The 144,179-nt window shown below is 38.9% G+C and overlaps 3 protein-coding genes and 1 long non-coding RNA gene across 17 annotated transcripts in view; 2 read left to right on the forward strand and 2 right to left on the reverse strand.

Moving 5' to 3' along the window:
- Positions 1-7,078: 7,078 nt before the first annotated feature.
- On the reverse strand, positions 7,079-28,523 carry COPG1 (COPI coat complex subunit gamma 1). Of its 3 annotated transcripts, none has more exons than XM_031956467.1 (24): positions 28,323-28,359; positions 24,134-24,186; positions 21,499-21,579; positions 21,197-21,268; positions 20,303-20,382; positions 20,003-20,078; positions 19,759-19,851; positions 19,189-19,275; positions 18,578-18,735; positions 18,359-18,492; positions 17,432-17,499; positions 16,983-17,171; positions 16,330-16,425; positions 15,114-15,357; positions 14,774-14,849; positions 14,256-14,359; positions 13,753-13,878; positions 13,253-13,321; positions 10,403-10,545; positions 9,872-10,043; positions 9,280-9,377; positions 8,310-8,448; positions 7,985-8,083; positions 7,079-7,478 (listed from the first exon to the last, which is right to left on the reverse strand). In XM_031956467.1, exons 1-24 carry the CDS (start codon positions 28,357-28,359, stop codon positions 7,348-7,350), a joined length of 2,625 nt encoding a protein of 874 aa, XP_031812327.1. In that variant the 3' UTR covers positions 7,079-7,347. The 3 variants fall into 3 exon arrangements, with proteins under 3 accessions (XP_031812327.1, XP_031812338.1, XP_031812347.1); XM_031956478.1 differs by lacking the exon at positions 28,323-28,359 and adding an exon at positions 27,815-28,051 and having other exon boundaries at positions 7,135-7,478; XM_031956487.1 differs by lacking the exons at positions 7,079-7,478; positions 7,985-8,083; positions 8,310-8,448; positions 9,280-9,377 and adding an exon at positions 9,405-9,612 and having other exon boundaries at positions 28,323-28,523.
- Positions 28,524-28,808: 285 nt separating this feature from the next.
- Positions 28,809-118,547, forward strand: CNBP (CCHC-type zinc finger nucleic acid binding protein). 12 transcript variants are annotated; one of them, XM_031956503.1, is made up of 7 exons: positions 97,825-97,915; positions 103,344-103,427; positions 105,606-105,697; positions 106,112-106,253; positions 106,348-106,440; positions 106,595-106,796; positions 109,533-110,725. In XM_031956503.1, the coding sequence occupies exons 4-7, from the start codon at positions 106,130-106,132 to the stop codon at positions 109,648-109,650; spliced, it is 537 nt and encodes a 178-aa protein (XP_031812363.1). In that variant the 5' UTR covers positions 97,825-97,915; positions 103,344-103,427; positions 105,606-105,697; positions 106,112-106,129; the 3' UTR covers positions 109,651-110,725. The 12 variants fall into 12 exon arrangements, with proteins under 12 accessions (XP_031812388.1, XP_031812396.1, XP_031812427.1 ...); XM_031956512.1 differs by having other exon boundaries at positions 105,609-105,697; XM_031956528.1 differs by lacking the exons at positions 97,825-97,915; positions 103,344-103,427; positions 105,606-105,697 and adding exons at positions 28,809-28,941; positions 92,298-92,429.
- On the reverse strand, positions 91,427-93,166 carry LOC116421951. Its single transcript, XR_004232549.1, has 3 exons — positions 93,057-93,166; positions 92,191-92,321; positions 91,427-91,829 (listed from the first exon to the last, which is right to left on the reverse strand). It is a non-coding gene; the product is annotated as an uncharacterized LOC116421951 (long non-coding RNA).
- An 11,734-nt stretch (positions 118,548-130,281) lies between the features above and the next one.
- ISY1 (ISY1 splicing factor homolog) overlaps positions 130,282-144,179 on the forward strand; it is a 19,956-nt gene continuing 6,058 nt past the window's right edge. The window contains exons 1-8 of the mRNA XM_012543685.3: positions 130,282-130,593; positions 134,170-134,192; positions 134,692-134,743; positions 135,830-135,895; positions 136,922-136,964; positions 138,565-138,677; positions 142,350-142,467; positions 143,977-144,099. Of these exons, the coding sequence (XP_012399139.1) occupies positions 130,591-130,593; positions 134,170-134,192; positions 134,692-134,743; positions 135,830-135,895; positions 136,922-136,964; positions 138,565-138,677; positions 142,350-142,467; positions 143,977-144,099 (541 nt within the window). The 5' untranslated portion in view covers positions 130,282-130,590. The remainder of the gene's footprint in view (positions 130,594-134,169; positions 134,193-134,691; positions 134,744-135,829; positions 135,896-136,921; positions 136,965-138,564; positions 138,678-142,349; positions 142,468-143,976; positions 144,100-144,179) is intronic.

Raw genomic sequence — 144,179 nt, forward strand, 5'->3', positions numbered from 1 at the left:
ATATGAATGTTATGGAATATTATTGTTCTGTAAGAAATGACCAGCAAGATGAATACAGAGAAGCTTGGAGAGAATTACATGAACTGATGCTAAGTGAAATGAGCAGAACCAAGAGATCATTATATACGTCAACAACGATATTGTATGAAGATGTAATCTGATGGAAGTGGATTTCTTTGACAAAGAGACCTAATTCAGTTTCAATTGATCAATGATGGACAGAAGGAGCTACATCCAAAGAAAAAAACACTGGGAAATGAATGTAAACTGTTTGCATTTTTGTTTTTCTTCCCGGGTATTTCTACCTTCTGAATCCAATTCTCCCTGTGCAACAAGAAAACTGTTTGGATCTGCACACATACATTGTATCTAGGATATACTAGGACATATTCAACATATATAGGACTGCTTGCCATCTAGGGGAGGGGGTGGAGGGTGGGAGGGAAAAATCAGAACAGAAGTGAGTGCAAGGGATAATGTTGTAAAAAAAATTACCTTGGCATGGATTCTGTCAATAAAAAGTTACTATAATTAAAAAAAAAAAAAAAAAAAAGGAAAAGGAAAGGGAAAAAGAAAAGGGCTTTTGAAAGGAGAATGGATAGGAGTAGGAGGAGATAGTCCCAATTATAATTTCTCTAACTCAAGCAGAGGCTTTTATTGTGGAAAAATTGGACACTTCAGGAAGGAATTCTCCTCTTCAAATTAAAAGAGGAAGGAAAAGTAGACCCTCATTAACTTTTGATGAGGAACAGGGAGATCAGGGGCTTCCTGAATAGTTAATCCCACCTGGAGTCCTTGATAGTTTAAAGGTGGAACCATGGGAGGAAGAGGTTATCTTTTAGTGGACACTGGATTTAAAAAAAAAGTACGATTTTCCACTCAGAAACTTAGTTTCAGGAGTAAAAGTAGAGCAGTTCCCAGTGGACCTAAATTAAAAGTTTATTAATTGAATAACTGCTATTTATTCCTGAGGCAGGGAATAATTTATTAGGAAAGAATTTAATAATAAAACTGAATTTTAAAATGGAAATGTACAACTAGGAAATGCAAGTAAAAATGATTTTATTAACAAAAGTAGAAGAAAAACAAATAGATCTGTTAGTCTGGGTTAGAGAAGCAAAGAGATGGGGAACCAGCCATCCTCTGCCAGTGAGTAATCTCACCATTCTCTATTCCAGTTGCAGAAATGTATTGGCTGTGTAATTTATGACAAGTTATTGTATCTCTGGTTGCCGCAGTTTTCTGATATGTAAAGAGAAAGATAATGATGAATGTTGTTATATCAAAATGATATGCTCATTGTAAAGTGCTTAATGCAGTGACACTACATTATTATTTTTCCAATTGAACATAATTGTTCTATATTTGATAACTTTGAAGTGGTTTTAAAATGCCTTTAAAATACCTTTTAAAAGGTAATGTGTGCTGTCAGATTGGTTAAGATGACAGGAAAAAATAATGATGAATATTGGAGGGGATGCGGGAAAACTGGGACACTGATGCATTGTTGGTGGAATTGTGAATACATTCAACCATTCTGGAGAACAATCTGGAATTATTCCCAAAAAGTTATCAAACTTTGCATACCCTTTGATCCAGCAGTGCTCCTACTGGGCTTATATCCCAAAGAAATACTAAAGAAGGGAAAGGGACCTGTATGTGCCAAAATGTTTGTGGCAGCCCTTTTTGTGGTGGCTAGAAACTGGAAAATGAATGGATGCCCATCAATTGGAAAATGGTTGGGTAAACTGTGGTATATGAATGTTATGGAATATTATTGTTCTGTAAGAAATAACCAGCAGGATGAATACAGAGAAGCTTGGAGAGACTTACATGAACTGATGCTGAGTAAAATGAGCAGAACCGGGAGATCATTACATACTTCAACAACAGTACTGTATGAGGATGTATTCTGATGGAAGTGAATATCTTCAACAAAGATTCATCAAAGAGAAGATCTAATTCAGTTCCAATTGATCAATGATAGACAGAAGCAGCTACACCCAGAGAAGGAATACTGGGAAATGAGTGTGAACTGTGAGCATTTTTTGGTTTTCTTCCCAGGTTATTTTTACCCTCTGAATCCAATTCTTCTTGTGCAACAAGAGAACTGTTCAGATCTGCACACATATATTGTATCTAGGATATACTATAACATATTTGACATGTATAATACTGCCTGCCAACTAAGGGAGGAGGTGGAGGGAGGGAAGGGAAAAGTCGGAACAGAACTGAGTGCAAGGGATAATGTTGTAAAAAATTACCTATGCATATGTTCTGTCAATAAAAAGTTCTAATAATAAAAAAATTTTTTAAAAAGAATGTGGATATTATAAAAAAAAAAGTAATGTGTGGAATAGAGAGATAAAGTGAAGAACTTACAGGAATGTGTGAATTCTTTTTCTGTATGTTATTTTCATTATTTCTGTATTTCCCCTATGATCTTCATAAATATAATATGTGCAGGCCCATATTTACTTGAGCCTTGGCCAGCTATAAACGTATTTACTTAACCTGAGCGAATGACATTTATCAGTATTTGACATATATCGATATTTACGCTATTAGTTTAAACACTGTGTGCTTGATTATCTAAAGCCTGAAGGCCTGATTTTCTGTTTCCTAGAAATTAGGTGATTTTGGGGAAACATAAACCTTCCATTCCAATCTCTCTGGATAGCAACAGCCAATTAGATGCCTCCCCCACTTCTCAATGCTCTCTTATCTGTGATATAATCTCTTGTATAAAAGCTGTGTATCTTTACTACTTTTTAGCCCCTCTACCATGAGCTTTCTCTTTCCCTTATCTCGTGGTAGAACTGCTCATCCTCATGAGGATTAATAAATAACCTTTCTGCTTTCTACTTTGAGTGATCTCTGAGTAGTCATTTTGGGTAAGGGTCTTCTACATCCCACACAGTAATAACATCGATGATTTTTATAAAAGATAATTTGGAAATTGCTGTCACCTGAAATTTATTTTTTGTTATTGCATTTCTAAATTGTATTTATAAATTTTTGTTGTAAAATTTGAGAAACCATTGTAAAACAGAAATGCTGTTAGATAAAGTAGTTTTTAATCTGAATGTTATCCCACATGAATTGGGCTTTTATTTATTTATTTATATTATTATAGCTTTTTATTTACAAGATATATGCATAGGTAATTTTTCAGCATTGACAGTTGCAAATCCTTTTGTTCCAACTTTTTCCCTTCTTCCCCCCACCCCAGCAATAAACTGGGAAAACATTTTTACAGTGAAAGGTTCTGATAAAGGTCTCATTTCCAAAATATATAGAGAATTGACTCTAATTTATAAGAAATCAAGCCATTCTCCAGTTAATAAATGGTCAAAGGATATGAACAGACAATTCTCAGACGAAGAAATTGAAACTATTTCTAGCCATATGAAAAGATGCTACAAGTCATTGTTAATCAGAGAAATGCAAATTAAGACAACTCTGAGATATGACTACACACCTGTCAGATTGGCTAGAATGACAGGGAAAGATAATGCGGAATGTTGGAGGGGATGTGGGAAAACTGGGACACTGATACATTGTTGGTGGAGATGTGAAGGAATCCAACCATTCTGGAGAGCAATTTGGAACTATGTTCAAAAAGTTATCAAACTGTGCATACCCTTTGACCCAGCAGTGTTTCTACTGGGCTTATATCCCCAAGAGATCTTAAAGAAGGGAAAGGGACCTGTATGTGCATGAATGTTTGTGGCAGCTATTTGTAGTGGCCAGAAACTGGAAACTGAGTGGGTGCCCATCAATTCGAGAATGGCTGAATAAACTGTGGTATATGAATGTTATGGAATATTATTGTTTGGTAAGAAATGGCCAACAGGATGATTTCAGAAAGGCCTGGAGAGACTTACATGAATGATGCTGAGTGAAATGAGCAGGACCAGGAGATCATTATATACTTCAACAACAATACTATGTGATTTAAAAAAAATACTATATGATGATCGATTCTGATGGACGTGGTCATCTCCAGCAATGAGATGAACCAAATCAGTTCCAATAGAGCAGTAATGAATTGAACCAGCTACACCCAGAGAAAGAACTCTGGGAGATGACTATGAACCATTACATAGAATTCCCAATCCCTCTATTTTTGTCTGCCTGCATTTTTGATTTCCTTCACAGGCTAATGGTACACTATTTCAAAGTCCGATTCTTTTTGTACAGCAAAATAACTGTTAGGACATATATACTTATATCGTATTTAATTTATACTTTAACATATGCAACATGTATTGGTCAACTTGCCATCAGGGGGAGAACATGGGGGGAAAGAGGGGAAAAATTGGAACAAAAGGTTTGGCAATTGTCAGTGCTGTAAAATTGCCTATGCATATAACTTGTAAATAAAAAGCTATTTAAAAAAAATAAAGAATCTGTCACTACATGATTGGCTGTCAGATGTGACTCAGGCCTAGAATCATACAGAGTTAAGGGAATTTTTTTTTCCCTAACAGAACTAAGGGAGTGTTCCCCCTGTTATGATATAATTATGTTCCTCTTTTTCCTTTAATAACAAAATTCTATAATCAAGAAATTTTATAAGTGCAATACTAAATCTGTTAAATAATAGATTGAAACTGAAACATCTATGAGTTATTATAATAGGATTCAAGTTTGAACATTTTACAATTTTATCCTATATTTATGGCTAAATTATAATATAGGGATGATATATCCTCGAAAGAGGAAAATGATTAGACAAGGTAATAAGATAAAGATATACTGTAAATGCTTTCTAATTTAACAGGATACTAAATGTTGGAAAAAGCAACAGGATTAGACTGTTTTCTCTAAAAACTATATGTAGATGTATATTACTGGCTTCCAAAATCATAGAAATTCAGGTTTTAAGTATGTTTTGATAATAAAGGTTTTATTAATTAGGGATTAATTGGATTTTGCACATAAATTATATGGATAATGGCAGTGAAAGTATTTTCCCATTTTTAAAATATCTGATAATTTTAAAAGGCAGGACAGGCTGTTAAGTGAGCTTCCTAAGAAAAAGTACTAGAACCAGAATATTACAAGTGAAGTCCTATCAAACATTGTATCAAGTACAGGATTTAGGTAAGGAAACAAACAACAGGGGCAGGTAGGTAGAGGAGCAATGGCCCTAGAATCAGAAGGATCTGAATTTGAATCTTTCTTAAATTTCTTGGCTGTGTGACCCTGGGCAAGGCACTTAACCCCAATTGCTTCATAAAAATTTTTAAAAGTATGGTAACAGTCAATGGTATAGAGACTAAAGTTCTCTGAGGTTTCAAAATTGTAAAACTTTTTAACTTTATAACTAACCTATAGAGAAACAGAGACCCCCTTTAGAATTCCTGAGAATAAAGTATATTGTGCAAGAAAAGATGTCTAGGAATCAGATAGCTACGTGAAACATCTGAGACTTTCCTTTCTTCAGGGTCTGTCCCCTAAGCAACTGTTCTGTCTGCTGTGTTTTGGTTCCAACCCCCTTTCTTCCCACTTTCCCCCCCAGGCTAAGTGTTTAGTTTGCTTCTGTCTCTGTAAGATGGGACTTGATGTTAATGGTTAAATTTTCTTGGTTCCTTTGGGAATATGTAAATTTCCCTTCTCAGAATAAGTCCATCATGAGCCTTCTAAGTAATTTGAGATGTACCTGATTTAATACAATTATAGGAACTATAAGCGAATCCTGATCATCTGAAGTAAGCCCCCACTTTTGAGTGGATAGACCCAGAAGCAGCTGACATCCAAATGAGAGAGCTGTCCCAGGATTTCTGGAATGGAAGCTGAATCCACTGTGCTAGTTTTTGTTTTCTCCCCTTTTGTTACATATTCAGGCACCAAGGCCCTGATTCAAGCATTGAATTGATATTTTCTTGCTCTGACATTCTTGGCCCCTTTGCTTTTTAATAAATTACCTAGGAAATACTTCCCAGAGAGATCCCCTCAAGAAACTAAACCCCTGGGCAAATATCCCAACACATACCTGCCTACTATGTTTTATGGCCACAAGAGTAGGGGATTCTTTCAGACTTTGGCTAGAAAGGAGATGTTTTCAAAGTATTTTGGAAATATTTTGTTTCCCAGCTAAGGCCCAGCCAGCAGGCTGTATCTGTATTGGTGTAACAATAATCCTTTGCACTTAGGATGGCATCTACGTCTGGCAAAGTGTATTGTTTGGACTAGTACCAGGTATTCCCTGAGGGATGTGGTTCCCCCCATTTCCCAGGGCCATCCATCACATATTCATTATTTTTGTTTCTTGTCACTGATGGATACTGCAATCTTGTTCCTGTCACAGAACTCCATTTCCGTGCCCTGCAGAAAACTTAAGACAATGCTGTTCCCGCAGTTAACTCAAGACCAAAATATGATGACATAATCGAGCCCATTTGTGATATTTAAGACCTGCTTTTGGTGGAACATCATGTTAAGCTCTCCTTTGTGGGATAAGAGAAGAGGGGGCAGCTTCTGTTCACAAATGTCATTTTCCCCACTTGGGATTAAATTTAGGGTTAGGGGTAGACTCTCCTATCTCTAATGTGCTTTGAGTATTCTGGCCACCCACAGATTAGAGGTCAGTTCTGGTGCTTCAAAAAGAGAAAGCTGCCTTGGGAGAAAGTGGGGTCCTGCCCCACTTGGAGAGCATCAAACAAGCAAAGGCTGGAAGAGCACTGGGCAGGAGTGTCATAGGGGGGGAATCCATGTTCAGGGATGGATGGAATCATATGGTCTCTGATGTCCCTTCTAACTCTTGAGATCGAAGGACCCGGAACAAAATTAGGGGTTCTTGTAAATGATCAGCATCTAAATAGCAGTATGAAAAGAAAAATACAATACAATACAAAGAGTGGGGTTGTACTATGACTGCTCCTTGGTTTTCTCATTATCTAATGAGCAGCCTATGAGATTGTTAGTTTTTAGGGTCTCTTGAGGATTTCTTTTGTGTGAAAACTTTATCAAGAAAAGGCTACAAAGCTCTTTTTAAGGAGTAATATAGGCAGGGTAGATATTCATTACTTGCTGAATGATATAGTCAGGAAGGACTCTTTCAAGGACACAATTCAGAGATAGTAGGTGGTAACTTTATTCATCTGAAGGCCAGCCAACAGGTAGGGTAGCAAACTTCAGCACAAGCTGAAACAAGTACCATTTGGGCCTTAAAAACAAAATCACCTAATTAAAAAAGTCAGAAATGTATAATTTTAACAAAGAAGCGATTGCCAAAGGGAGGTTTCCACTGTGTCCATGTGAAGGGGGGGAATCTCCCGGATCACTCTCCCCATTGAAGTCGTAGTGTCAGAGGGTGCTGAGCCCAAGAGGAAAAACTCCTTAGCCAACAGATGCCAAGATGATGTCAACAGGGAGCTCCTCAGTGCTTCTGGCTGTAACCTGCATCGTCACCGTGTCTGTCAAGACCAGCCTTGAGCGCACAAGGATGTCGTGACCACCCCGGAAGACTCCTGCAGAAAGAAACGAGTCTTTGTTATCGGGATAGGAAAGGAGGCCCTTTAGAAAGAGGGAAAAAGGTCCTGTAGAAAGTCAGCACTGCTTTTCCACATCATTAGGGCATAAAACATGACATAAGGACAAACACGGAACTCTACCGTCTAAGTAAATTGGTACTAATGAGGCTGACAGAAGGGCTCTGACTGAGTTATTTGAGTGCTGTGCCAAGAATAGCAATCAACGAGAAGCTTCAGTTGGTGGGGACAGTCCCCAAACCCAGAACTGCAAAGCAGCTGTCTGAGCATCCCAGGGGACTGGTGTTGACACTGAACGCGGCGATCAGCTGGTAAGCAGGGCACTGAAGCAGACTCTGTTTGCAGATAAATCTGCAAATGCAATATTACACTCCCAGTGAGGGATGGGAGGCCTCTGGAAAAGGGGGCGTTCTGTCAGCATGGAAACAGGGCACTGATCAGATATGTGGCTCAGGCTCCCTCCTGTCCTGGGGACAGGCACTTACCAGCAAGGAACAATGTGTGAGCATTCTTGTTCTCAGGTACTTTGTCTGATCTCTCACAGGGCTGCATCCCCAGGAACTTGACAATGTTACCAACAGCCTCTGTAAAAAAAGCCCAGACATAACCGCCAACTGACGCCTCTCTGCTCACCCCACCCAGCTACAAAGAAATCACAGAGAGGGGGCATGCACCTGGGCACAGGATGTGCTCTGCAGGAGGCCTTGTTCCCAAGCAGGGGAGGGAGAAGACACTTCAGGCTCCATGCTCAATTGTAATACGGGGTCAATACAAAAATCAGGAAGCAACTGCTTCAGGTCTGTAACTTACCTTCAAGTGTTTTGATGGTGGATAAAGTGAAGGTTTCTTCCTTCTCAAATTCCTCTCCCACCTCATCCCAGGCTGCCCCAAAGTTTGGTTTCAAAACCCTGAGGATGTGATCTGCCAGTGTTACCTCGAGGTCTTCTAGCTATGGGAAGGGGTAATGACAGTCTGTGAGTGTGGGGTGCCCCCAAGGGTTTAAGAAGGCTGGTCATTCTGTACGGCAACTCGCACATGCGGGGGACAGGGTGGGGAGCAGAGCCCCCATCCTTACTATCCTTTTTAACAATTTCTGACTTAGATCCCAGTATCATCCCAGAACAAATACTTGGGAGATAAAACAAATGCTCCAGGGGGCAGCTAGGTGGCGCTGTGGATAGAGCACCAGCCCTGAAGTCAGGAGGACCCGAGTTTAAGACACTTAACACTTCCTGGCTGTGTGTCCCTGGGCAAGTCACTTCACCCCAATTGCCTCAGGAAAGCAAACAAACAAACAAAACCCCCACAAATGCTTCAGGTGAAATCAGAGTTATAGTTCTGCCTTCCTCAGAGTCGTGAAAGGTTTGTGCCTAAAACTGACTTAGCAAACAGAATCGAGCCACTGAATGACTTGAGAAAGAGATGTCTTCAAAGCCAAAAGTATCCAGAACTTTATTAACTTAAAAACCAACAAATGTCTGCAAATATATTAGGATTCCAATCAAACACCTCCAGCCCAGAACATAGTCTGATCAGAGGTTCTTGGCCTTTTTATATCATGGACCCCTTTGTCAGTCTACAGTAGCCTACAAACTTCTTCTCAGAATATATTTTTTTTAATTGGAGGAGAGTCTACATTTCGGCTGGATTAGTGAAAACAAAATTGTCATTCCCCCCTTTAAGTTTAAGGACACCTCTGAATCCCAGATTAAGAACTGGTTTAGACAATCTCAAGAAGAGGGTGCTTGGCCATCAGACATCCCTGGTCCCCGACACTTACCACATACTCATCTTCATAGCCTTCATCATCAGTCTCTCCAGTGGTAGGATCACAGTCCTTGACTGTGAACTTCATCATGCAGCTGAAAGTACAGGCCACTGTGGGGAGAAGCTGATGGTCAGTGTAACTCCAGACACGGTGAGAGGCACTGCTGCCAAGTGGTCAAGAGGCAGACTGATTCTTTAAATTTGGGGGTTCTCCTACATTATCAGAAAAAACCACAGGGCCAAGAGCAATTCTACGGCGTAGCCCAAGAACCAAGCTACGCAGTGATGGTGAGGGTAGGACTCTCCCTGTGATAGTCTGTTATGACATTCACAGATGCAGAATACACTATAAAACATAATGGAAAAGAGAGGAGACTTTAAGTGATGGTGATGGCCACATGATGCACAAGAAATTATTTACATCAAAACTGGAGAGAGAAATTTGTGCTTGGGAGGGAGTTATAGATCCATGCCCATACACACTCTCCCTAAAATCTTAAAACCCAATTTCCCAATTCTAAAGAACATATTCACAGTAAATAGTGCTGTCCAAGCTCTAAAGTGCATCTCTCTAGGAATGCGGGCAGCATTTGGAGTGAGCTTACCAGCTGCGGGGTCCCCTTCAGGCAAGGCCACGAGGGTATAACAGGTCCCTGGCTGGTTGTAGGCCAGGCTTTTGGCAGGGATGTAGCAGAGGACATCATAGGATTCTGTGGGTTCCATCTGCACCGTGACATTCTCTAAGATCTGGTCGTTGAGGGTGTTTGTGCAATCAAACTGAGGGGGAGAAGCATTAAGAGAAGTCTGGGGGCCTCAACAGATCTCAGGGGAGCAGCCTCCATTGCTCCCAGTAATCCCACATGTTTATTGCTCTGCCTCTGATGCCATTTTCCCTGCTCATTTTCAGGAGCCCAGGGAGCCCTTTCCCTTTCTGGAAGAGCAGAGGGAAAACCCCCTTCTCACTGATGCTGAATCACCAGATACAATGTTGTCCCTTTGGCAATCCTGGGTTATGGAGGACATTCATCAGGGAGGGCGAGAGAGGGGAGCTTGGTGTCTACATCCACCCAGGCCCACATCCTACACATCTCCCTCTGGCCCATAAGCAAGGACAAAAAGCAGACCGCCCTACCAACCTGGAACACCATGTGGTTGAGAAACGTGTGCTTGGTGCAGCGAACGACATATTCCGTCTCAGACTCGGTGAGAGCCACGGACTCTGGGGAGGACTTGAAGAGGGGGCCCAGCCCTCGGAACTCTGGCACAGCTGCCAATTGTTCTGAAAGCAAGAAGCAACGTTCACTTGACTCCCTATGACACATCAGCTAGTTCTGTTTAGATTTCCAAATCTCTAAAGGTTTCCATTCAATTCTCCTTATCTAATCCTAAATTTATCAATAAAGCAGATGTATCAAAATAGTAGATATTGTCAATATATCTACTATGTGCAGTCACCTTGTGACTCTACAAACACAGAAAAGAAATAATGGGCCTTGTTCTCAAGAAGTTTATATTCTACTGAAGGAGACAAAGTGTCCATATGCAAACACACAGAGAATAAATACAAAGTAGTCGCAAGGCTGTTTGGGAAGGCCCTGGCCGGTTAGTGATCAGGAGAGGCTTCTTGTAGGAGGTGATGATTAAGCTGAGTCTTGAGGGAGATTGGAGATTCTACAAGGGGGAGGCAAGGCTAGACACATCCCAGTACAAAGTCAGAATGGGAAGAGATGGAAGCACCACATGCCAGGACAGCAAGAAGGCTAGACTGGCTGGAATGGACATCAAGATGAAGGAAGCTGGTAGGGAAGGAAGGGGTGCTCCACAGAGAGGCCAGGAAGGACAAGGACTGTAAAGAGAGACCACACAATTTGGCAATAAGAGATCAATGGCAGCTTCAGAATGGGAAATGTCAGTTACGCAGTGAGATCCAAAGTGAGTGACAGAGTTAAGAAATGAATGAGAGAAGAAGTGGAACTAACGAGACATTTTTTTTTTAGGACTTTGGCTGAAAAGGGAGGAGAGACATAGGACAATATCTTGAAGGGGTATGGAGGTCCAGTAAAGTTTTTTAAGGAGCAGGGAGACTTAAGACATATTTAAAAGCAGGAGGGAAGGAAAGGGAGAAATTGACAATTTAGGAGGCAATCTGCTGGAGAAGATGGAAGGGGCTGATTTTGTCAAAAGGAAGATCTTTCTTATCCTTAGGGACCAGAGTAAACAAGAAGAGAGTGTGGGACCAGGGGGTTTGAGATAAACAGAAGGGGAGGAGCTCAGGATGATAGTCTTTATTTTCTCAATAAAGCATGAGATGGATTTCTCAGCTGAAAGGAAAGAAGGAGAGATTGGAAGACTCAAACAAGAGTTTGAAAGTGAAGGGCTGATCAACCAGCAATAAGTAAAATGATTATCCCATTGCAGATTAGCTAACAAACTTATAGCAGTCTTCTTATATGGCCAATACCCACACAGATGAATGGACATGTGTATATGTGTGGCCACATGAAAATACACACACACACACACACAGATATACATGCATGCATACATGTGGCTATATTCACTGTTGATTCAACACAACCTCCTGCTTCTGGCTCTATCTAGAACACTTTCTTCTTCCCTTCTAGCTATTCAAACTATACCTCCTCTTTAATGCTCAACTCAGATCCTATTTCCTTCACAAAGCCTGCTGCCCTGTAGGTAACACTCACTCAGTTGTTAATTACTTACAATCCTAAATAAACAAAAGATGTTTTTATTTTTTGTTTTTTACAGCATGAACAGTTGCATTAGACTATCCAGTACTGATGTTAAATGACAGCACACCTCGTAGAAGATCTGCATTTGAGAATAATATAGTATTACCCAGAGGTTAAAGTATAGGTAAGTGTACAAGTCTGGAAATAGTCTACAGCAGAATAAAAAATACTGTGAGAGTATATATAGAGCTGAGTTTAGATATTAGAAAGAACTTTCTCATCATATATATATATATATATATATATATATATATTGATATATATGCATATAATAAAGCACTTTGTTATTAAATGTTCAAATGGATTTGTGTAGATGTTGGAATTTACTTCATTGAGTATTTTTTAAAATGGTATTTGATACTCTAATCCAGGGGTCCTCAAGATATGGCCCGTGGGCCAGATTTGGCAGCTGAGGACGTTTATCCCCCTCACCCAGGGCTATGAAGTTTCTTTATTTAAAGGCCCACAAAACAAAGTTTTTGTTTTTACTATAGTCCGGCCCTCCAACAGTTTGAGGGACAGTGGACTGGCCCCCTATTTAAAAAGTTTGAGGACCCCTGTTCTAGTCTCTTAAGGGGACTGGAGCATTGTTTGGAAGTGAGGGATGGTTTTAGAGGTGGAAAGTCTTTAGAATATGGTACACGTATGTGTTTTCTCTTGTTTTTTTCAATGTATTGATTAGTTTTGCTGATTTTTTTCTCTCTTGTCTTTAAAAATATTATTTGTCTTTAAAAATATTATTTGTTTTATGGGATGGCTCTCTGGAAGAAGAGGAGATACTAAAAAAAATTTTGGTGATGCACAAAACCCAAAATCATTAATACAATTTTTATTTTAAAAATAGAAGTTGGAGAAGGGAGAGAGATAGTCCAAAAACTTAAAATGTAACCCAAAGAAATTTAAAAAGAAAAAATAGGAAGTGAATGGATGGATGATCTTTGGTGATACTAACTAGTTTATGGAGTTTGTTTTCATTTTAGGGACAACACACTGACAGAAGAAAAGAGCTAGGATAAGAAAACAGGAAACATCTGGGGAAGCCAACTAATATGGATATTATAATAGCAAATACCACCTGCCTCCTTAAGAACTAATGGCTATCATTGCATTGACTGAGCACTGGGGACCTTTGATTCTCAACTAGAAGCAAAGAGGCAACAATGTGAGGGAGGAATGATTTTTAAAACCCCAGAAGATTCAGCATCTCTAACTCCCCTCCCCATTACTTACCTTGGAATATCTCTTGTCGTGTGGCCGCTACCTTCTCAGGCTGCTTGATAGCTGTGATAGGAGTGCTCTCTACAGGAAAGAAATAAACACATAACTATAAAACAGCCATAGTCTAGTTACTGTGACTTATGTGCCTTAATTGGCTCTTGGGACCACAAAACGGCACTGTTGACCAGAGCCTTAGAGAGTTCATCTGGCATAATCCATGGATTTCCAAAAGAGGAGAAAGTGCTTAGAGGGGCTCCCTGCACCCCTGATGTCCATGATTGTATAAAAAGGGAGACACAAGTCTCCGTCTGACCCAGAGTTCGCCTCAAAGCCATAGCAGACCAGAGTATTTATTTCTTCCAGGCAAAGTTTCTGAGTAGGGGCACCCAAGCCTCTGGTCTCTAGGACCAGCTGGGATGGCTAGGGCCAGACTGAGGTCTCTCAGCCACCAGAGGGCACCCCCTGATCTTCCTCAGCACTCACACCCCTTGGAGCAAAAGGGAAGCCATCACCTGGTCTCTGTTCTGCAATGGTGGTCGTGGCCAAGGGGACTGACTTCAGATCAAAAGGTTTTTCGGAGGGTTCGAGAGTATACTGCTGGAGCGCCCTCTCCAGGCCAGGGATGGACACCGTCAAACCTAGAAAGGAGGGAGAGAAGTCAGTTCAGGTCAAAGCCAGACACTTTTATTTGAATGAAAGCAGAGCATCCACTAGCAATTCTCCAGAAAGAATCAGGGTCTTGGGGCACCCCATGCTGTCCCCAGACCCATAGCTTCACCAGGCTGGTGCCAGGGCCATGATGCTGCTCCAGCTCCTCTCCAAAGAGCCTCAGATGCCTAGTCATGCATTCTATTATTCCCAGAGATAAGCCAGGAAAGAACATCCTGTGACAGAATAACAGCATGGACTCCCAGCAGAAGGCCGCCGGTGCTAAGTGAGGGATCTGTAGCCCTGGGATGTTGAGAGGGCCCAAGCTTCCAAAGGCCCGGTTCCCTAAGGTTTCTCAATTACCTACCATTTAGAATGTAGCCAGCATTCAGTGCCTTTTGCTTCTGTTCCAGAACATTAAGATAGAAGGTAGCTCGATCCCTCACCTCATTATCATCATCCATCACACACCTAGAGACAAAACACAGAATACTCCTGTCTTTGAAACAAGAAGGAAGTCCTAATCCAAGCAAGGTCCATTTTCCTGCACTGGAAGGATCCTCTAATTCTCATTAATTCTAGAGAAAATAAGAACCATTGCTCACTACCATTACTTGGGAAATACAAAATGAAATCTCTATAGAGATTTCTTTCCAATAGCACTAATGTGAACTTGAGATGGGAGCAATACTTTGTCTGTGACTCTACTGAAGCTCTGCTCACTTAAGCCTTTAGCCCATCGTCAAACAAGAAATGAAAGCTACCTATCTTTTCTCTCTGGGACAGAACAGGAGTATTAAACACCACACAGAATCTGATCCTGGGCCCTGGTGGAATACAGGTACAGAAAGACCTCTGACCTGTCTCAGGCAGCAGGGGACTCACCTCTTTAACAACACCAAAATGCTGGGTAACATTTCTTCATTCTGGGCCCCAAATTTGGCCAAAGCACTAACAGCACCTGCAGCCACAGCACAAAACACTAATTAGTATTTACCTTGTCCCTGGTGTCAGGGACAGCTCAAGGAGACATGAGCCCCGATGCCAAACACCCAGCAAAAGCTCAGTCCCTACTGCTATCACTCTAATACTGCTCGGTTTCCCTTACACCACGTGACCCCCGTCACTGTCAGGCAGCCACTACACGGTCCTCAGTTTTGGCCTCAGGCACACCAGCCCCATCCAGGTTGGATGAACATTTTACTCCATGATTCTTGAGACCCACCTGCCCGGACTTCCTCATGCTCCAAGACCACACGGTTGTAGATGAAGCGAATGTACTTGGAAGGATTATTGGTCTTTGGGCCTTCCTGGCCCAGGAGATGCAGGATTCGTGTAGCCAGCACAGTAAACTCACAGTCCTCGATAAACTCGCACAGGTGGGACAGCCCTGTTTCTTTGCTCTCTGAGTTCTCTTCGATGATGCTAATGATGCAGTCCACAATGGCCCGTTTGTACTCAAAGCCACCCTGCAATGAGGCAGAGAGCTTGGCATGGAGACCTTCTCCTCAACTAATACTAATCGTCAGGGAAAGAAAGCTGGAATATAGACCATGGGTCCCACTTTACTAATTGTTCTAAATTTTCTCAACTCATGAATCATTTTGTAAAGACAAAGACTATTGAATCATATCTAACCCACCTGCTCCTATTTTTCACTATCTAGAATTAAAGAGAACTGATTACTTCTAAAGAGATACTAATTAAGAATGAATCAAAAGGGGCAGCTAGGTGGCCCAGTGGACAGAGCACCAGCCCTGAGGTCAGGAGGACCTGAGTTCAAATCTGGTCTCAGACACTTAACATTTCCTTGCTATATGATCCTGGGCAAGTCACTTAACCCCAAGTACCTGAACCCCCAAAAAAAAGAATCAATTATTTATTTGTGACTGAAACAAAAATTTAGTTGTAAATATTTCAAGAAACTATTACACAAATACTTAATGAAAGCCTTTACAAGACCTACTAGCACAGAAACTCATAGACAGGAAACCAAACAGAAGAATGCCTTTAGAAGCATTTCCTCAGAGTTTCTAGCCATTTTGCTATATCTCTGAAACCAGGGGTAGTAATTAACTATGAATTATTAATGCTATTTTTATTATATATTGTTATATTTGATATATATGATATATATTATTATATGTGTTATAACACAACACATGTTATAATAATATATTATGTTAACATAACTATTTATAGTTATGTTAATATATAAAATATAAATAACACTGAGTGTTTTCACACCATCTGTGTGCAAAAACTGAAAATGACAGACACTATCTCATTAATATTAATCCCTGTGGACATTTTTTTTGAAGGGCAGAGAAAGAGAAAACGTAGTAGGGATTTTTCTCTTTAGCCTGAAGGGGGAAACAGTGAGGTAGGCTCAAGGTTGCCCATGGAGTGGTGGACACTTAGTAGTGACTTCTCAGTCTCACCTCTTCGCGAAGCATGGTAAACAGGAAGTTCATAAGGACTGCATGTTTTCGAGGGTACTTCTGACACAGAGCACTGATGGCCTGGACAACCACAACCTAAATCAGAGGGAGAAGCGTGAGCAGGAGGCATTCCAGCACCAAGGTCACTAAGGATGTTAAAAAAATCAAAATAGGGAGTCTCTTCCTGCATGGTTCTGCCTCTACTCAAAACTACAAAGTGAGGCTGCTTCCTCACCTTAGAGACCTGTTAAAGGAAGGATGGACTGGCATGGCCAGTGATGCAATTCCTGTCTTAGAACACCAAGGCCCTAGAAAAGGTTATATAGATCCAACCCACCAGAGACTGAAGCCAACAAATGAAGTTCTGCAGACCAACTCCCATGCCCCAACTCGGGGCTAATTCTAGTATCCAAGTTCAAAGAGACAGAACTAGGTGCACATTCATCTCTCCCAGGAGGCCAGAGATGTCAAGGTAATCATTAACATAATAAGGTAATAAGGTTAGGAATATGTAGTTTTCTACACCTTTGTAAATTGGTTGTTTGTAACTGAAAATAAACTTCCCCATAAACAGAAGGGTCTGCTTCTCTCCCTCTATAGTCCAGCTCCTCCCAGGCCTATTCACAAGTCAGCTTTCCACCATGTCCAAGGACCTTGAATTCATCGGAGATCTCTGACATGAAGGAGGAAATCTGTTTCATGAGGCGGTCAATGCTGCTCTCACTTCCCGTCTTGAGCAGTGTGGTGATGGCCAGGGTGGCAATACTGCGGTTGGAGTCAGTCACCAGGTTCTCCAAATCCAGGTTGCAGGCAGTCACTGCTGATGGATGTTTCATGGCAACCTGTGTGAAAAGAGAATGAGAAGCTGGGCCTCTTACTTGTCTCACTTTCTGAGGCATCAGAGTAAGCTCTCCAAAGTTTTCTTTCTGGAAGGTTAACCTTGGGGACAACTTAATTTTAGGCTCAGAGTGAAGTCCAATTAAGAAAAGAGTTGATTCCTTCTCCAAAACACAGAAAGCTCAAGAAAGCCCCCTAGAGATCCTAGACTCGAGTCCCCCATCCCTCTCCAGAGAGCTCTGTCCTTGCCATCTCAAGACCCTACCTTGTTGAGGGTCCGGACAGCAGCATATCTCAGCGCGGCCTTTGGGGAGCTGCAGAAGAGCTGGAGCACTGCATGAAGATACATGTTACCTTGGTCTCTTTGCCAAATGACAACAATAGCCAAGTGGAAAGGGGTCGTGTGTTGAGAAAATATAAGTGTTTAGGAGAGTCTCTTTACTCCAATCCTCATCCTCCCCCAACCCACAGCATCCCCACCCCAACACTGGCTCCATTTCCTTACTGAAAGTAAAAGGAGATTTCCTGGCCACTTAAGCCCTGTACAGTAAGGCCATTAGTAAATGCTCCTCTTTGAATTTAATCCTGTTCTAAACAAGCAAAGGAAAGCTCTCACTCATTTCAGCCCTTGTCACACCAAATACACAAAAGTATTATGCTAAAACAAATACATCCACATATAAAAACTTCCATCTTCCCCTGTCCTATCCCCAGGTGTAAGCTTTCCCCTTACCTCTCAGCCTGACTGTCTCCTTCCCCAGCCCCTTTGGGAGCTGACTTCCCCTGGGAAGGACTGCTCTGCTACCTCAGGACGGCTTTCCCTTTTCTGAATTCCTACGGCATTTATTTTCTAGGTCCCTGATTCAGCATTTCATTCTAATTATCTGTGTGAGTCTTCTTCACCAAACAAGGATGCAGGACCCACCAGAATGCCTAGTTTCCTCCTGGCTCTGGGAGACTCAACCACGAGCTGCCTCTAAGCAATCTGAAGCCGACTGCAGCTCACACGTCTCTGCTGCACAGCGCCAGACTCAACAGAGGCCATATTTAAGAGATGTTGTTTTACTCTATTTCTCAGAGGGAGGGTCAAGGAGGGCCACTTGGATTCCACCAAAGCAGCCTCTTGTCTTATGATGGCACCAGCCCTGGGACCCTGGATGCCCAAGTGAACTTCCCCCCTGGTGGGGATTACCTGACACAGCAGGGGCCAGCTCCTTGGCACTGCAGCCAGGCAGGTTGACAATGGCAGAGGCAGCCTCGTACACTACCATCTCATGCTTATTGCGCAAGCAGCTCTCAATGAAGTCGAACAAGGGGCTGTCTCGGCTGTCAAGGAGAATGGCAGACTTGGCTCAGGGGATGCAATTTGGGTGAAGGAACTCTACTTTTAGAGAGAAACAGACCTCCTCACCTGCCGTCCTCCTCCTCCAGCTGTTTGCTGGCTACACGGATCATCAGGCAGTAAGCAAAAGGGGACTTGAGGCCATGGCGGGTGAACTTGCTGATCATCTTGTTGACAGCCAGGCGGTCATTCTTCCGGATATGGTAGAGGAGACCCAGGGCATGGTACTGGACCAGAGGCAGACGGACAGGCAGCTCAGAGCAGAGGTCACAGAGCCGAGGTCACAGAGCCAGACCCAGGAGCAGCTTACAAGGCCGCTCAGGCCCCAACTGTTTTACGGATGGGAGAGCCGAGGCTACTGTGCCCAAGAAGGCCCATGTGAGAAGCCCTGTTCACCCAACTCTTCCCATGAAAGCTCTAAGCTTTTACTAGGTAAGATTTTACTTATATTTATAATACTCCATGAACCAGAATGGCATTCAGCTCATTTACCGATAGGGAACAAAAGACATGGAGAAGGAAGGAATGAGAGCTCTCAGGCCGGGCTCCTGACAACATGGCAAACTAACATTCAATCAACATCTATTAAGTGCCTGCTTTGTGCTGGGCACTGTACTCAGTATGTGCCTGAATACTAAAAGATTCCCTCTTTTTCCCAGGACTGGCTCCCAGGCCCTCACCTGGACCATAATGTTATCACTAGAAGCTGCTTCCTGAGCCTCATTCACCCATCGCTTTACCACGTCAAAGCTGCTTTTTAGCAGATGCTGTGTGAAGAAAATAAGAAGATTGGGAATATGACGGTCAAACAATTAAGCAAGAGTATTCATTGGAGCAATTAGGGGGCTCCAATGCCCCTCTGGAATCCCTGCTATCCCACACCTCGACCTCACAGGTTTTTTCAGGCATTCCCAACCCCTTATCCTATACCCCTAACTTGGATAGGTATCAGGTCCCCCAACACATATCTATTTAAGTTTGTAATTACATAAGTAATGAGTAGTTTGTGCAACCTGCAGCTGCCCCAGTGCCATTACCCCAAGATTGGACCACACCCAACTCACTCAACCTTTCCCCTTCTCATTGAAACCAGACCCTCTTAGGAGGAAGAAATGAGGGGGAAATCCCACGTGTGGTTTTTAGATAGATTTGGGATAAATGAGAAAGTTGATGGCTTTGATTTTTCTTTAAGTGTGCCTAACCCCAAGCTGTTCACTAGTCTTCAAACTTCCCTATTATGACTTTCATACCAGGGAGGACACCAGGGCGGAGCTGGAGACACTGGGCACCTTGTCCACAATGGCCTGCTTCATGTATCGTTCAATGGCCTGCAGCATAGTGCTCTGGAAGACAGGAAGGTGGGTGTGCTTGTCAGCACAGGGACAGGAAAGGAAGGGAGACAGAGAGACAGGGGGACAGACCTAGGAAGTCTGGGTGCAGCGTCAGGAAGATGGAAACAAAAGTGAGACGGAGAAGGCTGGAAAGAGCACTCACATCAGTTATCTGGCAGAGCGCGCGCACAGCTGGACCTCGGTAGTTGTCATCTTTCCCAGTCATGTCTTTGGTCAAACTGTAAAAGTGAGAAGTAATCTTTCAGGACATCACAATACAGAGATATCCCGCATGGATAAGTCCTGCAAATCATGAGCTCGGGATTGCTAACCAAGAGTTAAAACCCAGTGGGCACAGGCACAGGTGCTCGGCCGAGGAACCAATGGGGCCCAGGTAGGAACAGCATCTCTGAATGAATGATTTCCTCCTAAAGCCAAGTCACTGCCAGCCCCCCAAACTAACCTGCTGGTGACTATAATGACGTCCTCAGCAATGCTGGACATCTCCTTGATTGTCAGATAACACATCCTTCGGAGAGTGGGCTGTCAGCAAAACGAGAAGAAGTCTTATTACTTCCATTCTAACAAAAAAGAAGCCTGCACCCAGAAGCACTTCTGCCACGGAGAAAGGCAGCTTCCCTTCAGATTCTCCAATCAGCTTCCTCTCATGGACGCCAATCCTCTAGTCAGTCACAGGCGCCTCTTGGGAAGAAACTTGTGCTTTTGCAGATGGCAAATAACATCCATTTTTCATAATTTCATTTTCTTCCTCTAACTCTCTACAGATTTCAGAGATCAGGGAAGGTCAAAGCCTGCAAGACCTGGCCCACTCTAACATTACAACAGCTGAGCACTATTGCCAGGGGTACATATATAAAGGTTTAGCTGGGAGAGAAGAGAAGGTCAAAGCCAAACTTCTCTAAGCTCAGGCTGCACTGTTTGGAGAACAGACACTGCAGCCAATAGGAGAGATTCTGACAGCCCAATGAATTTCTGTCTTGAGAACCACGTCCAGAGAAGTGGAACAGAGAAATGCTCAAAGACTTGGAGGGGGAGAGGCTGTTGGGACAAGACCGACAGCCCAGTCCAGCCTGGCCTGGCCCAGACCATTGTTGTAACAACAAGAATTCAGTGTCCCCCACAGGGAGCTTACTGAAATCTTTGTTGCGCGCTCTCTCTCTCTGTCTCTCTGTCTTTCTATCTTTCTCTTTGTTTGTCAGTCTGTCTGTCTGTCTGTCTCTCTCTCTCATTGCTTGGGCCAGAAGCCAGGAGAATGTATTTTGTCGGCAGACTAAGATTTCTACAAATGGGAGAGACATCTAAGAGATCTGATTAATATGTAGCAGGCAACACTTACATCATTGGACTGAAAAAGCTTAGTCATGGCAAAGAAGGCCTCTGTTGCTTCAGTTGTGCCCAGGTGTTCCCCCTATAAGAATCAAAAGACAATAAAGTTAAAAAGAACTTTATGATGGAAAAAAGGGTCAAGTCACTAGCAAGTCATTGCCCTGACTCAGGAGCTCTGCAGAGATCTCCCCCCATCAGACAGCTGAACCCCAGGGAACACGAAGGCCACCATAGAGCTAACATGAGACAGCGACTCTGGCAGCCCTGCCTGTCTTCTTAGCCCCAAAACCTTTCTCTGCCTCTCCCTTTTACCTGATTTATGAGATAGAGGATCTTGGTGAGGATATGGGCACATTTCCGCGGATTGATGGGAGTCTCATTAAATACTCGGGCCTAAAAAGAAAGAGCAACCAAGACAATTAGATAACAAGCTTCTCATCAGGTTCTAAGTCCTCCAATCTGGCTAGTTCAAGTGCTGATTAAATATTATTAGTCAATTATAAACATGGCCCTGTGGGTGGGAAAATTTGGTTATTAATAAAGGTGCTAACCAGACTAGACCAAAGGAAATACCCTAAGTATTTCCTACTTACTAAAGCAGTTTCTGGTAAAATAACAGCCTACTACAGCTCTCAGTTGTGTCCCAAACACCGCAGCTTTGATAACTGGAAACATGTCAGGTTATATGATGGGAAGAAAGCAGCCAAGCAATTTCAGCCAGCAGATAGCCTACCTGCCTCCAACACGAGGCCTGAAATGGACAAGAAATAGAAGGGAAGGAAAGGATCTTTCCACTGAGAGACAATATTGGGGCCAAGAGAATGACAGTCAAGGATGATTCCAAACTTGTGCATTTGAGAAACCCGGCAGATTGTAGGGCCTGCAGCAGAATTAAGGACAGATGTCTTTCTCAAATGCACAAGTTTGGAATCATCCTTGACTGTCATTCTCTTGGCCCTCATGTTGTCTCTCAGTGGGAAGAACCATAACTCAAGGGCATAGAGAATAAAAAGAAATCTAAACATGGCTGCAGGCGACAGGAAAGGGGCAGTAAATAAGGATCCCCAAGATAAGACAGGGAGTGAAACAATGGGCATCCAGGGTGCAAGCAAGAGAATGTGGAGAAGAGCCATCTCTTTCCCAGCAACTTTAAAAAAGGCAGAGAGGATGAAGGACAAAACAAAAGTTGTAGCAAAGAACTTCAATTTATCAGTGAAGCAGAAATGAAGAATTCAGCTGAGCAAGAGGAGAAAAGAGGTGGCAAGGAGGGCTAGCCGAACCGTGAGAGAGTCCTGGCCTGGGCAAGGCCAGCTTAATCCTTCCCATTCCCATGTGGCCAGCAGGGCTTGGAGGGCAGGAGCAGTGGCAGTCTGGGTGAGCAGCACTGTGTGAAAGGAGCCCTGTGCAGGGATTCACAAGGCCTGTTGAGACTCAGCTCTGCTGCTTCCTCACTGGGGAATCCTGGGCAAGTTATTTAGCTTCTCATTTTCCTCATTTGTAAAATATGAACAGCAATTCTATCTTCCCACCATTCCAGCTTGTTGTGAGAATCAAGATGATGTATATGAAACACTGTTAGCCCTGAAGGGGCTGTAATGAATGTAAAATTTATTTTATGTAATATATATAATACATAACAGTATACATATGTATGTATATATACATCATATATGTAATAAATAAATGTAAAAGGGGCTGTTATAAAAGCAGCACTATAACAAGAGAACTGTTCAGTTCTGTACACATATATTGTATCTAGGATATACTATGACATATTTAACATGTATAAGACTGCTTGCTATCTGGGGGAGGAGGTGGAGGAAGGGAGAGGAAAAGTTGGAACAGAAGTGAGTGCAAGGGATAATATTGTAAAAAATTACCCGGGCATGGGTTCTGTCAATAAAAAGTTATAATAATTAAAAAAAAAAAAAAAAAAAAAGGCAATAAATAAATAAATAAATGCAGCTCTTAGTTGGACCTAGAAAGTGATTTTGAATCACCACAAAAGGGGAAGAAGTGGGACTCTGCTGGCCACAGGGCAGATAAAACACCAAATAGCAACTTTATTACTCCGCAAGTGTTCAATAACTAACTTTGTAACAGTTCTTGGCAAGAGCAGAAATCAGGGTCACATTAGCTCCTAGATACTAACTGTCCTAGGTTTGGACTTATACAGCTTTCAAAAAATCCCAGCAGAGTGAGGCTGAGGAAGGTCCAAGAAAACCTTAACCATATGCTCTGCAGCTTCCTCGCTCCATTCTTACATTTTTTTTGGTTGTTTGTATAAATTTTATTCCTCAAAGATGAAAAAGGAATATTCCTCAGAAACAGAGGATTTTCTAATGAAAACATGACATGTGTTCGATATTCTGCTTAAAGGCCATAAGATCTAAAAAGATTCTATTAAATAGGTTTCAAACCAGAAATTTGCATTCACCATCTTAGAGAACTCTTACCCTAATTTGATCCTAAGACACACAGACTTAGTCAAGCACTGACTTAGGCAGCCACATAAATCAGATATGCAGGATTGATGAGCATAACTTCTATAAAAATCCAGCTCTGGATTCTATGACCTTCTTAACTAAAGCCCAGAGAAAGTTATATGCAGCCAGAAAAATCAACATTAGCTTGAGATAATCTGGACCCTTTTGGAACATGAAAGGGGGAGGGGGGGAGGGAGAAAGGGAAAGAAGAAAATAGCCAGACCTGTATGTATGAAAATATTTATAGCAACTCTTTTAGTGATGCCTAAGAATCACTAGGCATCCATCAATTGAGGCATGGTGGAACAAATTATGGCATAGGATTGCAATGGAATACTATTATGGCATATTTTATTATATTTATATTTTATTATGGCATATTTTATTATGGATATTTTATTTCCATCTGAGTTAGGTTTACTTCTCAAAACTGGAAGAAAAAAATAAAGAATGGAACTTACCTCCTGCAACACTGCACTTTTCTCAAGGTGCTGAAATGGATTTGAGCCTCCACCTGAAAGTTGAGATTGAACACAGAAAAGTGAATACTAAATTCTGTCCCTGAACCTCATCAACTTCCCAGATATGGAGAAGATAATATGAGTGAGGGCAATTTTACCACAGCCTATAGAAACAAATCCTGACTCCTGACCTGGTACTTAAGGCTCTTCACAGGCCCAATTTACCTTTTCAGTCTTATCTCCCCTTAGTTGGGACATGGCTGTCATCCTCACCTCCATGCTATGGGAACTTTATGCTCAGACCGAATCATAGTTATCTGGCCTAGAACCAAGACTCCATGACATCTTCTGTCTATCTCCACACCATTCCTCATCCTTTCCTTTTTTCCAACCCTCCTTTTGACGTGTGATCTTCCCTCCCATCCCACCCGACCTCCACATGTAAGTTCCTGAGTACAAGGACTATCTTGCTTGTTTGCATTTGTTTCCCCAGCTCTTACTATAGTTCTTGGCACATAATAAGCCCTTAATAAAAGTTCTTCTCCCCGGCTCTTGACTCTGGTTATTTCTTCTGGTTAATTCTTTCCTACCTGTACTTCAAAGCCAAGTTTCAAACATGACATTCTCCATGAAAGTTTCCCCGGCAGATAGTGAGTTCCCCTCCTAACTTCCTAATCTCCCATAGCCCACCCTTCCCTGTCCCTCCTTTTGAACTGTTCTTAACAGTTGTTAACTGAGAATAGGCCTTACCTGCTCTTACTGGCAAGTTAATGAGGTCAGTGGAGTAGAAAGATTGGGGGTGTGGGAAGAAGGAAGTTTTTTGGAAGAATTGGAATCACAGAAGAGATGAACTCAGGGAAATAACTACAGGTCAAAACTAAGAGGATAATTACTGTTGCTGACATTTATATAGTGCTTTAGGGGTAACGGAGTATTTCACATGCATCCTCTTGTTTGATTCTCACAATAAGCCAGTACAGTGGAAACATGATGTTGCTTATTCACATTTTATAAACAAGAAAAATGAAAAGTTAAGTGGCTTGCTGAGACCCAAGCCAGGCCTTCTGAATACCCATCTAGGGCTCCTACTATTTATATACAAACTTACCCTCTTACAGTCAAGAGAAGAAACAGCAAACCACTCTTGCTAAGTTTCTACTTGGCACTCTTGGCCATATCGAGAGTAGTAAGGAGTCCACTTTGCACCCTCAAAAAACATGTACAGGAGAAATGTGGGACACTAATGTATTGCCTGTGGAGTTGTGAACTGATACAACTATTCTGGAGAGCAGTTTGGAACTATATTCAAAGAGTTAGAAAACTGTGTGTATCCTTTGATCCAACAAGGAAGGAAGGAAAGAGGGAGGAAAGTAGGAAGGAAGGAAAGAAGTAGGAAGAAAAGGAAGAAAGAAAGAAGGGAGGGAGGGAGAGAAATAGGAAGGGAAGAAAGGAAAGAGGAAGGGAGGGAAGGAGGAAGGGAATTAGGAAGGGAAGGAAAGAAGGAAAGAAGAAAGGAAAGAAGGAAGAAAGGAAGGGAGAGAGGAAGGGAGGGAGGAAGAAAAGAAGGGAGGAAAAAAGGAAGAAAAGGAAGGGAGGAAAGGAAAAAAGAAGGAAAGGAAGGAAAAGGAGGAAGAAAAATAGGCAGATCTATATTATGAAAATATGTACACAGTAACAGCAACACTGTGCTATGATCAACAATGAGTGACAACCTTTCTCAGCAAGACAATGTTTCAAGATAATTCCAAAGGACTCATGATGAAAAATGCTATCTAGAAAAAGTATTGATGGAGTCTGGGTATAGACTGTAGCATACTACTTTTCATTTTCTTTTGTGTGTGTGTATGTATGTATGTGGTATTTTTTTTCTTTTGGTCTGTGTTTTCTTTCATAGCATGACTAATATGGAAATATGTTTTGCATGACTATAGATGTATAACCTATATCCAATTGCTTACTGTCCCAGAGAGAAGTAAGGGACAAAGGGAGAGGATTTGGAACTCAAAATTTAAAAAAAAAATGTTAAAAATTGTTTTTTCATGCTATTGGGAGGAAAATGAAATATCAAAAAAAGAAAAATAAATGAAACATGCATAGAGCTCCTCCAGATTTACTATGTCATCTCCCTCTGGTTAAGTAAGAAGATCTTAATAATGGTCTCCTGAGGATGTTAGTTCTGGAAGAAGAAATGACCATACTCAAAAAAAAAAAAAAAAAAAAAGCCAGCAAACATTCAAAGAAAACTTCAAGGCACAAATAGAAGATGAAATGATCTAGATGACTCTTCAATTTTTTCTAGCTCTAGACCTATAATCCTATGAACACTTCAACTTCTAAGTCTCCCTGCCCCAAGATAGGTAGCTGAAAGCGATGTCTCATCTGATCTCACAGTGCTTTGACATTCCTCTTACATATTTATAATTATTTAACATGTATTATATCTGAATGCTTTTTGGTTACCATTAGACGATAAGTACTTCAAAGGAAGGGCTTCTATCCCATTTATCTTTGTGCCTAACACATAGGTGACATAACAAATGTTACCTGACTGGCATCTCTTTGAATGTAGTAGACATTTTTATTATATGACTAATACAGTATAATGTAATGAATGAATGAATAAACAAAAGATTTGGAATCAGTTAAATTGGGTTCAAGTCCTGCCTCAGTATTACTTTTGGTCTGGGGATAACTCATCCTTTCTTTCAAAACTTTGGAAGCAAATAGGAATGTGACTCTTGCTCTTCCTAGATACCACCTTTATCCACATCTGAAGTGGGATATATCTTTGAATCCTACCTCAATGGCTAGAAACATGTGTAAAGGCTTGAACAGGATTGAGGTTCAGTCCTGCACAGGTACTCCTAACTATCTCAGTCTTCGGCACCCCCCACATCCAATATGGTCAAGTGTTGTCGATTTTACCTCCGTCACATTTCTTGCATTCCTACCTTTTTTCTCTGCTCACAGCTCCTGCTTGAATTATGGCAGTAGCTTCCAAATGGTCTTCCTCTCTTAAGTTCTTCCCTTTCCTGATCCATTCCTCATCCAGCTAGCAAACTAAAGCAAAGCCTGACCGGGTCATTCCACTGCTCAAAAATCTCTGTCAACTTCCAGGATAAATCAAAAACTTCTTCAATTGCAATTTCCAGCTTTTCATACTGACTCAAAACAAATCTTTCCAGCTTTATTACCTTATTATGACACATACGTCTAACGCACCCTTCATTCCAGCCAAACCCTAGTGCCGTTACACACTTACACACACACACAATCACACTCTCTCTCTTTCTCTCCATCTCCCATCTGCAACATGTTCCCTCCTCACTTCTGCCTCTCAGAATAACCAACTTTCTTGAAAACTCAGTTCAAATAAAACTAGATATTTTTGCAGCTGCTACTGTATTCCCTCACCTCGTCTCCTAAATCGCTTATTAATTTTTGCATGTATTTTGCATCTACTCGTATCTACACATACTGTTCACATCAAGAGAATATAAACCCTTTAGAATGTACAGGCAGGTGGACATATTCAACATGTATAGGACTGCCCGCCATCTGGGGGAGGGGAAAAGTCGGAACAGAAGCGAGTGCAAGGGACAATGCTGTAAAAAACCACCCTGGCGTGGGTTCTGGCAATAAAAAGTGACTGTAATAATTTTACAAATAAGAACAACGTACAGGTAGTTGTACGTCTGGAGCCCCGCACCGCGCTCTTTGGAAGGGTGACTGGACTCCTCTCTTGTCAGACCCCGTGAGCGAGTGGGGCTATGTCCCTTCCACCAGTGTCAGTATTACATTAATGCGCGTAATCGCTCCCCCGCTCTCATTAATGGCCCTCCCGTCATGTTTCTCTTTCGCGGCTCCCCGGGCAGCGCTGTTACTGCCCCGCACGCACTCTGCCCTTAATTACGGGCATCGCAGACGCGGGCTCCGCACGCCCGGCCGAAGGGAAGCTGCTTGCCGCCGCCCCCGGCCCCGTTTGTTTTGCTTGTGCTCGGTACCTTAGAGATGGATGACGTGCTCCCCCGAGTTCAGAGAACTCTGACCCCTGACCTGCCAAGGCTCTCCCCGTCGGCCCCGGCGGGTTGTCCTGCCCCGCTCGGCCCAGCCCGCCCCGTTAGCCGGCGCCGCAGGGGGACCCCCCCCCCGCTCCGCATCAGGCCCAGAAACCCCGCCCGGGCCTCACCAGACTCCTCGTCCTTCTTGTCGAACTTCTTCAGCATCCTGGCGGCCGGCCGCGCGGACAGACAGCACCGACGGACGGGGCGGACACCAGCAATACCCCGGCGGCCCCAGCGCCAGCTCCCCTCCGGCCACTTCCGGCCACCCAGTCCCGGGGACACGTCTCACAGCGCCGCGCGCCTGCGCGCTCCTCCCGCACTCCGCCCCCTCGCTAGGACGCCTGCGCATAGCTAGCCTCGTCGACTTCGGGCTGTCAGACGGGCCCGCCTACGAGGTCCTCGAATTAACCCCGTCGTGCCCGGCACGATGTAAAACAGTTCCAGCGGGGTCCGCGTCGGCGCGCTCTGAATGCGCCTGCGCGCAATTCTGACCCGACAGCTGGAGGAGGAGGAGGAGGAGGAGGAGGAGCTCCAATCCACCACTAGAGGGCTCCCTCGCTTAACCCGTTTTGCCCGAAGTGAGACCGGCGAGCCCCGAGCGCTCTGCACGCGCCTGCGCACACTCTGGCCTGGAGGCCTCCAAGTTGGAAGCGGTAACTGACCAGGTTCAGGGCTCCCTCGATTAACCCCGTCCCATCCGGGGCGGAGCGTGGCTTCCCTGCATCCGCGGGCCCACCTGCCAAGGTAGGACTCTTGGCTTGCACTTAGGAGTACTTCCCTCAATTGACATACGCCCCCTCGGTCGTGGGGTCTTGGGTTTAGGAGTTTGAAGGCAAAGTAACGGTCATTATGACTGCTCCTCCCTTCCTCTCCCCCTCCTTTGGCTCCTCCTCCCGCCCTCCTCCCCGGCCCTCCTTTGGCCTCCCTCCTCCCTTCCCCTTCCTCCTTTACCTCCCTCCTCCCTTTATCCTTCCTCCCTCCTTTCTCCTTCCCTCCCTAAAGAAAAAACGGAAGTTGTGACTTTCCGGAGGCCACAAAACTAGAAGGAGCAAAGTTGAATTGGAACCCACCTTATGAAAATTTGGTTTGAGACTTTTCTCCTCTGGGGAAAGGGCCGGGCAGGGAAAGACTGCCTAACCAAACCCATTTTATGAAAGTTCTTTTTCGGGGGCCCCCCCGGGGAAAAAATAAAGGGAAATAATGCCCACCCTGTGATTATGTTTTTTGAGGAGACAGTCTTTGGGGTATATGGGATGAAATGAAAAGAATTATTAGGGAGGGACTAAGGGGAATCAGGAAAAGACTGGGCCAAGGGACTTCCCCCGGATTATGCTTTTTTTTATTATTTTTTTTTGGGGTTGTAATGTGTATAACTTAAAAATTTACAATTTTTATGAATCATAAAGGGAAAAAACAAAGAAAGGGAAAACAGAGAAAAAAGAAAAGAACAAAAAAAAAGAGAGGAGAAAAAAAAAAAAAAAAAAAAAAAAAAAAAAAAAAAAAAAAAAAAAAAAAAAAAAAAAAAAAAAAAAAAAAAAAAAAAAAAAAAAAAAAAAAAAAAAAAAAAAAAAAAAAAAAAAAAAGAAAAAAAAAAAAAAAAAAAAAAAAAAAAAAAAAAAAAAAAAAAAAAAAAAAAAAAAAAAAAAAAAAAAAGAAAAAAAAAAAAAAAAAAAAAAAAAAAAAAAAAAAAAAAAAAAAAAAAAAAAAAAAAAAAGAAAAAAAAAAGAGAAAAAAAAAAGAAAAAAAAAAAAAAAAAAAAAAAAAAAAAAAAAAAAAAAAAAAAGAGAAGAGAGAGAGAGAAAGAGAGAGAGAGAAAGAGAGAGAGAGAAGAGGAGAGAAAGAGAGAGAGAAAGAAGAGAGAAGAGAGAGAGAGAAAGAGAGAGAGAGAAAAGAGAGAGAGAAAAGAGAGAGAGAGAGAGAGAAGAGAGAGAGAGAAAAGAAGAGAGAAAGAGACAGAGAGAGAGAAAGAGAGAGAGAGAGAAAGAGACAGAGAGAGAGAAAGAGAGAGAGAGAGGAGAGAGAGAGAAGAGAGAGAGAGACAGAGACAGAGAGAGAGAGAACTATCTCCATAATCTTGAAGGAAGAGTGAAATTCTGTAAGATGAAGGTAGAGAAGCAGTACATTCCAGGGGACGAAAAGGATAGGGAAAAGGGGGAAAGAAGATTTAACCACCAAGATTTAAGGAAATAACCAAAAGTGGAAAAAGGGACTGGGAAGGACTTTAAAAGCCACACGGAGGAGTTTATGTTTGATCATTTGATCCTAGAGGCGGTAGGAAGCCAGTGGGGTTTTTTCAGTAGGTGTGATATAGTCAGATTTGTATTTAAGGAAAATGGCTTTGGCAGCTATGTGGTTTGCAATTGGAGAAAGAGGAATCAGAGAGACAGTTAGAAAGTCTGGAGTGTGTTGCCTCTGTGAGTGGAGAGAAAGAGTTGTTTGAGATAGAAGTTGTGAAAGTAGACATCAATATTTGGCAATTGGTTGAAAAGTGGGGTGAAGGAGATGAAAGAGTTAATGAAAGTACTTCGATTATGAACCTGAGAGCCAGGCAGGATAGTGGTATCCTGGACAGGGAGAGGGAATTTTTTTTTTTTTTTTTTTTTTTAATTTAATAGCCTTTTATTTACAGGATATATACATGGGTAACTTTACAGCATTAAAATTGCCAAACCTCTTGTTCCAATTTTTCACCTTACCCCCAATTTCCCCTAGATGGCAGGATGACCATAGATTTAAATATATTAAAATATAAATTAGATACAAAAATATACCGACCAAAACGTTATTTTGCTGTACAAAAGAATGATTGAAATATTGTACAATTAGTTTTGAAGGAAATCAAAATGCAGGTGGGCATAAATATAGGATTAATTAATGTAATGGTTTTAGTCATCTCCCAGAGTTCTTTTCTGGGGATAGCTGGTTCAGTTATTACTGCTCCATTAGAAATATTTGGTTGATCTCGGTTGAGGATGGCCTGATCCATCAGAAATGGTCATCATCTAATTGTTTGAAGATATAATGATTCCCTGGTCCTGCCATTTCACTTTGACGTTCGTAAGTCTCCCAGGCCTTTCTGAAATCATCCTGTTGGTCATTTCTTACAGAAAGTAATATTCCATAATTTTATATACCACAATTTATTCAGCCATTCTCCAACTGAGGACATCCATTCAGTTTCCAGTTTCTAGCCCACAAAAAGGGCTACAAACATTCGGACATACAGGTCCCTTTCCTTTTTTTAAATCTCTTTTGGGATATAAGCCCAGTAGTAACACTGCTGGATCAAAGGGTATGCACAGTTTGATAACTTTGAGCATAGTTCCAAATTTGGAGAGGAATTTTAAAAACAGAAGAAAGAATGTGAGTTATATTTTTCTTTTTAAAAATTTTTAATAGCTTTTTATTTACAAGATATATGCTGGATAATTTTACAGCATTGAAAGCCAACCTTTTGTTCTAATTTTTCCCTCCTTCCCCCCACCCCTCCCCAGATGGCAATGACCAATAATGTTAAATATATTAAAGTATAAATTAAATACAAATAAGTATATATGTCCAAATTGTTTTGTTGTAAAAAAAGAACAGACTGAAATATTGTAAAATTATTGTGAAGGAAATAAAAGAGGGAAAAAAAAAGGACGGGAACAATTAAGGTTTACATTCCCAAGTTCTTTCGGAGAAGTTTCAGTTTTGTCTTTTAAATTTTGTTCTTCTGCGGAGATGGCCACATCACTTAAGTAGCTGGAATGAAAGATCCCGGTCTGCTCATTTGTGAGCTATATTTTTGAATATGTTGAGTTAAACTATCTCCAAGACTTCTAATTCTAGAAGTCCAAGAGACTATTAGTGAAGCAGATCTGGAGTTCAGAGGAGAGGAAGGTTCTGGATATTTAGCTTTGTGAGTTAGCAACAAAGACATGATAAGTAGCCTCATGGGAGCTGAGATTTTAAAAAATCTTTTCCATAAGGGTGAGAAAAATGCTTTGTACATCGAAGCATGTATACAAATATTATTATAATATTACTATTGAGTGTTAACTCTATGCAAAGACTCCATGACATATTCAAAGTCTGTGATATTTATCTTTTGCCCTCAAGTAAGCCGCAGTCTTTTTGAGGAGACAAGACTTAGATGTATTGTGAAAGAAACATTTAGAGGCAGTGTAAAGACAGTGAATGAAAAAATGTTAAATTGAACTTGTACTTTAAAACATTCATGCTTCCTTAGCACTGATGGGCACTGCCTTCCTAAGTGAGATGATATTCATGACCTGACATGGCCAAAAATAGTCATCCTCCTGTGGCCAACATTCTTACGATGAGCCAACAGAGACAGCAGATGCATCACCTGTCACTAGAGCCCTGCTCTCTCCCAACAGAGCTTTTAGGACAGAATCAAAGGAAGCCACAGACCAGCCATATTCCTGTGTGTATCTGCTCCATCACTCAGATATCTGTTGTGTTTTGGACCAGAAAACCATGAATCACAGTAGGAAGATCAGAAATGGAGAGTAAGCAGGGACTTGAGAGATACAACCTTCTGTTTTTATAGACAGGAAACCGAGGCCAAGAAGCATGAAGGTTAAAAAAACCCACATTGGGGTAGCTAGGTGGTACAGTGGATAGAGCACTAGCCCTGAAGTCAGGAGGACCTGAGTTCAAATGTGGTCTCAGATGCTTAGCACTTCCTGGCTGTGTGACCCTGGGCAAGCCACTTAACCCTTTGCTTCAGCAAAAAAACAACAACAATAAAACCCAATAACAACCCATATTTATTTAGTGTCCACTTTATATGAGGTACTATGCTAAGTACTTTACAAATATCTTATTTGTTAGGTCACTTGCCCAAGATCGTACAGTAAACAACAAGGATTCAGACCCCACTCTTCTGAATTAAAGACCAATACTTTTTCTTTTATACCAAGGAATAAACAAACATGCTCCATCCTGGGAGGTAGGGTATAGAAGAGAAACAGCCCTATCCCACACAGGTTCTATTCCCAATTCATATATTTCTTCTGTGAGTTTAAATAAATCTTTCTCTTCCACTTCCTCATCAATAAAACAAGGAAATTAGACCAGATCATCTCTTTTTTTTTCTAAAACAAACGAATGAATATTAACTAAGTTCTGTATTAATGCTGGGCATATAAACAGAAAAACAATACAGTCCCTGGTCAAGGAGCTCTTATTCTGACATGAGACACGTTGTTTGCCTTTGCCTTGTTTTGCCCCGTTTTTTAACAATAGCATTTTATTACTATTTTAATGACCTAGAAAAAATAACAACAAAGTTCATATGGAAAAACAAAAGGTCAAGAATTTCAAGGGAATTAATGAAAAAAAAATCAAATGATGGTGGCTTAGCTGTACCAGATCTAAAATTATATAATAGAGCAGCAGTTACCAAAACTATTTGGTATTGGCTAAGAATAGATTAGTTGATCAGTGGAATAGATTAGGTTCAAGGGATAAAACAGTCAACAAATATAGCAACCTAGTCTTTGACAAACCCAAAGATCCCAGCTTTTGGGATAAGAACTTACTGTTTGATAAAAATTGCTGGGAAAATTGGAAACTAATATGGCAGAAACTAGGCATTGATCCATACTTAACACCATACACCAAGATAAGGTCAAAATGGGTTCATGACCTAGGCATAAAGAATGAAATTATTAATAAATTAGAGGAACATAGGATAGTTTACCTCTCAGACCTGTGGAAGGGGAAGGTCTTTATGACCAAAGCAGAACTAGAGATCATTACTGATCACAAAATAGAAAATTTCGATTATACCAAACTGAAAAGTTTTTGTACAAACAAAACTAATGCAGACAAGATTAGAAGGGAAGCAATAAACTGGGAAAATATTTTTACAGTCAAAGGTTCTGATAAAGGCCTCATTTCCAAAATATATAGAGAATTAACTCTAATTTATAAAAAATCAAGCCATTCTCCAATTGAAAAATTGGTCAAAGGATATGAACAGACAATTCTCAGATGAAGAAATTGAAACTATTTCTAGTCATATGAAAAGATGCTCCAAGTCATTATTAATCAGAGAAATGCAAATTAAGACAACTTTAAGATACTCACTACACACCTGTCAGATTGGCTAAGATGACAGGAAAAATAATGATGATTGTTGGAGGGGATGTGGGAAAACTGGGACATTGATTCATTGTTGGTGGAGTTGTGAAGCGAATCCAACCATTTTGGAAGAGTAGTTTGGATCTATGCTCAAAAGTTATCAAACTGTGCATATCCTTTGATCCAGCAGTGTTACTACTGGATTATATCCCAAAAGAGATTATAAAGAAGGGAAAGGACCTGTATGTGCACGAATGTTTGTGGCAGCCCTTTTTGTAGTGGCTAGAAACTGGAAACTAAATGGATGTCCATCAGTTGGAGAATGGCTGAATAAATTGTGGTATATGAAAATTATGGAATATTACTGTTCTGTAAGAAATGACCAACAGGATGATTTCAGAAAGGCCTGGAGAGACTTACACGAACTGATGCTGAGTGAAATGAGCAGGACCAGGAGATCATTATATACTTCAACAACAATACTATATGATGACCAGTTCTGATGGACCAGGCCATCCTCAGCAACGAGATCAACCAAATCATTTCTAATGGAGCAGTAATGAACTGAACTAGCTATGCCCAGAAAAAGAACTCTGGGAGATGACTAAAAACCATTACATTGAATTCCCAATCCCTATATTTATGCACACCTGCATTTTTGATTTCCTTCACACTAATTGTACAATAATTCAGAGTCTGATTCTTTTTGTACAGCAAAATAATGTTTTGGTCATGTATACTTATTGTGTATCTAAGTTATATTTTAATATATTTTAACATCTACTGGTCATCCTGACATTTAGGGGAGGGGGTGGGGGGGGTAAGAGGTGAAAAATTGGAACAAGAGGTTTGGCAATTGTTAATGCTGTAAAGTTACCTATGTATATATCCTGTAAATAAAAGGCTATTAAATAAAAAAAAACAAAAAACAAAAAAACAATTTCCTCCCAGCTTAAAAAAAAAAAAAACAAAAAAAACAATAGCATTTTATTTTTCCTGATACATGTAAAGATAGTTTTCAAAATTCATCTTTGCAAAACCTTGTGTTCCAAATTTTTCTCCCTTTCTCCCTCCCTTGCCCCTACCCAAAATAGCAAACTGTCCGATATAGGTTAAACATGTGCAGTTTTTCTAAACATATTTCCCTATTTGTCATGCTGCTCAAGAAAAATCAGATCAAAAAGGAAAAAACACAGGAAGAAAATTAAGCAAACAAACAACAATAAGGTGAAAATACTATGCTCTGATCCTTATTCAGTCTCCACATTTCTCTCTCTGGAAGTGGATGGCATTTTCCATCACAATAGACTAGAATCTTGGTGTAGAAATGATGATACACATCCTACCTAAAACAATAGGGATGAAAATTTCCTCAAGTGACAAATTTAATCCCCATCACTAAAGGCAACTCTCTAAGACTGTTAGAGAAAAATGCTCTCCTTAGCAGAAGGAAGCTCCCTATTACAATAAAATCACAAGTCCCTTGGACTCGTAAACTCAAGACACCTACTAGCTCTGTGATCCTGCACAAGCCATTTAACTATTGTCTGCCTCAGTTTTCTCATATTTAAAATAAGGATAATAATAGCATCTGTTTCTTAAGGTGGTTGTGAGGATCAAATAGGATAAAATTTGTAAAAAAAAATAAATATTGTAAAATGTGTCAAAAAAAAAAGTTCTACACAAAAGTAGCCATTTAATAAATGTTTGTTTCCTTTGTTCTTTTCTTCCATCTTCTCCCCACTAAAGGGATCTCCCATTGGCAGTATGGTTTTCACCAGCTGACCAAAGTTGTTGAGGTTACTATCTATAGCCAACTTCTGACCCCCTAACCTTGACCCAGGTTTTTCTAGGCTCTCCCTCAGGTTTTAAAAATAGAAAAGAATCATTCACATGAAGTATTTCTTGAATGTGTCACAATTTTGGCTTGTTATGCCACATGAAATCTGGTTTTATGAAAATATACCTTAGTTTTGGTATATTGTTCATGTCTTATTTCCCCATTAAGATGATTGCTTCAGGGCAGCTAGATGGCACAGTGGATAGAGCATAGGCCCTGAAGTCAGGAGGACCTAAGTTCAAATTTGACCTCAAATCCTTAACATTTCCTAGCTGTGTGACCCTGGGCAAGTCACTTAACCCCAATCGCCTCAGGAGGAAAAAATGATTGCTTCAATCCCTAATGCATGACCCAAAAGAAAAACACATTCAAAGAATAGTTTAGGTACGTTTACTACAAAATATAGAAAGGTAGTAAACCTTTGTATTTGTTGTTGAGTTGTGCTTGATTCTTTGTGACCAATTTTAGATTGTCTTGACAAACATACTGGAGTGATTTGACATTTCTTTCTCCAGCCTCTTTTATCAAGAAGGAGATGGAGGTAAATAGGGTGAAATGACTTTCCCAGGATTACACAGTAAGTATCTGAAGTGAGATATGAACTCAGAAAGATGAATTTTTCCAACTCCAGGCTACCTACTGTCACAAAGCTGTCTCTAAAAACCCTAGAGTACCAACATTCCTAGGAGCCACTAGCAAAAGCACATTATTATTTATTCTTCCTCTCAGTGTCATATATGTGATCAATAATGTCATCAATAAATAGATGAAAAGGGACAGGTGGAAAGTTACTGTCAGATTTTTAAATTAAGTGAATCCTTGACCAAATGAACTCTTGAACTTCTCAATCCTGGGCTTTATAAAATCCCAGTGTAGGCACATTCGAAGAGAACTTCTCTTCAAATGTTTAAATAATCTCATTTGACTTCCCAGAGACCCAGATGGCCATAGTCTCCAATCCTAGAAGCTCAAGATAAGGATCTTCTACCGGCCAAGTGGCCTTCCTTTCTGTGGTGGACAATCTGGTGTGATTGTTTCTTGGTATCAGTCCAGTTCCCCTGTGTCTGGCAATCCCACAGCTAGCTGCATGGTCCATTCTCTCTTAAAGAACTCTATTTCCCCTGACATTTAACCACATTTCATCACTGTTTAGTACTAGATGATTCTCAGCTCTTTGTACAGTGGTTTTGATGAGGTTTAGATTTGGGGAACCCAAATGAAATTAGGGTTTCTGGTGGTCAGGAAGTTAAATGATGTCTAGTGGCAGGTTTGGGGTTCAGGGAATCAAATGGAGGGGTTTGACTTCCCTGCAACCCCAGAGGATTCGGCACAAGGGTAGTGAGTTTTGGGGACTCCCTTCTGGCAGTGCAAGAAGTTCTCTGTAAAGGAATTTACAGACCCAAAAACCTAGATTGATAAAAAAAGATTTATTATGGGGATTGGAAGTAAGTCTAGTTAGGAAATAGGTGAGGGTAAAGAGAGGATAGCACTGGAAACAGTATTCCAGTGGGCAGGGGCCCTTGGTGTGCCACCCATAGCATGGCGTGGCATGTTTGGAACCTCTACAAAGAGAGGATTTTAGTTTGGCTGTTTATAATGAGAGATTTAGCTAAAGGGGGCCCTTGGATGGAGTTGGCTCCAAGTTGGGGTTGGCTCCTCATTGGGTTTCAGCTAGGGCTAGAATTTGAATTGAATTCAATGAGTTTCAGGACTGAGCCGACCCCACCCAGATAACAAAGATGAAACTGTTTGTCCATGGGGTGGGGGGTCCCTCACTGAGGCAGAGTTGAAGGAGATTTTCTCCTTTAAGGATTTTCAGAGTTTCAGGGTCCCCTCTTCATTCCCCCCCTCAAGCAGTCAAAACTTAAATTCATTTAAGGGAAAAAGGACTTGGGACAGGGTCCCTTATTGAGGCAGAGTTGAAGGTGATTTCTCCTTCAAGGATTTTCAGAGTTCCAGGGTCCCCTCTTCAGTTTCTAGTCAGAAATCAAAAAATTCAAAGAAAGGCTCTTCCTAACTGGGAATTTGTTACATCCCTACCTTTCAGCAAAAGATTTTATAGTCCCACAAAGTTTTACAAGATATACTTGAACAACAAGTTATGACATTCCTGGTAACCAACTATTCTATTGTACATAGCCCCATTAACATTGCAAGTAAGCATAGCATAATGCAAATTATCACTATATTTGTGACTAGATACCTAAATTATGTGTAGGATATATTACAAGTATTCCTAACAAAGGCCCAGGAATATGCCTGATATATAGGATGTGAATATGAAACAGCAAAATGGTACAGTCAGTAAGCATACAAAGCACCATAATCCATCAGTATAATGCATATCATTAGTACATAAACCAGAAAACAAAAATATATAAAGTATATAATATATATATGTAAAACATATAAGATGTGCAGCAGTGGTTCACACATATGAATAGCATATATTCAAAGCATAAACTACATGTGCATTGTTAAGGTCAGTCATCCCACTCAGAAAACCAGTCCTACTGCTCAACTCTCAGAAGTTTATTTGGTTATTTCTTGGATGGTTTTAACCCTTCTGTGGCCTTTTGACCTTTCTGCACCTAAAACATCCAGAACAGTCAAGAAGCCCTCATGAAACACCTGAATGTAAAAGGCGATTCTCTTTGCCTTTTCCACTGCAGTCTTTTCCATGAACTGTATGCTCTGCAAAGGTCCATGGACTCACAAATAGTCAGACGTGGCTACATGACTGGACAAGAACAACAGACCACCCAAATTGCTATCAGAATTTTCAAATACTTTGGACTGCCTTTGCACATTTGTGAATGTCTCTCCATGGGAAAATTATGAGGGAGAAAGGGATGTATATTTTTATTCAGCCCACATATACCTCTTTTTGGATGAGATTCCCCCTTAGTCTAAAGTAGCATCAGTTGATTCTAGGGCAAAATATCTTATCCATCCAAGTCTTCATGTCCCAAGCTTTACCTCTTTATTCATTTTTCCTGTTCAAATTCTTGCTTACCTAGAATTCCTTTTTCAAGTCTCCAAAAGTCATCTCAAGCCCCTCTTCTCCATTGACTTTCTCGGATCATTTCAGCAAAAAGTAACCTTCCCTTTGTATTAAGAAACTTTGTTCCCAAAACCACATAGCTAATTAATGACAGTCAGCCATGGTTAAGTGTCTCTGGAATCCTAAGTCAGTGTACAGTATGGTGTAGTTTAAAAAATGAATGGGAATCACCTTTTACATTCAGGTATAGCATGGGGGTTTCTTGCCTTACCTGGATGTTTTAGACAGGATCCCTATTTTGGCTGGGAAGTTGATTGTTGTGTCACGGGAGCCAATCCAGACCTGCAGAATGGATCTTCTCTTGTAAGAGGATGATACAAGGAGACTGAGAGGCCATTGCTGTTTCATGACCTCTCTCCTCTTCCCTCTGCCTCCAATTTATCTCATTCCCAGTCTGCGACACCTGTGTCAGCAAAGGCTGCCCTGCAACTCCTTCAGATGTTATGATCCACAGCTGTGGAGGCTTTAGAAGAATTGACCTGCCCCTTAACAGTTGATTCATTCAAGACTATGATTTTCTCATCTTTTTCATCTATATCAACTTTGTAAATTACCTTATAGGAGGCCTCAACTAACCCTTTGCAGCTTTTCACTCCTTAGAGATTTACCAGAAATAAGGATGATCTTGAGAATTAGAATTGTGGGAACCTTGGGCCCAAGCTAAGCCCTCATTTTATTTTATTTATTTATTTGATGGTAAAAAATAATTTATTATTATAATCTTTACAGGTCTTTTCCAATTGTTGTCCCCTTCCTCTGCTCATACTTACCCTTGGAATGATTTTGCTTAGTCAGTCCCTTGCCAGATTTTCTTTCTTTCTTTCTTTCTTTTCCTATTAAAGTTTTTTATTTTTCAAAATATATGCATGGACAATTCTTCAATATTAGCCCTTGCAAAACCCTGTGTTCCAATTTCCTCCCCTTTCTCCCATGCCTTCCCCTAGATGGCAAGTAGTCCAGTATATATTAAACTTAGAAATATATGTTAAATCCAATATATGCATACCTATTTATATAATTATTGTGTTGTACAAGAAAAAGAAGCAGAATAAAATGTAAGCAAACAATATCAGAAGGAGTGAGAATGCTATGTTGTGGTCCATACTCAGTTCCCACAGTCCTCTCTCTGGATGTAGATGGCTCTCTTCATTACTGAACAATTGTAACTGGTTTGAATCATCTCATTGTTGAAGAAAGCCATGTCCATCAGAACTGATCATCGCATGATTGTGTTGTTGCCGTGTATAATGATCTCCTGGTCCTGCTCATTTCACTCAGCATCAGTTCGTGTAAGCCTCTCCAGGCCTTTCTGAAATCATCTTGCTGGTCATTTCTTACCAAACAATAATATTCCATAACATTCACATACCACAACTTATTCAGCCATTCCCCCACTGATGAGCATCCACTCAGTTTCCAGTTTCTGGCCACTATAAAGAGCGCGGCCACAAACATTCTGGCACATGTGGGTCCCTTTCCCTTCTTTAGTATCTCTTTGGGATATAAGCCCAGTAGTAACACTGATGGATCAAAGGGTATGCACAGTTTGATAACTTTTTGAGTATAGTTCCAAACTGTTCTCCAGAATGGTTGGATCCGTTCACAACTCTGCCAACAATGCATCAATGTCCCAGTTTTCCCACATCCCCTCCAACATTCCGCATTATCTTTCCCTGTCATTCTAGCCAATCTGACAGGTGTGTAGTGGTACCTCAGAGTTGTCTTAATTTGCATTTCTCTGATCAATAGTGATTTGGAACATTCTTTCATATGACTAGAAATGTTTTCAATTTCTTCATCTGAGAATTGTCTGTTGTTATCCTTTAACCATTTATCAATTGGAGAATCAAGTCCTCATTTTACAAAGTGGTCAGATGTACAGCTTACCTCAGATTACAGCAGCTTGGCTATACCCATCCGACAGGCTAACTCATTTCACCTGTGGGACAAGAATTGATGAATGAGTGTAGATGACAGGTCCCTCCTTGCCCAGTGCCACGGGGCAGGGTTAGATGGCCACACCTTCCTGAGGTGATCCTGAAGTTGCCCATCTGGCAGAGACCCTTTCAGTGCCTCCAGGTTGTCACCCCGCTCCCTGAAACATTCCAGCAGTCACAGGACCCGGGATCACTCAGAGGGTTGTATCTTGTAAAGCCTGAAACCTAAACTGGCCTCTATTCCCTCTTCTCTTTGACAGGCAGGCTTGGGGATTTGGCTTACTTCGGGTCTTAACACAAGGCAGTTTGTGAACAGTGAGCCCTTTACGATTTTCTTGTAAGAGAAGCTTCCTTAGGGCTGGGACTCCTATATCCCCAGTTCCCAACACATTACGTGGCACAAAATAAATGTTTGATTGATAAATGACCTGTCAAAGATGCGATTTCTTTTAGTCAATGATTTTAGTCAATTGTGTAAGCCATGTATTTCTTTAGGAATTTCAGAAAGTTACTTTCCCTTATTTTCTTCCAAATTCATTTCCTATTTTCTTCAATGAGATAGAAAAATCAGTTTTTTCTCCAGTATTCCACTTTCTTTATAGATGTTATGGCTTCTTAGAGCTGGAGGGAACCTTAGTTTTGGTCTAATTCCTCAGGCTTGTGGCCCAGGATCCAGACGTGGCCTTCTGGGCCTCAGAGGTGAGACCTGCCTGAGGTTTTGGAAACCTGATTTTTTTTTCTGGGGCAATTGGGTCACACAGGAATGTTTAAGTGTCTGAGGCAGTTCTGAACTCATTTCCTGCTGGTGCTCTTTCACTGCGCCACCTAGCTGCCCCAGAAGTCTCATTAGGCCCTTGCTTGATTTTTATTTTTTTTGCTGAGGCAATTGGGGTTAAGTGACTTGCTCAGGATCACACAGCCAGGAAGTGTCAAGTGTCTGAGACCAGATTTAAACTCGGGTCCTCCTGACTTGAGGGCTGGTGCGCTACCACTGCGCCCCCTAGCTGCCCGCCTTGTGTACAATTTGAGTAATAATTCTTGTACAGCCCTACCTCCCAGTTACTGTGAGGTTAGATGAGGTAATGTCAAGGCCACTAGGTGGCTCAGTGGGTAGAGCACAGCCCTGGAGTCAGGAAAAGCTGGCGACTCATGTAACCTCTGCCTGCCTCGGTCTCCTCACCTGTGAAATGAGGCCTAGAGAGCGAGTGAGGCATGACTTGGAGGTAAAAGAGATCTCGGTTTAAATGCTGCCTTTAACATTTACTAAGTGTCTGTAAATAAGGCATTATTTATACATTTATTATTATTATATTCAATTAATATATTTGATATATTATAAGAATCCTCAGGCTGCTTTGTGAAATGGGGATAATAATACTTGTGCTGACTTCCCTTATAAAGTTATGCATCTCTGATAGGATCATGTATGTAAGTGGTGTAAGTTCTGTCACTGAGGATCAAATGAAGTAACATTTGTCCAATGCTTCGCAAACTTTAAAGCACTACATAAGGTCGACAATTATTATTACATGTATATCCCAACTGCAGTCTTTAAGGCACATCTAAAAAGTCATCTGTTATTATTAGGAGCCAGATTGTGGAGAGCCTTAGATGTCTAGGAGAGTTTGTATATAATCCTAGCATGAGAATCTTCGACCTGGATGCCATACCAATGTGTCCAAATCTAATAGAAGTAGGGGTCACTACTATGCACATAATTGCTGGCTGCAAATCAACTCGGTTTAAAAATGTAATGTTACTTATAATTTTTTGTATTTTGCTAAATTTTTCCATCATTTTTTTTAATTCTTAAAAGTATTTAATTTAATTTAATCCTAAAAAGTATTTAATTAAAGTATCTATTAAAAGGATAGATAATAAATTCAATATTGAAAATCAATATCAGATTCACAGGTAGGAACCATTTATCATTACTGATCGCATGGACATCACCTTGTGGGGAGCACAAAATGATTTATAAACTGAGACTCAAAAACAATTCCATATGAAGCAAGGAATAAATCTGCTTTACATATAGAAAACTTATTTCTACTTCCTATTTTTTATTGCCAATGGTAATCTTAGCATTTAGAAACAAATTATTATGCATTAAACCCATATGTGATGAGCTCAACTTATTAAAAAACTTCTCCAAAAAACCTTCCAAATTATTCCAAATTGGATTATTAATTGAAGCTCCATTTCCTATGAAAAAAGGAAAGTAGGCTTATGGTTGGATTCAGTGGCCATCGAGATGACTAGCTTAGGTGTGCAGGCCTTAATAGCTTCGGTTTCTTCTGCTTTTTCTACAAAGATTGTTTCAAGATACAGTCCCAATTCATCTTAATGTGGTTGTTGGGGGCCCCCTCTGCTGTAGACCCCAGTGGGGAGCAGCAGAGCTATCACAGAGTCTCTCAGTTTGAACCTTGTCGATTTATCCAACGTTGGATCCCACTGGTAGGGTGGGAGGGCCTTGAAAAATTGGGCAACCACTGTTCCAAAGGCCACAGAAAAAAGAATGATTGGGGCCTTTTGAAGAGGAACTGGCCCCCTAGCACTTGCCAGTCTCCAAGAAGGAGTCATTTACAACAAACAAACCTTTGAAATAGGTAATATAAGTATCATTGTCTCCCTTCCGTAGAAGAGGATAGAGGGGCCCCTCAGAGAGTTTAAGTAACTTATTCAGGATCAGATCACACAGATTATAAGGGACAGAGCAAGGACACTCATCTCTTCCTTTTGACTTCAAAGTCCACTTCTTGTTCCACTAAAATCATGCAGCTTCCAGGCTGGAATTATCAATTTCTTGAGCACAGGCCCTGAATCACTTGTATGTTTTCATCTTCTTTGGTCCTTATCATAGGATCTTGCACCTACTTAGCAGCCACTTAATAATTGTTGAATGATCGTTTTTTCTCAAGACCCTAGATGGAAGGGATGGATTCATTCACCCAACAAACTCATTAAGTATCTAGTTTGTGCTTAATGCTGAGGAATCTACAGAGTTTAGATATGACTAGATCCCTACCTTTTATAAACATAAAATACATAAAGAGTGGTACAAAGGAGAAAAGTAAATAGCTGATGGAGGGGAAAGTAATAAATGATGAGGGAATCAAGTAATGTTTTATGGAAGAGCGACTTCAGTGTAATAGATTTCAAAAGATGTTTGGGAATTCAGCAGGGAGAGGGGGAAGTTTCACTTTGTAATTATTAAAAGATTTCCTTCATACACCCACTGTGTATCTGTAGGTATTTGTTCTTATACCATCCCCTAGATATCTCTAATCTCATTACTTTTTAAAAAATATGCAAATTCAAATCAGCAATTACAACAATTATATTTTTATGAAAAATTTTCCACCTCAGATTTTCCTGAAAAACTTTTGTCTAGATTTTCTCCTTAAGCACTTTCACTATTTTCACAACAACAAATATAACATTTCATACCACCCATCCCCCCAATAAATGTAAGGTTTTCAAACGCAGGGATTATTTTTTACCTTGTCTTTCTTTGTATTCCTCAGTATTTAGAGACTTTCACATAGTAATTGTATAAGAAATGTTTCATCCCAAGAAAGAATTACCATTTGCTTTTCTTTACAACTAGAAATTTTTTCTCTTATGATTATGGTTAATAATTAGATTCACAATTTACTACCTTGATTATTTAATAGTCTTTTGGGGAAGATAAATTGACAAGTAAAGCTACTAAAATTCATCAGTATTGGTACATGAATGGGTGGGTTAAAAAGTAAGTTGACATTGATGACTCAGGACTATATAAAATGCTTAAAGCATCAGCAAGATAGATAATGAGAAAAGTTGAATTATTATTGACAGATGCATTTCCCATGGCTCTCAAGTAGGTGGAGAACTCGTCCCTCCCCTGCCTCCAGGAGAGCCTGTAGCAGTTAGTAGTGACTCAGAAATAGCTTGTGACTAAAAAGCATCTCCTCCTACCACTAGGCATGGAACCCAGTTCTCTCCAAAACAATGAGAAAGCTATGACTTGAAAATGAATGGGATTGGATTAGCTCAGTTACCTCCACACACCCATGGGGTAATCCTCTCCAACCTGTCTCTGACCCTGCTCTATGAGGACCACAGAAATGATCCCTAAAATAGAATCCTGGACGGGGAGAGCCACCAAGGGCCGAGGAGAGAAGATGCCCCCAAAGACAGTGACTTTTCCAACCCTCTCCAGCCAGGGATGGGCAGTTCTAGACTCAGAACCCACTGCTGCCCGCTCCGGACCGTTACCCTGTCCCAAAGAATGTGTTCGGATGGTCAGAATTCCCTACATTCTGCCCTCACTTCTCCCCTTCCCAGCCCCCACGGGCCACCCGGAGAGGGGAAATGAGAGGGGCCTTCCGAGCAGAAGGGCTCAGTGCTCTGGGCAGTCTGGGAGGGAGAGCGCTGTAAGGAAGCCTCTGGGAGCGAGCACAAGCGGACTTGATAGCTCCCTCAGAGCTCTGCGGCTCCCAGAAGGCCGTGCATCGTGCATGTAAAGTGCCCTAGACATGCCGATTGTTATCATGATTATTACTGTGACTAGGTGTCCGCGGGTGCTAGAGCCCCCGAGGAGCTCGGTCAGCCTTAGGCCACCACCCGCTCTTGGCTACCTCAGAGTAGACAGACATTCATCCCTGCTCAACCAGCTTGTTTCCGAGAGCCCCAGTGACCGACAGACAACTCAGGGTACCGGCTGCAGTGGGGAAGGCATCTGGATGCCCTGGGGGCGGTCTGCAAGTCCCTCGGGGTCCTGAACTTGGTATGTCCTGGGACAAAAGGCCTCCGCAGGCAGCCAGATGGTGCAGTGGGTAGAGTCCTGGGCCTGGAGTCAGGAAAAGCTGAGGTCAGACACTTGCAAGTCATGTCACCTCTGTCTCCATTTTCTTATCTGTAAAATAAGATTAATAATAATACCTATCTCTCAGGGTTGTGAGGATAAAACAAGATAATATTTGTGTAGTGCTTTACAAACCATAAAGCATTATACAAAGATAGTTATTTATTATGACCTCAATTCTCAGTTCCCCAACAACTCCCTTATACTGTCAAGTTATAGAAGAACAAGTTTGGTGGAAGGAGTTTTCGCACCAAAAATGTCAGCTCTGTATATTCCTCCTCCTCCCTGCTCCCCCCAAAAAAACTTTTTGGAAAGCAGTATGACAATATTTGATAAGGGCTACAAGATTGCTATTTCCCTTTGACCCAATGATCCTACTAACAGAACTACATGCCCCAATAATGTTATTAAAAGGGAAGAAAAACCAATCTGTACAACAATATTTATGACAGCTTAATTTGTCACTGTAAAGCTAGAAGCAATTGATATATCCAACTGAATAAATTGTTTTCTATCAGCACACATCATTAGTGCCATTTTTATTTGTTGTTCACTTATTTCAGTTGTGTCCAGTTATTCATGACCCCATTTGGGGTTTTCTTGGCAAAGATCCTGGAATAGTTTGACAGTTTCTTCTCCAGTTCATTTTACAGATGAGGAAATTGAGGCAAACAGAATTTAGTGACTTTCCCAGGATCACACAACTAATAAGTGTTTGAGGCCAGATTTGAATTCAGAAAGATGTCTTCCTGACTCTGTAACAGGTGTTACTCTGTCCACTGTGCCATCTAGTTATAACACCCTTTGCCCCCTCCCCCTTAGTGCCATAAGAAATGACAGCTTTAGAGAATTTAAAGAAATATGGAGACTTAAGATAAAGAATGAAGAAAACAGACATTACATTAATTATACTTAAGTAAAAAACCGGCAGTAGTAATAACTGAGAAGCTTAGTGTGGTATAGTAAATAGAGAGGCGACTTGGCGTTATAAAGACTTGGGTTAAGGGACTGACTGTGCCTGATCTTGCTGACTTGGTGATCCTGGGTAATTGCTGAGTAATTAACTGCTCAAAGCACTCATGCAACTCTCTAGGACTATAAATGACTCAACAGTTGCATTGGTAAGGGGAGTTTCCTTATTAGAAGGAAAATCACTACTCAGGACAAAGGACAATCTGAAAAGCAGCACTTAAAGTTGTTGGAGTTCACGGGGGACCCCAAAAAGGTTGAGGTTCCAGACCAGCACTGTGAAGTATCTTAAAAGAATTTGCAGGCTCGGACCCATCTCCAAAACAAGGAGCAAAGCTTATTATAATCATAATGCCAATTAAAGAGTTCCAAAAGATGTCAGCAAAGAACCAGGACAAAAAGATAAATTTAGGGGCAGCGAGGTGGTGCAATGGACAGAATATCAGCCCTGAAGTCAGGAGGATCTGAGTTCAAATTTAACCTTAGACACGTAACACTTCCTAGCTATGTGACTCCGGGCAAGTCACTTAACCTCAATTGCCTCAGCAAACAAAAATTTAATCAATAATTGTTTTAAAAAAGAAAATAAATTTATAGGGAAAAATTAGAAAGACCAGGTGCTAGAGGTGGGGTTGAGGAACAGTACCCACAATTCTTAGGGCAGAGTTCATGGGGATGGGGCAGGGGGCTAGGGTGAGATGTGGAAATTCCTAGGTAAAGTAATGACCTTAGTCATTACTCAGTCAAGTGTCAAGTGACCCTTGGCCAAGTCAAGTGTCAGACCCCCAATTTTGCTCTGTGTCTACATCAACTTTAAGTACCTCATTATTGTTGCTCGTTAGTCTGAGAAACTCTGCTATCACTGACTATTATCAGATAGCCAGCAATATTTGTAGCCATAGCATTCTGGTCATATAGAGTAAACTGGGGTAGGATAACCTAGGGAAAGAAATACATCATTTCCAACTACATCACTCCCAAAGCCAGGCAGCCTAAGGGTTATTGCTACATCCTTCCTTCCTCAGGGTCACCTATGATTTAGCATCCATCACTCCCAAGGAGTGGAGAGCTTGGAATGCAATATTCCAGAAGGCAAAGAATAGTAATTTAAACCAAGAATAACTTAGCCCAACAAAACTGAGTGTAATCCTAAAGGGTAAAAATTAATCTCTCATTAGGAATCTCTCCCCATACACTTTGGTTTTTAGGAATTTTTTTTGAAGGGGGAGGATTTTTTTTTCCTTCTTATTTATTTTGCTAACCTACTTAATCAAATGCCTTTTCTTTGAAATTGGCCTGATTAAAGGGAACTATTAGGTGATGGCTTGTTGCTTTTAAAAGACGTTGACCGAAGATTATCTCAGAAAAGGTGCAGCCCTGGCTCCTGAGTTTATGTCTTGAACATACATGTTATGATAGCTTTTTAGAGTTCCTTCTCCCAGCTTACTTCCTGATTTCAGATTTGATATTAGCAGCAGACACTATATATTCTTGTAGGGAGTCTGGACTGGTCCTGTTATTGCTTTCTTGATGTATTGAGTGATGGGCTGTTCTGTGATCTCAGGGATCTCAGGGCTTGCAAACTTTCCCTGATGCCAAAATAATCTGATCCAGGAAAATCCGTTTGAGCTCTGCAAGTTCCGGATCTGGGTTTGGGTCTCAGCAATAATGGACTGCGGCTAAATTCAGCCACTGTTGGCCCAATGGAAAAGTCTTGCTGCTTCCAAGCTACACTTTTGTCTGGTATTCTTGTACTGGCTATTGTTCTGTAGGCTTCAGACTGGCTTAGAGGTTAATACTGAATCTCTGTTCTGTGTCTGTGGTCTGAATCACACCTTGACCTTTTGCTTCTGAACTTACTTCTCTTTCCATACACTGCTAGAGCCTGTGGGTCACTCCTCACCCTAGAACACTGGCTCTGGGTATGGATCTGTGATTCAAAACTGGGCCCTGGGCAGTACCTGCTATGGGTCCGGGCTGCTTCTTGCCCCAGTGCCCAGTTGTTCCCTGGACCTCAGTGTGGTTGGCCATTCTTGGACAGACCCAAGTGTCCATATACTTCTCTGACTCTATGCAGACTTAGACTAGAAACACGACTCACTGTTTTTTTCTTGAATTTTCCCCTCGGGAGTTGATCTGATACATTTTGCTGTGTCTGTTTGGAAGGTTTTGGTGCTTAAGAGCTCACTATATGGCTTCTTGCTACTCTGCCACTTCTTAATCAGAGGTTCTTAACCTGGGGGTCTGGGAGTTTGTTATTATTGCTGTCATTGTTACTTTTAATATTCTGATAGCTATTTCAATACATTTGGTTTCCTTTGAAATCCTGTGTCTTTTATGTATTTAAAACCTTTATTTTGAGAAGGAATCCATAGGCTTTACGAGTCTGCCAATGAGGTCTGTGACACACAAAAAGGTTAAGATCCCCTGGGATAGAGACCTCAGAAAAGGGCACAAGACTGGAGAGACAAATTTGGGAGTAATCTTCATGGAGGCAGTTAGCAGCAAAATTACTGAAAACTTTAGAGAGAAGAAAGGAGGGCTAAGGATAGAATACTTTACAATTAACTCATTTTTCTCAATGCAATCCTAGAAGGAAGATGCTATTGTTTCATCCTTATTTAAAATACTAGTTGTGAAACTGACTTGCCTAGGGTCCCACAGCTAGTAGACATATAAGGCCACATTGGAACTCATGTCTTCCTGACTCCAAGACCAGCACTTTACCCACGCACCCTTCTCAATAGAGGCAGTTTTACCAAAGAATAAAATAAAAGTCAATATTGGGAGAGAGGTGATATTGGGAGAGAGAAATATTTTTCAAGAAATTTAGCAGGGAAGGAGTGGAGAGAGAGATAAAAACAATAGCTAATTAATAGATAATTAACAACAGGTAATCAACAGGTAAAACACTAGGTAATTAAAAAAAGGCCTGGGAGACATATGAGCAGGTTTCCGCAGACAGGTAGGAACCAGTGATGAGTGATGGAGTGCAGGTGCATGAGGTCCAGGTCTTTCCTAGGGGAGGGGGAAGACTGTGAGACAAAGCTTAACCCGAGAGAGGCAAGGAGAGCTCTTTGGTCAAGGAGGAGAGGAGTTCCCATCCACCCTCAGACACCAGCTGGAGGACAGACCTCTTTCTGCCTCAGTTTCTGATGGATGCTGTAAAGTTTCAAAGGATGGAGAGAGGGAAGTGAGGGTAGTGGCGTCTTGTTTGAGAAAACTCCTCATTTTGGAGTTTTCTTGGCAAAGACACTAGAGGGGTTGCCATTTCCTTCTCCAGATCATTAGAGGAGGAAACTGAGGCAAACGGGTCACACCGCTGTGAGTGTCTGAGGTTGGCTTGGAACTCAGGTAGGTCTGAGTCCATACTAGCTATTGCTGTTCAATCATTTCTCAGCCGTATTTGCCTCTTTGTGACTCCATTTAGGGTTTTCTCAGAAGAGAAAAATGAGTAGTTGGCCATTTCCTTCTCCAGCTCATTTACAGATGAGGAAACTGAGGCAAACAAATTTAAATGACTTGCCCAGAGCCAGGCAGTAAGGGTCTGAAGCTGAATCTGAACTCAGGAAGGCGAATCTTCCCAACTCCTGAGCCATCCAGTGGCCCAAACATTGCTGTGTTCAGGCCTTCAGGTGTGTGGGATACTTGGTGACCCTGTGGGCCACCTGTCCTTGAGATACTGGAGCGCATATCTAAAACAGGGCGGGGGTGGGAGGGTGGGGATAGGATGCAGCTCACTGGCTGAAGTTTGCCCTTCCAGAACGGCCTGGTCTCCCTGCTGGGGAAAATACAATGAGGAGGTCAAAAGGAAGGAGTATCAAGCTCCTTGGAGGCCGGCTGAGGCTACCTCATGAACTGATTCAGAGTGGGAGAAAGCTAAATGGACCACTTAGCAGTCCCTGAAGCGATGGGCCTAGGGTGAGGGATGCTGGGCAGGTAGCCAGTGAAAGGGTAAAGTGATCAGCTACAGGAGCAGATGTGCAGAGGCTGGGAAGAGGCGAATGTGAATGAATGGAGAAAAGGAGTCTCTTCTGGCTAAGACATCAGTGGCTGCTCTCCTCCAGTGATCAGGTTTTATTTTGTGTCAAAGCTATTTGTTTACAGAGGGTTCCCTTCCACCAAATAGTGAACTCCATAAAATAAGGATGTGTCTTTCCATCTTATCCCAAAGATCTGCTACCTCTAAAATGGCTTTGAAAGTCTCACTATATAGTTCATATTCTTATATACCTATGCAAAGGTAAGCATATTTGCACATATATGTTTGTGTTATATGTATATGCATATATACAAACATACAGATGGCAGTGGGGAGAAAACTTTTCCCCTTTTGTCTAGGCTTGTGGTTTCAACTGAATGGGAAACTATGTAGAAAATGCCCCACTATGCCCCAAGCCTCTGAAAGATTAATATACTTTTCATGTCAGGTAGCAAATACATATTGGCCGAATACTTGAACCCAAATCTCCCTGATTCTAGGACTTCTTACTTCCCCATTATTTCACACTTTATCTTTCCCTCCCAAACTACCTCTTTCTCTCACCACCTTTCTTTTTTTTTTCTTTTTGTTAAACAGATAAAAAAAGCCAAGGTTTCTGCCTTCAAATCTAGCACTCATCCCACATACCATGTTTTCTCTGTTTTGATGAGCATAAAATAACATACAAGATATATTTACATGAAAGCTGGATGGTTGAGAGACAAGGGAGGCCTGGCCCTCCAACAAGAGGAACAATTCCAAATAAACAGCCCAATAACCAGACACTGTTGACAGACTCACAGAAATGGTTAGGGACCAGGGGAAAATTGCCAACAAGTCATTTATAGTAGGCCTGTGGGCCACATTCAAGCTTTGTGCAAGCCAGACTTGGGGTCTATATTTAGTCCGCTGTGACATTTAATCTTTGTATTTCCCCTAGTAGGATCCTGGTATCATATTACTACTCATGCCTCACAAAAGGGAGAAGTGATTCTGGCCTCTCCGGGTCAATACCAGCTCTACCTGGGCCCACCAAGCAGCAGTTTCTTTGAATATAAGCTAAAGGGCATACTATGTGTCCAAGGAGGAGCCTAGGTAAATTTGAAAAGGCTTATGGCCACAGGTCAGTCAGCAGTTCTTGGAGATCACCTACTCTGGGCCTGCACTGGTAGGACGAGTGATCACGCAAACTCCCAAGGAAAATCTTTTACTCACCTACCCTCACACATAATGTTCTGCACACAGTATGGCGTGTAATCATTGTTCGTTGAATTTGGGGTGCAGAGTAGGGGAACTTACTTTTGACTCAATTAATAAATATTTTCATTTTTCCTCCAGCTTGGGTTCATACTATTTCTCTTCATAGCACATTTCATTGAAACTGATATTAAATTTTCCCCGATTTCCTTTTGCCTCCTCCTACTTCCCTGTGTAAATATTAACTCCCACACCTAGAATAGACTTCCTCCTTAACCCTGCCTGTTGAAATCCTTGTCTTCCTTTGAAGGCACTGCCTCTTCCATGAAACCTGTCCTGCTCTCCCCCCCATCCCATCCTCATCTCTCCATTCTCAGTCTCTCATTCCTGTTGGACCACTGTGACTTGTATTATGGTTATTTGTTCACATGGCTTATGTTCACATCTCTCCTCAAACTAGATTGGAGCCTTTCTGAGAGCAGGAATGATGGGGGTTTTCATCTTTGCATCTCCATCACTTATTGTGCATGTAGAATTCTCTACATTTTATTGAATTGAATTGAATTAAATATAAGACATGAGTCTTGCCTTCAAGAGATTCATAACCTACCATATTGATCTGAACATAGATCAGAGTTTCTAGTTCCTATAAATCCTGAATGTGGCTTATCAGTCATATTCGAAGTGCTATGGAAGCATTTTAAGCCTTTCTGGTTTTCCCAGGAATTCCCAAAACTGGAAGAGAAGAAAGGGATTCCTACAATCAGCAGTGACTCTTTGGCCAATGGTCTCTGTCTCTCTCTCTCTCTCTTCCTCCCTTCTCCCTTTTTTTCTCCTTTTTCTTTCTCATTCTTTCTCTCTGTCTCTGTCTTTCTGCCTCTCTGTCTTTACCTCTGTCTGTTTGTCTCTGTCTCTCCTTTCCTCTCTCCCTTCCTCCCTCCCTTTCTCTGTCTCCCTCTCTGTTTCTATCTTTGTCTCTGTCTCTGTCTCTCTCTGTTTCTCTGTCTTCCTCTCTGTTTCTGTCTCTATCTGTTTCTCTCTGTCTCTCTCTCTCCATCCACCTCTTCTGATTCTCTGAGGTTGGAGAATAGCACCAAGGTTAGGCTGAAGGAAGAAGTCCTTCAGGGGATCTTCCTGATCTCAAAGAGTTTGTACTTTGCCCTCTTGCTCCACTTCCCTCTTGGAAATAGAGAACTATATGTAGGAACAGAGCTTACCATGGGCTGGGGTGCTCAGGAAAACCTTCCAGAGATGGATTTGAGCTGGGGAAGACAATTTGAGAATCTGTTGGGGTGTCAACAGATAGAGATAGTAGGGATGAGTGGTTTTAAATAACTAAAGGAAAGAACCTTAAGTATCTTTTAGTCCAGGGCTTCTTAACCCAGAATCCATAATCATTTTCAATATATATATATATATGTTTTGCCAGTGGAGTCCTTCTTTCTCAGAGGGAACCATGACATCAGGAAGGTGACTCCATGACATGCAAATGAATTGGATTTAAGTAAGGGAGGGCTGTGCAAGGTCACCTGCCTCACTTTCCTCTCCAGAGTCATCTGGGTCCAATGGCCAAATACAGATCAGGAGGACTGGAGATGGGGGCCTGTTTCAGTTAAGGCCTTCAACAGGTCTCACTTTTACTGAGGCTGCATCCATTCAGTGACTTAGGCTAGGTAGCAGTTGAGGCAAAGAATGGACTCTCTCTCACCTAGTCCAAGAAATAAAATAAAATCCAATTAAATAAATAAATCTGGAAGGGGAAGTCCCTCAGAAATGATTGCTATTTACATTCATTCTGAGTCAATTTGGACCTGAAAATGAGCTGATGGGGCTTGGCCTGGGACCTATTGGCCAATCAGTGAGTAAGAGTGATTTGGGTTTGAGGCTTGGCCCTTAGGAAAGAAGTCTAGTCAGTAAACCTCAAGATATCTTGGAAGGGTTCTGTGCTCTTTCCCTCCCTTCTTCTCTCCTTTCCCTTTACTCTGCCCATATCTTACCTACAGAGGAGTCCATTACAGAAAATATGAGGCACCCATTCTCTATTCCAAGCCCCTCATTTAATACATGAGGAAACTGGGCCCAGGCTATGTGAAGTGAATTGTCTAAGGTCACACAGCTAGCATAGTAATAGAAGCCAGTCTAAAAGTCAAGGTACTTTCCTAAACATATTGTGTCATTGGAGAAAAACCACAAGCGTTTATACTCATGAGTTTGCATACCTAATATAACTGGCCCTTGAAAGCAGGTGGGATACTGTCAAATTGATCTATGAATTGCCAGGAAAAAACATTTTCTGTGAAAATTCAGCCACAGGATAAAGTTTCCTACATTATAGTATTTCACATTATAGGAAATCTTTTATTTCCTCATAATAATGTATCTTTTATTAATTTCACTCAGCATGGCACTTCCCTCTGTTTCAGGACACAGATCTGTTATCTCTCTCCTTAATCAAAATTTCCCCTTGAGATAATCTCACAGAAAGAAACTGAGAAAGAATAAATTAAGGCCATAAGTGGCTAGTGGTTTGCTCTCCTATCCTACCCTCCCTATTTATTAAGAAGGTTTGGTGTTAATATTTTTTATTCAATTTTTAAAAGATCCACTCACCTATATTTTCCGTCCATGTTCAAGCTTCTGAGCTGTGGGACTCCCAACACAATTAGTTAATGCATAGACAATTAATTACTCATTCTGAGAAACAAGTCAAACGAGTCTCTCCTATGAGATATTTTAAATACATATCTCAACCATCCCAAATGGCATCCCTGACTGATAGAATACCCTGTCTCATGAGGAGAAAGTTACTATTATTACAATTTAAAATGGAAAGTGTGGAAGTAAGAATAACTCCAACAGTAGGGATGGTACCAAAGTACACATTTTGTTTGGAAGATTTAGATGACTCTGGGTTACTTTTTTTTTTTTTTTTTTAATATTATGAATCCACAGTATCCTGGATATTCATATAGCTCCATTTACCAGGAGCCTAGTGCATTAAAAAGTCTAAGAGACACACACCCATTGAATCTTGAGTATAGGAACACCTTTCTTATCCAAAGATCATTTATTTGGCAATGATTTAGAACGTAACTGGGACCAGAAAGATAGGAGAAAAGACATTAGAGCAATCAAAAGACATGTCTTGAAATCCATGGAATAAATTCTCAATTTAACAATTCTCAACCCCTCTCTTTTTTTTTCTTTTAAAGCATAATGATCCTTTCTTAAAATAAACAAGTTAATACTTGCACTATTACTGATGATTGAGAAAATAAAAGCCCCCCAAAAAGTAATAAAGGAGCATAGATGTGAGATTAGAAAATACCTCAGAAATTATTTAATCCAAATCTCTCCCTTTATTGATAAAGAAACTCAGGTCCAGGGAGATTAAATAACTTAAGGAATTAATTTCACTAATGTGGCACTGTGTTGTCCCCTATATGTAACATTTGAAGTACTCTAGTAGTGGGACTGCTAGTGTAAAAATTCCAAATCATTTCATGTGCTCTCTTCCCTCAGCCTATCTAGCAAGAGGGTATAATATCAGTGTCATCCCCCAGGTGCCATGATCCTTGATCCCAGGCTTCCTGCTCATATCTTCTCTGGTCCATGCATGGAACAGCCTCCCAGAAGGGCTTCCCTATCTCCTCTAGCTATCAGAGAGTACTTAGCCCATGCCCACCAATCTCCTTACCACACTGATGTTTCAGGGGATAACACTGAACAGTTGGCATTCAGAGGATGAGATGGAATATTGCTTAAAATAGTTTAAAAGCCCCAAACCTTGAAATCTATGGCTTTGAAGTCCCCAGACCACATTGAGGCAGTGACCTCCAGCCTCCCTTTGAGGGGTATTGGTTCTCAACATTCTTTTACCACATAGTTTATGGAATATGGAAAAAAGAAAGGGAACAAAAGTCCTCCGCATGGAGTCATCTGTTTTTAACCAGCCTTCTCTCACTCAGGGCCCCACACTGTTAGAGGGCTGGAGGGGTACTCCCAAACTACAGAGACCCTGAAAGGCTGAAGGGGTGTCTGAACCTGCAGGGGGGTCACACACTATAAGCAAACAGAAGGGAGGAGCAGAGGCAGCGGGGGAGGAAATCAGCATCTCTCCCCTTCTCTGGCTGACAAGGTGCTTCCTGTGCTGGTCTCTGCCATCTTGGGTACTGCCATCATGGTGGTAACGACTGTTCTCTCTATCCCACAGACAGGGCTTTGGACCATTTACAGCTAGCACCAACTGCCAGTCTCAGTCAGCGGCTGTCCACTTCCATGGTGCTCTGGAGGTCTGGCCCCTGGGACAGCTGCAAGGACCGCCATTCCCCTGGGACAGATAGTCAATTCAAGTCAATAAGTATTTATTTACAACTAACTCAGCACCAGGGATGCAGAATTAAAAACGAAACTGTCCCTGTCTCATTCTAATGGAGGGAGAGAATGTGCAAAGTAACTGTGCACAAACAAGATTTATTCAGGAAAACTTGGAGGGAAGCTCAAAGGGAAGGCACTGGAATTAAGGGAGACTAGGGACAGCTGCTGGTAGGCAATAGGATTTTCGCTGAGCCTCGAAGGACATAGGAAGACTTGAAATAGGAATGTAAAACACACGTAATGAGAGAGAGATGCCCCAGATATGGCGTGCCCCATTCTATTTTCATTGTTCCCATCTCTTACAAGTAACACTTAGAGTCCTACTGTTAATCAGAAGACTTGATAAAGGAAACATAAGCATCCACAAGGAGAAAGATAAAGGTGGGCAGCCAGATGGTCCAGCTTGGAATCAGCAAGATCTTTTTCATGAGTTCAAATCTAGCCTCAGACACGTACCAGCTGTGTGACCCTGGGCAAGTCACCTCACCCTGTTTGCCTCAGTGCTCTCCCCTGCAAAATGAGCTAGAGAAGGAAATGGCCAGTATCCTCACCAAGAAATCCCACATGGGGTCAAGAAGAGTCAGACATGATTGAACAACAGATTTCGATCTCAGTCTGTAGGATTTTAGAATGTGAATTCTTTGCTTTTCTTTCTGTTGTTAGCACTTAGGAAAGTGCCTGACACACTATAAGCAGTAAATAATTAGGGGTGGCTAGGTGATGTAGTTCATGCAATGCTGGGCTTGAGATCTCAAAGACCCGAGTTCAAATGTGACCTCAGATACTAACTATGTAATTTAGGGCACGAATCACCTAACCTCTGATTGCCTCAGTTTCCTCAACTGTAAAATGGCGATAACAACAGCTCCTAATCCCACTGTTGTTACAATCATTACATGAGATGATATTTGTAAAGCACTTAGCACAGTACCTGACAAATAACTATTATTATTGTTACCGATTTTGTTCTTAGTATTATTATAGTATTATAATAATAATTTTGAATGCATATTGTCTGAATGCCTGGGAACTTCTGGAATCCTCAGGGCCCCACAGAGATGAAGCAGTGCAATAGAAACACCTACTATGTTAATTATAATAGCATCTGTGCACATTTTAAATTGCAGGCCTATTATATATTTATCCTGCAGAGGCCTTTGCTTATTTGTTTGTAATCACAAGATGACACTGACAGCCACTCATCAGCCTGATCCAGTTTGGTAGGAAAGGTCAGGAAGTGGGGCTTGTCCAAAGTCTTTTCATGGCAGTTATGGTGCTCCACCTTAAGGCTGGACATGCTGGGCCAAGCTCTTTATGGTTCTCAAAGAGTAGATACCTCTCTATTCCCCAGCTCAACCCCTCTCTTGAGGGTAAATACATCTGCATTGACCTCTTCTCTAGAAGCAGTGGACAATTATGGATTTCCCCAATCAGAATCAGTTCTGGACCTTCTACTGCAAAACCCTAGTTCACAAATTTGCTATAGTTTCACAAAACCCCAGGCATGTGATTGTGTGGAGTCACTGTCCCACAGGAACAGACAAATCAAATTTAGTCCCTATATTACTTTTCTCTTGGCAGAGAATTTATAATCAATACATAATAAGTGTATCTCCAGCCCTTTTTGTAGTTTAAAAACTGAAAACTGAGTGGGTGCCCATCAGGTGGAAAATGGTTGAGTAAACTGTGGTATATGAATGTTATGGAATATTATTGTTCTATAAGAAATGACCAACAGGATGATTTCAGAGAGACCTGGAGAGACTTACATGAACTGATGCTGAGTGAAATCAGTAGAATCAAGAGAACATTGTACACAGCAACAAGATTACATGAAGATCAATTCTGATGGACGTGGCTCTTTTCAGTAATGTGATGATTCAGGTCAGTTCCAATAGATTTGTGATAAAGAGAGCCATGTGCACCCAGAGAGAGGACTCTGAGGACTCAATATGGATCACCACATAGTATTTTTACTTTTTTGTTCTTGTTTACTTGTTTTTTTTTTTTTTTATGTTCTCATTTTTTCCATTTTGATCTGATTTTTCTTGGGCATCATGATAAATGTGGAAATGCATATAGAACTGCACTTTTAACATATTGAATAACTTGCTGTCTAAGGAAGGGAGAAAATTTGGAACACAAGGTTTTGTGAGGGTGAATGTTGAAAATTATCCATGCATGTATTTTGAAAATAATAAGGTTTAATGAAAAAAATGAAATTACTACCAGGCTATGCCATCTTCATCATCTCCCCCTACCCTGGCAGCTTTTAAACAGAGCATAGGCTGCTCCAAACTTGGGAAGGAATTCTAAGCCAGCAGGTTTAATTTTGCTCTGCCTCCTTGAATATTCCTTCAGGGAGTAGGCAGAGGAATATAGATCACATATAGCACAGCTCACAACTATTGTTCAACTCACAGCCCCAGATCATTAGAGGGAGACTTGGAAATGTGGCACCCAAGACCTCTCATGGCTTGGGGAGTGAACTTGGGATCTGGTGCCAACTGGACTACATTGAGGTCTGATGATTTTCTATTTGCTTCAAAGTCCTGTCACTGCCTGGAACTTAACTGTTTCACTACTTCAGCTGCCTCAAAGAAGAAAAGGGGAAGTGGATTCAGCAGCAGGCCCTTCCTTCCAGGCTTGTCATACCCTGGTTCCTTCTTTTACCTCTGCCTTTTAGCTCCCTCTGTTTCTGTTGAGATGCTTCACTTCTTGTTGCTTGCATTCTTTCATTTTTCCTACTTGTAGCCAAAGAACCACCCGCCTCCCACCTGGTAGGAGATACATGTGGATTCACATATGGCTTCTCAGAGATCTTCTTTAAAAAACAAACAAACAAAAAAACAATAACTACAGCCCTGGGAGTCCCTGGAATCTCTTTTAGCTTACTGCTACAAATGTCCCTGGCAAAATTCTATCAAACTTGCTTGTTTGATTTCTCAGCCAAAGCAATTTGAAAGATTTGGGAAAGAGATATTTTAGAGGCAGGCACTCAAACTGCAGAGAAATGATAATTCATGGCAAAGAAGGAGAGAGGAAATTTATTAAAACAAAAAAACAAAACAAACCTGATGCAAGCACTGAGGGCATTTGTCTTGTAGTACAATGATTGATGTTTGTAATGAAAACTGAGTCATCAAGAGAAGACTAATTCTCTTTCTTATCCCCTACTTCCAAATGCAGGGAACTGTGGAATACATCATAAAAGACTTTAACCACCCAAAAATAGTGAACTTTTTTTTTTTTTTTTTTTTTTTTTTTAAGAGCTAAGTTTCTTTGACCTGGAAAAATCCACCTGTGTGGAATCTCTTTGTTTCTCATTGATATTGACAACCTTAGCATCACTTTATGAATATGTGCTTAGGAAGCAAAGGCGTACTTGACGAAATGTTCTTTACCAATGAGATATTCTGGACAGAAACAAAACTAGTTGTACTAGAAATGTGGGTAGTGAAAGCTAGGGAGTGGGGAGCTGAAGATTGCATTCATTAAACAGTTTTCATGGGCACTAATACTGCCTTGTACTTTAATAGTCTTTCATTCAGGAATACAAAAAGTCTTGGCAATATTCCCGATCTCCTTGAATGCTTAAAACACTCTGAAAGAGGGAGCAGCTTTTTCTTTATATCTGAGAGGTAGAGCCTGGGATTATTAACTTGTCCACTATCAGGTAATCATTCAGGCTGATGGTAAAACTGAGGTCCTGTTATCTAGTAGATAGAGCACTGGATCAGAAGCTAGGATGGCCTGGGTTTCAATCCTGCCTCAAACCCTGGGTGCATTTAGCCAAATGACTCAGCCAAATGACCCCAGATGCCTCCTCTATAAAGTGAGAAGAGCTAGACCCAGGGGACTCCAAACCTGTGAACCTCCTCGAGAACAGCTGTAAGAGGGATGCAATGATGCAGTGCTACAAACAAAGGGGAGGGAGGTTTGGACAAGGCCGTATGTAGGCAAGGTGTGTGAGCCATGGGCTGATAGCGGGAATGTTGCCAGCAAGCCGGGTGTGGCAAGAGGGCAGATGGAAGCCTGGCTTAGGTGCCATGAGGAGCCACAGCAAGGCCGCAGGCAAGGGGCCGCTCCCTCTCCAGTCTTCAAGGGTTCCTTCAGCCTCCTTCCCAAGGAAGCGGCACACAGGGCCTATTCCCAGTGTTTGCTGCTGCCACCATCTAAGAGTATGCAGGTGGAGGGCAGGGCAGGGGGGAAGCAGGACCAGTGAAACATGGCTTACTCTATGTGACTGTAGGTAAAGGTGGGAGGAATCCCACCTGAGAATCTTCTCCCCCTATGTCCCATTCACTGCAGCCTCTTCTTAGATCCCCTCATTCCCTTGAAAGCTCACCTCAAAGACAGCCACATAAATAAGGCCTTTCCGGGTTCCCTCAGAACCTGGAGCTTCCCCTACACATTTTTACCATTCATTTTCTATATATTTTTACATATACATGTTGTCTTCCCCCTCTGGCCATAGAAAGTAAACTTTCTGAGGGACGGTTTCATTGTTGTCTTGGTATGGCTGGTACCTAGCTCAGTGCCTGGCCCAGAGAAGGCCTTCAATGAATCCTTGTTGATTGACTGATAGTAGGTTCCTCCTGACTTGAGATCTAAACATGGATCATTTGTTATAAAATCAGTCAAAGAATACTACAATCTTGAGAAAAACCAGTGTTGTAGGTTAATCCTGGTCCTTCATAAAAGTTTGAGTATAATGGATAGATCCAAAGTGGGCATGAATAAGATAACCTGGGTTCCAATCCTGCCTCAAACACTGGGTGATCTTAGTCAAATGACTCAGCTTCTCTGGGCCCCAGATGCCTCTTCTATAAAGTGAGAAGGGCTAGACCCAGGGGACTCTATTACTGACCAAGAACTGTCTAGGAGAAGCGGCATGAAAGTGTTAATTATCAGAGAAATGTGCCTCTCGAAGGAGGAGGGACAGCTATGGAGGGGGAGGGAGGAGGAACTGACGGATAGCTTGTGGACTCCATTGGTACCCAGACGATGCCAGGAGAGAGAGATGTCAGCATCCTGGACGCAGGGTCAGTTGTGGGGATTATGAGAAGGCACAGATGATTCCACTCATCACTGCTGCAGAAGTGTTAGATTTGTAGATGCAATATCCATCAAATTCCTTTTCATTAAATATTGAGGTCCTTTCCAACTCTGATCCCAGGCAAGTCACTTCAATAAACTCTGAGCCTTTTTTTTTGTTTATTATTTTTTAAATCTGTAAAATAGTGATAATACTATTTGCATTACCCACTTTATATAAGGCAGTTGCTAGAACTTGTTTAAAACACTATAAATGTGACTTTTTATTGTTATTCGGCTATTTGAAAGTTCTTCTACTGCCAAATTGGTTTTTCTAGCTTTATTTTCCATGTGAACCTTCATCCTCTCTCTCTGAACTACTCATTTGGAACACAAATTGCTTCTGCCTTTGTGCCTTTGTTTACACTATTTCTTTTTCCTCCCCACTTCCAAATTGGTCTGTCCAATTCCTGAACCTGTTCTTCATGGCAATGTATAATCATTTATGAGAATGTTAAAACAGAAGAGTTCCAGGATTGATCCCTGAGGGGATTCTAATATGAATAACTTCCATCCAAAGAAGGGCCTATTTATCCTATCCTTTGTTTTCGTCTTTAAGTCAGTTCTCTGTATGAAAAAATATTACATTATCCATAATGCAATTGCAACACCAAATTAGGAGGAAAAGTTCAAATATTTTAAAAGTGAGTTTGGCAGACCTGATTGGGCCCTCCCCTGGCAGAGCTTTTGGTAACACATGGTCAGCGTGAACATACTATTAGCACCCAGGGATTCTGAAAAAAGAGCACAGAAAGAAATGAGAGAAGTCATGGAAAACAGACTTTATTTACCTTGCTGTTTTGTGTAGGATCCTACATATCCCACAGAAAACCATAGTGGTGTCACCTGTAACATTCTGAGGTAAGTTATTGATGCCTGTGATGTAGGCTTACCAAATCAGCTGAAATATTGGCCATCCTATTTCAAGTATATATTCCTTATTCGATGTAATCATAACTGGAAGTCTCATGGCTAAATATTATGATTGTAGGTAGGAGACCCAACGATGACAAGCCCAAATTTAGAGAATAGTTAAATTAAGATGATATTTTTCTTCATAAAGAATTAACTAAAGAGCTTATTTAAAAGGGGATAACCCTTATCCCTTATCTCTCACTTGATCCTCACAACTGCCCTGTAAGTACTATTATTATATCCATTTTATAGATGAGGCTAAAAGAGATTAATTTACATAGCTAGTAAGTAAATGAGGTATTGTGGAATAAAGAAACCAAGTAGTTATATTGAAACATTATTTTATTTAGTAATGCAAAAAGTTATAGAAATAAACCAGGCACATATGTACAATAAAATTTGTCTTACACGAAATTTATCAGAGATCTATAAGGCCACATGTGCACAAGTATATTTTCTTTTAAATAACTTTTTATCGACAGAACCCATGTCAGGGTAATTTTTTACAACATTATCCCTTGTACTCACCTCTGCTCCAATTTTCCCCCTTCCTCCCTCCACCCCCTCTCCCAGATGGCAAGTACTCTTATATATGTTGAATAGGTCACAGTATATCCTAGATACAATATATGAGTGCAGAACCGAACAGTTCTCTTGTTGCACAGGGAGAATTGGATTCAGAAAGTAGAAATAACCCGGGAAGAAAAACAAAAATGCAAACAGTTTACATTCATTTCCTAGGGTTCTTTCTTTGGGTGTAGCTGCTTCTGTCCATCATTGATCAATTGAAACTGAGTTAGATCTTCTCTTTGTCGAAGAAATCCACACTTAGTATATTTTCCAAACTAGAAGTTTGGCGAGATACTCTGACACAGGAAATTCCTTTCACAAAGATTTATTAAAAATATTTTTTCCCCTTGAAATAAAGATTGCCTCAAAAAAATACAGCAAGTATGGTGCTGACTGCTTGCTCTTTTGATGCACAAATAATACTCAGTCATGATGCAGAGACACCAAAAAAAAAAAAAAAAAAAAAAAAAAAAAAGCCCTGGAGCCCCAAGAATAGCTTTCCAGTATGTGTCCCTTCACCCCCACCCCCACTACTCAGCCAGTGTTCTCTCCTTATGGGTGATGATGCCATGACTCAGCTGCAAAGAATTTGGGTCAGGGCCACAAAAAATGAGCTGAAATTCAGGATGCAGGTTTTTACCCCTGTTTCATCACAAGGGTCAGTGGCAAATCCTGTTTGCCTAATACTGCAGTTCAATTCCAATATTTAAGACAGAAGCATTAGCGTTTTCTAAAAAAAAAAAAAAAAAAAAAAAAAGAAATGTATGTGTCCATTTTGTCGAAGGAGATGATTTCTGTAACATTCTATACTAAGCTCGTTCCTTCTCAGCTGATCCAATTCTAGGATTGTGTTGATATAAATAAATGCAGGGGAAAAAACTTGGAAGGGATGATGAGCTTGTTTTTGTCTCTCTCAATATTTATTTTATTTTATTTTTCCAAATACATGCAAAGATAGTTTTCAACTTTCACCTTTGCAAAACCTTGTGTTCCAAATTTTTCTCACTCCCATATTCTCCCCTAGGCAGCAAGCAATCCAATATGGATTACACATGTGCAATTTTTCTAAATGTATTTCCATATTTGGATGAACTTTAAGTTTTTAAACTTGACTGTCTTCCTCCACCAAAAGAAGGGGTTGTGTTTCATAGTGGAATATATGCTGTGGAGAAAGGGAAGGGGATAAGCATTTGTGTTGCACCTACTATGTGCCAGCAGTGGTTTTTTGACTAAGACCATCTCATTTGATCTTCACAACAACCCTAGGGATAGATGCTATTATTACCCCCATTTAACAATTGAGGAAACTGAGGCAAACAAAAGTTGAGACTTCCCCAGAGTCACACAGCTATTGAGTATCTGAGGCCAGCTTGAACCTGACCCTCAGGATTTTAGGCTCAGGGTTCTGTCCACTGGAGAGACTGACATTTTCAGACATGACCTGCATTTTGATGTGTTGTTTTTCTTTACCATGTTTATTTGTTACCAGATAGGGCTATTGTTTGAGGTGAGGAGATAGAGAATAAGTTAGTAGGTCCCCACAGGTACCTCAAATTCAACATGTCCAAAACCGAACTCATTATCTTTCCCGGCCCAAAACATCTCTCTAATGAACTTCCCTATTAACTGCCACGGACACCCTCATCCTCCCATCACCAGGTTCTCATCCTTGATGGCTTCTCAACTTCTCAGCTCCCTACATGTTCAATCTGTTATTTAAATTAATTTAGGTTAAACATGTAACTTCATTTAAAAAAAAAACAACATTTCTTTATGGATCATGTTGGGAGAGAAAAATCAGAACAAAAGGGAAAAACCATGAGAGAAAAAGAAAATGGGGAAAAAAGAAAAAAGTGAACATAGCATGTGTTGATTTATATTCAATCGCCATGTTCTCTCTCTGGATGCAGATGGCATTTTCTATCCAGAGTCTATTGGGATTGCTTTGGATCACTGAACCACTGAGAAGAACCGAGTCTTTCATAGTTGCTCATTGCACATTCTTGCTGTTACTAGGTACAATCAATTCCTGGTTCTGCTTGTTTTGCTCAGTTTCAGTTTGTATAAATCTTTCCAGGCCTCTCTAAAAATCAGCTTGTTCATAATTTTTACCGAACAATAATATTCCATAACATTCATATACCACAACTTATTCAGCCATTCTCCAATTGATGGGCATCCACTCAGTTTCCAGTTTCTGGCCACTACAAAGAGGGCTGCCACAAACATTCTTGCACATGATTTCTTTGGGAGAAAGACCTAGTAATGGCACAGCTCTGTGAAAAGGTATGCAGTTTTATAGCCCTTTGGGCATCAAAGTAATTTTCCTAAAGTGAAAGCTTGGTTACCATCTCCTGCTCCCCAACATCCAGTCACTCCATGTTAACTCAGATAGAAACTTCTGCTTGGCATTTCACATTCCCCACCTGGCTCCTTTCTCCCTCTCTAGACTTCTTACACATCACTGCACACCCACAGTGCTTCATCGAATCCTCTTTGATCTCCAGATCTTTGCACTGACTCTTCTCATGCACTTTCACCTTCACTTCTATAATCTGCAATCCCTGGAGTCATTCAGGGCTCAGCTTCTCTTATCACCATCAAATGAAGCTTTTCCCAGCTCCCACACCCCTACTCCCCCCCATGCTAAGTTACTAGTGCCCTCTCTTCCCAATCCTCCATATATAGAGATAGATAGATAGATATAGATATAGATATATGTGTGTGTAAATATCAATAAATATTTGTTTGTTAGTTTATTTGTTTTTGCTGAGGCAGTTGAAGTTAAGTGACTTGCCCAGGGTCACACAGTAAGTTACTGAGGCTGGATTTGAACTCAGGAAGATGAGTTTTCCTGACTCCTGGCTTGGCACTCCATTTACTGCACCATCTAACTGCCCCAATTGCCCTTTGGTGTTATCATATCTTACACTTATTTAAGTGCTCTAAGATTTGAAAAACATTTTATTCAAAATGATTCTGAGATGGAATGGGTAAAGGAACGAAAGAGAAGGAATTTGTAATTTAAAAAAACCCCAAAATTTCTTAAATGAAAGTTAAAAAAATTTTTTTTACAATGTTGATGGTAAAAAGAGGGATCTGTGTGACTTGCCTGTGGTCACAAAGCCAGTAAACACTAATCAGGTTTGGATCACTAATTTCCTGAACAAAGACCTCAAGCTCATTTGAGTAGACAAGCTCAGGGCACTGCCCACAAAGTATACATCTGTGGTTGAAAAGTAAGTCTTTTGAAAGAACTTTTGTTGTAGTCTTAAACTGTGCAGAATTAAATTTCATATATATCTGACCTGGGGAGAGGACAGGAAACTTAATTTGTAATGTAATTAGCAACTTCCAGAATTCTAAACCTTCTGACCCTAAATTTAGTCTAAATGAGCTTGCCTTTAATCACAAGTCCCCAAAAAGGGGTCAAGCTAAGTGGCACAGTGAATTAGAGTATTGAGTCTGGAGTCAGAAGTTCAAGAATTCAAATATAGACTCAGGTACTTATTAGCTGGATAACCCTGGGCAAGCCACTTAACCCCAGTTGCCTCAACAACATATAAAGGTCTCCAGAATTTTAATGGTGTTATTGTTCAATCTGAAAAGAATTTAAACAAATAATACTAAGTTAAAAGTTAGTTGATACGTGTATTGCTTTCTAACCAATGGTTGGACTGACCGTGCTATTTAAGACAACAGGGGAAAAAAAGTTACCTGAAATTTAATATGATGTCCTTGTTGATTTATAGTTAAAGCACACACATGTATTGCATAATCATATGGAAAGGCTCTATTCTGAATTTTAACATTGTTGAATAGCTGAGTTTTTCTTGGTGTACACAGCTTCCCTATAGCACATGTAGTTTCCCCCTTCGCAAGATTATGGGTGCTTCAGATTTTCCCTTATCCCCTTGCAGGGCCAAATACAGACTCAAAGGCGTTGTCAGTGCAGATCAGCATTACCCAGCTCTTGGGGGGCTGGTGTTGTAACTAAGTATGGGACTGACCTCTAAATAACTCTCACTCCTGTTGCCTATGAGTAATTACACTACTCTTTCTCAATATAGTCTGTGCTTTGCTACTCAAAGGTCATCATCTCTAGTTAATGTGTATCAGCAAATACCATGTCTGCTATCCAGTAGAAGGATCTTTTACAATTTGTAAAAGGAATGATAAAATTTCCAGGAATTAAAAGACCGCAAATTGAAATTTGGGGAGTGGGGGGGAAAGGCTGCTAAATACAAAATACTTTTTTAAATTACAGATTTTTAGTTTCAAAACATATGTTTAGAAAATTTTCATCATTCACCCCTACAAAACCTTGTGTTCCATTTTTTCTCCCTCCCTTCCCCCTCACCCTCTCTTTTAGATGAAAAATAATCCTATATATTAAACATGAGCAATTCTTGTTTACATATTTCCACAATTATTGTGTTGCACAAGAAAAACCAAATCAAAAAGTTAAAAAATGAGAAAGAAATCAAAATGCAAGCAAACAACAACAAAAAAAGCGAAAATACTGTATTGTGATCCACACTTAATTTCCACAGTCCTTTCTCTGGGTACAGATGGCTCTCTTCATCACAACACCATTGGAACTGGCTCGAATCATCTCACTAATACAAAATACTTTTAACAATTTAAGGAAACATTCGAACAATCTTAGTAAGGATCATTTGGTTGGATTAGTTGAATTGTTTTCTTTGCTATTGTTTATTTGCTAATTGTTTTCTGATAGCTAATGGCAGAAAGCACATATTAGCATACAAAATTTGTGGACATGACCATATTAATCTAGAGTACCCCTGGATCAATTGAGTTAGTGATTTTAATTATGGCTCACTCTTCAGGATTACTCCTCTGGGACATCCCTGGTCTAAAATTCTATGAATTGAGGAAATATCTAATATATAAAGCAATACATAATATAGCAAAGTAAGCTATATCTACAATTCCACTATTGATAGTATTATTCTAAATTCTTTTATAAAATGAACAAAAGTCCTCTGGTAATAGATGATATTAGCACAAAATATCATATATAATAAAGTAGATAAAGAAATTCCTATAAAATTGTCTTGGTATTAAATATTGTTATAGAACTTTAGTATTTGGCATTGAAGATATATTTGATATAGCTGCAGCCATCTCCTATATATAAGTATATATGTGTTTATTTGTATAATCAAAATGCTGCACTGTATGTATCCTTTATTATTATTATTATTCCACTCAATCTCATCTTTTTTAATGAACTTCGGATAAGAACAGTCCTGGGACAAGTTAGCATCCTCATATTGCTATTTTATAATTAACATTCTATATACAGGTAGATAAAATAACAATATTTTGCAATTAATTAAAACTGTTGGCATTAAAGCTGTTCTTTTGTGGCCTTACTGAGATCATCTTATGGCCACTTCTGTAGTAGACAGGATGAGGGGGCATTATATACCTCAGAGTTTTTGTACATGATTTTTATTTCTTCTTTAAGGTCTCTATATTTTGAAAGCTTTTTATTCCATATGACTTGGAGATTATGAGTATTTGTTATGATGATCTGTATTAAAAACATTGTTCTTAACTTTTTTTTTGGATCAATGTCAGGCCTAGACAGTTACTGACATCAGTTCTGCTTGTGATAATGGTCTGGTTCAGTAAAATTTAGATGCTGAACTCTCAGGGATGTCCTCCTCAAATAGACTGATAAAATCGGGAGGTATACTTAACATACTAGGTGACAAAGCCAGGATTTAAAAAGGTTTCAACAAGTTAGAACATTGGGCAGAATCTAATAAGATGAAATTTGATGGGGATAAGCCTAAAGTCTTATACTTGGGTTCAAAAAAATCAATTCTGCAGCATAGTGGGGGTAACAGCAGTTTATGGGGGAAAGATCAGGGACATGTACTTTTCCATAACGTCAGAATGACTCATTGGTGCTATATGGCAGCCAACAAAGCGAATATGACTTTGGACTTCGTAAAGATCAGCATGGTTTTTAGAAACAAGGAAGTGAGAGTCAGGCTGTACTTTGCTCGGATCAGACCATATCTGGTCCGCCATATCAGTTCTGGACATCCTGTAGGAGGGTCACATGTAACAGAGCCCAGCCGTGACTAGCTGTCTGAGACTGCAGAAATCACTTAAGCTACTCAGACTCCAACTCCCCATCTGTCAATGTTCATCACCAATCCTCTAGCCTTCTTGTCACCAACTGTCCACCCCAACCTCCATCCAATCAACCCTGCCATCGTTGCTGGATGGAGCTTGTCAGCCTACTTGCCTAACTCAACCCTACTCACCATCCGAGTAACCTTTCCAAACGTCACCTCTTGTGTCAGTGTTATTCAGCCCATGTGAACATAAGCTTGTCGAGGAGCTAACTTTGCTTTCTGTATTTGTATCTCTTCCATCATTTAGTTGTTTGTCACTGGTATCCAACGCTTGGAGACCCATTAGGGAGTTTTCTTGGCAGAGATAATGGAAGGGTTTGCTATTTCCTTCTCCAGCTCATTTTTCAGAAGGAAACTGAGGTAAATGAGATTAATTGACTTGCCCAGAATCATGTAGCTTGTCTGAGACCAGATTTATTTCTCTAGGGCTTGATAAATTTTTTTTTATGCCATCAGAGTTAAGTGACTTTCCCAAGGTCACAAAGCTAGTAAGTTAAGTATTTTGAGGTCAGCTTTGTACTCCTGACTCTAAAGTAGTGCTTGACATCTGTAAAGATTTAATAAATGCCTTTTTTATTCATCTATTCATTTTTACAATATATGTAAATCCCTGTACAAAACTTAAAGCGTTATTATTATGTGAGATAGTGTCCAGAGGAGGGCAGCCATAATGACAAAGGGCTTAAAGTCTGTATTGGATGAAAGAAAGAAGGAAAAAAGGACCCCGAATGGCTACCTTCAGTGCTTGAAAGATCAAATGAATAAAAGAAGTAGACTTGTTTGGTCTTTTCTTTCTTTCCTTCCTTCCATCCTTGGTGGAAGAAAGTTACAAAGACATAAATTTAGGCTTCCAAGTCAGGAAAAGTTTCCTAGTAATCAGAGTAATTGGTTTGGATAGAGCTATCCAAGAATGGAATGGTTTTTTGTCTTAGGACAATATTCAGTAGTCAATAAACATTTATTAAGTTTCTACTTCTGTGTTCCAGGCACTGTGCCAAGAGATACAAGTCAGAAAAAAAAAATGTAATTCCTTTCCTCAAGGTACTTACAATCTAATTTGTTATTCATTCTTTGACTCTTCATGATCCCAACTGGAGTTTCTTGACAAAGATACAGGAGTACTCTGAGGCAAATGGTTAAGTGACTTTCCCAGGTACATACAGCAAATAAGTGTCTGAGGCCAGATTTGAAATCATGAAGATAAGTCTTCCTGACTTCATGTTGGATATTCTATTTAGGTGCCCCTACAATCTACTGAGGGAAGACAGTAAAGAAAAAGAAGCTGAAAGATGGGAGAGAGACTTTAGGGGGAAGGTTTTTGTTTTTGTTTTGCTCCAGTCTGGGGAAACAGGCAACTAAGAATATCTGGGAAATATTTGTTATCAAACCTAGATCTCATGATAATGAAATTTTGAGTGATAAACTTATCTTGGGGGAAAGCCTGGTGTTCATGAGTGAAAACCAAGCTGAGCAGCTGGTGGGAAAAGAATCTGTTACCTGCCATATACATTTTAGCTATTATTATTTTTAGTATAAACTGGAGAATTTCCAAAGTCAGGCTACTGTAATGATGAAGAGCCTCTGATCTATATCATAATGGAATGGCCTGCTTTAGGAGGAAGGGGACTCCCCCTTGATGAAGGTCTTCTGGTTGACTACTTGTTGGTTTGGAAATTCTGTTTTAGGCATGAATTGGACATGGTCTCTGAGATCCTATTTAATGGAAACTCTGTAATACCAGGATAGTATGAAAAGATTTTTCTCTATAATACATCAGCAGAAGGAACATTCCCACTAGATAAAATCACTGATCCATCAAAGTATCAAAGTAAGGATGTGTTCATTAGCATCCATTTTCAGGCCTTGCATTTCCCAGGTCCTGATATCACTACTTACCTACTATTTCTTTCAGTAAGACTTGGTTCAGGGTCAGGTCCAGTATATGCCCCACAGTAACTGCAGTAGTCAGACAATAAAGGTCCAAATTTGGTTCTGTTTGCATAATCTGTTATTATGTATCAGCTTTCACATTTTCTTTATTTTTTTTAATTAAACTCTTTATTTTCAAAACATATGTATAGTTTTCAACATTCACCCTTGCAAAACTTTGTGTTCCAAGTTTTTTTCCCCTCCCTTCCTCTTACCCCCTCCCCTAGAAGATAAATAATCCAATATTACATAAATTTTCTTAGTTGATCTTGCAGTAATCCCCTAAATTACATAGGGTAATGGAGATCACAGGAATTAGAGAATTTACCCAGGATTAGGAAATGGTGGACGCCAAACTTGAATCCAGTGTTCTAATTCAAAGTCCAAATGCTTTCTATTTGTTGCTTTCGTGATGAGGTACTTGAAGCAAACGCAATTGATCTGGTGTGGGTAATGGCTGGTAATGGCTATCTAGGACCACTGCTCTGTACGGGTGGTAGAGAAGAAAGAGAGGGAATGGGAGCAGAAGAGGCTGAGGAAGTTAGGATGCAAAGGGGTCCGGAGGACTGAACTTAATGGGGAAGATGGATCCTTTCATAGTAGCAGGCCAAAGTGAAATTTTTACAAGGGGAATGACAGGGGAAAGATCTCCCTGGCAGGCACAAAGTCTGCCAGCTCTCCCCCATGGACCTTCACGTCAGGAGGGAGGAGGAAGAGGCAGTTGGCCAGCCTTGAGACAGCTCCTCACGTCACAGGATCTCCCCACGGAAGGCTTCAGAGAAGGGGCATGAGAGGAAGAGAAATGGAATGAAGAATTGGCTTGGAGCTTTCCAAAGGGCGTGGTGGCAGGTGGACAGGAGGCCCCTGACAAAAGGGAGGGGAGCCAGAGGGTTGCAGCCCAGGGGCCTCCCCGGGAGATGGCCTGCTCCTGTTCTTTCATCTGCATTCTTGTCCTCTGGCCTCTGGTCTCAAGCTGCCTTTGTCCCCAGGTCCTGCTCATAGATCTTTCTGATGTCCTTGATTATCTGGTGGCTAATTCCTGGCATTCTTTGAATACTGATACCAGGACGGGTCCTCTGGCCTTCTGGGTGTTCTCACCCTGTACTTGACCTAAGCGAAGACATGTAACGTCCCCTTTTGCTTCATACAGGAAAACACAAATTGGACAAGAGGAAATGGGGGATCAAAAATTATAGTAAAATGAGGTGTGCATGAGAGTCAAGGCAATATAGTGCATGTAGGCTTCTCAGGCTTTTTCCTCTTGCAACCCCTTTTCACCCCCCAAATTTTTATGTGACCCTGGGCATATAAGTATATAAAATAGATCTACAAATCAAACATTTACTGATAATAAGCCATAATTTTGCTAGAATTGGCCTGGTAGGTAGTAAGATTTGGGTTAAACTCTACTTCTGACATATATCAATAGGGTAATCCTGGGGAAACTCAGTCCCTCAGTGCTCTGGGCATCTCTCTGAGACTATAATTACAAAAAGGTGCTCTGTAGTGAAAAATCTGTACTAGTTTGCAGCCTTGTGGTACTGATTAAATGCTTTCCCCCTGCTCCTTCTCCCTTCCAAAACCTTTTTGTTGTCTAGAGCAACCACTGGGCATGTGCCCGGTCCTTGGGATGCCCAGCCTAGGCGTCATGCTGACCTCCTCCCTCTCTCTCCTCCCTCACATCTAATCTCATGCTATCATTTTCACATTTACGATCTCTCAGATGTGCTCCCTTCTCTTCTCCTGTCCCCCCTTCCCACCCTAGTGCAGACCCTCTTCACCTTGTACTCAGACTATTCCAATAGCCTGCTAGTGGGGTCTGCCTGCCTCCAGTTTCTCTCCACTCCAGTCTATCATCCAATCATCCTGCAAAGGGATTTTCCCAAAATTCAGATCTAGCCATGTCACATCCATGATCAATAAACTTCATTGGCTCCTTGTCATTTCCAGAATCAGATGCAAAACCCTCTGGCATTCAAATCCCTACAGCATCTGGCTCCCTCCTACCTTTCCATTCTTCTTCCATTTGATACCCCATCCCATATTCTTTATTCCAATGACACTGGCCTTCTGGCTCTTCTACAAACAAGACATTGTCTCCCAGCTGCAAGCATTTTTTTTCTCTGTCTTCAATGCCTGAAATGCTCTCCCTCTTTACTTTTGCCTCTGGGTTTCCCCAGGTTTCTTCAAAAGTCAACTAAAATCCTTCCTTTTAAAAAAATAATATTTTATTTTTCCAAATACATGCAAAGATAGTTTTCAATATTTACCTTTCCAAAGCCTTGTGTTCCAAATTTTCCTCCCCTTCTTTTATCATCCTCTCTCAAGTCAGCAATCTGATGTAGATTAAGCATGTGCAATTCTTCTAAACACATTTCCATATTCATCATGCTGTTCAAGAAAAATCAGATCAAAAAAAGGAAAAAAAAAAAACAAAAAACAAGCAAACAATCAACAACAATAACCAGGTGAAAATACTATGCTTTGATACACATTCAGTCTCCATTGTTCTCTCCCGGGATACAGGCGATTCATCCCTTCACAAATCTATTAAAATTGCCTTGAATTACAGTGTTGTTGAGAAGAGCCAAGTCTATCGCAGTTGATCATCATAAAATCTTGTTTTTTACTGTATACAGGCTCATTTCACTTTACATCACTTCATGTAAGTCTTTCTAGGCTTTTCTGAAATCAGCCTCTTCATCATTTCTTATAGAACAATAATATTCCATAACATTCATATACCATAACCTATTCAGCCATTCTCCAGCTAATGGGCATCCATTCAATTTTCAGTTTCTTGCCACTATAAAAAGGGCTGCCACATTTTTGCACATGTGAGTCCCTTTTCCTCTTTTATGATCTCTTTGTAACACAGACCCAGTAGACATGCTGCTGGATCAAGGGATGTGCACAGTTTGATAGCACTTTGAGAAAACATTATTTTCCAGAATGCTTGGATAATTTCACAACTCCACCAACAATGCATCATTATCTCACTGTTCTCCCATTCCCTCTAAGATTTATTATTATTTCCTGTCATCTTAGCCAATCTAAGAGGTGTGTAGTGGTACCGCAGAGTTGTCTAAAATGGCATTTCTCTAATCTTTTATAGCAAGCCTTCCCCAATCCCTCTACTGCCTTTGCTCTGTTATTTCCTAGTTAACTTGTATATAGTTTGTCTCTATGCACTTGTTTGCTTGTTGTCTACCTGGTTAATTTGTTGAGTTTTTCCGGAATGTCTTTTGATTGCTCAGCATAGTAGCTGGCATGTAGTAGACACAATCAGTTACTGATTGGCTGGGTTTCCCCCAAATGGAACCCAGGAAATGAAGTGAATCTGGGGGCTTTGGACTCCATCTTTTGGCTCTCAGTGAGATTCCTCTCCGCCTCTCCCTGCATGCCAGATTCCCATCTTATTGTGTTTACTCTTCAGTCTTTGGGGCTCTCCTTGTCCAGAACAACTGTATCCTTTCCTCCAAGCCCTGCCCTCCTCCAGACTTCCCCGTCTCCTAGTCAGCCAGACTCACAACCTGGGCACCTCCCAGGACTATTCAAAAACCCGGCCCTGCTGATTTTCTGTCTCTACCATCTCTTGTACCTTTTCTTCTCTGCCTGCTTTTGGTCCTGCCTTCCTTATGGTTGTCACCATTCCCCTTTGCCCTCTGCTCAGCTATTAAAGTGTGCTTAACTAAACCCCTCTGCTGAGTCAGGTAGCTCAGTGGCCTCCGATCACTCCCAAGAACAAATACGAGCTCCTCTTTGGGGCTCGTAAAGCCATTTGTGGCCTGGCCCTTTCTGACCTTTCAGTCTTTTTACAACTTATTCCCTGCTCTGCACTCCAGTGAGCCTGGCCATCTCCCTTGCCTGAAAAGCTCTCATGTCCACTCCCAGCCTTCTTTGACCTCTGAAGTCTCTGCTAAAACCAATCTCTGCTAAAACCTCACCTTTTATAAGAAGCCTTTCCCAGGGCTCTTCATCAGGCACTTGCCTCAAGTCTGCTCTCGGAGATTATCTCCAGTTTATCCTGTGCCTCTCCTGTTTGTACAGTTGTTTGCATGTTATCTCCCACTGTGCCCCGAGTTCCCTGGGAGCAGGGACTATATTTGATTTTCTCTGTACAGTAAGTAGCTGACATACAGCAGGTCCCTATATTGGTGCCCGGGGGTGCAGTGATTTGAAAGCTCAGCCTATTCTCAAGAAGATCAGAGTTCAGAAATTGCCTCAGACATTTATAAGCTGTGTGACCCTAGGCAAGTCTTTTATTCAATTGCCTCAGTTCCCTCAACTATAAAATGGGAATAATAATAGCACAAACCTTACAGGGTTGTTGTGAGGATCAAATAAGGTACCATTTGTAAAAAGCACATAGCACAGCATCTGGCATATAGTCGGGACTATACAAATGCTCGTCCTTTTCCCTTCCCCATGTAATAACTGCTTATTGCCTTGACTTGAAGGAACTTGCTCCTTGAGATTCTCTCTCAGACCTTCAAAGTCTGAAAAGTTCTATAATAAAGCAGTCCCAGGTTTGCGCACCTTAGCTTATGGCTCTGGTCCTCGCTTCATTCCCAGAGGTGTGTGCTCCTTCCCTCTCCACAAAGTCCCCTCAAAGTGCCCTCCCTTCTCTTGTAAGATGGCAGCCTCCGGGAACTGGGCCCCTCCAAAGCTGTTCTGGAGGATGCTATCCCTTGGGCCATGTGGCTCCCCTCAGGAGCCAAGGGCTATTCTTCCTCACTATGACTGCATTCAATAACTGGAGTTCTAGGAACTATTGGGACTCCACCCTTGTCACAAGATGATTCTCATCTATCAGGCTAAGAGACTCTGCCCTCCCTTTCAAACTACATGGTTCCCTTCTTTATGGTTGTGTCTCTGGATTGAGAGGACTGTCAGTCCCTTGGGGACACACTACCTTTTATAGATTTGTATCCCAAAGGGCCAAATGTACTCAGTTCTCTAGCTTAATGTACGTCTCTCTAGATCTCTCCTCGATTTCTGAATTTCTGGCAGAGCTGCCTGCTTAGATAGTATTTGTAAAAAGGACCTGCACATAGTGCCTGCACACAATAGACACTAAATGGTAAATACTTATTCCTACCCTCCCTTCCCAAGTTGCCACTCAAATCTATAAATGCCTTACAGTCCCAAAGTTAGGACTCAGTCCATCAATCAGTGAGGAAAGTATGCTTGTAAGAAAACATGAAAAGTGTCAAACAATGGCCAAACAATGAATATACCTAATCAGTGAAGATATTCACATCCTTCAAGGAGCATCCCCTGTAACTTGTGTCTATATGAAGATTCTACTTTAATTCAGCTTCTTAGTCCCATAGAGAGCTAACCAGCATTAGGGTATAATTTTTTACATTGTCTTTTTCTTTAGCTAATTTTCATATTGAGTCTTAAAACAGATTTAGCTTTGCTCTAGGAATGATAGTGTGACTGACAGTAGCTGATCTTTATTACTGATCAGGATCAGGCAGGTGGTCAGAGCTCCCTGGAACAAGTGATAACTGTTGGAACACTAAGTCCTAACCACCTGCCACCAGTGCAGAGAAACTTTTAATGATCAAGGATTTAAAATAGTTTTATTTGTTATGTGGATGAATAAACACACACCATAAAGTGATGTGTTCAGGGCCCTCCTACCTTTCCAAATTTCCAGTGAAATTATGAACTGTGAAGAAACCATGATGTCATTAGACGAGTGATGTCAAACTCAAATAGAAGCAAAGTCCACTAAACCATCAAAAAAAGATTTCCAGAGGTCACTTCTTTTTAAAAATTAAATACATCAATATATTAAAATCAAATAGGAACTATTTGTAACTAATATTTAATGATTGAAAATGTGATTTGTTTTCACTATTTGTATATTTTATATACATATGTATGCACTATGTACATGCTTATATTTCAGGTAGGAATTAATTATAAAAAGCATACAATTTTGTGTTTTGATAGTAAATAATCAAAAGCATTACAAAATATATCACTACCAAAAGATTCAAAATTAATTTAGTCGTTTTCTAGAAACTTGGCATCTTTTGCTAGAAACTATTTTATCAACAGCAGGTATAAGCTTTTGTGACAACATAGTTTTCAGCATGGATGATACTCATGTTAGTGTCAGATCAAAGGTGAAAATAATTGCTCACATAGGTATATCCTACCAACCATTGCTAAGATTCTTACAGCAGACATCTCCATTTCAGTAAAATGTCTTGGCAAGTAAGAGTAAAAATCTGGAACACTAACTCCATTACAGTGGTGTGTTACATTGAATTTTAACACATTCCATTTGAATGTTACTTTTTGTTCAATATGGATCGCCGAATTGTAAAATGAAAACAAATGTTTTTGCACTTTAGTAAATGAGTTTACATTTATTTTAAGCATTCATGTTTAAAAAATTCTGAGTTCTAAATTTTCTCCCTCCTTCCTGTCCTTCCCCATACATTGAAGTGACTAGCTATTAATATATTACACACGTAAAGTCATATGAAACATTTTTCATATTTGTCATGTTGCAATAAATAAAAAGTCTAATGCCAGAGAAACTGAGGGAAGATAGAAATTAGAGAGTATTTGATATTTTATTTGAAAGGAAGAGATTTACTGGGACCAAATAGATACATCTTCTCCAAGAATCCAGCAAACAATGTAAATTCTCAATGACATATATACACGTGGCTCAAATACAGAGTAGACAGAGGAAGAGGTGGAGTCAGGGTGCTAAGAGCAGGAACAGCACTCTGACAGGGTTGGGGGAGGCACCTGACATTCTGGGATTGGGAGAGGCATTCTGATAAATAGGGAAGGGCTGGGGTCATGATATCTAAGATAGAAGGTCTTTTATCTTTATCAAATATTCTGATGATTAGGAGGGAGGAGTGGTGTTGCAGGATTAACCAGAACAATTAGAATCTGAGGTAGAACAATTCAGGGAAATGAAGGCAGGATAATTTAGGGAAATTGAGTCAGGATAATTAGGGAAAGTCAGAATAATAAAAGAGAACTGCAGCACAAGAAAAGCAAGAAACATAAAAGATAGAAAAAAATATGCTTCAGTCTATATTCAGAGTTCATCATTTCTCTTTCTGGAGATGGATAGCAGTTTTCCTCATGGATCTTTTAGATCATTGTCTTGAATAGAGTGGTATAGTCTTTCATGGTTAATCAGGCTTACAATACTGCTATTACTGTGTTCTCCTGGTTCTGCTTGATTTACTTTGCATGAATTCATATAGGTCTTTCCATTTTTCTGAAACCATTTTCCATGTCATTTTTTATAACATAGTAGTAGTATTCTATCATAATCATACATTGAATCTTGTTCAACTGTTCTCCAATTGATAGATATCCCCTTGATTTCCAATTCTGCCACCACAAAAAGATCCTATATCTTTATTTATTTATTTAAAGCTTTTTATTTACAAAACACATGCATGGGTAATTTTTCAACATTGACCCTTGCAAAACATTCTGTTCCAAATTTTTCCCTCCTTCCTTCCACCCTCCCACCTCCTCCCCAGATGGCAGGTAGTCGATACATGTTAAATATGTTAAATCCAATATATGTATACATATTTATGCAGTTATCTTGCTCCACAAGAAAAATAGGATCTAGAAAAAAAACTGAGAAGGAAAACAAAATGCAAGCAAACATCAAGAGAAAGCGTGAAAATGCTATGTTGTGGTCCACATTCAGTTCCCACAGGCCTCTCTCTGTGTGTCGCTGACTTTCTTCATTACCTAACAATTGGAACTGGTTTGAATCATCTCATTGTTGAAGAAGGGCCATGTCCATCAGAATTGATTGTCGCATAGTCTTCTTGTTGCCATGTACAATGATCTCCTGCTTCTGCTCATTTCACTCAGCATCAGTTCATCTAAGTCTCTCCAGGTCTCTCTGAAATCATCCTGTTGGTCACTTGTTACAGAACAATAATATTCCATAACATTCATATACCATAATTTATTCAGACATTCTCCAATTGATGGGCATCTATTAGTTTCTGGTTTCTTGCCACTACAAAAAGGGCTGCCACAAACAGTTTTGCACCTAAGTCCCTTTTCCTCCTTTAAGATCTCTTTGGGATATCAGCCCAGTAGTAACACTGCTGGGTCAAAGGATATGCATAGTTTGATAACTTTTTGAACATAGTTCCAAATCACTCTACAGAATGGCTGGAGATCCGTTCACAACTCTACCAACAATGTATCAGTGTCCCAGTTTTCCCACATCCCCTCCATCATTCATCATTATTTTTTCCCGACAGGTGTGTAGTAGTATCTCAGAGTTGTCTTAATTTGTATTTCTCTAATCAAAAGTAATTTAGATCACCTTTTCATATGACTAGAAAGTTTCAATTTCTTCATCTGAAAATTGTTCGTATCTTTTGACCATTTATCAATTAAGTCCTCTTATTTTTATATAAATAGGTTCTTTTTCCTTTTCTTTGTTCTTTCTAAAATACAGGCCCAGTAGTGGGATTGCTGGGTCAAAGGGTATGCGCAATTTTATAATCTTTTGGGTTTACTTCCAAATCATTCTGTGGAATGATTGGAATAGTTCACAACTCCAACAATGCATTAGTGTCCCAATTTTTCCACATCCTCTCTATCATTTATCATTTGCATTTTTTGTTGTGTTAGTCATCTGCTAAGTATAGGGACTATTGATCGGTAGTGATTTCAAATACTCTTTGATTTCTTTTTCTGAAAACTGTTTAAATCCTTTGATCATTTATCAATTGGGAAATGGCTCTTATTTTTATAACCTGGCTCAGTTCTCTATGTATTTGAGAAGATCCTTTATCAGAAAACTTGCTGTAAATTTTCTCCAGCTTCCTATTTTCCTTCTAATTTGGCTGCAGTTTTTGTACCTTTAATTTCATAATCAAAATTAACCATTTTACCTCCTGTGAGCCTTGTCTGTTAGGACCCAGTTTTTTTTGTTTTGACACCTGTAGCCAACAGAGGCGCCTAAGCTCACTCTGACCCATTGCAGAGCGCGCAGAGGAAAACCGGCGCTGGGAAAGTAAGAACCGGCTTCTGGGGCAGTTTCCTTGGGCCCCTTAAGCCCGTCCCCGCCCCCACCCTAACCCCACTCCCACCGTGATTTCCTCCCGGTCACGACCTCCCATCGGCTCTCCAATAGTCAGGCCGTCTCTACAGTTCTTTCCAGAGAGGGCCACATCTCCGCTCACACAGCAGGACCCTAAACAATAGGTGTCTAATAAGTGCTTAAGGAAAGAAGGTACTACCTACATTCACTTCCACCATCTCCAGGAGCCGCGGGCATCTCTCGTCCGCTCACAGCGCATGCGTGAACATTCACCCTCCATTTCCCCCTCCTCCCCTCTTTTCTCCATCTCCCCTTTCATCGAAGCCGCCACTCGGCCCCTCCAAGTCCTCCGTATCCGTCTCAAGGGGTCCACTTCAGTCACATCGCTCCGCCTCCCTGTCCATTCCTCCGGTAGTTCTGTTGGAAAAGTTTTCGCGCGAAAAATCACGTGACCCAAAGGAGCCCGCGAAATGTTATGAATAATCAAATATATTCCCGAGTGCACATATTATGTATAATAGAAATGGTGGGGAGGTGGCAAGGGCTCCGGCCCATAGGCACTCCAGCCAATCCGCTGCCAGCACTCCGCGTGAAGGCCCCGCCTCCTCCCGCCGAGTCGCTGGGCCCCCGAGCCCAGACTCTGCTAGGCCCCGCCCCTACCCCAGTCCTTCCCGGTCCCTCTCTGGCTCGTTTTCTCCGGGTCCGCTCCAGCCCTTGGGCCGGTGCCCCCGCCTGTGGCGCCTCAGAGCCCGAGGCTCCGGCCGCCAGTGATCGGGCTTGGGGTGTTTGTCCCTGGGGGGGCTGCCGGCTGGACGTCTGGCTGCTTACTCTTCTGGCGCGATCTGTGCGCTGCCGAGGCTTGGGGCTGGGAATCCACGCCCAGAACCTCGGTTTGTTTTTGGAGAATGGGGTTGCTGCCCGAGGCCCCGGGCCAGTCCCACGAGGTCACTGTTTGGGTCTTGATTGGCTCCGAGTAAATACCCTTAGCACTTGTTTCTGTTTTGGCCGGATACCCCAAGAGTGATAGTTTGCCTCTTGACGAGGTAATGGAGGCCACTCTTCCTCGTTTCTTACCCATTCTAAATCACTGATTGGGCGTTGCCTCAGTCACAGTAGATCCCCCTCCGGGGCCATCTCCAGGCGTCCTGGTCTGCATCTGGCCACTGGACCCGATGGCTCCAGAGGAGCGAGGCAGGTGACTTGGCACACCTCCCGCACTTCAATCCAAATCCCTTGCACGACCTGGCGTCACTTTCCTGACGTCACGGTCCTCCTAGAACGGAGTAATAGCTCCATGGAGTTGGGCAGTCCACCTCCTGGGCCCACGTCAGGCAAGGGCCTTGGAAAGGCCTTGCAAATGATGGGAGAGTTGTCGTCGTCGTTGTTTAATAACAATAAATGCATACATTATTCTTTGGTTCATTGGTTCATGCTTGATCTTTTGATTTTTTTTTTGGGGGGGGGGAGGAGGAATTGACTTCCCATTCATATTGCTGTAGTCACTGTGTATATTGTTTTCTTGATGACTTAATTCACCCGTACATCTGATCAGTAAATCTTTCTTTGCTTCTCTGTATTCATCATATATAACATTTTTCATAGCACAGTAATATTCCTTGTATTTGACCCTCAGTATAACCCTTGAGAAAGAACAAGTATTAGCACCCTTTTATAAGTGAAAAATAATAAAGCTCCAAGAAGGGAAATGATTTGTTTATGGTTCACACAGCTAGTAAAATAGTAAGAAACTGTTCTATAAATAAGCTTTGCCTTTGTTGTTTAAGTTAAAATCTAAGATTTTGGTGGCTTTAGTTTCATTTTTATTGAATGATTTAACAAACTTTTTATCTAAGATTTCCTGAGGATTCTTTACAGAAATACATCGAGATGTCCTATAAAATCTTTTAAATCAACATCTACTTACTTAGTGTATCCCTTATGGTTAAGTAAGGTACAAGGTATAGTAAGAAACAAACAACATAAATATCAGCATTAATTGCAACAACTAGCATCTAGCTGAACTGAACTGTCCTACAAAAATAGTGTAAAAAAATGTGGGATAGTTAAGTTATCCTGAAAAAGCCTTCGGATGCATTTCAAGCCTTGGGGATGCCCATAGATCGTGAAGGGGAGGAGGAGGAAGTATCAAAGAAGTCCAAGAAGCAGCATTCAGAGAAGTAGGAACAAAACCAGGAGATGACTTCATTTTGAAAACTGAAGAGATAATACTATTTAAAAAAAAAAAAAAAAAAAGCAATCTTTCATACATATTTTTCTTAAGGTGGAAAGGAGAAGTGATCACACTTGTTTTTTACTTAAAACAGTGAAAATGTATGCAATGGGGGCAGGCCCAGCAAGACTATCTGACAAAGTATCTTCAAGGTCTGACTTTTCAGCTTGTTGATGAAAACATGCTATTTATGAGATAGAGTCAAAGCCTTATTGAAAACAAGATGGATTGCATACATCCCTTTTGCCTGTGAAGTCTGTCCTTCTATAACAACTGGTGATTGAAAAGTGCCATAGAGATCAAGGACCCTTTTCTATTGTCACACAATTACATGAATCTTCTCCCATGGTTAAATCCCCTAATGAAAATGGTTTAACTTGGTTTTGGCCTTCTTTTTTTATTGGAATAAAATACAGACAAACATGACAATGTTTAGGATAATGGCAAGTGTCAGTGAATAGAGTATCCTGAAATCAAAAAGATCCGAATTCAAATTTGGCCTTATACATTACTAGATGTGTGATCCCAGGCAAGTCATCCTCAGTTTCCTCATGTGTAAAATGGATAATAATAGTACCTACCTCAAAAGGTTGTTGTGAGGATCAAGTGAGATAAAGTACTTAGCACAGTGTTAACATATAGTACTATATAAATGTTAACTCTTATTAGTTATAGATGCTTCACTCCAGATGACTTTAGTACAAAGTTTATCTATAAGTATTTAAAAGTTGGTTTCTCACAGAATTAATATTTATAATACTTTCATTAATTCTTGACTTTATTGATGTAATACTTCCATCAATGCAAATCACAACTCCTTCACATTTTACCATTCTATATGGATCTTGTCTATGTCTACCCATAAATCCTCCATAAAGGATCCATTTAATGGGCTGGAGGATTTCCTCTAGTTCTTTTAACATCTCAGGGGTAACCATCATGCTGTTGTTCACTCTTGTTACATGACAAAATTTAAGTACGACAGTATTTATACACATATGCCTTCTTTCCTCCACAGAGTCCTACTCTGAAACTTCATCCTGGCATGGAGGTGACCCTTGATTCTCAAAGGATATGTCAGTGGAGCTCAAGCTCTAACAGGTTCAACCATGCTAGAAAGGCTTCAGGTATGGTCCCAGTAACAGAACAAGTCTGATTTCTGAGGACTGGCCTTGCTAAGTATCAAAAGCCTCACTAGTTAGCCACTTGGTGAATTCTTTGACCTTGGTAAGCCATATACAACAGAGGGAAATACCAAATGGCATTTCATCTCATGCAGCCAGTGGCAGGAAAATGTCAGAAAAGGGACTAAGGCTATGATAAAAACCACTTTAGACCTTTTTTTAATAAACTAGTGTAGCTGCTACTCAATGTGACATCCTTGCCCACGGAATGGATAGAATACTGGTGGAGCAGAATTGTTTCATTTGTGACATTCCTGTTACAAAACCAGAAGGAAGAAGTTACAGCTCAGTAACAGGATGTTTACAGATTCCCCTTAGAGAGGCAGATCTTCATTTTTGGCAGAATTGGTGTCAATGAGTACACAAAGTCAGTGACAAACCTTTCATGTAGAATATTTATTTGGTTATCTATTAAAATACACATAAGTTTGAACAGAAAGATTGCCATGAACTTGGTTTAACTGGTGTATCAACAACTCTTGCAGAGTGTGAAGAGGAAGTAAAAGTTTATGAAAATAAAACTATCCAAATTAAATCAGTAAATAACACCTAGTGGGAATTGGTGAGGAAGATGAGTAAGTTATGAGAGATGTCAAAGATAGATACCACACAAGTGGGTTACCAGTGTATTGATAATTCTTTCTTCTAGAAAAGAATTGACAGGTTTTGGATCATATGACTTCACATAAGTGATCATATCTTAAGATAAGAAATGCCCCCATTGATGTGATATTCTTGAATTCTCCTTTCTTCATCTAGCCAACCACCATATATATATATCAGTACTAGCCCAGTGGTACTCACCTGGTGCCACAGTATGACCATTGTCTACTTGTCACCTACAGATCAACTATAACATGCTGTTGACGTGTAAAATCCTTCCCCAAAGTAGTTCTAGTCTTGTTACAATTTACTTCATTCTTAGTACTGTACAGCCTAGCTATGCTGATCTATTTGCTCACAGTAGACACTCCATCCCCTACCCAAAAAAATTCACTTTCTCTTTGCCATTCTCCTGAGGAAGCCCTAATCTCAGTCAACTGTCAATGTATGTCCTACTTTCTACAGGAAAATTTTCCTAATCTTTTTAGCTGCTAGGTGATCTCCCTAACAAAATCATCTCATTTTGTAAATACCCACAGTAGATATGTATTTATAGTCTCCCCAAATAAAATATAGATTTCTTAAATGCAAGTACTGTTTAAATTTTGTCTTTGTTCTGAACCCCAGGGTGTGTATCAGGCTTGTAATATTTGCTAATTGATTGACTCTTCATTCTTAAATTCAAATACCCCAGAGTTGCCTAACTAGGTAAACAGATGGGAATTATGGGGGGGTGTCAGAGTACTAGGATAATAAGAAAGTCAACCTAATTACTAAAGAGAAAGCCTTGTAGAAATTTTTAGAAGATAACTGTCTAGAGCTCAAGAAAATATTCCACCTACTATAAGATTCACAAGCTCTCTACATTGAACAAGAAATCTCTATTTTTACATTTTCGTCCTTACTCTCCCAATAGTCATCTCTACTATTTTCTTTCTCACTTATCCACACATCCTTTGGAGATCAGCAAACAGGAAAAACCAGTTTAACTGACACTTCACAGACATTCCAAACTGCTCATGCACATTCCAGGCTCCCCTGCTTTCTTTGGTCTGTCTGATAGTACCCCCATACATAATAGATATAGGCTGGAACTTGTTTCCACAAAGCAACAATTAATTGATGGTTTTCTTTAACTTAAAAAAGTTATTCCTTTTGGAAGCTGGCTAATGTATTAAGTCTGCAAATTGAATTGCTTTGGAGAATTTCTAATAGCAATGATACATTCCTTAAGGTTCTCACATCAGAACTTTAGTGCACAAATTACTACAGTTCTTCCAGGTCTAGATAAGCAGGAAAATTGTGTAGATAATAATATGACTTGTTTTGAGCTCTCCTCAAATTTCTCCTTACCACTACTACCAAAGATGCTAAAAAGTCTCATTTGTTAATCCTTTGGGTATGTCACAAAATAAATATATCATCTTTAGGGTTAACAGATATAACAGATAAAAGATATAACATCTTTTAGGGTTTAGGGTTAACAAATTAATCTATGAACAATTTAGCATGAATTAGCATGAGTTAAATTAGTTAAGTGAGTCTAAGGGAATGGGGGCACAGGATTGGTATCACATCTCAGAGTTGAAAGCATCTAGTCCAATGTTTCTATAACATTCCCAACAAGATGTCATTGTTTCTGTTTAAAGACTGCCAATAAACAAGTGCCTCCCTGAAGCAGCCTATTTATTTCTTGGACAACTTTAATTCTTGGGATGTTTTTCCCATCCCTTCTAAATTTGACACTCTTCAGCTTCTGCTCATTATTCCTAATCCTGCTTCTGGGGCCAAACTGGAAACGTCTAGTCCTTCTCCCATATGAAAGCTCTTTAGATGCTAGAAAGACTTCCATCTTGTTCTTAAATCTGGAGCATCCCTAGTTCCTTCAACCAGTCTTCACATACTATGTTCTCCAGAAGATCATCCTGGATAGGCTTTAGTCCTCCTTGTAATCCAGAGGTGAACCAGGTATTTCAGCTACTGTCTGACCAGGTCAGCAGGACTCTCTTATCGCTGCCATTTTTCTGCACACTCTGCTTCCTAGATACAACATGGGGTGTGGTAGAATTCTGTGCTCAGTGTCTGGAAGCTCCACATTCAAGTCCTGCAACAGGCTCTTACTAGATATATGACTGTAGATAATTCACTTTATCTCTGTGCCTTAAGCAGTTCCCTAGGACTGCTCTACTAACTCACAGAATTAGATCTTTTATGCTTTCTTTTTGTAGCCTAGGATAGAATTAGCTCTTTTTAAAAAAGCTATTACACACATCATATTATAAACTTAACTTTTTCAAGGGAAAAAATATTTTTTCCCCAAGTTTTTCAGCTATGATTTCCAGTCTTTTAATTGTAAGATTGATCTTTGGACTATATTTATCTCTATTAAAATTCCATCTTTTTGGATCCTGACTCTGTTGCCTAATGTAATAATTGTACCCTCTACCTTTATATTTTCTGTAAAGTGGAGAAACATCTTTTCTGTGGCATCCAATAATTAGTAAAAAATAATACATGTTTATAGGTAAGTTTCTGAAATCTACAATTTGGAGCCCTACAGTTTGGAGCAGCCCCAAAGGAAACCTTGAAGCCGCCAGAGAATTTGGGGAAGGGGATTACATATGTGCTAAGAGGAAAAGAGAGTATTACAAAGAGTATAAAAAGATAAATTTAAGTTTTCCCTGGTCAGACACTTTAATAATTCTCTTCCTTGTCATAAACTTCCATTATTCCATCTCCTTTTGCCTCAGTCCTCCTAAGCTCTTTGCCCTTATCATGACCTTTTGTCCTCCTACCTCTCAGCACTTTCTTAAGCCAATTTATTCCTGATCTGATTTCTCTTTCCTCCTTGATTTTTCACCTGATAACCAATTCAACTCTGTACTGTACTCTCAAATCTTATTACTTCTTTGTTCTCTCCTGGTTGTTCCCTTGGGACACCACAGCCTTAAATTATTCTCCTCCTGTGACTCCTCCATTTCAACTCTTCAGCTACTCAACAAAAGTGGAGAAAAAGCCCACAGCCTTGCTGTTTGGGTTTATCCTGAGTTTGTTAGCCAAATTCAACAAAACCTCACTGCAGCAAGACAAATTATTATCTCCTTACAGAAGCAATTCCATCAAGCTTCTCATGCTCCCTCCTCTTTCTTGGATGAGCATCTCACTTTACTGACAATAGAAAGAACTGTTATAAGTTTTTTTTGCACAAATAGGTCCTGTTCCCTTTCTTTGACCTCTTTGGGATATAAACCTAATAGTGGTATTGCAGGGTCAAAGGGTATACACAGTTTTACAGTCCTCTGGACTTAGTTCCAAATTGTTCTCTAGAATTACTGAACTAGTTCACAACTCCATCAATAATGAATTAGTGTCCCAATTTTTCCATAACCATTCTTTCTGCCATGCTAGCCAGTTTGATAGCATTGATATGGGTATGAGATGGTAACTTAAAGAGTTGTTTTAATGAGCATTTCTCTCATCAGTAGAGATTTAGTGAATTTTTTCATGTGATTTTTAATAGTTTTGATTTCTTCTTCTGAAAAGTACTTGTTTATATCCTTTTTACCATTTATCAAATGGGAAATATCTCTTATTTTTATAAATTTGGCTTAGTTCCCTATATACTTGAGAAATGAGACCTTTATCAGAAAAACCTGTTGCAAAATTACCCCCTCCCCATTTCCTGTTTTCCTTCTAATTTTGACTACTTTTATTTTGTTAGTGCAAAAGCCTTTTAATTAAATGTCAAAATTATCTGTTTTACTTCATGTAATCCCTTCTGTCTTTTTTTTGGTTATAACCTCCTCTCTTATTCATAGATCTGAGTTACATTTTTCCATGCTCCCCTAACTTTGGATATATGATAGCACTTTCTATGTCTATATCCATTTTGACCTTATGTTGGTAAACATCATGAAATGTGGGTTTATGCCTAGTTTCTTTCTGTATTATATACCTAATGTATTCCACAGATCTACCACTCTTTTTATAGCCAGTACCGGAATGTTTTTGTTGATTGCCACTTTGTACTATAGTGTGAAATCTGCAATTACTAGGCTGCCTTCCTGAACATTTTTCTCATCGCCTTGATATTGACCTTTTTGTTCTTCCAGATTAATTTTGTTACTATTTTCTTTAGCTGTACCAAATCATTCTTTGATTGGTATTGACACTGAATAAGTAAATTAACTTACATAGAATTGTCATTTTTATGATATTGGCTTAGTTTACCCATGAGCAATAGATTTTTCTTCAGTTGTTTAGATCTGTATTTATTTACGTGAAAAGTGTTTTGTAATTGTATTTATATAATACATGCATTTGTCTTGTCAGAGAGACTCCCAAATGTTTTATATTGCCTGCAGTTATCTTAAATGGAATTTCTCTATTTTTTCCTGCTGGGTTTTGCCGATAATATATAGAAATGTTCATGAATTATATGGACTTACTATCCTAAAACTTTGCTGAAGTTGTTAATTGTTTCAACCAGTTTTATAGTTGATTCTATAAGTATACCACCATATCATCTGCAAAGAATGATAGTTTTGTTTCTTCATTGACTATTTTCATTCCTTCAATTTGTTTTTCTTGTCTTATTGCTATAGCTAGCAATTCTAGTGCAATACTGAATAATAGTGGTGTATTTTGTCAAAGGCATTTTTCTTAATTTTTATAATATGAAAACATTCCATGTATATTTTCTCATAATCAGTTCAAATTTCCTCTTTTTGAAACATTAAAATAAGCATAGAAGAAAAAATTACTTGTTCCACTTGCAAATAATCTTTAATGCAATAGAAAAAAATAAAAGTGTCTATTCACATGCAAATATATAACATAAATGACTATGGAAAGAAAACTAAATGGAATTAAAAGTCCTAAAGAAGTTGAAAATATTGAACTTTTTTTAAAAATAAGTTTTATTGATGTCACAGTCATTTCTGATCATAAGCCCCATATCTATTCTGGTTTGAATCTTCCCTTGTAATAAAAGAAAAAAATAGCTGAGAAAAACCAGACAGAAAAATATATGCATCATTTGACAAACTCAATCCTTCCTACTTTTTTCTACCACTTTGCCCAAAGAAGGATATGCTTAATTCTCATTAAAAAAATTTAGTTATGACAATTACTCAAGGTCCAGATTTCTTTTAGTGTTTTGGTTATTTGTTTTAGCATATATTGTTCTTTTAGTTCTACTTATTCACACTGCATCATTTCATACAATTCCTCCCATGTTTCTATGACTTCTTAATATTTAATAAATGTAATTTTTGCTGAATCTTAATACATTAATATTTACATTAATATTATTCATTCTTCAATTACTGAATACTTAGTTTCCAGTTCTTTACTATCACAAAAAATGCTCTATGATTGTGTTGGAAAATACTGGAACTTTATATTTTTCATTTCCTTTTTGTTTTTGACTTCTTGGGACTGGAATCAAAGAGTATGAAAAATCTAATCACTTCTTTAAAAACATCAATTATCATCTTTTGTTTCAATACCACTGCTCTCCATCCTAAAAGAGTAATTTTATGACAAAGAATTTTTTAGAAGAGGGGAAAAACAGTTCAGCAAAACGAACCAACACATGAACCAGATGCCCTCTGCTTCTGTTCACACTGGCAGCCAGGTCCCCAGAGATCAGCTGACTACTTCTTCCCTCCAGGGTCTATAATAAGGTAACCCTGAAGGGCTGGTATCTCTAAAACTCTCTCTTATGATCCTCAAACTGGGATGTTTTATCCAACATCAATCATATAGCTGAGATCAGTCATTTACTCATTAACATTTATTAGTTATGAGCTCTATGCTGAATGCTGGGGATACAAAGAAAAAAGTAAGATTGTCAAGGAGTTGATAGTCTAAAAGAAGAGACAACATACAACTCTGTACAAACTATTTACACAAGATAAACTGGAAATAATCAACATACAGCAGGCACTAGAATTAAGGGAGCTCAGGAAAGGCCTCTAGTAGAAGGTGAGATTTTTCACTGGAACTTCAAGGAAACCAGAAAACTACAGATGAGGAAGGAGGGATTCCCAGGTGTGGGGGACAATGCGTGGAAATGCCCAGATTCTGGAGGGGCATGTGGGCGGGAGCATGTGGGCGGGCGAATGGATGTAAGGCGTCTGGAAAGGAGTAGTTTCTGAAGGTTCTGGCTGCGGGGACTGGCCGACTTGTAGGCATCTGACGCTGGAGGTTATTTTCTCCCCTTCTTAGCCTCCCCACCAAGTTTGTTTTGGGCATTTTGCCCCAAGTGATTCCCTTGCTCTGCTGAGCTGGGTCCTTTCTGGGTACATGCTTTTGACTTGTTTGCTGGGCTGAGGTTCCAGTGGTTTGTCTTACTGACTCCAGTTGTTAAGGTGACCCCTGATGGCTCTATGATGGCTTTGAATGACAAATAGAATTGTAGTTTTGAACCTTAAGGTGATAGGGAGGCACTGGCATTTACCGAATAGGGGGGTGTAATAAGATCCCTTTGACAACTGAGCGAATGATGGACTAGAGTGGGTTGAGACTTGGGCAGGGAGACCAATCAGCAGGAAAACTTAGGACTTCATATAATAATGGCTAGCATTTAAATAGTACTTTAAATTTTACAAAGTACTTTAAAACATCATTTCATTTTACCTTTACAAAAATTGAAAATCACAAACTTCTTTTCAAAGCAGAAGTGTATTCTACCATTGCACAGGGAAGGTCTCCAGGGAAAGTGGCATTCTAAGTTCAAAGAATGGGCGAGGCTGTGGTACACCTGGAAACTTCTGGTCCCCACAGCCCTTTCCTCCCGCCCAACCTGGCAGTGAGGACTCAATGCCCAGCTCAGCCGGCTGCTTGCTGGGGGCACTTGTCCCTTGGCTCCAGGGATTTCTCTTACTGATTGTAGTTGTTAAGGGAATTTCTGAAGGCCACAGGGCCATAACCTGGTTAATTCCCTCACCACAGACTCATTCACCTAAGATCCGGAGAGAGGAATAAATATAAAGAAAATCAGGTTCATGCAGTAGCTGGGATAGGAAGAAAAAAGGGTCAGATGCCCCTCCCCCCATGCAGCACCTCCTTCAGAAACCTTAGCAAGAGAGAAAGAGTACTCATCACATACTCATCACAGAAAGATGTACTCATCACATACTCATCACTTTTATATGGAAACAGTTCTGCTTCTCGGACCAACCAAGTCCCAAGTTGCCATGCAGCACTCACAGCCAGGAAAGACATCCCCAAGCCTCTGCTTTGGATTGAAGCTAGAAATATTGTTCAGATTCTGCTTAACTCAGTGGGAAGGTCTAATCTGAGCATGCTCCAAGGACTGTGTCCCCAATAGCTGGTCTTCTGTTACTGGATCCTGACAGTAAATGCTGTAATATTTTCTTTTATCTTTTTGGCAGTTTAATTGCTTTTCTTGAATGATTCTAAATGGTTTCCTAGCACAGCTCCACCAATAGTGTATGGGCATGTCTGTGTTCCCATAGTCCATCAATATTAGCCTGTTTTTTAGCTTCTTTGTCAGTTTGCTGAGTCTGACAAAGCTTTAAAAAAAAAGGTAAAAACAAAATTATCTATAATGGTAATTGGCATTTCTTTTAATACCATGAATATCTTAGAAGTCTTAATCTTTGTCTTCCTATTTTTCTTATGACTCGGGATAAATCACTGCTACATTAAATCTGACGATTATTTTACATATAGAAAGATCATACTGATATATAGTATCCCTGTCAGCAAGCACAGTGTGTTAAAAATCCATTTACGAAAGTAAATTACTTTGATGAGTGAATGTTTTATGAAATACTTTATCAAAATAATAGTAAATATTATATTTTAACCACAGCGTTAGCAAATACATAGACTATTTCTCCATAAATATTGCACCACATCAGGGAATCTCACAGTGCAGATCTTGCAAAGATGACTCAGCCTTTGAAGGAGGGTGTTGACTGTAGAAATCATTAAGCATTCAATGCCAGCTCATACATTAAACATTTTTTCCCCTTCAGGACTGAGGAAATTTCGTTTCCTCCCTAGTCAGAGGAAAAAAAATAGGAGAAAGAACGGCTAAAAAAGTAAAGTCTGAAGATTCTCAGAAAGCAGCACTGGCTTTGGCCAACAAGAAGCTACTCTCTCTGAAGGTAACATATGACACTACCCAAAAAAACAGTTTTCCTGAGACTTAGTGATGACAGATAATACCTTAAATACCACTTAGCCAAGTTTTAGGAATGCAAAGCTTGTGAAGTAGTCTACATGAAGATTGTCCAGTTTCAGTACACAAATACTGTGCTCTGTATTGAGGATCTGGATGTTGTATTAAATGGAAATGGTAGAAACATTTTCTAAAAGAATACTCATGGATAAAACTGTCCTCCATCCCCTAGAATAGGAACTAGTAATTATAGTGCATTTTATCTAGATGATAGGTCACAAGTGTCATTGAAGGTCCCTACACTATAGGATTGGGTCTGCAGAGTTTTCAAGTAGGTTGTTTGGACTGCTAGGTTGACATTATTATTTCACTAAAGAAAATCACTGAAATAAATCAGTTCTAAGGCCATTTGTTGATTATATAAATCCAAATGTGAGAAATCTTCTCAAACTTTAAGCTAAACTTGGAAAAAAAAAAAAAAACAGCACTTTAAAATCCCAGAAAATAATTTGAAGCTTCCAAAATGGTCCTCAGTGAAATAAAAGTATTATGGGAGAATATTACTTGCCACATGGAAGCATGTAGCCGTGAAATAGCAAGACATGATTTATACCTGATGAGGACGACCAGGTCTTGGTCCTCAGCTTTGAAATGGCAGAAACTTGATTTTTGTCAGCTTACTCTGAAACAATTAAGTTCTGAGAATTAATTCACACTAATTAAATGTATAAGCCAGGGTACCTCTATTCAATACACCAGACATGATTATATTAACATTCATTTGAACAAAGAATCCTTTCCTGGTAATGATATCCATCCAGGACACCAAATTACCTATCAGAAAATTACTTAATGAATACAGAATTAAAACAGACGTAGTTGGATAGTCTTAAAGGATATTTCCACTTAACTATGGTTGTTTCAGGAATTGCCTTTTTCTATTTTTCAGGACATTAAAGTGAAGGACCCTCTATCCTAGACTGTGTTGGAAACATCCTGACAAAATCTTACTTTTTATCTCTTCTTTTTCAAGATTTTAAAAACTCCTATTTAGACTTTATGCAGATCACCAATATAATTAATATAATTAAATTAGATCACAATTTATTCTATATTTGTTTCATTTTAGTCCCCCTGATAAGACATGGAAACCCTTAATTCTTTTTGATGAAATTGGTGACATCCTAATCTTGACAGAGACATCTTAATAAGAATTGGGAAGTGAACTAGTTTGAACAAGTAACTTATTTATAAACCTATGTAGGTCATTTTTTAAAAACCTTGTCCACAAATTCTCAAGATCTACCATATGTAGGGTTTCCCTCATGAACTCTTTATGCCAAGAAAATTATTCTAAGAGTATTTTAATGTCACCATATGAGAATATATAATTAAATTGATTGATCAAGTAGTACTCTATAATAATTAACTCATTGATCTTTATGACACCACAGTAGAAATATAGGAAAATATATTTTATACCCATGTAGATTGAATGGTAATCTGCTGGAAATTCCAGTAAAATAATGTGAATAATCTTTTTTTTTTTTATTTTTTTATTTAATAGCCTTTTATTTACAGGATATATACATGGGTAACTTTACAGCATTAACAATTGCCAAACCTCTTGTTCCAATTTTTCACCTCTTACCCCCCCCCACCCCCTCCCCTAGATGGCAGGATGACCAGTAGATGTTAAATATATTAAAATATAAATTAGATATAATGTGAATAATCTTAAAGAACTCTACAAATTTGACTGATTTTTATTTTTCATTTGACCCAATTAAAATTTAACATTGAACATCAGTGTAAGGATACTAGAAAAGTGATTTTAAAATATTTACTAATTTGAATTGTATTTAGCGGTGGAAAAAGAACTTTGAAAAAAAAACACTCAGCATTTCAAACTACATTATAGTGAGGTGTCTAGAATGGTACATTGGATAGTATTTTGAGTAACCTGAGAATTTAGAAGACCTTAGTTCTAGGTCTTGTCCTGCCTCTTACTAGCTGTGTGACCTTGGATAAAGTATTTAAAACACCCTAAACCTTTGTTTCACCAGTTATAAAATAAGGATGTTAGAGCAGATGACCTGTAAGAGTTTTCAAATCCTATAAGTACCTTTAGTTATCACAGATAAAATATGGATTTTAGTCCTTTTAAAAATAGCCCTTCCCTCCCCACAGGTAGGTATACATTGAAGTTAGAGTAATTATCATTATTCCACTATTTAATTTTGTTGGTAATTTCTTAGCTCAGGCTTCTTATGAAGGAATTTTTATTATACTGAATCTCATTTTTAAAAAAGGAAACGTGAGAATATGTAGCTAATTTTCAGTTATTTATAAAGTATTTATTGCTAGATTAAGAATATTGATAAGATCAAACTGAAATCTCTACATTAAGTTATTTAATATTTTAAATTCATTCTTATACTTATAGCTTAGCATTTTTGCACAATGTCATTTTATCAAATTAATATATAAGTTAAAGAACTAGGTCTTTAAAATATGAGTTCCTGGTTTGGGGCTTAACCTATTAAGCTTATTAAAACGTTGCTTCAAAAAACAAAAAACAACCCCCCCCCCCCCCCCCCACAGATATATTAATTGCATTGCCCTGTTGAAGGTTGGAGTTCCTACACTGTGTAGTGTTTTAGTTCTAAAGAGATTATACTGATGGTAATTCAATAGATGTACATTTGTAAACTCTTAGTAGTGTTTACCAGGGGAGGGTTAATAAGCGAATATGCCCTTTATAACATATAATATTCATTTTGATCCTATAATGAATGGAGCTATGATTTCCATTGTGGGAACTCCCCTCAACAATACAGATGGGGACTAAGTAAGATATAATTTCTGTCCTGTAACTCCTATCCATGTTCTGCTTGAATTCCTCTACTTGGGTTTCTCCAAGCACTTACTACTTGTATGGGGCTAGTCAATTAATTGGAGTTTTCCCATCTTGCCTCAGTTTGTTCACCTGTGAAAAGTGGATAATTACATTTGGTTTTGTAAGAAAAGAGCTTCACAAACTGTAGCTATTTAAATATAAATTGTTATATTGTGAGATTCTACGCAGCTCACAATTTCACTTTATTTTGAATTACAAGATTAATAAAAATTAATAAAGGGAGAGGAAAGAAAATCTAAAAAGCTACGTAAGTTCCTTGAAAATAAGACCATATAAATAAAAAGTACTTTTATTTACATATTGTTGTATTTTAATAGGCAGATATCAGATATACATAAATAATGCTTGTCTTTAATTAATATGACTGAAAAAATGGGAACTAAATTAATGTCTTGGTTGTATTTCCATGGAGAAGCCGCAGCATGGTTTTTAGTGAATAGAGAGGCTGAGCCTGGTAGTAAGGAGGGACTTAAGGATTTGTCTATTAAACGTTAATGAGGACAATGATTCAGGGGAAATCATTTCTCAGTTTTTCCTTCACCTATCTCAAACCAAAAAACATAGTTGTCAATTTGCGTTGGGATAAGTTTCTGAAAGTTATAGGTCATTTAAATGTCTTAAAGCTTGTTCCTCTCTAAGGCCTCAATTAAGAACTGAAGGTCCTACCTCTGACTCATCCAACACTGTGGCAAGCCCACCACCACCAAACTTCCAGGTCCTGTGCCTGATAGGAGCCTTTCCCCCTTTTAATTCTAGCTCTGAGAACAGTAATGGGTAAGTATCGTGGATATGTCAAAACAGCCTCCAATCAACCTTCTCCCGGACTTCCCTCCAGTGTATGGGATGGTCTAGGACGACTCTGTCTTTGGTCACCTGTCACCTAGTTCTCACCTGGTCACTCTAATCAAATGTTTTTTGTAAATGCTAAACTAGTGGGAGTAATCGACAGGCCTCAACCCAGCTGTTGACAGCCTGGCGAGGCCTCCCCAGTTGGACTGGACCGAGGAGAACAATCTGTTCCCAGGACCACCATGAAAGCAACGGAAGCACTTAAAGCTTAGTCGGAAATGGCAGAAGCCAAGGGGCTGCCTCCCCTCGACTTCTATCTAGTCTGTCCTACCACTGGACTTTCCGTAACTCCGGACAACTTGGTGCAACTCTGCCACACTTAAATCTAATTCACCCACTTATTAAAAACATCCCGCGATACATGTGGGCCTTCTCAGAAAGGAAGGGCAAAGGCACACCCCTTAGAGGGGGCTTCGAGTGCTCGAGGATGTGTGCACTCCCCTGGGTTTCCCCCGTTTAGAACATAAGCTCCTTGAAAGCAAGCACAAGCTCCTCCACAAGGTCCCCCTGGTGCCTTCTTGCTTGCACCAGTGTCCTCGGGGTTGAGCAGAGCGCCCATCACACCCTGGGCCCCCGAGAAACGCCTTTTCTTCCATTCCTATACCCACGAAATCATAGGTCTCGGAGGCAGCCTTTAACAGCAGCTAATTGTTGTTGCCCCAGAATTGCTTTTCAGTGTTAACACGTTCCCTGCCAATTTAGAAAACTGATTTCCCAAAGTCAGCATGGGGTAAAAATGCCTTTGAGCGAGAATGGCGGTGCTTCGGCTACCAAAAGGCCTCAATGCGACCTCTCAGGAGATGGGCTCCTCCTGCCTATTGCTCCCTTAACTTTTAGGGAAGGGCCTCGCTTGGCCTAGCTGTCCGGACAGCGGTTGGTCGCCGGTGCCCCGAGCGGCTAGAGGGTCCCAAGTTTTTAAAACAGAGGCGCGAGGGGCGCGTGCCCCGGGTTCGTTCGGACAGCCGGGCCTCGCGGCCTCCCCCGGGCAGGGCCCGGCGGCTGCAGGCGGGCCCCGCCTCGAGGGGCCGTTACGGGGTGGGGGAGCGCGCGCTCACAGAGCCGCACTGTGACACGCGCCGGCCGTGCCCGCGCCCAGCGGTGCGCAGGGAGCTCAGGCCGCGGGCGCAGTCTATGACCGAGGCGGTGATGTGCGCATCGCCTCCGCAGACCCGCCCCACAGCGACCGCCAAACCAAGCTGGGGACCGAGGGGCCTGGGCTCCCTCCCGGGCCCTGGCGAGGAAGGAACGACCACCGGGAAGGGAGGGCGGGCCGCAGGGCACAGCGGACCCCCGGGGCGAGGCTGGGGCTCCACACACGGCCACGCCACAGCCGCTCCTGAAATGGGAACTGATTGAGCGAGGGACTGGAGGCTGTAGCGGGAGGGGAGGGGGGCACAGGGGAAGGCGGGAAAGAGAAAGGGGAGGGGCGAGCCGAGGTGGAAGAAGGCGTTGGAGGGGGGGAGTCTTCTTTCCCTTCGGACGGCGCTGATTGGGCCTCCGGAATCCGGGCGCTGATTGGCCGCGTGGGCGAGGCGGAGGGGCCGTGCGCAACGGCGTGTGTGGGGCCGTGTGCAGATCCGCGTGTGGCGCAGGCTAGGACCCCGAAAATAAACAGCCGCTACCACCGCTGCTGTCCCTCTACTCTTCTCGGGAACTGAAGCGTCCGAACCCGCTACCGCCGCGGGCCCTCTCCGACGTCTTAGGTAACCGCCCGCCTGGCTAAGGGGAGCGGGGCGGAGGTCGGGCAGGGCCGGGTCCCGGGCCCGGGCGGGCGGCCCGAGGCCAACCAGCAGGAAAGCGGCTGCGGCGGGTGGGGGGGGGGTGCTGAGGCGGCTGCGATGGCGGCCGAGTTCTGGCCCGCCGCCGCTGCTGCGTCAGGCGGGAAGCCCCGCAGCCGCCTCCGCCCGCCGCTGCTGCTCGCCCCGGCCTCGGTCTCGCGCCTAAGGCGGCGCAAGGGCAACCCTTCGCCCTTCGGCCCGTTGGGCCCGGGCGCGGGCCCCGCGCTTCTAGGCCGCCGGAGCGTGGGGTCGCAGACGACAGAAAGGCCGGGCGCGGCGAAGCCTCTGGCGCTCGCGGCCCTGGGGGGAGGGAGAGAGGGAGGGAAGAGGAAGGGAGGAAGGCCGCCTGGTTGATGTGGCGAAGAGCCCACGGGAACATGCGGGAAAGGGGCCATGTGGCGGCGGGAAGGTGTCCTGGTGGGGGGGAGGGGTGGAGGCTCGGCGCCGGCCATGTGCTCGGCGCGGAGGGGCCCCAGCCCGAACCATGTGCCTCGATGGGCCCTGGCCGCTGTGCTTGGGGGCGCCCCGGTGGCGAGGCCTGCGCCTTGGGAAGTTCGGTCCCCGTAGTCTCTGGAAACTTCCTTGGGGCCTTGGGGTTATCTGAAGCAAATGATTTACTTGTCTTTATTGACATAAGGGGCTGTTTTTTTTTTTTTTTTTTACAACATGTAGTCAAGTTCTTTAAACAAGTAAGTTTAAACAACTAGCAACTCTTAAAGCCCACCGGTTTTTGCTGGACTTTCTAACCTATTCAAAGCTTTTGTGCTTCAGAAAATTTTTTATTTTTACTGTAAGGTGGTTTTTAAATGTTGGATTTTGCAAGAATTTAAAAATGTCTATCTCCATATCCGGTCACAAATGGTTTTGGAACTAGATGATCATCCAAATTGAGATTATATTTTGTATAAAATATAGCCATGCTTCCACATGTTAACCACATGGCCTAAACAAGAAGGCACTTTTAAAGTAAAATAAGCCACATCTGGTCTTAAAACCTCCATTTAAATAATTGTAGCCTAAATTGATTGTGACTGAGGCAGTTAGTAGATTAAAGTTCGTTTTTACCCACAAAGAGAAAGATGGGAACGATATATTATAGGCCAGTGAGAAAACTGCAGCAGCTTATTAGTGTGGCTGCATGCTTTCGTTTACCAGCTTAAATTTAAAAGTCACAGAATACCACTGTTATCTCTTAAGATTTCCCTAAAACCACTTTCCCGAAGTCCTCCTCCTCTCCCTCAACCCCCCGCCCCCCTTCAGTGGCCTTTGGCCTGTGTGATGTAATTGGGGGAGGGGTAAAAGGCTGATATCTGCATCACTTCAAATAGTAATTTATGCTCTTATGAGGTCATCTTTTTTTTTTTTTGAAAGCAGGTTTAAAGCTGTTCAATTTAGAATATATTCTATGAAAATGCAGAAGTACTGAATGTAATAATCTTCCATGCAGAGGTCACTATTTTGCAGTATTTCACTTTAATATTCTTTTGAATTTTGACAATTTGCAATAATGCAGTTTTAAGCAAGGTATGTAGACTGCCTATACAAAAATTGGAGTCAGGTCTGTAAAGAAAAAATGTACTATCATGTTATTATTAGGAAGAGGGAGAATGATTTTTTTATTTCAGGTATAATAAAAGTATGACTACATTTTTATTTAGAAATTGAGTGTCCTCTAAATGATATTTAAGTGTTCTGCAAAGCACCACTGTCACAAATTACTCATCATTGGTAGTGGAATTATTGATTCTTGCTGGTATATTCTAAAGAATAACATTCACATTTAACATGTCTAATTACAGATTCATATTTTAATCTGATTTCTTCAGTTATTTGGTAAAAGGGAGAAATTTAGTGGTTTTCTCTTCCCCCAGTTAAAAAAACAGTAGTATAATTGTACACTGGGGAAAAAATTAAACCAAATAAAGGTTTAAAAAAATTTGATTTGATCCAAAGTCTTAGTATATGGCCTTTAACAATTTTCAAAACTTGGTATACTTGACTATTTGTTTAATGTAACCAATATGGCATACAAATAAATTCTATCAACCAGGTACATAGATTTTAATATGTGATTTCATCTATCCTAAATACTAGGTTTAACAAATATATATTCAAATTACTAAAATCTCTTCTGGTTATCAGGATACAGAAGGGTCAAATTTAATATTCTGATTTGGTTCAGTTTCTGTTTTTAGAATATCTTGGTTGTGGAATGGACTACTCATTATAAATGGGGAAAGAAAGAATGACTGTGCACTTGTATTTTGATATAAATAACTATTAAACAATGAGAGCCCTATATTTTCATTTCTACCTTTTGGCAGTTAATGTAACTAGGGTTTTGATACATTGGCACCTCCTATTTGTTCCCTACACCTCCCAAAGCTATGAAACCTTGAATAAGACATTTTAAACTCTGGAGCCTGATTTCTTATCGCCAAAAATAGAGGTGGTACCTTTTTCTGCCTTAATTTAGTCCATATCCTTCACTTCCCTTCTCCCAGTGATCTCTATTGTCATGTTAATGTGCAGCTGATTTATTTCTTTGACCATTCTGTAGGACATTTGGGTTGTTGCCAATTTTTCTTATTTCATGTGGTCTGACTAGAAATCAAAGGTTCTACAACCCAGCTATATAGATTATCTCTTAAGATTTTCTTTTAAATTGAGCCTCACTGTGACTCATTCGCTTTTTTTTCTTCCTAATTGTTCATCCCAGTTCTGGGCCAGCATTCATTTTGCAGATAAGGAGAGGCACACCTCTGCAGTACCACCAGCCTTTTAGTAGTTGTTTGGGGAAGGTAATGGATCCTGATCATCATACACAGTTGATTCTTTTTCTGTTACACTACTAAATTTGATCAACCTATGGTATAAAGAATTTTCATATTATAAAAAAGCCTGCCTACCTAATTAGTTTCTTATGTACTTAAGATAAAGAAGAATGCCAGTTCTGGGGTGTGAGCAAACTCCTAAATCTTGCTCAGTAGACATAATTAATTCAATGACTGATACCTTGTCCATTGGCTTCTTATCAGTTGCCTTTTGCCTAGGCTCCTTCATCAGAGGATGGTTCAATGAAAGGAAACTTAAAAGACAATTTTGAAAATTTTCAGCAAGTTTGGTAAGACTTGAAGGGGAGAAAGATGGAAACTATTGGGTAAAATGAAATTTTGTAATATTTGGTTTATATTTCTCTAACAATGGAGCTTATAGGTATTCAAGAGAAAAGGTGGTTAATATACTTAACTAACATTTTTATCTTAAAATGAAAGTAATAATAAGTTTTTCAGCAGGGAAAGAAACTAATACATTGAAGGTTAAGATAAACTAATCTTTTTTATGCCATTCGGGGAAAACAGCCTGTACTGTAACTTGAACAAATTGGAATATCAATAAATTTGAGTTCTTTGACTATACAGATTGAATGATGTAAGATTTAAAATTATAAACAATTGATTCCTAGATGAACAATATACAAATCTTTTTCCTGCTTGCCATTATTTATGTGAAAAATTTGGTAAAAAGCAGGAAATCAAATTATCTGGTATTGTATATTTATTTATAAGGTAAGAACTTGATACCTAAAACATACTCCATATTAAATATAATGAATATATTTAAATTTCCTTGGCACTTTCAAAAGGAAGAGTTTATAGTGACTTGAAATATAAAAACATAAATCTATAATTGTGTGCCTTCTGGAATATTCCTTCCTGAGGAGAGATGACACCCGGATACATATACCCAACCCCAAGGTTAATGTGCTGGCATAGCAAGGGACAACTTCATTTAGACAGATATATAGGAAAATAGTAGAGCCTAACCAGAACTGCTTGTACCTTTCTCTTAGTTTGTTCTTTGGCTAGATGCCACTGGAAATTATATGTAAGTTGACCTATTTGGAGAGTTAACAAATATGGAGTCATTGAATGGTGGCTAAAGAAATCTGTAGGTGTTGGAAAAATTTGGGGTGAACCTAACTTGCCCCACTATTTGAAGTTTTGCCACAGTGACTTTTATTTTGTATTTAGCAAATATATAATTGCATGTATGTCTGTAGTGAAGGGAACTTTTCTAGATTTCTGGTTTTCTCTTTTGAACATTTAGAATTTTACATTCATAGTTAGATTCAGGCCACTTTACATGATTGGAGCTTGATTTCTAATCCTGGTTTTTATAGTTCTTCAAGTTCACGAAACTTAAAAAAGAATTTTAATTTCAAGCATGTTTTAAAAGCTAATAGTACATTAGACACTAATGTGACTTGAAATGCAACAATGATAAGGTAATATAATTGGAAAATAATATATTTTGTTAATTATTAATTTGATAATCAAAAAATAATAATTCATTGCCTTTCTAAAATTTTATTAAGGTGTCTGTTGCATTCACAAAGAGAAACTAGATCTGTATGCATCCTAGACAAACAATGTAGATCACTCAACATATATACAGCATGTTTTAAAAGACTTAATATATAGCTAAACATTTAAATTAAGAAATTTAGCATTTTATAATTTATATTATTTTATTTAGAATTTTATTGGAAATTTTAAGTTTGCTAAATTGATTTGAGAAAGGTAATTTTGTAATTATAAATACAATATTTCAGGTGTAATATGTTATGAAGAGGGCATTTGAATAGGGATTTTTAAATCTAGAGTTCTGGGTTTAATGGGGGATAATACAGTTGAAATATATGCAAAATTCACAACTTTCCAAAACTAACTTAAATGAACTGAGTTTCAGGTATAAATGGCCAATTAGTCTTGGTTATAAAGAGTTTTGAGTACTGCCTGGCCAGCTTTGAAAAATCTCAGTACTTGGGGGTCCCCTTCACCCGAAATCACAAATTAAAAAGTTTTGACTAAATGGCACTGGAAACTTTTATATCTTTTATACTTTTATATCTAACTCATTTCTGTATATGCCACTTATCCTTGTAAATAAGAGAAAAGTTGATTTCTTAAAAGAGCAGTTCAGTAAAAGCAGCCAGGCTCTTACCAAGTTTTACAGTGTTAACTTAAGAATTCATTATTGAGTTAGCCCTATTAAAATAAGCTTGTAGAACTTTCTTACACAAAGAACTCAAATTCCATTTTGGCATTTGTGCAAGTATTAGAACTTGTAAATTGGGGACTAGAGCCACAGACAATATAAGACCTCATTTGATATTTTCCCCTTGCCCACCTTGACACTTAAAAAGCATTGTGTTGACTCTTTAATTTTGCTTCTGCACCTTCCCCACAACTGCTCATAATGTGAAATCTTCAAGCAGTGGTATATAACTAAATATAAAACCAACACAAATCAATGATCAACTTTAAATTCTACTCATTTTGTTGTATAGGAGGAACTCTACTCAGTGTACAGTGTCTGAAAAGTAGCCATTAAGTAGCAGCTCTTTTTTTGGATGATCATTTAATTCCCTGTGGTAAGAGTCTTCCTATTAATGTGCAGATTTTAAATTTGCCTCCTTAAAGAGGACCATTTTTGTAAATAAAAGTGCATTTTCTGTGGCATCTTAAGATATCTCCACCTATACTTATCTATAACTGGGTTTAATAGCACTTCAAAGGAGTTTTGAGACCAAAACAGGTAGAAATAATAACACTTGTTATTCTATGAAGTAAAATGTTCTGAGTTATTGAGGAGAGAGAATTAGTTTGACTGATTGTGATATACAGGCAATGAATGCTTAAGGCTTCCTTATATTAAGATCATTGTGTTCTTGACTTTGGTGTTGGTATTCTTAGTCTATACATTCTATAATTTGCTTCTTTTCAAAAGTGGCTTGGCAGCAAACTATGAAATCGTGTACTAATTTGTAGTTGCAGAAATGGTCAAGTACAGAGGGTACTTTGTTTTTGTTTTAGCGTGTCTTCTTGAATTGAGGGAGGTTCACCTCCCATTATAGAACAAGAAGTCCTATCAAGTTTAATATTACTACAAGGGATCATGGATAAATTTCGTTTATTTTTAATGAAAACATACTCTTGATGTTTATTGAGCATTTCATAAAATACTATCATGTTGTAGGTTATTGTTTTGTAAGCTTATTTTTTAAAAACTAGAAGATGGGGTATGCATTTAGCAGTGTTGGGTCAAAAAACCCCAACAATTTATTATTTTCTGAAAAGATTATTGGCAGAAATTAGAGAAAATTGAAATGTGAGTAATCAGCTAATTCTTCCATTAGAATCACTTAACTATAATTGGATCTTTTGAAATTCATTGGCATAGCTACCCAATTAAATATGTATATTAGTACCTTGCATTTGTGATTTAGTTATCCATCAAGCTGGTCTAAATAAGTTGAAATTGTCCAAAATGAGGTTGACATGTTAACTTCAGAAAAATGTTTTGTTCTGAAATACAGATTATAAAGATTTTATAAATTTGTGAGGGTCTAATAAGACAGTCTGATTTAAAATAGCTTAATGGTCTCTAGAATTGAAGGAATAACAACTAAAGATCTACAAATTAAAAGCCTCAGGGTATGCACCTTTATGATTTGCTAGATTATCCTGACTTTATCCTTAATTTAATGACAATTATAAGGCTAAGGACATTAGAGTTGTCTAGTACATGCTAGGGTCTCCAAGGAAAATCTTCTAAGAAAAAAAACCCCAAAACTATTGGAAATGAACTTGTTTAGGATCCTTCCACAAACCAGATCAGTTGGAAACTTGCCTGATTGAAATGTCTTGGCAAACTTGTTCTATGAAAATGGTACAGAAGTATTCTATGATAGTTGTAGCAAAGCTATTTTCAAAAGCAAGCTATTGAGGTACAAATCATTCCTCTTAAGGCTTTTGATACATGATGTATGACATAAAAACTTCATGGACTTAAGCAGTCACAAAATTTTAGATCCTAGAAATACAGTTAAATTCATTTTTCATATGAGAAAACTGACTTCTAGAGGATGATCAAGAGTAAAATTCTGCATGTGAATGATATTCATACATTCTAGTGCATATATCCATTTTAGTGAGCTTAACTATTTAGGTCAGATGGAGATAAATTTTATGATAGTAAAGTACTTGCTCAAATCATTATGGAACACCACTATTGCTGGAAGTTATGGACCTTTTCTTTTTGTCTTTTTTACTCTTAATTGTAGACAAAAAATTCAGCAATTGTGATACTTCATATCAATACTCTGTAAGAGCTGCATTTGGTATCAGTACTGAAAAACTTTTATAATTTAGGAGAAGTATTTTCCTTAATGTGTTAAGTTCTTTTTCCTTTATTGATATGGATTTGTTTTCTAACATGTAACTACAGGCCCAGAATCAGAGCAAGCATTTTATAACAATTTAATGTATATTGGATTGCTTGCTGTCTAGGGGAGGGAAAAAAAATTTGGAGCACAAGGTTCTCTATAAAGGTCAATGTTTCATCTTTGCATGTATTTGGAAAAAAAAAATTTAAGCTTTAAAAACTTATATTTTAAAATTAAATATTAGTTCTAAGTGGTTTAGTGATTCATAAAGCCCTCATACTTTTTGAGTCCTTTACATTTACAACTTCTGTGCTTAGTACAGGTGTTCTTTCAATTTTTTCTAATTAGTTACGTTGTTTTGAATTTTAAAATAATCTCTCTTAGTAGAAAAAGCATTGAATTTAAGAACCAGGAGACCAGAATTCTAGTCACTAGGGTTACTGTCAGCTACCAACTACTACTATCTTTCAGTCTAGGTAAGTCACTTAACCTCTGAAGTAATTTGATCATCAGTACAACAGATAGAAAATAGTATTATTGAATAAGAAAATATACTTTTTAAAAATAGACAGTAATTTTATGAAGCCATGCAGTCCTTTAAAAAATAATTTTTGTATAATCATATTGAAAAGAATGATTATAATTGTTTTAGTAATAATTTATAAGCTGAGAGTATTTAACTTTCTGTAGATTCCTAAATCACATGGTTCCACATAATCATAATTTGGTTAAAAAAAAAAATGACTAATATGAGAGGGTGTCCTCCCCCCTCCCACCCCAATTTTTTTTCCTGGACATTATCAGTTCCTAATGGCATGTTTTAAATAGGGAAAATAAATGACTTAAAAGTTATTTCTGATGTTGCAATGATTGTGTTCTTTAATGTTTAGAAGATCTTAAGTGCAACAATGAGCAGCAACGAGTGTTTCAAGTGTGGACGCTCTGGCCATTGGGCCCGAGAATGCCCGACTGGAGGAGGCCGTGGCCGAGGAATGCGGAGCCGTGGAAGAGGTGGTTTTACCTCAGCGCGAGGTATTTTTGTTGGAAAAAATTTTGAAATTTCAAAATATACAATTACCAAGGTTGGTCTAATCTCCCAACTCTGTATCTTTCCCATCTGTAATAGGTTTCCAGTTTGTTTCTTCATCTCTTCCAGACATCTGTTACCGTTGTGGTGAGTCTGGTCATCTTGCCAAGGATTGTGATCTTCAGGAGGATGGTAAGTATTTAACACTTCCTTCCCCCCCTCCCCATTCTCCTCTGCAGAGTGGTAAGCATAAAGAGAAGCCTGACTTGTGTAGTTTATTGTATAAAGCTCATCTTCAGTTTATAAAGGTTTTATAGTCTTGGTCTGCCTCTTTTCCTTATTGTTGAAGCCTGCTATAACTGCGGTAGAGGTGGCCACATTGCCAAGGACTGCAAGGAACCGAAGCGGGAGAGAGAGCAGTGCTGCTACAACTGTGGCAAACCCGGCCACTTGGCTCGCGACTGTGACCATGCAGATGAGCAGAAGTGCTATTCATGTGGAGAGTTTGGGCACATTCAGAAAGATTGCACCAAAGTGAAATGCTATAGGTAAGGATAGCTGTGGAAAAATCAAGGACATCAGTGCCTAAAATGAGCAGCTTTCTTAAGTTATGACTTAAACTTCCTGTACTTTGAAGGACAGGAAATTAGGCACTGTGAGTTTGTGACCAGGTGAGATGCTGACTTTGTTCTAAGAAGTCCTCTTGTGGTATGTGAGCTGGACTTTGGGCACAATGAAATATTCGGAAGCTACATACACTTTAATATTTCCTTATTTTACAAGTGGAAAGGTCATCTAAAATAATTACAATCTCTAGCTGGACTTTGTTGGGTGCCATATTTGTTAAGTACTTAGATCCCATAGCTTATTGTGTTCTTTAAACTATGGGGCACAGGTTTTGTTTAAGATCAACACCACCTTTTGTCAGCATCTGGTTTTGACAGTAAAAAGTGCAATGGGATAGTGGGTTATTGAGGAACAGTGTGGCTGCATGCTAACTCCTAATCTTTAGCTTCTTTTCTTTACCTAGAAAGCTTAAAGAGAGTCATGATTTCATCCTTCCCTGGGCATTTCTCCATAGCAGCATTTCTCCTAATCAACATATTAGCTTCCTTCCCTCTGGACTATAAAGATGTTATTGCCTATTTCTATGTAAGATGTCCCAAAAATTCTAGTGCATTTTTGGCATCTTAATAGTTTAAACTTCATTACTGACTTTTGGAATATTTTAAATATGGGGGAAGGCATAGGATGTTTGGTTTAGACCTAGGAGGAGCTTGAAAAGGCCTTCAAATTCACCTCTCTATCATTGAAAGATTTGGAGAATAGTGTTTATATAGTGCTTTTTATTATTTAAAACAATTTACACATTATTCACATCTTTACAACTCTAAGCAGTAGATGTTGTTATTCCCATTTGACAGATGAGAAGAAAACTGAAGTAGAAGTGACTTGCCTCTGGGTCACATAGTAAGTGATTGAACTCAGGTCTCATTGGCTCCCAGGCCCAGTGCTCTATTCTCACAGTACCACCAGATTTAAGATTTATTTGGGATCAAATAAACCAGTGTCTGAGGTGGAAGTCGTCAAACCATCTTAGTCTTTCTGACTTCAAATCTAGCAGTGGCCTGTCTACTACAGTATGCTGTCCTCAAGGATATTGGCTCCAGTTTTTTGATAAAGAAACTGAGGATGAGAGTAGTTATACAACCAGGACACCTGGTTCTAACCCTAGTCTTTGGATTTCTGAGTTCAGCATATTTTTGCTCTGATTACTGTGTCTGGTGGGTGTAAGCAAGACTTTTTTTTATTGGTTTAATTTTAGGGGGGGGTCGGTTGAATTTTAGGCGTTTTGGATGATCTTCCTGATTGAATTAGGAGGGTGGGTAAACTTATTTTGTAATTAATGGCGAATTAACATCTGTAGTTCGTCTTGTATCTAACACTTGAAATTTGAGGTCAACAGTGAGGGGAAAATTTTGTTGATTTAGCCAGTTTAGTTTCTTAAGACATGCAATTCTGGGGTGTGTATTTATATCAGGGTATATACCTTGATAAAGGTTATTCTTCTGATCATTGTCTTTTATGGAAATAGCTTTAAAAACTAAGTTGCCGATTAAGTTTTGCCTGGTGAAGTTTAAATCAATACATGGAACTTGATTTTACTTAGAGGTTTCGTGTTTTTACAGATTCATATAAGTAACAGGAAATTGCTGATTCTTGGTATTTAGGAAAGACAATTGAGTAGTATGTTCTTTTAAAATCATGTGGTGGCACTTTGGCTTCTGTCTAAGGTTAAAATATCTTGTGGTTTAGATTGGCTGGAATATTAATATGCAGTTGAATTAGGTTAACTTGAAACATGGGTAAAACTTGCAAGGATTGGTGTCCAGGCATTTTCTTCCAGAATCATTTTTATAGATAGTCTGGTCTGGCTTAATAACTCTGATTAAAAAATGAACCCTAGTGATGGTGATTCATTACTAATAAATTATACAAGAGAGAAACTATCCCAACAAGAACTTATCAAATCTACTAAGTTGGTAGTAAAGTGAGGGCTTATTGAGGGTATGTGATGTGTTTTAGTTACATTCACAGTCAGTGCCAAGTTTTTGTTCTTGGGTTCTTGGAGGAAGTGAGATGCTTTTCCATTTCAGCTCTTATATAGGCATTGAATCAACAACAAAAAAAAATCTATTGATGGCAGTATTCGCATAGTTGAAAACTAATAACAATTTTAGGTTATAGCAGAGTTGTTTTTTTCTGACAAAAGGATTGTGCTCTTCTATACTGTTGACTGTTCTTATTAAACTTGATTTTTCTCAGTTCTGACTTGATTCTTAATTGGATCTATTACATATGTAAGTTTTGCTAACTTAAAATAGCCTTACAAATGTAACCATGTCCTTTTGTGAGACTCTTATCAGAACATAAACTTCCCTCTTTTGTCACAATATAGAGTTAGAATTAAATGTGCACAGAATTATAACAAATCTGGGCCATTCATGTGGATTTGATTTTGATTGATATCTGAGTGAACTTTGAATGAATTAGGTATAAAAAGCTTGAATAGAATAATAGTACAAATCAATTTTATTACCATTAAGTTTCTTCCCCTTAGTTGCTTGATTAGTGTGATTATTGTCTTGTCTCTTAAGAACTAGTAGTGCTTGTCTGGGGCACTAAACATCATAGCTTTAATTTTGTGCAATGGCTAATGATTAGGTAGACAATTTCACATTTTGTGAGCATCAATGTGAAAACTCTTTAATTTCTTTTTTTAGGTGTGGTGAAACTGGTCATGTAGCCATCAACTGCAGCAAGACAAGTGAAGTCAACTGTTATCGCTGTGGCGAGTCAGGGCATCTTGCACGGGAATGCACAATTGAGGCTACAGCTTAATTATTTTCCTTTGTCGCCCCTCCTTTTTCTGATTGATGGTTGTATTATTTTCTCTGAATCCTCTTCACTGGCCAAAGGTTGGCAGATAGAGGCTACTCCCAGGCCAGTGAGCTTTACTTGCCGTGTAAAAGGAGGAAAGGGGTGGAAAAATCGACTTTCTGCATTTAACTACAAAAAAATGTTTATGTTTAGTTTGGTAGAGGTGTTATGTATAATGCTTTGTTAAAGAACCCCCTTTCCGCGCCACTGGTGAATAGGGATTAACGAATGGGAAGAGTTGAGTCAGACTAGGAAACCCTTTCTGGGTTTCTTGGATGTGATCCCATGCAGGAGGTAAAACAGATTCTGGAAGTGTCTTTGAACTTCCATAAGTAACTTTAATTGTAGTATAATGATGGCCTTGGATTGTCTGACCTCAGTAGCTGTTAAATAACATCGAGTAACATCTGTATCAGGCCCTAAATAGAGCATCTAAGTCGAGTGGGAGTAAAAAGATGTATATGCCTGTTAATGGCCATGAGAGAGAGAGAAATCAGGATAAAAACCTAAAACAGTAACAACTCCGTCGCAATGTGAATGCTGGAGATACCGATGGTGAAGGCAAGGTTTGGAATAAATTTTTTCAAAAACTAAATCTAAAACCCAGAGTAAACATCAATGCTCAGAGCAAGCATAATTTGGAGCTATTAGCTATTCAGGAGTTGCAGAGAAATGCATTTTCACAGAAATCAAGATGTTATTTTTGTATACTATATCACTTAGACAACTGTTGAGTTTCATTTGCTGTAATCAGTTTTTAAAAGTCAGATGGTAAAAGCAACTGAAGTCCTAGAACATAGAAATGTAATTTTAAACTATCAATAAAGCTGGAGGAGGAAGGGGAGTTTGACTAAAGTTCCTTTTTGTTTATTTCAAATTTTCATTAATGTACATAGTGCAAAATGCCATATTAAAGAGGGGACTGTGGAGGACTGAAAAGCTGACAGTTTGGACTTTTCTTTTTGTACTAACTCAATCATGTCTTCAATGGTTAAAAGTTAGCGATTAAAAAATGGAAAAGGCATGGGGTTAAAAATTGTGTCAGATTATTTTGCAAAAGAATAGAAAATGTTTAAAGCTTTGGTTCTTATCACTCATTTACATATTCATAATAGCAGTTTTTTTAGGTTTTACATAATTCTAAGTGATCTCGACAAAGTTGCTTCAATTTAGCCATTTATATATATATATATATAGAATTGATTAGTTTTTGTGTAGATTTGAATTGGAGCTGGAAAGTACCTTTAGAAAGTCTCTCTCAATGATTTTCTTTGGGGTCAGATCAGGGATGGAGGGTAGGGACAGAGCTGTAATTAAAGTTCAGATCTGTTATTCCCTTGAACTCGACTAGCACAGTGCAGCTCTGCTTTGGATATAGTCAGAGGGTCATTTGGGGAGGTATTTTTCACTAGGTCCAATATAAATATTAAGTGCCTATTATAGACAAGGCACTGTGCTTTAGCCACTTGGATATAAAGACAAAAGGAAAAAAGATTCCCTATTCCCAAGAAAGTTAATCTGCCTTTGCCTTCTGATTGGGAGTTTAAATATGGTTCCTTTATCAGTTACTAATTTTATAAAAATTTAATAAGTCATCACTTGAGAGTTAGGGTCTTGGTGTTTTCCTTCAGCTTAAAGGTCCATAGTGGTATCGGTAATACAAATTTGTATTGAGTTTCACAGATACTTAGGCCATCGTGAATTGGCCAAAATGAATGAAAAACATGGTTATAGATAAATTTCCCAGTGTGTTGAATGGATGCTAAAGTTATCTTTAAGTAAAAAGCAGTAATCATTTTAGTAAAAAGTACTGCAGGTTAGTCAATTTAGGGGTATTAATGCTAATAAAATTTTAATCTTTTACACTATATATGAAGCGATGCAAAAGTTTAGTGGACACCTCAAGACAGTTCTGCTAAAATAGTACATCAAAGAAGATAATTTTTCCAATCTTGTAGAATCACTGGATAACTGCTTGCCAATAAAACACAAACACCAAGTACAATGCAAGATGACAAAATCATGGCCCACTCTGGGCAATATTAACTTTTACTCTAGAAATATAATAGCCTAAGCCGTTTTTTTTAAATCCCTTTGGTATAAGCCTTAGTTTAGTATAAAATAGCTTTATACATCTGGTTAAGCTCAGTTTTGGCAGGTGAAGAAGAGTGGGACTCCATTGCATACATGTAGGGTAGAAAGGCAGGCATATGCCAAAACTAGAGGCAGGCCTTGTGAGCTGGATGTTAGTAAGGCAAAAGGGAATTTCATTTCATTTTAGAAGTGCTGTTGCATTCACTCATCCATCGCTTACATTGGTGATGTTTATAGGAACTTGGTGTATAGAGAACTTTTTGAAACTGGTATGGAACAGAGCCAGTTCTTGCCAGAGCTTCTTTCTATTATACATTCCATTTTTTGCTTTTTTAAGTTTACCTTGCTTTCATGTAGCCTGAACACATTAAACATGGAAATATTCCTTTTGGGGAAAAAAATCTAATTGAGAGTGCTGATGCACTGTTTGTGTATGGTTTGGTGTGTGTGTATAAACACTTTTCCTGTGAAGCAGTATTAATATGCTATGCCTGAGTAATTGGGTGTGGGGAGAGCAATGTGGAATGATAGCATGGAACGGATGAAGGCACTGTCCAGCTTCTGTAGGAACTATTGTTAGACCTAAAATTTTTATTGATGTATGTATGAGTGGTTTTGTAAATGTGTGGTCTCTGTTGGGGAGAAGTGACTTTTCCCTTTGGATCAGCAGGGTTATTTTAACTGGAATCCTCCCACCAGAGGAGAAACACGAACACAAGAAAGCCAATACTTTTACATTTAACTTTTAAAGCATTCTAAGGGGTTTTCAGAAGCACTTTAGTGTACCTTTTTTTGTCCTTGAGCTAAATATACTTGTTAGGGAAAACATATTATTTCCTCCTCAATCCAAATTTTATTTCCTCCTCCCTCCCTTCATTCCCTTTATTTTTCCTCTTTATGTATTATTAAAAATAAAATCAAACCCAACTCTTTGGTTGTTTAGGGAACCAGAGCTAGGAGTATAAAATCCCCAAATAACCAGTGTTTTTTTCTTAAATGTTTTCTTCCTTGGCCTTTGATTCAATAATGTTCCTCTTCATATTATTTTTTATCATTTCTTACTCTTAACACTGCCCTATGATACCTGGTAAAATTTACTTGTTTAATTGGAGAGAAATAGTGGCTACTCAATGATAGTCCCTGAAGAGAAATTCTTTGGATGACAACTATTGATAGCTAAATCAAACTTCATTGAAGTTTAATCTTGTCACATCAATGCCTTAATGCAAGTGGCCTCACTTATTCTTGGATGTCACTTTGTTTGGGTTTGCTAAAATTGTGGAGCAGTGTTCTTCCACTAACTTAGCAAGTTTATATTTTGAGGAAAGATTCAATCTTAAATGTGTATATAGTACTATTGAATAAAAAATGTTATTGAACATGACTTGAATTTGAGGGGGAAAGAGTTTAATAGAGACATTCAATGTGGTAAGTCATTTTCCTTGTTTGTGTGGCAATTTGGGGGGGGGGGGTCAGTATAGTTGTGCCCAATACCATCAAAGAGGAGAAAGAAAGGAGTAGTTAATAGTGTTTATGATTAGGGAAATTAGCTGACATCATGATGCAGGTCTGTGTTTTCTGGCACTTAGGATTTGTTTACCTGGTAGTGAGTTGGCTTGTGTTCTGCCACCTATTCTCTTAGAAATGGAGGCACACACGAGAGAGGTGCCTGGGGGTTAAAGATGGTGATTATCGAATAGTCCTTTGTAGTTTAAGGGGTTCTGGAAAAGTTAAACCTCTGACCATGCTCTCTATCAATTGAGTAATGCTATCAACCCAGGTATGCCCAGCAAGGAAGCTTCAATTGTGTTAACATTTTGCTATGAAGTGCCATTCATCTACCATGATGCCAGCATTTTTTCTTAAATAAAATTTTAATAATAAAATGACCTGTTAATTTAATCAGTCTGTGTATTCTTGTTTTGAGTTTTTTTTTTTTTAATTGAAAAGGTTCCCCCTTTCTCTTCCTCTGTATTAGGTGGTAGGTCAAGAACTTCACTCGTGCCCCAAAGAATTAATGTGACCTTCAGCAACGAAAGGCTTCGGTGATGGAATTAACTTACTGACTTGACGAATTGGTTACATCTAAGGCAAATAATGCACCAAGGACTCATGATAGGTTTGTGCTTTCAGGAACCCAATTCAGCATTAGAAAATGAGACCTCTGGATCAACAGAGTACTTCAATTTGGCACCTTTCAAAACATATTCACTTAAAATTTAAAAAATATAGGGGTTTGGATCAGATTTTTTTTTTTTTTTTTTTTTTGGGGGGGGGGAAATACTTCGCTTGCGGGGATCTCTTAATTACAGGTGTGCTGGCAATCTTAAACTACCCCAAATCTGTCTTGAAAGGCATTTTGTGCCAAAAGAACTATATTTGTATATCTCAGTCTTCCGGTTTGGGAGGAGGTATGGAATAGATCTTCTCTGGCTGCCTTTTCTTTTTGACTTTGCAGCTGCTTTGTAACTATTCCTTAAGCTATCTTCTTACTATTTCCTGCCCTGGAATAGTTTTCTTAGCTGAGTTCTTTGTATATTGCTTTTCTTTGATTGCCAACTCCCTCTGCCCCATCTTTCATATTACCCTCCACCCCCCAAATTTTTTTTTTTTTTCAGAATGTGGCTACTTTGAACATTATTCCAAGATGAAAAAAAAAATTACTCATGCAATTCTTTTGAGAAAAGACATTAAAAAGTCCAAAGTTGGATGGTAAAAAATAAAAGGCAAATGTTAGCTTTCTAATTGCAAAATGCTCCCTGTGCCTTAGGACTAAGATTTTATGGATAGAAATGAAATTTAAATATTGCATTGAAAATTTTTCTCAAAAATTCAGAATATCCTTCTGTGTGAGTACTATAGATCAGAGTTGACGCAGAAGGCAAATTAAGCTTCATGTGAACATACTCCAGGAACAAATTTTTTTAACTTTTTTTTTTTTGAATCCATGTACAAATCTTGATGAAATAAATCCTTTATAATTCAGGTTTGTGCTATATAACAAAGATGTTAATTAATGTTTTACATATAACTGAGAAAGTAATTATACCACCCATGAAATTAAAAAAAAGTTTAAAAATAATTTAAATGCATGATGTTTTGTGGTAGTAACTATTCAATAGGAATTTAATGACATGTTAACAATTGTATTTCTTTACTTGAAATTTGGTCCCAGGAAAGTTTTAAGGTTATGCCCACTTGTTAGACTGGGTGGATTATATATGTTTTCTATTGTTGCCACAGAAAGTTGCTGGAAAAATTTAATATTTTATTTTCTCATTAAGGCAATGCTGAAGAACTTTGCAGCAAATAGTGATAATAGTATATCCTAAAAACAAAGTTGTAGTCATGCTTTATAGATACAATTATTGGTCCCTGAAAAAGATTAAGATTTTTTTAATAACAAAGATTACCAATAATAAACATTATTAGTAATAAACATAATTACTAAAGATAGTAATATGTTCCCGTGCCTAAAGATGGAAATAAGCATGATCTACATTGATTATCCAGGGAATTCTAAATAGAGATTTAAGTATGCATTGATGTTTTGATTGCTGTTGCCAACTTTTTTAAACTTAAAATGATAGCTTTAGTTTTCCTTGCTTTGGAAAAAAGTCCTTGTAAAGGTTAGTTGTATGACCCTGGCAATTTTAACTGATGCATTTCACTATGTTGACCTTGAAAATCATTTCACTGTCTAAATAGTTCATTTCAAATTGCTTGTTAAATATTTGTGGATGGTATTCCACAAAATTTTAAAAGAATTTTAATTTGACCAAATTTGGTATCATCAGAAAAGTGCTGTTTAACATGAGCTCATATTGTTTTGCTATAGCCAAGTCTGTACCAGCTTTCAGAGGAAGCCTGCAGAAAGAAAAATGTTGTGTAGACAATTTTGTATTTGATGATACGTCATGTTAATTCTCTTGAATAGAGACCAAAAGGCCTGTAATAACTTAATCCATCCTAAAACTAGTCCAATCCTGTTTTTCTGATAGGGAAATAATCTCAGCCTGGTTAGCTGATTTATTTGCTCAAAGCCTTTGGAGCCCTCTGGATTAGAAAAGATGAGCATTCTATCACTGTTTTGCATTGTTTAAAATTTGGACCATGGACTTCAGCTAACATTTATCTTAAACTTGATTCTCACAGTCCATGTATTTGTGACTTTTGACATGAAAGGAGTATATTGCCAGAGACATGAAGGCTTGTGTGTATGCAGGGTCTTATTTTCTTAAGTATGCTGAAAGTCTCAGTGTATCTATAAATACTTTTTTTACTTTTAAAAAAAGTTTTTGAGTATTAATTGTACATGGCCCCTGAAGGAAAAAATACTGGCATGTTACATTAAATGGCAGTGAGTTAGCCTCATTATTCAGTAACTTAGAGATACATTACAATAAAAGTCCCAACCAAAAGAACTCTGCCCAAAAATGAACAACCATTGTAATAGTTGTATTAGTATCCATTGGTTAAGAAAAGACTTCTGACACTACCAATGCCTCTGTGTCTTATTATAATATCTTTGGATGTTGGATATGTTTGTGCAATTCAGATTGTAACCTATTGATTGATAACTTTCTCATCCTGTGTACTATATGTCCATGCATTCCTTTCAGTCCTCCACAGGACGTCCACCCATGTCCTGGAGACGTTAGATAGATGGCTTTCATTACTACATATGGCTTTTGATTGCTCTTAAGATTGACCCATCCCTTTTCTGGTCATATCTCTTGATACTTGGTTTGTGTGTGCAATGTCGTTGGTCACATACTGAAGCCTGTTCAGGAAAGGCCACCAAGCATTTCCTTAGTGCCCTTTGGGTGACCAGTAATTGATACCTCAGGGATTGTGGTAATTCATTATTTACATCCAAATAGCATTGCCAGAAGAAAGAATATACATGTTTTGTTGTTTTTTTAAGTGAGATTTTGTATAAAGAGAATGGTTGTTAAAAGTGCTGCCCATTTTCTGAAAGGCAAAACAAGTGCCTTCTTCAATTCTTAGCCCAACTCATTGTTCATCTGCAGTTCCATCAGCAGCAGTTGTGTGGGGCGTCCATCTAATTGCATGTCAAAGATGGAATGTCTACATGATTATCCTGCAGGGGTAGTTAGGCCAAAATTGAGTAGTTGTAGATTTCACTTAGCAAAGTGCGATAATTTCCATTTGCAAACAGCATCCTTGGGGAGCAGCATACATTTTCCTGTTTTATGTCTATTGGTAATAATCAGAGGAGCATAAAGTTATCTCTGAGAAACAAATCTTATATGCTCTAACCCACATGTGTGATGTTTGGAATGGAAACTTAAGGGCTGGCTGTTCTACCAAGTAAAGTTGCCACTTCATCCTTGCACCACCTGAATTGTATGATTGAAGATGTGGTCTCTGCTAGAACATGACTCTTGAGTCTAGCTGTTGTGATATTTTCCTCAATAGGTATCCTGGATGTGTGTATAAGTTGTCTCAAAAGATTTTGTAGAGACAAGAAAGGATGAGTTGGTTATATTTTCACTATCACCTGGTTTTTGTTTTTTGTTTTTTTTTTGGCAGTTATGTATTTTTTTTTTAATCATTATTTTTCCTTGCTTGAGATGTCTTGAATCATTTTTATGCCCTAATAATTGTACAAGTTGCCTTCAGCACAGATAACTTCTGTGTATATTGGCCTGTTACATTATCTATAATCCATCAAATGGCATTCCTTAATTGTTAATAAAGTTGTCAAACTTTCTATACACCAATTTTTTTCTATGGCCTCTCACTATTCTAAGATGTTTACCATCCTGCAACACAAGATTTTGTTAGATCAGTTTGTGCTTACAAATTGTTGTGTCCCTAAGCTACAATTTTTTGATCGACAAAGGAGGACTAGAAGCTGCCTGAAGCAGTTTTCAAGTTCAGCAATTAAATGGTGCTGGTCTATGTTGATATATTTTGTTATATTACAGTGTAAAATGCTTATTTAAGTAGGTTAGGTTAGTTATTTTTATTGGGATCTTCTCATTTTTTATTCTCAGTAGCTGCCATTTTTTGATACATTTTCTGACAGCTATTATGTTCACTTTTGCATTGAAATCTAGTATTTATACATTTGTTTAATTTGGAAGGTCTTAAATCAGTCATTTCTCTACCATCTCCTTTTAAACAAAGTATAAGTTTTTTTTGCTTGTCCATGAGTCTCTGGCAAGTGAGATCACCAAAAGTATGCCAAGAAATTGTTTCTTCTTTTGGGATACATTATGAAGCTATCTCTGCAATTTTTTTTTAATCTTAGTTTTAGCTCCCAGTTTTATTTACAAGAATTTCAATGTTGATGTGATTCTCCCCTTCTTCCCCCAGTTTTTCACATAATAGGTAGTCTTGATAATAGGACTAGTGTCCCACTTTTAATAACAAAAGTTAAATCAATGTTTATAGATAACCCCACCTTTTTTCTTTCCCATCGTTCTTGTTAATGTCCCTAAAGGAACAAATGAGGGCAAAAGAATTGAGTCTCTTTGTATTTTTCATGGTGGAACCTATTATAGCTCATTTGCTTTAAGGCTGTTGTAAAACACGTCAGTGGGAAAATACATGATCATAAAAAGTTTATGAATCCGATAACACTTTCAAAATTAATTTGCATTTTATTAATCAACATCTGTGTAACTTTCCTAAGTAATAACATTGTAAAAGATATGTTCATCATACAGAAGATGTGTTTGCTGCTTATACTGGTCACCCGCTTATTTTGTTGGAAATAAAGATGAAAGTGATAACGCTCAGTGTCTTTGTGAATTCTCAAACCCCTTGCAACAATCTCAGCAGATCCAAGGCACATAAGTAAAACATTTTTGGAGTGATGGTGAAAAAATGTTACTTGCCAAGCAAAACTAGAACTTTAAAACATCTTAAAATCTGAATTAAATCATAAAACATTTTAGGGTTTGGCAGAATACTGCTTAAGAGTATTCAAAATAGCTGTAAATGTTGGAATAAAGGCCTTCATTCTCAACTTGGCCTTGATCCTTTCCCCCTAATTTTTAAAACTCGCATGTCTTTTCAATCACATATGAGGACTTGCTTTTACATTGAATTAATTCTTTGATCAATCGTCCTCACTATTATATCCTCGGCTAAACCTAGAAAAGTCATCTCTAATACCTGCACTTAAATGTCTCCTAAACTGCTTGCAATTGAACTTCTGACCTCCCCACAATAAGACAAACCTGGCAGATTGCAGTGGTGTTAGTGGCTGGCTCTAATGACTATTTTTCATATCTTTCAACCTTTGCATTTGATGCTGTTGACTAGTTCCTGGATACTCTTCCCTCTTTGAGATTCCATTTTATTATTCAGCCTCACCGACTAGTTCTCTAGGGCATCATTATCATCGATGTTACATCTCCAAGCTCTAGGAGTTTCCCACAGCTTGATCTGGACTCAGTCAAGTTTATTATGGGTTCAGTTATCATACAAGATGCCATAATTTGAATTCTAGTTCTGTGTCACTGTCTGCCTCTTGGACATTGGAAGTGCAGTATATCCAGAACAATTTGGGTTCATAACTTGAAACCTTCTACTTTAAACTAGATAGTTCGTAAATGTCTCATCTCCACAGATTGTCCTTTCCACTTGAATAGCTATTGTTCTCATTCAGGCTTTCATCCCCTACTTGGGGGGGGGGACCCTAAAAACCTGCACTCTAGAATGTCAAATTACAAAGTATTAATAGTAACTAAAGTAATGCCATGCATGCAGGAAGATAATTTTACACTTGGATTGAAAGAAAAACCAGGGCCAGGAGGAAAACCATTCTTGGGAGAAGGCTGCTTGGGAAAAGTACAAATAAATACTTAACTTCCAGATCCTAGAAGAAACATGTTCCATGAAGAAGTCTGGACATGCTCTTCACCTTGCGATAAGACAGACTAACTTGATTCATCAAACATTAAGCTCCAACTATTTACATGGCATTGTGTTAGGCAGGGAAAGCCTACAAAGAAAATATAAAAACATTTGTCTATACATTCCTCGCCCACCCTACTTGTCCTGTGGAGCTGAGGGGTACAGATTTAGTCAAAACACATTTTTTCCTGCAAATATATTCACTTGATATGCCCATCAATTGGGGAATGGCTGAATAAGTTATGGTATATATGAAATTAATAGAATATTATTCTTTTAAAAAATGATGAGCAAACTAATTTTAGAACGGCCTAGAAAGGCTTACATGAACTGATATTGAGTGAAATAAGCAGAAACAACCAAGAAAACATTGTATACACTAATGGCAAGTTTGTGCGATGATCAACCATGACAGACTTGGTTCTCAGTGGTTCAGTGATCTAAGGCAATCTCAAAGTGGATTGAAAATGTCATCATCCAGAGAACTATGGAGACAATGCAAATCAACATATGCTATATTTATTTTTTTCTCTTGTTTTTCCCCCAACATGATTTACAAGGAAAAAGGTTTTTAAAAATGTACATGTGTAATCAAAAAGTTTTTTCATATAATTGGGAAAAATTAAAATTAACAAAAAAATCCAATCTGCCTCTTTAATGGAAAAAAAACTCTTTATAAACAAAAGATCCTGAAATAAAATTCCTGATTAATGTAATCCATTCACATGAAAATATCGGTCAAGAAGTAGTACATAGGATAAATCATTTCCTATTTATTTTAAAGGTTATGATGTGTTTATAGCAGATGAAAGAGGGGCCCTCTTTGAAAGGGGAAAAAGATTTAGAAAAGCGAGTCTTAAAAACTATACAGTTTAGCAGGTCATAGCAGTTTAGTATTAGCATCATAATACTTGCATGATTTCTGGGCATTTTTCTGTTTTTTCTTGAGACCACTTTTTTTTTTCCCCAATTGTTTTGTGCCACATTTCTTTTTATACTAGCTTTTAAGTTTTTTTTCCAATTGCATGCAAAGTAGTTTTCAGCATTTACATTTACAAAACTTGTGTTCCAAAATTTTCTCTCTCCATCCCCCTCCCCCCAGACACCAAGCGATCCAATGTAGATTAAGCATATGCAATTCTTCTAAACATATTTGTCATTCTGTGAAAGAAAAATCAGATTAAGGGGGGAAAAACGTGAGAGAAAAAAACAAGCAAATAGCTACAGCCAAAAAATTTTTAGAAGTGAAAATACCATGCTTTGATATATATTTCATCTCCATAGTTCCCTTTTTGGTTGTAGGTGGCTCTTTCCATTACAAATCTATTGGAATTGCCTTGGATAATCTCGATGTTGAAAAGAGCCAAGTCTATCACAGTTGATCATCACATAATCTTGTTGCTGTGTACAATGTTCTTGGTTCCATTCATTTCACTTAGCATCAGCTCATCTCTTTCCAACTTTTTCTGAAATTAGCCTACTTATTTTTAAAATTACATTTTTATTTTATTTTCCCCAGCTATAGTAAAAAAACTTTTTTGTTACACATGTACCTTCAAAAAAAATTTTTCCCCATATTTCCTTATGAATCATCTTGGGAGAGAAAAATTAGAAGAAATGGGGAAAACCACAAGAAAATAAAACAGAAGAAAAGGGAGGAAAAATGAACATAGCATGTGATTTACATTTTTTTCCCATAGTTCTCTCTGGATGTGGAGGCTGTTTTCCATCCAAAGTTTATTGGGTCACTTTGGATCACTGAACCACTGAGAACTAGATCTGTCAGATTCATCATTGCACATTCTTGCTATTACTGTGTGTAGAATGTTTTGGTTGGTTCCATTTGTTTCACTAAGCATCATGTTCATGTAAATCTTTTTAAAATCAGGCTATATATCACTTTTGTAGAAAAATTCACATACCATAACTTAGTCAGCCATTCCCCAACTGAGGGGCATCCACTCAGTTTCTAGTTTCTTGCCACTACAAAATGGCTGCCACGAACATCTTTGTACATGGGGGTCCTTTTCCTTTTTTAATGGTCTCTTTGGGATACAGATCTAATAAAGACACTACTGGATCAAAAAGTATACACAGTTTAATAGCTCTTTGGACATAGTTCCAAGTTGTTCAACACCAATTTCTTATAAAGCAGCAAAGTTTCACTGTAAATAATATTTGGCCATGAACATTAGAACCTTAGGGTATCTAGATGGTGCAGGGGATAGAATTCCTGGGACTTGAGTTCAGATATGACTGCTGTGTGATCTTATGGCGATTTACTTGGTTCCATTTGCCTCGGTTTCCTCATCTGGAAAATGATCTGTAGAAGGAAATGGCAACCTCTCCAGTATCTTTTCTAAGAAAACCCCAAGTGAAGGCACAACTAAAATAGACCCTTACATGAAGAACAGAGTATCTCAGTAAATTTGTGTTGATCTGCCAGGTAAACTATCCCAACAACTTTCTAATCAGTCCTGACTGCATCTGCTCATTCCTTTCTTCATTACTACATTTAGTATTAGCAGGTTACTTCCTAACATGCAGTTCTGATTATGTCACTCTCCAGATCAAAAACCTTCATTTCCCATTACTGGGAAGAGAAAATTGAAACATCTCACTCTAGCACTAAAGAGCCTCCACAATTTGGCCTCAGTCTGCCTCTTTATATCATAACAGTCAGGCATCCTAATTTCCAACCAAATTGCTCTTTGAATCTGACTTGCAGATTCCCATACCAGAGCTCGTTTTTAACTACATAATATTCTGTTCCTTCCCTTAACTTGACAAAAGTGAAACTATTATGTCCCATATTAACTGCTATTTCTTCCTTGAAATCTTTTTTTTTTTTTTTTTTTTTGGCTGAGATAACTGGGGTTAAGTGACTTGCCCAGGGTCACACAAGCCAGGAAGTGTTAAGTGTCTGAGATCAGATTTGAACTCGGATCCTCCTGACTTCAGGGCTGGTGTCTATCCACTGGCCACCTAGCTACTCCCCTTGAACCTTTCCAGAAATGCTCCCTTACATATCTCTCAAGCCTCAAATCAGACTATTACCTATAATAATATTAGTTTTTTGCTTTCAGCTATTTTCTAGGACTCTGAGGGGGGAAACATTGTGTATTTACTAATTTTTGTATCCACATGAAGGCATAACATGCACATACTGACACTTCTGGCTTCTGGAGGGAAGAAAAGAAGAGGGAGTTTTACTATCCCATATGATCATCTCCTGTATAGTCTCTAGCCTCCTTTGGAAGACTAAAGACTGAGTCTATCCTTAGGTGCAATCCTTCAGCAGTGTAAACATTTTAGAGTTTAGCACTAATAATTAGGAATACCTTTTTAAAATAAGAAGCTGCCAAAGACCCACCTTGGCTAAATTCTACACAATTTCTTTCCACCAGCCGAAGAAATATTTGATAGCACTTAACCCTTATTGCAAAAATTCCTAGTGTTGGCTTTGACCTGACATCTCGATCATCATAACTATTTGACTTCAATTACCCACAAAGGTCATTAGACTTTTAGATCTTATATTTGAAGATATGACATTTTTTAAATGCCTAAAAACTTGCTAAGTACTAAGGACACAACTAAAGGAAAAGAGTCTCTGTTCTCAGTTTATACAATACACAAAAAGAAACTCTTATATTGTATATTGTGCTATTCTGTATACTCTAGAACACTCTCCCTGCCGTCTGGCTTTTTAAAAATCCCAACTAAAATCTTGTCTTCTACAGGAAGCCTTTCCCAATCCCTCTTAATTCCAATGCCTTCCCTCTGTTACTTCCTCCTTATCCTGCTTATATACATTTGTTTGGTCAGCTACATGGTGCGATGGATAGAGACTGGATTTGGAATCAGGAAGACGTAATTTTCCTTAGTTCAAATCTGGCCTCAGACACTAGCTGTGTGATCCTGGACAAATCACTTACCCCAATTTGCCTCAGTTTCCTCATCTGTAAAATGAGCTGGCGAAGGAAATGGCAAACCACTCTAGTACCTCTGCCAAGAAAACCTCAAAGGGGGTCAATCAGGCACGACAACTGAACAACAATATACCTTTGTTTCCATATTATTTCCTCCATTAGAGTTCCTTGAGGGCAGGGACTCTTCTAACCCCAGCACTTAGCACACTACCTGGCATATAGTAAGTGCTAAATAAATATTGATTGATTGATTGTATTTGTGAATGACAAAGTTCATCCTATCAAACTTCCCAGTAAATTATTCTTCTTAAAATTAGTTTTCACTTATTCAGTCTTTGTTAAATTGAATAACTTAGTCTCTTCTGCTGTTCTTTAATTTCTTTTATCCTGTTCTTCCAGTTATTTTTCTTCTCCAAATCTATCCCTGAATTCCTGAAGAAAATGCTGTTAGAGAAAAACTAACAGGATCCACTATAAATTAATTAATGCTATGAAATCTCATTGGGGTATAGCAATATTTTTTTTTTCATTACTTGTTCACTTTCTATCAAATCCCTTATATCACTTTTTCCATATATTCTCTTCTTTCCCCAAACCTCCAATTCTACTTGCTCACCCTCCCACTTAACTTCACCTTTTCTTCATCTTCCTCCATGTTTTCCCTATGCCATTCACCTATTCCCTTCTCATATCCATTCTTAGATGATAAGTTGTCTCTTTTCCTTTCGAAGGATCCTTCCTGTCTCCTCTGGGACCTTGTTCCATCAGTTGATCCCTTGTCTCAGATATCCTTTTTATCACCATCTTTGTTGGCTCCGACATATTCTGGTCCATGGGATCATGAAAAGTCGGAACACCATTGGACAACTGTAGGCTTCTTTCATTTGGTCTTGTTCAAGCTATTTCTAGACTAAAAACAACCTCTCCACTGACCATAGCATCCCCATATCTCACCGATTCTCCTCTCTGAAAACTGAGAAAGAATAGTTACTTCTACTTCATCATTGCTCAAATCCTTCATAATCTGGTTTTCATCCCCTCCACTCTTATTGAAACTATTTTCTCCAAAATTATTACTCATTTAAAAAATCATTAGGTCCAGTGACTTTAGAAGTGGGTAGCTATTAATGATCAATTCTTCTTGATACTCTTTTATTCCTTGTCTATCGTAACACTATATTCTCAAGGTTCTGCTATTACTTATCTGATAACTTTCCTTTTGCTAGTCTTTCTCTTATTTTTTAAAATGTGGAATCCCCAGCTGATATGAAACTAATTCAGAGAATCCCAGAGGTTCAACAAAAAAGTTAATTTATGAGATTAATTACTTCAATAAAGTAACAGGAGATAATTTTTTTAAATCCACAGAAACCATCAGCTTTTCTGCATATTACTAATAAACCCCAGAAGGAGATGATAGAAAAGGAAATCCAATAAAAATATCTAAGAATTAATTTACCCAGACATACTGAAGACTCATGAATATTTTTATATGTGCCTCCAAAATTTTTTTTCACTTAATAGTATTTTATGTTTTCTAATTACATGTAGAGAGACTTTTCAACATTCATCTTTATAAGGTTTTGAGTTCCACATTTTTCTTCTCTTTCCCTTGTCTTCTCCCCAAAGACAGCAAGCAATCTTTTTATAGGTCATGTACGTACAATCATTTTAAATCTTATAAATATTTTTTACAGAATTACAAAAAGCCTTAGATAATTAATTAGAGAAATTATTCTTAGAAGTGATTTACCATCTAAATGACTTGATACACATTTAGTGCCATACCAATTAAAGTATCAAAAACTTACTTCATAGAGCTAGGACATGGGGAAAAATTAGCAGTGAAGGAAACCTAACATTATCATATGTCAAACTGTATTAAAAAGTGGTAATCATCATTTTCTTGTGCAACATAATGAATATGGAAATATATTTAGAAGAACTGCAAGTGTTTAACCCATATCAGATTGCTTGCTATCTTGGGAGGAGGAAGGGGGAAAAGAAGGAGAAAAATTTGGAAGACAAGATTTTGCAAAAGTGAATGTTGAAATCTATTTTTGCATGTCTTTGGGAAAATAAAACAGTATTAAAAATTTTTTAAACAAAAAAAGGAGAGGCTTAAATGAACTGATGATACAGATTAGAATCTATAGACCTAGAAAATTAATATGCAAGTGATTACAAATATGTAAATAAAAATAACAAAAACATTTCATTAAAAAAAAAGAAAGTGGAAGTCATCACAAGTATTTGGAATTGGTTTAAAAATAGGAAAGTCAATCAATGAAATTAAGCAAGAAAGTGTCTGAAGACATTGAACATAGTAGCCTATTGTTCAATTAAACTTCTAATATAAACTATTAGGGAAAAGAACACATTGGTCAACAAGAAATCCTGGAAAAAGTAGAACACAATAAAGAAGAAATAAGATTTACATCACTGTGTTATACCAGACACTAAAACAGACTTTAAATATAAGGTACTTGACATTAAGATAAAAGGTTACATCATTAAAAAAGAATGAACGGACATACCTTGTAGAAATATGGTTAAGGGAAGAATTCTTTACTAAACAAGGAATAGAAAAGATTATAAAAGATAAAATATTGTCAAGGATATGAGTGAAACATTATATAAACAAAATCAGTGCAGCTAGAATAAGAAGCAATGTAGTTGACAAAAATCTTCATAGCAAATATTTCTGACAAAGGTAGGATATCCAAGACTTAAAGAAAAGTGATACAATTATGTATATAACACTTGTTCTTCAGTAGATTAATAGCTGAATATGAAAGAATGCTCCAGGTTTCTAATTATAAATATGCAAGTTAAAATAACTTTCAGTTTTCAATTCATGTCCATCATATTGGCAAAGATGAGAAAACATGAAAATGTTAATTATTGGGAGGATTATGGAAAGTCAGATATACTTTTATACTTTTTTTTAATGAAACTCTGAATTGGTCCAATCATTATGGAAAATTGAATTATACTAGAAATGGTACCTATCTGTTGAAAAAATGATACTAATACTTAGCACATACTTGAGAAAGTCAAAAAAAAGGGGGGGGGGGAGTCAGAATGTGCCAGAATATTTATATCAGTATATTTTCTTCCAATTAATGGAAGACTAGTTGAATAAATTATGGTATATGAGTAAAATAGAATGTTATTGCAGCATAAGAAACATTGAAAATTAAAAATTCAGGAAGCCTGGGAAGACTTGTATGAAATAATACACAATGAGCCAAAGCCATGAGAACAATCTACAAAATAATCATAGCAATGTAAAGGAAAGCAATGAAAATCATTAAAACTCTGATGATGATGACTTTCAGAGTCTCAAGGTGTGGCAGAAGGCATAAGTTATCAGTTAAGGCCAACATATTGGTTTGTTTTAATTAACTATTTCTTTGTCACAAGAGTGTTCTGTGAGGGTAAGATGAGGAATTATTAGGAAGTAAATAAGACATTAAAAAAAAGTTCAATATATTTTTCTTAAACGTAAATTCTTTTTCCTCCCTCCCTATTTGTGTCATTTCCCCTTGATTTCTCAGTAAAATGTAACTCCAAATCTTTATCTCCACCCTGACCTCTTCCAAGAGGTCCAACTTTACACTACCTGCTTCACAATTCCATCTGAATGTCCCACCATCTCAAACCAAAGTTCACATAATTGGTAAGTTGAATAACAAGGATTCAAATACAGACTGGTGACTGCAAGTCCTGTAATAACCCTGTGACAACTTTACCTCCAGTTTATGAGGTTTCCATTAGGCTATCTCAATTTTATTCTCACAAAATGGAGATGGTCCAAACTAGTGGCTAGATTGCTGTGTTGAAAAGGAGGGCAGCAGAGTTCTATTTTTTACTCTATATTCTTGGGGAAGTAATTTTACTTCTCTGGTCCTCAGCTTTTCATCCGTAAAATGAGGTTTTAGATGATCTCTAAAATACATTTCAGTTCTAAAATCTATGGTCCTATGAAATCTACTTTGCAATCTCCCCATTGCTTCTATGGGACTTGGAAAATATCATGTTTCAATCTTAGTTTCACTTTACAGAAAGATATAGAAATTTGCTTCTGATTGAATCTGAAAATTACATTTATCATCATGCTACTAATAATAGCTTTTTCTCATCATGAAGAGACCACAAAATGGATGTAAGAGAAGACAACATGAATGTTCTTAAAGATTTTTATACTATCCATTTCTACAGAGGCTGTTGTAACAAGATGGGAATTTCCCCTTCTCAGGACTAAACTGCTTAACATTATCATCATCAGATTATTATAAGGTAATAATGCACAAATATAGTAGGTATTTCCTGACTCATTTTTGCTTATCTGATTTGCCCAATACATATTTTGCTTTATCTATAAATCCAAGGAAAGTCTTGAGTTTTAAATGTGGCTACTTGGATGTTCATGAACAGTGTTGATGTCTTTTTAGGTTACATTTTATTCCTCCAGGAAAAACTAATTTTACTTCACCAAGGTTCATGGTGATGATCTCAGAGCATCTTTCTGGGTTGTTGATTCAGAGTTTTTCCTTTGCAACATCATCTCTGCTATAGAATGGATTCTTGTTCAGGTACAGGATGTCCCTTCCAAAGTAGAAATTATGTGATTCAAATGACTATACATTCCAATCTTTCCATTTGCAGATGAAAAGAGATGAGAAAACTTGAAGAGTCACATAGATAATAAATATCAAAACTAGCATATGAACTTGTGTTTTCTGACTTCCAGATTTCCTTATTAGAGTCTCATCACTGACCAACATCTGGAAACTTAATGGAACAACTACTACATACAATCACTTTTTGCATCCTTGCCCTAACATTCTGTTCATAAGAGAACCACAAATTAGGCTGTTTGGTTCCACTTCCATGTTTAATTATCTATTGAGCTCAAATAATTTTTTATGTTCAATTATTATCATATGTAGTACATTGGAAAGAACACTGGATTCTGAGTCAGCCCTTGAATTCAAAGTTTGACTGCTAACAGTTTGCCTTTGCGCAAATCACTTAACCTGAACCTTGGTTTCCTTATCTGTAAAATGAAGTTGGTCTCTGAAAAAAGGCCCTTTTAGTTTTAACTCTTACAGAGCAGGGAGAGAACTATACTATGTGGGATGTGTAACACATAATTTGTTCAGCTGGCATCAGGTAATCTACCAAAAATCAGCTGATTATTTTTAAAAATAATAATAGCTTTTTTATTTTTAAAAACATGCAATGGTAGTTTTTAATATTCGTTCTTGCAACACTTTGTGTTCCAAATTTTTCTCCCTTCTCTCTCCCCCCTCCCCTGGACAGCAAATAATCCAATATAGGTCAAAAATGTACAATTCTTCTAAACATATTTCCACATTTAATTATGAGCAGCCGTTTAAGTATTGACTCCTGGAAAAGGAGCACTGTTCTTTCATCCAAGAATTTTTTGTCCTTATGGGATCATACTTCAGATATGTAGTCGAACTCAAGTCGAAACTTGAGACACAAAAAGCTAGACTTGCCAAAATTCACACAGTGTGTAAATCTTAGTGAGAGGTCTGATTTGACAGCAGGATAATTTCAAAGGCTTGGAGAGATTTACATGAAGTGAACCGAGTAGAACCAAGACATCATTATAAAAGCAACAACAAGATTATACAATGAAGAATTCTAATAGATGTGACTCTTTCCAACAATGGGAAGATAGAGGCCAGTTCCGATGGACTTGTGATGAAGAGAACCATCTATACCCATAGAAAGGACTGTGGGAACTGAGTGTGGATCACAACAACATAGTATTTTCACTCTTTCTGTTGTTGCTTGCTTTTTTCTTATTTTCTTCCTTTTCTGATTTTTCTTGTGCGGCATAATTGTGGAAATATGTATAGAAGAATTGTACATATATAACATATATTGGATTACTTGCTGTTTAGGGGGAGGGGAAGATGGGAAAGGGGGGAGAGGGGAAAGGTGAGAGAAAAATTTGGAACACAAGGTTTTGCAAGGATGAATATTAAAAACTACCTTTGCAAGTATTTTGAAAATAAAGTTATTATTTTTTAAAAAGGTAAGATTTGAACCCACATCTCGAGGACTATAGAGCCAATGTTTGTACTTAGTGGCCTCCAGAATGTACGCTCCTTGAAGGCAAGGAGAGCATTTTAAATCTAGTACAGAGCCCTTACACACAGTAGGCGCTTTAATACATGTTTATCAAAGCGCCTACTCGCACACAGTAGGCGCTTTAATACATGCTTACCAAAGCGCCTACTCGCACACAGTAGGCGCTTTAATACATGCTTACCAAAGCGCCTACTCGCACACAGTAGGCGCTTTAATACATGCTTATCAAAGCACCTACTCGCACACAGTAGGCGCTTTAATACATGTTTATTAAAGTGCCTACTGTGTGTAAGGGCTCTGTACTAGATTTAATACATGTTTAATAAACGAAATAGACTAATTGACCAAATCGGCCAAGATAAGATTCCATCCGTATTAAGAAGGAACCGGGATAAAAGACAAAGAAGGTTGGAGATCGGAGACCAAGTAAGCGACGCTTAAGGAAAAGACCCAGCTTCCACCCCGCCGCCAGTCCTCTCTGACGTCACGCGTCACGCTGCGTAAGGGGCAGGCTCTCCCAACGACTAACGTCTTACTGCGCAGGAGCAAAACAAGGCCGGAAGACCCGCTCTCTTCCACGACACTCCTCCGAAGCCGATGAATTGCGCAAGCGCGGTGGGCCTCGTTCTCCCGGTGCTCCCAGTGCGCAGGCGTTCAGGTCCAAGCTTCCCTCCTAACTTTGAGTCTCCTTTCACTTCCTGTTCTTCCTCTCTTTTTTTTTCCGGGTCAACCGGTAGCGGGGCGTCGCTGAATTACTTGGCTCCGGTGGGAGGCGGGGGTTTGGAGGAGCCTCCACTTCCGGCGGGATCGAAGCGTCGGGGGCCGAGGCGGCCCCGGGACAAGCGCCAGCGCCATGGTGAGTGCGGGGCCCCGGGGAAGTGGAAGCCAGAAAGTGGAGCGTGTGAGGAGAGGTCGCTGTCAGAAAAGCCCTCGTTTGTGAGGGCATCGTCCTTTTTCTCCGGGGCTTCGTCCTGTCCCTGGCCCACAGAAGGCGCCTAATTAATGCCGATTGGCTGACGGATGGATAGCGGGCGAGGTCCGTCGGCACTTATAGAGCGCCTGGCGGGTGTCAGTAGCGGTTAGTCAGTAGCAGAAGGCAGCCCTCCCAGCTCGGGTGCGACTCCTGCTTCCCCGGGCCAGCCTCCGCCTCCTCTCCCGTCAAGCGGCGCCTGCTGGAAAAGGGCCGGGCTCTCGCTTCCCACGGAGCTTCCTCCGTCAGTCAGCGTGCGGGATGAAACCCCGCCCCCTTATCCCTCGCGAAGTGGGCGAGGAGCCGGCGCTGGAGGCGGAGCCTTGGGCTTGAATCCAGCCAAGCTGTAGAACGGGATGATGCTAATCCTGCCTAACGAAAGGGCTCATGCACAGGGGTCTGTCCAAAACAGGAGTTTTCACAGCCCTTTTTTTTTTTTAAATGCCCCTTGAAGCTTGAGCAAGCTCTTGTCACTTGGTCTGCCGTGTACAGTTATAGTTAATCCAGAAAAAACGTATTGAAAATGTTGTGCCCTAAAAAATAAAAATGAATGATAGCCGCGTTCTTAATCTAGCACAGAGCGCTTATTTAGCCGAATCAACTAGCTGATAATATTCTGCCCGGGACAATACACAGAGGTAGGCGCTAACAGTCCCATTTACCGAGGTGGAGCAGAAGTGGGGGCCTCAGAGGGCACCCTCTCATTTTATAGATGAAGAAACAAGGCTAGAAAGAGTAAATGATGTGCCCGAGTGCGCGCAGGTAGGAATAGAACTGAAATTTGAATCCGCACCCTCTCCAAAACCAGCATCTTTTCACTGCCTCTTCCTGGATACACAGCAGTCACCAAGCGTCTAGTAAAGTGTTTTTTAAAGTATTTTTAAAATGGTAATTTAAAAATAAAAATGTACATATATTAATGTTCCAGGCACTGAGATAAAGGCCTTCCTTTCCCTTCTCCCCCCAAAAAAATAAAAAATAAAAAAGAAATGAAAGAAGGCTCCCTGCTTGCTTTCCAGGAGCTCACAGTCTAACGGAGAAAACGTGCAGTCAGTTGGGAACAATGCAGGATAGTTGAGATAATCAGCAGAAGGACAGGACTACCATTAAGGGGAATCTGAAAAGGCATCTTGTGCAAGTAGCGTTTTCTGGGTCTTGAAGAAAATCACATTAACTCAGAGATAGGGAGGAGAAGGTCTGGAGTTGGGAGATGGAGCATCTTGTTAGAGGAAGAGCAAAGAATCGGTGTCTCTAGATTGCATATTATGTGGGGGTGAGTAAGGTATAAAAAAAAGCAGAGGAAGAGTTGAGCCTTCAGGGAGGAGAGGAAGTGCCTTTGGCTTAGTTTAAGGGCCTTTGATTGCCAAATAGAATTTTACATTTGCTTCTGGAGGTGGAAGGGTGAACCGCTGGATTTTATTGAATTGGGTGGGGGGAAAGTAATATGTTCAGGTCTGTGTTTTAGGAAAATGGGTTTGACAGCTTGGTGGAGGATGAACTTGATGGGGGGGGATTTATGATAGGCGGTCTAGATATGATGGTAGCATGGTAGCAGTGTCAGGAGAGAGGGGCTGTGTATTAGAGGCGGGAGAATTGGCAGGACTTGGCAGTAGATTGGATATGGGGAACGAGAGAATGAGGAGTCATAGATAATACCTGGAGTTGCCCGCCTGGGGCCTGAGAAGATGGTGGTCGTCTTTACAGTCATTGGGAAGTTTGGAAGGGATAGAGTGTGAAGGAATGAGAATGAGTTTGATTTGTACATGTTGAGCTGAATATGTCTGAGTTTAAAACCCAGTTTGAGATGTCCAGCGGCTAAATGGAGACTAGAGATCCAAAGAGAAGTTAGGGCTGATTAAATTGATTTGTGACTCATCATCCTAGAAATGATAATTAAATCCAAGCAAAATAGTAAAGAGAGGAAAAAGTTAGTCTTGGAAGACACCCACAGTTAGTGGGCATCATCTGGCAAAAGATCAACAAAGGAGACTGAGAAGTAATTGTTCACATAAGTATTGGAGAAACAATAGAGTGATGTCCTAAAACCTAGAGAAGAGAGTATGAAGGAGACTGACACGCTTGCAGAGAAGTCAAGGATGAGAACTGAGAAAAGGCCAGTAGATTTGATAATTAAAAGAGCACTAGTAACTTTGGAGGCAGCAATTTTGTTTGAATGATATGATAGGAAATAGAGAAGGGAGTAAAGAAGAAAGGAGATGGAGGTACCCATTTTATTAGATGGCCTTCTCAGGGAGTGTTAGCACAAAGGGAAGGAGATATATGGGATGATATCATCATGTGATGAACCAACCAACACCATACACCATATTTTATAATACATTCTAAATGGATATTAGACCTTAATATTAGAGATCATCCTCTAAAAAAAATTAGAAGCAGATAACATACTTCCCACAACCATGGGAAGGAAATCTATTCTTTCTTTTTTTTTTTTTTTTTTTAAATTCATTTTATTATAGCTTAAGGAGATCTATTCTTAACCAAACCAGGGATAGAGACATTTAAAAAAGAGAAAAGAGATGACTGATTATAGAAATTGAAAAGCTTTTCAGACAAAATTTTTATATCTAGGATAAGAAGGGAAACAGTCAAATGGGGGAAAAAAAGATCTTTGTTTCAAACTTCTCTGATAAAGGTTTAGTATTCAGGATATACACAATTATCAAATAAATAGATATGAGATATTTGTCTATATCTATATCTATCTAGTTGATAATTTCTAAAATTAAGATTTTTTTAAATTCATTTAACAAAAATGAATTTTCTCTTTCTCCCAATTCCCCCATTATTGAAGTAGGAAAAAAAAAAGATACAGATCTTTGTGACACTGCATAATTAGACTTACTGAATGACTTTTTCTCAAGGAATTTACAGTCTTGTTGGAGAAACAAAGTTTTAAAACAAAATAATTCTAGTTAAATTTAAATGTTAAGCTTTGTATATATATATATATATATACAGAAATTCAGAGTGTAGACTAGAGGTGGTAGCATGTAAGATTTACAAACACAAGGGAGAAGATCCAAAAGAAGAAGCAGCATGAATTTCTTACTAGATAGCCCACTCCACTGTTGTTAGAACTGGATAGTTCTATATATTCATTGTCTATAGTGCTTTGATTACCCTTTGGAAAACTTATGTTTGAGGAATAAAATACAGTATTAAATTACAAACTATTTGAATACCATGCTCCTATTTTTCTTTTATAATAATTCTAAGTCCCTTATTTAAGAATTCCTTTTTATCAATGTTCAGTGTAGTGGTCAAGGAAATGGATGGTCGAGGAAAGTAATTCCTGAATTTTGTTACCTTACCATTTTGATTCACAAGTTTAATGGGCCCTATTTTCTGTTTGTATTTGTGCACCCTTGTATTATGTAAAGCTGCACTCAACTAAGCAATATATTAAATAAATATGGACAATTTTTCTTCTTTCCATAGGCTCGAAATGCAGAAAAGGCCATGTAAGTACCAACTTTTTTCTAAGTTAAAATATCCTTCTGAGACTTTACATTATGAGAGCGTTGAGAATCAATATCTTTATAAACCTCTATAAACATTTATAGAGAATGAAAGTGCTGGGTTTCTATTCAAGATCAAGTTATTCAAGATTATTCATATTACCAGAAATAGAAAGATATAAACCCAGTAATGGCTACATAGTTCTCCCTGTTCCTTATAGTAACTCTTAGTTGTGTAGTTTGTGACCCTTAAAATAAAGATACTAGTATCTGTAGTTATGGTTGTCCAAGGACTAGTAAACATGGGATTCCTGACAGCATGGGATGACCCACACCTACGCTTCTTGCCATTCCTTAGAAACTATGTGTTTTTTTAGTCATTATGTCCATGAGTAGTTTAAACTTTGATGCCAAGTTAAGATTATCCATTTGATTCACAGTTGGTTAGCATACAGAGAAATCTTTGAAAGTAAACTCATTGAATTTCTTCTTCCAATTTTAGGACGGCCTTAGCGAGATTTCGCCAAGCTCAACTTGAAGAAGGGAAAGTTAAGGTTGGTTTACATTATTTTTATTTATTGAATTCCAATGTCTCACAGATAAATTTCTGTAAGTCTTCTCTCTTGGTTACATGTTAGACATTCACTGCCCCAGAATTCCATGTGGTCTCTATTATATTCATAACATTTGAAGGTCCTATGAGTCCTCATATTTGAATTCCAGTTATTGATACTATCTGTAACTAAAGAGCTAGTTAAGAATAAAAAATGAGATCCATTCTGTCTCTGATGGGTGGTAAGAGATGGCCATGGTGCCTTCAACCAAAATATATTTTAAAAGAAATCCTTAGATATCCCTCCTTACTCCAGTGATGGCTAGTGGGAAATTGGGCAAAAGAAAGAGAAAAGGCTCAGAAACATAAGCCAATGTACCTAGGGCAGATGTATCTGAAATAAAGTCAGTTGCTGAGTGAAATGAGCAGGACCAGGAGATCATTATATACTTCAACAACAATACTATATGATGACTAGTTCTGATGGACCAGGCCATCCTCAGCAACGAGATCAACCAAATCATTTCCAATGGAGCAGTAATGAACTGAACCAGCTATGCCCAGAAAAAGAACTCTGGGAGATGACTAAAAACCATTACATTGAATTCCCAATCCCTATATTTATGCACACCTGCATTTTTGACTTCCTTCACAAGCTAATTGTACAATATTTCAGAGTCTGATTCTTTTTGTACAGCAAAATAACGTTTTGGTCATGTATACTTATTGTGTATCTAATTTATATTTTAATGTATTTAACATCTACCGGTCATCCTGCCATCTAGGGGAGGGGGTGGGGGGGTAAGAGGTGAAAAATTGGAACAAGAGGTTTGGCAATTGTTAATGCTGTAAAGTTACCCATGCATATATCCTGTAAATAAAAGGCTATTAAATAAAAAAAATAAATTAAAAAAAAATGAAATAAAGTCAGTAAGGCAGGTTGAGGATAGAGAACTTTTGTTTTAATTCAAAAGTAGGTTTGGGGTTGTCAAAGGTGGAGGCTCCTACAATTATAGCCAATTATTTAGATCATGTGAGTTTTAGAAAAAAATGCAACTTCAACATCCATATTTTCCCTTTCATTCAGGAACGAAGACCTTTTCTTGCCTCTGAATGTAATGAGCTACCTAAAGCTGAGAAATGGCGACGACAGGTATGTTTGGTATAGAAGAGTATTTGCCACATAATTCAGCAGCTAATAGTTCTACCAAAAAAGAATGTGGATGTCATGATATGTGCTAGTAAATTCACTTTAGTATCTCAATGATATCATTTTAGTGGCATATGGATATTGCCAACCATCATAAGTTTCATTACCTATGGGAAAAGGAAAGCACCCCTTATTTTACAGATGAGAAAACTAAGACCTAGAAAAGTTGATGAGAAACTTTTGTTTTTATTCAGCTCTGTGGTCTTATTATATACTATTCTTTTCACTATTTTCCTCTCCTAATGTCTTACTCCACTATTGTCCTATAGTATTGAAGTGATCCTGAGTTCTAAAAGGTTGTGTCTTCTGGAACACACATTTTAACTGATCCTCATAACTTGGAAGCACTGCACATTGGCCCAGTAGCAAACTATCTGTTGTTCATTAATTAACCTAACTGAATTTAAAGAAAACTCATCAGTAGAAGGCTGACTTACCAGCTGGATGATTTATTTATTTATTTACTTACTTACTTATCTGTCTATCTAATCTATAAGTAGTAGCAAGTCATGTAAATCTTCTGCTAGACTGAGGCACTGAGAAGTAGAAATACTTCTCACTGGAAGGATGCATAGCCATACCAATGAAATCCTGAAAGTATTGTTTATATTTCATTACAAGAGTAATTTTCCATTCTAGGTAGTGATTTTTTTAAAAAAAATCATAATTTAGCCATTGCAAAAAGTGATCCAAAAATTGTCACAATTTGAAGGAAAGCCTGCATTTTCCAATTTGAGGGAAAGTGATTTAATTAATTTTCTCAGTCTTTATGAAAACTTAAAGATGCATTTAGCAAAAGCTTTTTTTATTTTTTAAGTCTTCTGTTATCCATATAAAGTTATCTTTCCTAGTAGTATCCTAGAACTGTGTCATTATTTTTGGCTTCTTGAATAATAATTTTTTAAAAATCAACATTTATTTTTTACAGAAAGTTTCAGAACTATGCAAAAATATTTTTGTTTGTTGCAGATTATTGGGGAGATTTCAAAAAAAGTGGCACAAATTCAAAATGGTAAGGAAGATTTTATTCTTAATTTAGCATATTCAGTTAGACTGTCAAAAGGTTGTAATAAACATAGGAAATGCAAAGGTGAAAAACAAAATAGTACCTACCTTCAGGGAAGCTTGCATTATAGGGTGGGATAAGATGTGATTCTTAAATATAAGTTAATGTTCTTCCCAGGTTATTTTTACCTTCTGATTCCAATTTTTCCTGTTCAACAAGAGAACTGTTCAGTTCTGCACACATCTATTGTATCTAAGATATACTATAACATATTTAACATGTATAAGACTGCCTGCCATCTAGGGAAGGGAAAAGTCAGAACAGAAGTGAGTGCTAGGGATAATGTTGTAAAAAATTACCCACGCATATGTATTGTCAATAAAAAGTTATTTAAAAAAAAAAAAAGAAATAATACTGATCCTGGGGATATTCACAAAGAACAATAAAATGGCTGAAAAGGAAAAAAAAAAAAGTATAAGTTAATGGGTTTTATTCACCATTCCTCACAGTTGGGTTCACATTGTGGATATACTGGGGTTTATATAAATGGGTGAATAAACCCAGAGTAGAGGTTATGGGAAAAGATAGTGGGAACAATTCAGCTGGGGAATATGTATCTTCTTTGGTTCTGAGAGGAGAATCAGTCAATAAGCATGGGGTAAATGCTGGGGTCACAAAGAAAAGCAAACTCAGTTTGAATCAAATTCAGTTTGTATTATAGGAGATTTGGGAACAAATTGCCAACAGAATATCCTTGTGTCTCATATGAGCTTATTTTGAAAAATAAAATCACTTGATTACTATAATGTTCCTCATCTTGCAGGTTTAGGTGTTTCCTATTTAACCTGTTTAATGGAGTTAATGATACAACGTTGTGTTTTCACATGTTTCTTAAGTATTAGATAAGGTAGTTTTATTAGCCTTTTCAAATCAATGTACAAGTTTCCTCCTATTTGGATTTTGTTAGCAGAGGAGATGTTTGCTCATGGAGGAATGAATGTTGTCTTTTCATTGCTTGCTAAATGTTTCTTGCAACTTCAGGTCATATAGTGTCCTAATAACCAGGACTACAGCAAGATAAGAGCCTCTCCCTTAATCATGTACTTACTGCTAGAAACTGGATCAGTCCCACCAAGGGTGATTCAGTGTGTTACCCACCTTTGCTCTACCAAAATGTTAGAAAAGAACAGAAAGCCATGCATTTTTTATGGTGAAATTTCAGGAAGTTGCATTATGGCAGAACATTGTAATATATATAGTAGGATCCTCCATAGACTTGATCTATTAATGGCTCTAACTTTAGGGACAACATAGATATTAATTCTCTGTAAGGTTTCTTGAAAATGAATCACCTTTCCCTACTTGTCAAGTGAGCAGCAGTGTGTTTTATACACATTCTTTCCTTTGGAAGATTCCCCCAGTGTTTACTGCAGTGATTTAATTCTGATGATTGATAGAACTAAAGATGAGGCAACATTAGAAAAAGTTCTTGAGATTGTAGATTTGAGATAAGAGGTGTTTTTTCCTTCTCAATAAGACCTAAATGGATGAAACTTTTTATAAAAAATTAAAATAGAACTAAAATTCTTAATGTTTTCATTTTCAGCTGGTTTAGGTGAATTCAGAATTCGAGATCTGAATGATGAAATTAATAAACTGCTAAGAGAGAAAGGACACTGGGAGGTTCGGATAAAGGAGCTGGGAGGTCCTGATTATGGAGTAAGTTAAATGAAGCTTTAATTAAATTTGTTGAAAAAGCATTTCTTGGATAAAGAAATTTCACTAATAGGGTGAAAAGAATAACTTTTTAAATTATTGCATATATTCCCCTTTCAATGTAATATTTTCTTAAAAGTCTCCATTCAACACTTGAAATTCATTCAGTTCACCCAACCTAAGAAAAATAATGGACTTCCATGTTTCATCAAGATATTTACCAAGCTCGGTGTTTTGAGGATCGGACCCTGTCCCAAAGAGCCAAGAGGACTTAAATTTGGACCTGAAGTTCATTGCTCTAAAGGAAACAGCTGTGGACATCTTGGGTGAATGAACCAGTAGTGATGCTTTACAGTTGCATCAGCTGTATGAAATTACTGATTCGTTGAGTTTGCAATCCATTAAAATCCCCAGGTCTTTTTCACAGTATCTGCTGTCTATCCGTGCCTCCTGTTTCTTATTTTTTTTGTATCCAAATAACTTTATATTTATCTCTCTTGAATTTTATCTTACTCGATTCAATCCAGTGTTAAAGTTTCTCAAGATTTTGGGTGCTCACTGCCATTCAGTATTGGCTAGCTTTGTGTCATCTGCAATTTGGCAAACATACCATCTGTTCCTTTTCTGAGTCTTTGACACAAGACCAAGCATGGATCCTGGGGTATTCTACTATAGATTTCCACCAACAGTGTATCAGTGTCTCAGTTTTCCCATATTCTCTTCAATGTTCGTCATTATCTTTTCCTGTCTTAGCCAATCTGACAGGTATGTAGTGGTATCTTAAGAGTTTTTCTCTTTATTTCTAATAAATCTTTTGCCTTTCTCTTTTATTTTCTCCATGAGAATATTATTGGGTATCAAAAGTTATGCTAAAATATAAATAAATTTATATCAATGGAATTCTCCTCATCTTCTGGCTTAGTAGTAATCCTGTTAAAAAAAAAGGAAATGAGGTTAGTCTGACCTGACCTGTTCTTGATAAATGTTTGTCATCTCTTTGTAATCACAGCCTCCCTTTGTAGATAGATATTTACCATCTAGGCCTTCAGTGGTCCATTGTAGATTTTTCTCAGGAATCAAAATCAAACTCATTGAGTTTATAGAAAGTTCTTTGCAGAATAATATTCTTTTTTCATTTATAAGAAATCTCCAGTCTTAAGGATACTTCTGTTTTCCATGATCATTCAGCAATCAAAAATGCCAGCTTTGAGGACCAGAAGACATCTTTCATTGGCGTCAGATTATTTGAATTCATCAAGGGCATTTAGACATTCTCTTACAACTATCTCTTAACTGATCTTAGGCACCAGCTCCCTGTTAATTTTATACCCATGCAAAGCCATAGACCAGTCATGGATTTCATTTCTTCCTCTTCCTCCACACCAAGTCTCATTATGATACTTAAAATGTCAAATATGCCCGCTTTGTATTGGGTCCTCAAGTTCAACTTATTTGTTGTATAAGCTTTGAAAATTTGAGTATAATCCTGCCATCTGGGGGAGGGGGTAAGAGGGGAAAAATTGGAACAAGAGGTTTGGCAGTTGTCAATACTGTAAAGTTACCCATACATATAACCTGTAAATAAAAGGCTATTAAGTGGAAAAAAAAAAATTTGAGTATACACTTAGGAGGCTATGGGCTTTTATTACTGACTTCTTATAATTTGCCTCCCATGAATTTGTTGAATCTTAGGTGTTATTATTACCTTTTAATTACTCCGTGTAATGTCTAACTTGGGTACTTTACAAAGATGATGTTCTCCCTCCACCATACTTTTTAATTAAAGTTCCTTTGAAATAGATGGTAAAACACTTAGCAAATACATTCTCACTAGCATTACCACAGATTTGTCAGTCCTGTCTTATAGCAGTGACAATACTATATCTGATTTTTGGATAATGCCAACTAAGCCATGGTTATTCACATTCCAACTTAATTTTTTTCCTTCTGTATGCCTTGCTTTCAGTAGGTAAAACTGAGGAAAAAAAACAACCTGTGTCCTTTGATTTCTTGTTCAAAACTTAATACTTTTAAAGTTCCTTCTGGATCCATCCTTTGTACCAGTATCAGTCACCAGGATTCAATAGTTGTCATCTGTTTTGATAAGTCTGGGAAGTTTCATTAGTATGTCTTGGATACATGTCCCAGAAATATAACAAACCTTTAATTGTTGTTAGCAGCTGCACAAAACCCCCTTTGAGTAGGAGATTATCACCAATTACTACTACTCTTGTCTTTGTCTCTTGTTCCTAGTGGATGCTGTCTCACCTGGTAGTGCTGGCTTTGTTTTAGCATTTTTAAAAGGATGAGCTACTAGTTTTCTCTCTGGAATATCCAGCTCTTTCCTCTTTATGAAAACTATCCTCTCGTTCCCTATCTTGTCTTTGGTCAGATTTCACCTCAGAACTCTTTTTTTCTCCATTAAGGCATTGATTCTGTTTCCTTTAGAAATCTTTACCAATCCTAGAAGTGGAAGGCCATTTTTCTTAACCCTGTACTTTTTCTGGGATGTAGATGAGTCCACAATCACAATCCCAAAGGATCACACAGCTGGGTAGAAGAGGAAATGCTACGGAGTCTGCACTGGTTAAGATCTTCAGCTTTGATTCTTAAAATTACCTGTGGTGCTTATGTCTTATTCCTGAATGCCTGCTTAGAAGTTTTTACAGCCCATTATTATTTTTTAAAGTTAAAACTGTTTGCAACTGATTTGTTCCCTCACCAGGCCACTTTGTCACTTAGTTTTGTAATTCTTCTCTTACCTTTTCTGATGTACCTGGCCTGTCCTTATCAACTAGCTTATACCCAAGTTTCACTACATAATAATATTTTATCCTCCTTTATCCTTTTATAGTTCTTTAATTGTCTTTGATTTTGGCCTAGATATTGGACTCCTACAACATTTTCTTCACTTTCTCTCTGTATCACTCTCCATGTTTCCCTAGGATTTCCTTCTCAAATGGCTTAAGTCTTCTTTTCAGTTTTCTCTTCCTATAACCTCATCTGCAGTTATTTTGTTCCAGGGAATTTATAGGGATAAAAGAAACACATAATATTTTGCCATTTAAAAATTTTGTTACCTCTTGAACAAATGTTTTTTTTTTAAATCAGCTATTCATTACCTTGAGTAGGTACAGAGTTAGCTAGGTTTTTCATGGTTAGAGCACTAGCTCTGGAATCAGGAGGACTTGAATTCAAATATTTGACACTTACTACTGTGTGACTCTAGGCAAGTCACTTAACTCTGATTTTGATTGCTTCATCAAAAAAAAAAAAAAGGAAAGAGAGAGAGAGTAGATAGAAAAGAATTTGCTCTGGCCTTATAAATAGTAATAAATAGTAGTATATAAATATTACCACACAACTGTTTTTAGGGATCTCTGGTACCTTAATTTAATGGAGATGTCCTAATTACTTTTGATGTGACAGGTATCATGTTGGGTACTTAGGTTATAAAGACAAAAGCAGAAACAGTTTTTGTCCACAAGCTTGCAGTCTATGAATTTTGGTGAATATTCTGTTACCTTGCCATGTCAACATATAAATTTAACTGTTATGATCTCTTTGAAAACTTCATCAATGATAGGACAAAAGAACCTTCTTTGAAAAGAACTTTTTAAAATAAGACTTTCTTTTCTTTCTTTCTTTTTTTTTTTTTTCTTTTTTTAATATAAGAAAGTTGGCCCTAAAATGTTAGACCATGAAGGAAAAGAGGTTCCAGGAAATCGAGGTTACAAATATTTTGGAGCAGCTAAAGATCTACCAGGTGTCAGAGAGCTTTTTGAAAAAGAACGTAAGTAGCTTCATACATACTTTGTACAATTTCATTGATAACTCGAGTTTGGATATTTAGGATTCTTTAGTTTGAGTATAGGACTTAGAATAGTGTCTGAGTTTCTTAACTTCTCAGCATATTATATATCTAACTCCTTTACTTTGTACTTCAGTTTGCACAATTATGTGAGTTTAAAAACAAAGGGAGAAAAGCATAGGTAAATCTTAACACAGAGTTGTTTTCACGTGAATTGAAAAGGCAGTCTGATGTAATGGATAGAACTTAGAAGACAGACCTGAGGTCTTGTTTAAGTTTAGAGGCCCTAAGGTCTGGCTCATTCACCTGTGACTTTAAGGATGTCATTCCATCTCTCTGAGTACCCAGTTTCTTCATCTTAAAAATAATGGGGTCAAAGTCTTTCACCTCATGGTCCATTCTGACTTTAAAATGCTATAATTTTACAAATCATGAGTATTGAGGTTTTGCAAGGGTCAATGTTGGAAAAATTACCCATGCGTATGCTTTGTAATTAAAAAGCTTTAATTTAAAAAAAGAAAGAAAAGTCTTCTACAAACTTATGCAAAATGAAATGGGCAGAATCTGGAAAACACTGTACAGAGTATCAGCAACATTGTGTGATGACCAAATGTGATTGACTCAGCTCTTCTCAGTAACACAATGATCTAAGATCTAAGAACAAAGAACTCACAAGGTAAAAAGCTATTAATAACTTAATAAAGAACTAATGAATTCTGATTTTAAAAAAAGAAAGAGTATTGAAGGTAGAGAGGGAAGAAAAGAGAGAGGAGAGAAGAGAAAGAGAGAATCACTCAATAACTTTAATGCTGAGACTTTCCAAATTTAGCTTCCTAATTTGTCTTTTCAGCTTTAGTAAAATGGTCTGGGTATCTGAATATACGCTTCACTGGCATGGCTTTGGGGAACTTTTTTGGGGTAACATGGCTTTTCTTTGCAATGCTTGAGTCGTAGAGGAACACTTGAGGGCTGGCATGTTTATTAAGCTATTGTAGAAACCAAGTACATCCGGAAAAATGTGGTGGTGAATCTTAGTTTGTTGGTAAATACTGAGTTCTATATAATAATATGGAATCATAGGATTAAAATTTGGAAAGGACCTTAAATATTATCTGACCCAAATTTTCCTGTGTCAGATAAGGAAACTTAATATCAGAAAGATTAAAGGACTTGTCACATTTTGAGATTTCTACCACATTTTATATTATCTTCTTTGATTAAACAGTTTAAATTAATTAAATTGATTAAACTGATTAAATCAGGAGGCATGGATTAAGTACCTACTAGGGTTCTCGAGTTGTGATAGGTAGCATCCATCTAAATATATCTGAATTTATGTAAGGATCAGTTAAAAAGGCAGAAACTGTAAGACGAAGTTTACGTAACATTGCATTCTAGAAATTTAGGGTTAACAAAATGTTGATATTTCTTACCAGTTAAAAGTTTTGTTTGTACATAACAAGGTGACTTCGTGGCTATTGGTTCTTTTAGCCCTTCCTCCTCCAAGGAAAACTCGAGCTGAGCTCATGAAGGCTATTGATGCTGAATACTATGGTTACCGAGATGAAGATGATGGCATTTTGGAACCTTTAGAGCAAGAGCATGAAAAGAAAGGTAAGTAAATAGATAGCATGTGAACAACATCCTTCTTTCTATTCCTTTTTTTAAAATACTTTATTTTAACATTAATATTT

This window comes from Sarcophilus harrisii, chromosome 1 (genome assembly GCF_902635505.1).
Source record: "Sarcophilus harrisii chromosome 1, mSarHar1.11, whole genome shotgun sequence".
Taxonomy (NCBI): domain Eukaryota; kingdom Metazoa; phylum Chordata; class Mammalia; order Dasyuromorphia; family Dasyuridae; genus Sarcophilus; species Sarcophilus harrisii.

Coding starts and splice junctions, on each gene's coding strand:
- COPG1 (XM_031956467.1), bottom strand. CDS start 28,359: ATGCTGAAGAAGTTCGACAAGAAGGACGAGGAGTCTG. Junction 19,276..19,758: donor CCGCCCTGGTGTCCTCCCTG/GTATGAAAGTCA, acceptor TTCTTCACACAG/CATCTGCTAAAAAGCAGCTT. Junction 7,479..7,984: donor TCACACATTGTTCCTTGCTG/GTAAGTGCCTGT, acceptor TTCTTTCTGCAG/GAGTCTTCCGGGGTGGTCAC.
- CNBP (XM_031956528.1), top strand. CDS start 106,130: ATGAGCAGCAACGAGTGTTTCAAGTGTGGACGCTCTGGCCATTGGGCC. Junction 106,254..106,347: donor TGGTTTTACCTCAGCGCGAG/GTATTTTTGTTG, acceptor CATCTGTAATAG/GTTTCCAGTTTGTTTCTTCA. Junction 106,441..106,594: donor TTGTGATCTTCAGGAGGATG/GTAAGTATTTAA, acceptor TCCTTATTGTTG/AAGCCTGCTATAACTGCGGT.